General features: G+C 38.0%; 3 protein-coding genes across 16 annotated transcripts in view; all 3 read left to right on the top strand.

Moving 5' to 3' along the window:
- LOC5577916 (RING finger and SPRY domain-containing protein 1) overlaps nt 1-43,970 on the top strand; it is a 50,784-nt gene extending 6,814 nt beyond the window's left edge. For all 3 annotated transcript variants that reach the window (XM_021847135.1, XM_021847137.1, XM_021847136.1), the window contains 6 exons: nt 24,253-24,433; nt 32,788-32,940; nt 33,454-33,543; nt 33,614-33,731; nt 41,678-42,294; nt 42,604-43,970. In XM_021847135.1, the coding sequence (XP_021702827.1) occupies nt 24,253-24,433; nt 32,788-32,940; nt 33,454-33,543; nt 33,614-33,731; nt 41,678-42,294; nt 42,604-42,849 (1,405 nt within the window). In that variant the 3' untranslated portion in view covers nt 42,850-43,970. The remainder of the gene's footprint in view (nt 1-24,252; nt 24,434-32,787; nt 32,941-33,453; nt 33,544-33,613; nt 33,732-41,677; nt 42,295-42,603) is intronic.
- Nucleotides 43,971-59,759: 15,789 nt separating this feature from the next.
- On the top strand, nt 59,760-130,019 carry LOC5577917 (protein phosphatase 1B). Of its 12 annotated transcripts, none has more exons than XM_021847130.1 (4): nt 59,760-59,924; nt 70,478-70,864; nt 123,068-124,293; nt 128,352-130,019. In XM_021847130.1, the coding sequence occupies exons 3-4, from the start codon at nt 123,199-123,201 to the stop codon at nt 128,421-128,423; spliced, it is 1,167 nt and encodes a 388-aa protein (XP_021702822.1). In that variant the 5' UTR covers nt 59,760-59,924; nt 70,478-70,864; nt 123,068-123,198; the 3' UTR covers nt 128,424-130,019. The 12 variants fall into 12 exon arrangements, with proteins under 12 accessions (XP_021702822.1, XP_021702821.1, XP_021702819.1 ...); XM_021847129.1 differs by having other exon boundaries at nt 70,452-70,864; XM_021847127.1 differs by having other exon boundaries at nt 70,383-70,864.
- A 4,599-nt stretch (nt 130,020-134,618) lies between these two features.
- Nucleotides 134,619-135,964, top strand: LOC5577919 (metaxin-2). Its single transcript, XM_001656654.2, has 4 exons — nt 134,619-134,821; nt 134,883-135,229; nt 135,412-135,653; nt 135,712-135,964. The coding sequence occupies exons 1-4, from the start codon at nt 134,779-134,781 to the stop codon at nt 135,875-135,877; spliced, it is 798 nt and encodes a 265-aa protein (XP_001656704.1). The 5' UTR covers nt 134,619-134,778; the 3' UTR covers nt 135,878-135,964.
- The last annotated feature ends 8,215 nt before the right edge of the window (nt 135,965-144,179 follow it).

The following is a 144,179-nucleotide window of genomic DNA, read 5'->3' as shown; positions in this document are numbered from 1 at the left end:
GATTGAATAAGCATTTTTTTTAGAATAAGGCACTAAGCAACAAAATTGATTTCCCTTTATAAATTCTTCCTTTTTGAAATTTAACATCAAAAGAAGCTATTTTGATTAAACCTTTTCTAATAAGCCAACATTAAAAGAAGGGAAGAAGTCTGTGCCCCACTGACCAGTACAGGGGTCGTTGCAGGTCTATTTTAATGCAAGTATCTAAAAAGTCTCTATTATTAAAGAAAGGTCTCTAAAGTATCTTTTTTCCTGCCTACAAATAATTCTGCTGCAAATTCTATTTGTTCCAGAGAAACCTTCAGAGATTACTACGCGACTACTTTACATATTCTTCAGGTATTTCTTCTCAGATGCCTAGAGGAAAAGTTTTTGAAATTATTCTGGTCATTTATAAAGAGGTTTTTTCTGGAACAGCTTCAGAGACTCCTCCAGAGATCCGTGCATGCAGAAATTCTTCTGTTGATTCAACCATCAAGTCTTCTTTGAAATTCTACCGGTGGCGTTTCAGACGATGCTTAGAGGAATTTCTTCAGAATTTGCTCCAGGGAATCCTTGAGCACTCCAACGCTTCTTCTTCCTGTAATTTCATAAAAAAAGCTTTCCAATAGACTTGCTCCGGGTTTTCTCCAGATATATTGTTTGACTTCTTCTCCCACAGATGTTTCCTTTTATTACTATAGGAAATCTTCCAACGACTCCTAAGGTGTTCTTAAAAGAAAATACACAAATAATCTTTCAACAGAATTCTTTGTTGTGGGATTTTTCCAGGAAGATCTACAAGAATTCCAACGTTGATTCCTCCAATCATTCATACGGAAATTGAATTATTTTCATACGGAAATTGATTCTGATTTTTTCCGATAAAATTCAAGGAATTCTTGCTAGATGTTTTCCATATTCATTCAATTCGTCTTCGGAATCATCCAAGACGTCCTCAAGAGCCCAGGAGTTCTTTCAGGGAATATTGTACGAGTTCATTACGGTTCACTTTGAAACTTAATCAGATGTTACTTCATGAATCCTGAATTTTTGAAAAATAATTCTCCAATAGCTGTTGACAACCATCCCTGACATTTTCTTGGAGACATTTCTGATAAAATCTTTGAAGATTTTCTTGGGGAATTTCCTAAAGATTTTCTGAAATAATTCCTGAACAAATCTTAGTAGGGATTTCTAGAGTACCGTTTTGATTCATATTACGGACATCCCAGTGAAGTATAACTTATCCATATATAAGCTTTCACCAAGCATACACTCAACTTTTGAATAGTGGGTAAAGATTTTAATTTCGCAATTTGAAAAACCTTGAATAAATATAAACGTGTGGCCTTTTCATGTTTCTAATTTCGTACGCTAACTCTATTTTTCTCCATATTCCGGACAGTTTGATTCGAATTCTGGACAGCTCATGAAAAGCATAATCAGAAAATTCAAACCATTGATTGGGCTCACCTAGCCATTAAAGCGACGTCTATGCTAGTTGGCGATTTCAAGCTTCAATAAGTATATATAGTTAACTCTCCCTTACTCGATATCCCGTATCTCGATATCGAATTCGAAAAGTAAAAGTTGATTTTTATAATTAACTCGATGGTCCATTGAATTGCATTTGCTCTGGTTTTGTGTTCTGTAACTCGATTCCTCCCTAACTCGATGGTCTCTTCAATATCTAATTATGGAGAGTTGACTGTATATGGAAATTGCTTGAAACACACCTCCAATATTTCTAATTTCAAACGGCAAATTTTGGTAGCTTTCAAGTGAAATGTTTCCCATATAAAGTAGAATGACCGGAATTTGAATCAGAACTAATTCCCTAAAGGTATTCTTAGATAAATTTCTGGTTGAAATGTTAATGAAATCCTGAAAATCAATTTTGTAAAAAATCCAAGAAAATTTCTAAAGATAATATTGGATGAATTCTTCAAGATGTTCCTGACGGGAATCTTACTAGAAATCTTGAGAATATTTTTAATTTTTGAAAAAAAAAATCCTGATGAAATCTATGAGGTTTTTCTGTTTTTATCCTTAGAGTATCCTTCCAGGTTGAATTATTGGATTCTAAAATCTTGGAGGTGTTCCTTAGGAAGTTTGTAAAAATCTCTAAATGAAACAATCTATGTAGTGTTATCTGAAGCAAACCATAGGCAAATACTTGAACAAATTCCTGGAGAAAATAATAAATAATACATACAGTAATACGAGCACTAATACTTGTCCTAATGTCATGACGAATTCCCTAAAACAACAGCTTCAAAATATTCTTAGAGGTCCCTGTTTGGCCTCGTTTTGGTTCCTGTTTATAAGCAAGAGGTCTCTAAAGTTCCTACTTTTAAGCACTGTCAGTAGAAAATTTTCCAAGATCGTCTGATATGCTAGAAGAACAATCGTATGTTTGATTTTTTCAAAAATCGTGAACAGCATTTATATTCAAGAAATTACAGCTTCTAAAAACATAACTGAAAAATATCCTTTTCTTAAGGCTTTAACAGAAGTCATAAAATTCATCCTAGAACTACCCCTAGGACTCTTCCCGTAATTGTTCAGGGAAGTACTTTGAATTTGTGCATCGCATTCCCGGCTATATCTCCAGGTCGGAAGTAAAGTCATGAATTCTTTCGACAATTGTTGAAAGAAATTCATCAAAAACTAAGGAAGGAATTTTCTAAAATGTTTAAAAATAATTATTTAGAAAATCATGAAGAATTGTCTAATAAACACGACACATTACCTAAAAATTGTCTAGAAATAGCATCTGATAATCTTCGGGGATTTTACCGCATGAATATATGAATAATTTTGCCAAAACTAACTCCAAAAATCCCTTTCAGATAGTTTTCTGGAAATTTTTGATGAAATGCAACATGATTTTTATTAAGAAATCCTGAAATGCTTTAGAAAACACTTCCAAGAGCTCTGTCCGAGATTTCTCCTAGAATTCCTTTAATTTTCCTTTATCAATAATTCCTAAAGATACATACACTAGCTTTAATTATTGCAGAGTTTCTCAATGAGTTTCACTAGGATCACTGATAGCAGTATTTTTGAAAATGGAAAACAGTACATTCTTCTCCTCCTTGGCATTACGTACTCACAAAGTCTACTCACCAGCTTAGTGTTCGAAGAGCACTTCCACAGCTATTCCCTGAGAACTTTCTTTGCCAAAGTTGCTATTTTTCGCATTCGTATATCGCGTGCAAGGTACGATGATACTATATTCCCAGGGATGTCAAGGAAATATCCATTACAAAAATATTCTGGATCGATCGGTTAACGAATCAAGGCACCTTCAATGTGGCTTTGCTTTGTACCCACAGACGTTACCAGTAGGCTAAGGAAGGCCCTAAAGTTCAGGAAAGTAATTTGCAGTTTTATTACGAAGAAACTTACAGAGTATTTCACAAATGATCCAAGGATTGTTTTAGGATGCCACCGTTAGCTTTTGCAGGGTTTCTATCCAAAATTACTTCACGGAATTTTGTTTATGATTTTTTTAAACTCGCTTCAGGAATTTCTTATACTATTACAACAGTAGATCATTCAACATTTTTCCAGGTATTTGTGTAAGAATACTTGATTAGATTCTTCAATGGAATATCTTCCTTTTGATGTTTCTAAACAGTGTGCTCTAGAGAATCTTCCATAAGAGTGTCCCACGATTTTATTTTATGGAAACCTTGTCAGGTGTTCCTAAAGATTGAATTGCTTCCTCCAGGTATATAAAAAAGGACTAATACTTCTAGCTGTTCTTACGAACATTTCTTCGAAAAGTATTTTGAAGTTTTTTCTTAAATTTTATTTTTGGATTCTTCAATAAATCTCACCAAAGAATCTTTGGCAAAGATCAAGGTGAAACATCTCGGAATCCAAAGATGGCCGACTTGTACCTTTTACTCACGTTTTCAAGGGCACAACACTGGAGAAATTTTTTGCAAACGTTTCTGATCTTCTTAATTAAAGGTTTCTGCTAGTGCACAAAGCCAAAACAAAAAGATCACTGTTATTGGATACTTTCTTCGCAAGATTTGTGCCTTTGAAATTTCAGTGCAGTCTTAGAAATTGATTCAAAACTGTTCAACCTTAATGGGACTAATTTTCGGGTTTTTTAAACAACCTACAGAATCGGAGATTTTTTCAGAAATAAGCATTGCAAGCAATTCAAAATGCATTCGTGAAATCTTCCTTCATCTGGGAATCCATAAGCAATTCTACTTTTTTTAATCCATCCAATAATTTCGTCGAAGTACTAATCAAGAGATTACTCTATTTATTTATGAGTGCTTCCAAAATATCCCAGGTTTTGCTTTCAGGATTTTTTGATGAATTTCTTTAAACATTTTTACAGCATTTTTTGTCAAAAAAGATGTGTTTTGGAGACATATGGAACGCATTGGCGTCATTACATTTCATACGTCTGGAAGAATGTTCCTCATAATTTTATTGAAAAAAAAAACTGAAAGAATTCGTAGCGTCTGTTAGAATTTCCGTGGAGATTTCGAAAACAAAAATCTACAAGGAGATTTTAGCGGAATGCTTCGTTAAATTTTGAGGCTTTCCTGCAGATTTTAGGAACGAATCAAGCAAAAACGTAGGAAGAATTACTGAAACTGATTTTACAATTCGTGAAGGAATTAATGGCAGAATTTTTAAAAAATCATCGAACAAATACGAACAGACATTTCTTGCAGTGTTTCTGGTTAAATACGCTGAGGAGGATTTCCTAGAAGAAATCTGTTGAACATCCTGATGAATTTCTTAGATCATTCTGTGCGATTTTTTTCCCTGTAGTTTCATGGCAACTTTCTGCAAAATTTATCGAAATAATTGAAATTCAATAAAATAAATAAAATTCTATGATTTTTTAAAGACACTATTGAAAGCTTTTTAAATGCGGAATATTTATAAAAAAAATCCGAAAGAATAGTATGAAATGAGAAAAGTAGAAGAAATAGAATGGCAATCAAAACTGAGAAGCTTGAGCTTCACAGATGACACAGTGAAAGTAAAATTGGATCCATAAAGCAAAGCAAGCATCACGAGAAAACATTTAATAAATGGAATAAGAATTACAGTGCTGCCGTTCAGTTTATAGAATAACGTAAACAATAGTCACCTTACTGTTGACGTCCTGTTAATTTTTTTGGCAAAGTTTGAATGTTTCACTAAAATCCACAGTAGATTTAAAGCAGAGTTGATGAAGATGCTGACTGTATCATGAAATAACAAAGCGCTATTTATGGAATGACACATCCTGAAATATGTATGAAATGTTTGAAAATAACAATTGTTCGAAAGCAATAAACTGGTAAATTGTCATTCTTTCGTATGTAATAATTTATGCCATATTGGTAACCACCTGTATAACTACTAGTTTATGGGTATGTAAACGGATTTAAACATTATTGACCAACGCTATGATTATCCTTATATTCCTAAAAAGAAGTTACCAAAAATCATTCAAAAGTTTCATTTACAGTCCGTTACGGATTGTTATGAAACTCAGAAGGTTTCTGTCAATGATATTGCCTTCAGGACTAGCTATTTTGAAATAAATTCGTCCATGAGCTTTTCAAAGGATTCACAAGAAACCTATTCTGGAATACTACAAATTTCTTCTGTAGTCCAACGGATTTTACTGCAGTCGTTGGAAAGATCTGAATCCATTTCTTTACAAACAGAATCAGTTATCTCAGGAAATGGTTAGAAATTGTTCCTGGATTCTCCCGCAAGAAAATATTAATAAATTCGACAAAGATCCGAAAATTCCTTCTAAGATGCAATCTGTTACGCATTAAAAACGCCCAAAAAATGCCTTAGAAAACTCATTGAAGAACTGTTTTGCGATTTCTTCTAGCATTCCATTAATTTTCCAAATATTTCTGAAGATAACACAGCTTTAATTCTTATTAACTTTCTGAGGAATTTAACAAGGATCTCTGGGAGATTTTTTTAAGACTTCAAGAGCTGAACTCGTTTGAAACAAAAAAAACAGTACATGTAACAAAAGTAAACAAAATCTTTTTTGGTTTTTTTTCTAGAAGGTTATCGAAAGCTTCCATGAAAAGCTAATTAGAAATTTAGTAGACATCTTCCACAAGAAATTCCAACAAAGATTTTTCCTTCATGAATTCCTCCGAGAATTACTCCACCATCCAGTAACTTTCCTGACCCAATTTTTAGGTAAAATTTCAAGATTAAATTTAGATTAAATAGTTTTTTTTTTAATATGCTTCAAGTCTTCATACTAAATTGTCCATGAATTAGCCTTGGGCTGAATTTCTCCATAATAAAGAATCAATTATTAATACTTTTCTATACCATCAAAAGTCACTATTTTCGTAATCTGTTGGTAATGAAATTTAAGGCTTGGTCAGCTTTTTAAACTCAAACAGTAAGAAATAGATATTTGTATACCTATTGTATGTAAACAAGTATAGTGTGACTTGGATACCAAAGTGTCAGGAAAGATAGGATTCCTGGCTCTTTGTGGAAGAGTTCAGGTGAATTTTCTGTAGACATTTCCAACAGAAAATGTTAACAAATTTCCGGCGGAAATTTTGGAAACGACTCTAGCAAAATTTAGGAAGCGACTTCTGGCTGAAGTATTTGAGTAAATCTTGGCGAAAACCAGGATCAATATTTGACAGACTTGCTGAATAAATTACTATTTAACGTTCTGCAGTAATCTGCGGCTGAAGGAGGAATTTTAAACCTACCTTTGGAAACAACCTCATTCAATCTGCTCCGGAAGATAAGCCTGTAACGATTAGAAATAACAACCAAAAATTCAAAGAATTTGTCAGAAACTCGTCCAGGACTTCAAAAGCGAGTACTAATTTTGATAGAAATTATTACATTATAAATTACAAAAAAAAAAAGCTATACATTTTTCATTGATACCGCTTTTTCACGATTTTGATCAACTAACAAAAACACGTTTCTTTAATGAATGCTTGAAGATTATTGGACAATAATAATTTATCAATAGTGATATCAGTGGCGATTCCCCAACCAGGGCAGGCAATCGTCAGATTCGTCACAGTGTGATGACGAAATAAAAAAAAATACATCGTCATCCAGTATAATAACTCTGGCAGGTCGTCGTCTCGTCATCGACTAAAGTATTCACGACAAACTTCAATCCAAAATCGTCAACGAGCAACTTTTTCTTCATTCGCTTGACTCGCAAGAAGAAGGCGTTTACTGTATATTCGCTTGCTTCGCACCAACCAATGAATGCCATCACATCCCAAGTAACCAAATGGCACTATAATTCGCCCTGCGTGCTTATATAGTGCTATTAAACAGCTGACATGCCCCTTATTAGCCGTATAATAGCCATATAAGGCCAAAAAGGCGAATTTGCGGGCTAGTGGTTACTTGGGATAATTGCTTGTATTGGCAAATGAACCCGCTGTCTTCATGATTCTATAATAGCTCTGGTGGTATCGCGTGAAGGTGACGATTCAGAGGTCGTTTGTTCGATTCTAGTCGTGTATCGTTGTTTTGTTTTTGTTTTATATTTTCAAATAAATGCTCTTAATCTGCCGAAGACACGATTCATATTTTTAGTCGGCTCAGTGCTCCCGAACGAAGATTCGCCCGTAACGAAGCAATTGTATTTGTTCGCCATGACGCCGAGCCTATGTGATCGGATCTCTGCGGCAAATCGTCATCCGACACTGGTTGAGTGACGATGACGATGCTTCTTTTAGTTTCGTCGCCGACTTTTTCCATGAGACGGTGACGATTGTCAAGCCTGCCCCAACATCAAATCAACCTGTTCATGAATTTCAAATAATCTAAGTATGCAAAATTAGTCATTCCAGAGACGTACACTGAGCCAATTAATCCGATTATCTTTATCTGAAAAATCATATACCTGCTTCGGAATTCAGATTTGATAGGTTTTATTAATGTCCAATGATGACTATATGAAGATCCAATTGAGTTTAAATAATAACAATATGGAAACAATTTGAATTCTACATAAAACTTATTGGACACCATTATCCATTCTGTCATTACAAAATCATATACATGGTATCTGATTGTGTAATGTGAAAAACATCAGTTTTCATTTAGCTACAAGATGGCGTGTCCACTGCACAATTTGCTTGTTAATTTCGGTTTCTAGACGAATTGTTGTAAATTTTTCAAAGATCTTATCAAAGGTAAGCTGTAGAAATCAGTTATTTTCGATGATACTGCTATTTTCTTAATATATTTCAGAAAATGAAACCTCCCTTCATGAGCCTTTGTCTTGGTCGTTGAAGAGATTTGCTTCAAATTCCATGCAACTATGAACCTTCGATGTTCTGCCTGACGTTATCGAAGTAAGTTATTTTATTAGTTAGTTAGTTTTGGACATTCAATTCAGGGAGATTTTTCATCATTTCAGAAATTGTTCACCAACTATGCTGCAACAAAATATTCCCTCTGAATTGTTGAAACAGACGTAGATGGATATCTTCAATATGTGAGAACACCCGGATAATGTAATGATTAAAGAATGGCGAAGTAGGTCTCTCTCAAATCAAGGAAATATATTTTATGAATTTCGCTCCTTTGTATTGAAGAAATGCTAAATAAAAATTTTTAAATTTACTTGAACGATTTTATTATTTATAAAATTTTATTTTGGATAATCAAATATAGCAAATGTCAATTGATAACTCATTCATTGTTATCAAAGAAACAATTACAATTTGCTTTAGTTTCACACGAAAGTTATATGATTTTGTATATGACACCAGCTTAGATTGGATTTTTATACCCATAGACTTTTTGTTTGAATGTTATATGATTTTCGTAATGAACTCTATCTGTATGAATTCTAAATAAGAGTTATATGAAAATCATTATGGAAAAAAGCTATATGTTTATTGTAATGATTCGAACATGAAAAATTTTTGGAGTGTAGAACAGATGAAACGTGAGGTTACGAGTTGTGTGTGAGTGTTATGATTGTTTTCAATCAATAATTTATTGAAACGTTCTTAATAATTTATCGAAACTTATGCACAACATTCATCTAATTGGTTTTTTTTTAAATTTTGGATTCTGCCACGATTTTTTTTTCAGAATATTCTGAAATTTATCCAAGATTTAATTTTAAAGAAATCTGCCACAATGTTGTCTACAATCAAACATTTTTCCTCGATATATGCCACAGACTGAAAAAAAAATCCTCTTCATTCGTTTTGTATCTCTAATTCAGAATCATCAATTAATTTTGATCAGCAAGTTCCTCATGAACAGGAATTTGGCTTTTCATAGTACATTTATTTGATTAACTACAAGTTTGCTTTTGACTGAAATCATAAACATAAAATAGTAACCAATACCAAGTTAATATTTGTCTCGTAAAAGGTAGGAAATTAAATCTTCAATGTGCCATATTTTGACCATATAAGGCAATCAAGTCTTATACCGGACAGATAACTTTCAATAAATACCGTAAGGACGCAATTCGCCGCTTATTTAACAGCATTTCAACACATTAAATTCTGTCAAAAATCGGGTTTTCGATATTTTTTGCAACTTTTCGCGCTAGACGCAAGATAAAACATTTGTTTTTGTAGGAAAGAAGTTGAAATGTGAACAACGTATAATGATACCGGATAACATGTATGCCAATGATACATGTGTAGGGCGCCATTCATCGCTCATCCGTAGTATGAGGCTCTATGTACACAAATAGTTGGAATTAATTTACTTTTATTAGCTGGTTGTTATCTTTGTAATATAGTACAACAACATATTAAAGCGTAGCAGCTAAAAAGCATTTTTCGATCTGCCATAATAAAATCACTGTTCAACTCATGTTTACCGCCTTAAACAGCCTTAATTTATTTTGTATATATAGTATATAAAATTAAAGCATATGAATTTCATTCTAATACCATCCATTCTGATATACTAATACATGTTAATGACTTTTATTGCGAAAATTTGTTCAGATTTTTCAAAATAATTCAATGAGCGGTGAATGGCGTCCTTACGGTATTTCAAATTATTGCAAATGTCTTCCTTCTAAATTCCACCAACATGTAGGTTGATTTATATTCACATAGAACATATTTTTATTTCTATTAATTTTCATTATTAATACTTGTAGTTTTGAAGTTAGTTTTTAGTCACTATTTCAATCGTTCTGGTCACTTAAGTCACTATTATTTTGCTGTAAGCCCTGGTAACGTTTTATGTTTGAAAAATTTCAAAATTTTGTGTGATCCCTAATATTTTAACCTATCTTCTCCTCCTTCAAGCGTTGCGTAATTTGTGCACAGCGTCTTAAGAAATGCCCAGAGAAAACCTTTAACCCTTAAATGCTCATGGTGTCTGTAGAACATCAACACTTTTCGACGAATCCAACATAAACTGATTCAATTCTATATTGTAACATAAGCCACACACAAAAATTACGATGTTCTTTATTTTTACGATGTTCTGGACAAATCACCTGAAACAGAACACATTCACGCAAATCTTCAATTCCAAATAATTATTCTTAAAAAATTGAGCCCAATCACAGAAACGTGTCTTCACCGATCGACGCTGAACATGATTCGCTTATCGCCAGTTGCGCTTTATCGCCCGGCTGTCACATTTGCTTACTCATTTGTTTATGACCCATCGAATCGCGTAGTGAGTAATCCGGTGAAGAAGCTAATAAGCTGAAATTGATACCTGGAACACTCGCAATGGCGCAAAAATGACGATATACCGAATAAACAATGCCATCTGCCTCGGGAGTGGGAAACTCATCGCATGCAGCGCGTATTTCGCTTACGTTCTATCACTTTGTCCCATAGCTGTGGAATGAGTGTAGCCATATAGATTAATAGCCGGCGAAAACTATTGTTGTGTGAGATTGAAAACACGTGGGGCTAGCCCAGAGTTCAACATACACTCATTCAACGACTCTCGCGAATAAAGTATCATCATCGTCGGCTTTCCAGCCGGTTGACCTATTCGTGACAAGAGCTTTCAAACAAAACGCCTCACGACCTATCAGCACTCGAAAGCTCAGGATCAGATTAGAAATGCATCGCGATTGTATTTTCAGCTCTCCCAAAGTCGGTCAAGTGCACCTACAGAGACCTAGATATAAAATCGAATTCTACGTGAAAATCTGGATCAACAACAACAAGAAGCAACCAAAGTTCGAGCAAGGAGGGAAAACTTGAAAGAATGGGGTCGACATGAAATCGAAGGCGTGTTTAAATTTTCATGCCACTGAACGGGTGTATCCTAGGGTGCGGCTAAGTTTTCGAAAGTTCTAAAAAATCATACAAAAAGAGCAATCTCAAAATTTGAGCTACACGATTTTTAGAGGTCGCCTATCTGCAAAACGTAAACATGGAGAAATTCTCGATAAAAGATTCATTATCAATTGATTAATCATATTTCAAAGCCATTTACTTTTTCAATAGTTTTATACTCGTGTTTGACACTCAGTCTATTACGTGGCCCATGACGTTTTGAATCTGAAATAATACAACTACTCATTAAAATGGTTGATTCAGATTGTCCCTTTTACAAATCTTCGGACCAGTTGAGCTATGTTAGTTTGGCCCTTTGATTGAACATGGTTTTAGTTACGCCCCTCCAGTTTGGACCTTTGATTGAACATAGCTCCAGTTAGTCCCTTTTGTGATTTGTTCATTTAATTTAATTTGTTCATTTGTTTATAAAAGATCAAATTTGAGATTTCAAGATAAGCGTGTGCAAAGATTTTGAATCGGATGAATATTCATGAATTTACTTTACAGACTTAAACTTTGAGGTTTCTCTTGTTATGTGATATAAATTCAGAAAAAAAAACACAAGAACTTTTGTTTTTTAAGCTTTTAAAAAATAAGCCGCACCCTAGTGTACCCGTATTGTGTATGGAATTGTTTGGCCGGATTGGGTTTGCGTTTATTTCAAATGATGACCCAAGGCCCTTTCCTTCGATTTGAACCGAAAGCGAGCTGGTGATGTGACTGAAAAAGCTGATGCGATATAGAGCTTGATGGTAAAATTAATTAGCGCTGATTTGGCAAAAATGCAAGTTCTTCGAGGAAACAATCGATTCTGCTCAATCAACATCATTTCATCTTTTCGTATTTTCATTTCATCATGATCAAACGATTACGCACAAATTGTCGCCTAAGGCATTCCTTCAACTTTAGTTAACGATGAACGAGCAATGCACTATGAGCAGTTTCCATATGGTGTGGCGGCCAAAATCGATTTTACACTGGTACAAACACGATTGAATGAATTGAGTGAAGCGGTGTATCGGTTTGTCATTATTTTGTGTGGCAAATGATTCTCTAGTTTTTGAACGCGAGTTGATTGCAAGGGATGTACACGGCGAAAAAAGGGTTTAGAAGATAGGTTGTGATTCTTCTGATTTAGTTTTTTCAAAATCGCATGGAAGTTACTTACGTGGATTTGAAAAAGTAATCGAGAACTCTTTATTTTTCTCGAAAACTATATATTTGGCATACTGTATCAACGAAACTATAAAAGATCTAGGTCTTATATTCCAGTGATATCTTATTTCCTATGGGATGATGAACAAGAAATTCGATTTTTGACCACCTGACCGCCACATAGTGCAATGATAGCGTCTATGAGCATTAACCCCTATACCGGCAGCTTCATTTTTTACCGCAAAATAAATATTCAAATCGTTATAACTTTTTTGTTTTTCAATATTTTTGCACCATTTCTTCACAAGTTCTCAAACAACTCTTCTAGTTTTAGGATCTGTGTCGATATTAATTATTGGTGATCTGGTTTCAAAGATATTCCGATGTTCTTTGGGGGACCAACATTTTCCATATAAAACGCTTCCGGCCGCCATTTTGATTTGATCAATTTGTCAAAAAAATAAAATGTTGGCTATATAATGCCAGGTAATAAGGAGCTTCTCTGAAAAAATCATACAAATCGGTTCTGTATTCTTGGAGATATCTGAAAATTACGATATGATGTTTTTTGAAGTTTTTAAGATCTTTATTTGGCCAGCGAGCTTTCAGAAACCTAAATGATCATTACTTAAAGACGGCTGCACCAAATTGTTTCATTTTTTCACAACATACTCTCATTAGTGTATTGTTCCGAAGAGTGAATATCCGAATACGATTAAAATTCTGTAGCCTGAGAAATTAACGGGGGGTTCTAGTTACGGGTCGGTCCCCCAAGGAATTTCGGAATATCTTCAAAACCAGATGACCAATGATCAATATCGACACAGATCCTAAAACTAGAAGATTTTTTTGAGAGCTTGTGAAGAAATGGTGCAAAAATATTGAAAAACAAAAAAATTATAACGATTTGAATTTGAATATTGCAGTAAAAAATGAAGCTGCCGGTAGAGGGGTTAAGCATCGCATTCGCCGTCACCACGCGGACATCAATCAGATGCGGCTTGCTGCGATAGCACTCCCGTTTGTTTACTCACTGTGCAGCTAATCTATCATTTCTGCTATCGCCCGATGAAAAAATGTGCAAATCTGCGAAATTGTTGACTGTTGTTAACTGATGTTGCATAGGAGGGGGAATGAGGGGTAAAATGAACGGACATGCATTTGTTATGATTTCTCAGAAATTTATTTGATTGCACAGCGCAATCGGTTTTTCCCAAACACTAAAAGCACATAAAACGAATGGTTTATGAGATATTGACTGTTGAAAATGCACTCTATATTTATTTTAGTCAACTTATATGCAAGTTCATCAGCTTGTATGCTGGTTTATGTGCTCAATTTACTACAAAACTCTGTTTCATATGCTAAAAATCAAACCAACCGAATTTATACTATACTTTTGATAATAAGAAATCAGAAACCCCCCTTTTTATCAAAAGTTTTCTTCGCCGCTCGACTATGTTTGACAGCCAAAAATGAAACGTTAAATACACAGTAATTTCATAATCAAACTTTGTGATGAACAGATTGAGATGATTCTTTGGTATGTCAGTTTGCCTCTGATAAGAATAAGATAAGAGAGAGGGAGATTTAGATAAGATAAGATAAATATAAGAGATTGAACAAATTATTTTACCAGTATGGCCATTATTTGAAACACTCAAAATGCGGTTGATTTTAAGCTGCTGAGAATAGAACAACAGATTAGCTCGTAGTTCTTATGAGTCAGCTGTCGACAAATTCCAACGGTCAACATTACTATGTTCACTTTACCTCCCGTTGTTCATTTTACCCACAACTCCATAAGGTTCTTATATACTTCTAACATTTGATATCGTCCAAGGAACGGCAGGGTGAAACGTTGGAATGAATGTCGCATGTCAGAATCGCGTGTGCATTGTTCGAATTCGAGGTGATAGCATTAATACATATCAGGATATGATTACTGAGAAATCTTTGTTTTAAGGTGAGGCCGCACAGTGGCCCAGTTTCGAAAAATCATATTCATATCGGCCTACGGCAAAGACATGTATGATATGCATCTTTTAACCCCACTTTGTAATATAACAGTAACAATACTGTTTGAAGACAAGTTAGAGGCCTTCCTTGGCCGAGTGATAACGTCCGCGACTACAAAGCATAGCCAGGATGAAGGTGTCTGAGTTCGGTTCCCGGTCGGTCCAGGATCTTTTCGTATTGAAAATTTAGTTGACCTCCCTGGGAATAGATCACCATCGTGCTTGCACACGATATTCGAATGTCAAAATAGCAATTTGAAAAAAAAAATCATGAGCACTGTGGAAGTGTTTGAACTGTAGTTTAAGAGTCTATAACTAAACTAAATACATTTTAGTAATGAGAAAGTCATGTTCGTGTTTCAACATTATCCTTGACGCTAAGCAAACTCAGCACAACCGGTCTGTTGGCAAATGATTTCATTGTACTTCCGCTAATCTTTTATAAAAAGGGTCCCTAATACTTAGCTTGAACTTATTTGCTTTAACGAACTCTTCATTTTTATAGCATAGCAGCATAGCATAGACTGACTGTACATGTCAATGGTTGCTACTCCGTGATTGATCGGAACTGGTAAGAATTGCACTACGATCCAAATGAATAAGGGATGGGAGTTTCCACTTACTCTCGAAGTGCAATTTTAGCAGATCCAATATTATTGATCAATAACGGCGCCGGCCAAGTCCTTACAGTCAGTTGGGATGGGGAAGGAATGTTAGGGTGTAATGATTGTTGCTTCTAGAGACCGAGAATACCTCTGCATCTCCACAATCACCACGGGAAGGGTGTTTATTAGTGAGGGAGGAAAAGATCTGGGAGTCACCTCTGGTCGGTGATGCGATCCATGGACAAGGGGGAAATATACGACTTGTATTTAAAGCTAGTTTTGTATTTTTGTCTCGAGAAGTTTTTGGAAAAAATACGTCAACATCTATAATGTCGAACAATTCAAAAGACGTTTTTATTAATGACGAAAACTGAAAATTACATGTATATTTTTTAACTTATATGAAACAGGAATAATGCTGACACTTGTAGTGACGAACCATACATAGTTTGTTTGAAAATTACATATGAGTATTACTGTGCATTTTGTTTCGATATGGTAGAAGTTTTAGAAAATACGTCAACATTCACAATGTCGAACAATTCAAAAGATAATTTTTAATTATGTCAAAAAGAGAAAAATATTTGTATATTCAAATTGTATAAGAAGAAAGCATAATTCCGACACCTATAGTGACAAACCATACAAAGTTTGTTTTTATATTACATAAAAGATACGCTTTCAAGAAAATATGTGTTATCATAAGCATGAAACGAACTCACCAATTGGTAATCCATTCTCGACTGAACACAAAACTGACACTGACAGCAAAACTTCTTGGCGTCCCGAAAATAAACCGTCTTGCTTGGGCCTTCCCAAATACGTACCCAGCAAGACGCTCCAAAACAGGGGAAAAAAATCTTCGGCGACGAAAACACGCGCGAACCCGTCAGCAAAATCTATCGGACGACGCAAAACCGAACTGTCCTGCTTGGGCTTCACGAAGCACTAACCAGAAAGACGCTCCAAAACAGGGGGAAAAAATTCTCCGGTAACGAAAACGCGCGAATCCCTCAGCAAAATCAATCGGACGACGCAAAACCGAACTGTCCTGCTTGGGCTTCACGAAGCACTCTTTAACGAACTCTTCATTTTTATGAAGAAAAAAAATCGAGGATAATGAGCCATTTTACGAAGCAGGTCAAATGACAGGAGACCTGGAACTTTTCAATCATCATCGTCAGTTTTCGCAATGATGATGGTCGATGACTGAGCGCATTTCTAGCGTAGCTTCTCATACAGGCAAAAACTTGCATTGAGAAAAAAATATTAAAATATTTCTGATCACAAAAGTGCCGTTTTATGTGCAATGTGGGTAACAAAGAGGTAGCTGATACAATAAGAGCCAATTCACAAATTTCATTACGCTGAAGGGGGTGGGTGGGTGTCTTTAAAATGTTACAGCTCATACAAAATTCGAAAAATAGTCATACAAAATGCGTTATGAGGGGATGGGTGTCAAAAATGACCACTTTTGGCGATATGAAATTTGTGAAGAAATCCTAACTAGGTGTAATGTTGCAGTAATGAACATCTTTGGATCTCTTATTTGATCATTTTCTCCACGTTCCCGTTTGGTAAGATAAGGCGTTGTTAAAAATCGCGCTGGATTTAATCCCGGGTCTCCTGTCAATTGACGTCGTTTTGACGATCAGCTGTTCCGAAACGTCTCGTAAAATGGCTTATTAAGGTACACTAAATGGAATATTGCTGATAAATAGGAGCTTGTTAGCTTTAAAAACAAACCCCTTAAAATCGGCTTTAAAGTTTTCGGCCAAACAAATTGGATGGGATCCAAAAAAACAAGTCAATATTCTACGAAATACATATATTGTTTTTCTATTGGACGACAAAATTGTTTTTGTATTGGACGACAAAATCACCTGAAAATACCATTGTAAAGCTTGGAAACAGTAGTTTTTTTAGTATATTATATTCAAAAACTGACCAAAACGTCATCCTTTTGCGTTTGGGACCCTCAATTAAAAATCGGGAAAATTTTGAAAATTATGCCGGGAAAAAAGGGGGAATTCAAAATGGATATTTGGAGGCGACCCTGTATTAGGGAATGCTGTGCAGTGATAAACTGAGAATATTCTTCATTATTTGACAAAGAAGCTCTATGTCTTTGAAAGTAAATAGAAGAATTTTCCAATCCGAGAAAATTCTCGATCGGCGGAATTGGAACCTGCGATACTTAGCTATGGCCTTGCTGAATAGTTGTGCGTTAGTCGCTACAAATGTTAAAGTTATTGTAAGCCGTTGAGTTCTGTTCAGTTCACACCGCAAAAAAAACAAACCAAAATCAGCGGAAGTTTATTTTGTGGTGCATTCCGGGAAGTGACATTCCGGAAAATGGTTTTCCGAGAAATGGGTCGTTTCGGGAAATGGTTTTCCGGGAAATGTCATAGAATCGTTTTTTTTCAATAAACGACGTAAAAATCTGAGTCAAAAAAATTATTTTTTTCCATGCAAAACAGTGTTCTACATTATGATTCGTATGGTTATGAATAGCCGAAAAACATTGTCTTTCACTTCGTTTTTTGAAATAACACGTTTTTTACGTAGGTTTTTGGAACAACGCGGTTTACGCGGGTCGTCGACCGAGTTAAAAAAAACTTTACTGAGTGTACTGAAAATTTAGAAAAATAAAAATCATTCAGTTATTTTGTTAGGAATAGTGTCATGTGTTTAAATAGAAATTATAACAAATGCGCTAGAAAATCTGCCAGTAAACCTTTCTATAATGTTTTCTTAATTTAGTATACTGTCAGCAATTCCACTCAAGTCTGAAATGTTCTTACAAAATCCTTCAAGTATTTGCCCATACATGCCTAAAGCTATTTTTGGCTTAATTCATACTGTACCTCTTTGCTGTCTGAATGTCCAATGAACTTTGAATTTTTAGGGTAAGTATCCAAAAACTGCTAAAAAGTGTTGGAAAAATACATACCTTCATGCTTATGACTGAGCGAAAATTGGCCTTTTTTAGCCTATGAAATAATTTGAAATTTACCCTTTAACATTAACCAGAGAATCGTTCAGATCCGTTTCTTCCTTCTGAGTGCATGGATTTTTAATTGCGAGGAGTTACAATCAAAGAAGAATTGTAATCTATGCGTAGTTTATTTCTCTCCCAAAAAGACGAGAAGAGAGATCTTCAATGTATGTATAATCTTTCGGTCACACTGTTTTTATCAATGCTGCTTTATGGCTCTTGTAATTTGTGACCAATTTCTAGACCAAGCTATCCAGAGCATTCAATCCCAGATGACTGCGAAAAATTTCACTTTTTTTGTTTGTAATTTATTATAATTAGTATAGAACGTATTTTAAAACCCCTCTTTTATATGTTTGTAGTTTCAATTCAAAAAGACTTCAATTTTAATATTTTTAAATAACTTTTCAGTCACTATTTTGACCATTTTAGTCACTGAAGTCACTTTTATTTCGCTGTTTGGTCGATACCAGCCCTGGTTTACAGAAGTTAGTACATTTCGAAGATTTTCTGTTGTTGAAAAGGTAGGATTGAAAAAAGTATACCCGCAGCATCATTGGCATAGGTAGAATGCAGAGCTACTTGGGCACCTCCATGATTCACTTTGACATGGAGGTTTTTTCTCCGTTGAATTGCCTGACAATTGGCAACAAAAAGCACTTCCATACGACGCGTATTGTGGCCAAATATAAGCTCAGTAGCTTCCAAACAACCCCACTGCTGAAGTGTATCAAAAGTGCCAAGAATAGGATCCGGCTATTGCATTCGAATTGACAAATTAACGAGGGTACAAAAACTGTTTGTTGATGAGTTTCTTAAATATTATTGGTGATATATACAATTGTGAAAATAAATTCAAACAGTATCCATTTAACCCTTGGATAGAAGCTCCCTGAGTTTCATATTGTACGTCCAGAGTAGGCTTGGTTTCTTGTCTCCCCAGCCAGAAAAGTTCTTGGGCTGCACCGGAAATCAAGACTACTTCAGCATAACATCATTCTCCAATCTGAGTACGATATGTCATAAGGTTAAGGAAGGACCCTTCACTAATACCTATTCCATCTAACTCAGTGCTAATCGTCAATCGCCACAAACAGCACTCTTACGAAACCGCCTTATCGCTAAAAGGTAGTTAACCTGCTGCACCTAGCCGATGAACCTGCTTGAAACTAGTGCATCGATTAGAAAAAAAAACATCACGATAGCCAAGTCTGTTTATACCTAGCTCCTGCATCAAAGTAAGAAAAAAAAACTTGTTCTAAGCCTCCGAACGGTTACTGTGTTCGTTGTGAGTAAGAGGTACATACCTTCATACTTACCTCCATTGATACCGGTATCGTAAATTGTCGCCCAGCGAATATCCTCCAACCGGAAAGTTATGGTCTTGCTGTGCTGGCTCAGTAATTATCGATTTCGCTTGGAGCTTCCACCAGTCAGTCCGAGGAACTTGATCTTGAACCTTGATGGGAGACTGCTTTGAGTGACGCACCGAGATGCCATTTCCATGCAAATGCGTCTGGCAGCAGTAATGATACACACACCTTCCGTGTCCTCCCTGAAACCTACAAACTGGCCAACCGACCAGCCAACCCGAGCAGAACAAACTAAGGTATTCCATACCAGATAATTTTCAATAGTTTCTTCAACAGTAAACTTTTTAAAAATGCCATTTTGAATAGTATGATTGTCCATCAACGAAAATTCAATTTTTGCCAATGATCAGTTCTGATTTCGATATTCGACCACCACTCTATCGTTGAAACATTGGAACAAATGTCAAATAAAATAATTAATAATTTCAGGCAAAAATCGTTACAATCTTCTATGCCACGATTAATGCGTTATATATTTAGGTTAAGTTAGGTTGAGTAAATTGAAAACGTGTTTTTTCCCTTATAAGCTGGTGAATTCAACTCACTTTCAAAAATTCCCAACTCCTACGGCAAATGAAATGTAATGTGTTGTTAACAAAATGTTAACGAAAAATTTAGTTATAATAAATTAGGATGAAAACACTATCTAACACAAACCACCTAGATATAAGAAATGAATGCAATGTTTGGAATGATACAGCAATTAATAAAAAACAAGTTGCTCGTTCCTGCTCGGGAACCGTTGTTATATTGAAATGTTCAGAGCGGTGAACGTTCTTCCACAGCTTCATGCGGTTGGGCGACACGAGAGGGCGCAATTCATAACCATTTACCTACTGCTCTGGATTAATTATTTCCCAGGTTACAAGTAGGTATTCGTTGAGCTCGTCGTTGATGCGGTATTAACGACGTTGTTGAAGGTTTTTGCTTGGTGAATGCTTTTTTGGGTACCTATCCTCGAAACATATGGTCGCTTTGAATGCCGCAACCTTGATTTAGTGGATACAATGACGACAGTTCTTATGTTTCGCTTAATAATGTTTTTTTTTATAGCTTACTTTTTACTTTCGATACTTGGATGTCCGTTAAAAAATGCAAGTTTAATAATTATTTATGTCACTTCAAGCTTTTTTTTAATTTCTTTATTAGTATCATTCCAAACATTACTTTCATTTCTTATCTAGGTGTTCTGTGTCAGAAACCTTTATTATCCTAATTCGGTATGACTAAATTAAGCTTCTATTAACATTTTATTGCAACATATTACATTTCATTTGCCGTCGCAGTTCAGAATTTTTATAGGTGAATTGATTTTACCTGCTTATAAGAGAAAACAACACTATCAGTTAACTTAACCTAAATATATAAAGCATTAATTGTAGTAATAGAAGATTGCAACGATTTTGGTCTAAAATTATTAATAATTTTGTTCGACATTTGTTCCAATGTTTCAACATTGGATAGTCTATGAACTCATTGGACAATACCAGGGAGAAAGCTTCAGGATCATTTTCAAAAATTTATTTTGAATTCTTTGCAGAGCTTTCTTCCTGGTATTACAACAGCTAGTCTATATTGGTACAACATACAACATGGCTGGCCTGAAAATTTGTTTGAATATAAAAAGCTTGTCCTTAAGACATAGTTTTGATTTTCTATTAAATAGATAGAGACATTTTACATATTTGTTACATTTGGCTTGAATGCCCTCAATGTGATTTTTGAAAGATAAATCCTTATCTAGCATGAGCCCTAGATACTTGACTTCAACTGACCAATTTATTGGAACCCCTCTCATCGTGACAACATGTCTACTTGAAGGTTTCAAATAAAAAGCTTTTGGTTTATATGGGAATTTTATTAGTTGAGTTTTGGAAGCATTAGTAGAAATCTTCCATTTATGCAAGTATGAAGAAAAAATATCCAACTCTTTGCAATCAACTAAAAATGACACGCAAGCTTCGTCCTCTGGCGGAGAGGCCTGTGTCATCCGCATACAAAGATTTTTGGCATTCCTGAAGTAACTCAGGTAAGTCAGATTAGAAAATGTTGTATAAGATTGATCCCAAAATGCTGTCTTGAACAACATCAGCTCTCACAGGAAGTCTTTCAGACCTGGAGCTCTGATAATTAACCTGACATGTACGATTTGACAGATAACTTTGGATTATTCTAACAATGTATGTTGGGAAATTTAAGTTTTTTTTTAATTTTACTATCAAGCCTTCATGCCAAACACTGTCGAATGCTTTTCCTATGTCTAGAAGAGCAAGACCAGAATAACCTGCAGATTTGTAGGAACGAATCAAATATGTTACACGTAAAAGTTGATGAGTGGTCGAATGTCCATGGCGGAATCCAAACTGTTTATTGGCAAAAATTGAACTTTCATTGATCAAGACCATCATTCTGTTCAAAATGACCTTCTCAAAAAGTTTACTGATAGAAGAAAGTAAACTGATTGGACGATAGCTGGAAGCTTCTGCAGGATTTTTGGCTGGTTTTCAAATTGGTACAACCTTGGTTTTAAAATTGGTACAACCATTTGTATGGAAAGATCATCGTCTATAATCACGAATTCAAATTTTGCCCCTGGCTTCAACAATGGAATTTATTGAAGTTTCAAGAGCATTGTCAATATCAATTTTTGTTTGCAAAGAAATGCTAACATAAAGTTAGTACCGATGTTTCATATGTGTTGCAGTCGGCTCGAAATTGAAAGTGGAGCTGATAGGATTAAGAATCGCTTCATGGGATATTTGAAATGTAACAAGGACATGAGCAGAATCGAAATCAGCATGAGTAACTAATTGGCTACAAAGATGACTAGAGTCGGTTAAGACCAAATCAATCGTAGAAGGTTTTCTAGAAGAGGAAAAACAAGTACGGGTTCTCAGGGTATTGAATTGAGAAATATCCTGAAGAGCACATCAAAAAAAAATCCTGCCGTTGGAACTATTTTGTGAATTATTCCATGAGCGATGTTTGGCATTAAAGTTACCAATGACAAAAAAAAAATTGACTTATTGCGGGTTAATTTGGAGAAAATTTACTTTCTGTCCATGGCATTGAAAAGGCAAATAAGCAGATATGAAAGTATATTTATCAAACTGTGTTTCAACAGAAACACCCAAAGTTTCAAATGACGAAAATAGTTCATGTTTTATACGCCTATGAATGATGATTGCAAATCTCTCACATGCCCCATCAAGTCAATTATTACGATACACAAAAAAAGTTAGGATTTTTTTTTTAGTTTGGATTCAGGTTTTAAATAGGTTTCAGTAATAACTGCTATATACGCGTTATTATCTGTAATTAAAAATTTGAAATATTTTATTATTTAAATAATTATTTATTGGATCCATTAGAAAAACGTTATCCAATAACAATTTGATTAGTAAATTTTACTCCAAGCTTCAGTCATAGTGGTGGCTTTGAACATTGCATCAATCATTAGATTAAATTGTTCAGTTAGAAAATTAAAATCAGAGGCAGACATATCACTTGAAGTGGGTACATTATCTGATGATTTTCCGTTAGAATTTTCGGTAGACGAAGAGGCGTAGTAGAAGTTTCCTGTGGCGCAGGGGATTTTCCATTTGATTTGAAACAAGTAGAATGGGTACTCATAGTATGTATGCAATGTTTTTTGCACCATGAGCACACTGAAAATTTCCTCCAGGTTTCTGGAATTGTTCTCATGTCACACGGACATCGAACATAAGTCTTGCTTTTTCTAAAGCTTTAATATTATTGAGATCACTTTCGTTAAAGTGTACTAAATAATATTCTTGAGAGAGCCCTTTCCGAAGGATACCAGATTGCGTTCTCTTTTTCATAATGATTACTTGGACTGGGGAGAATCCAAGTAAATCATTTATTCCATTTGTGATTTCATCAGGTGGCTTACGACAGTCTAAAAAATATACAATAAGATAAATCGTTCTAAAATTGTATAAATGTGTGAAAAACGCATCATGTCCATGCGCGTTAGGCGAGGATTCATGTTTTATAGAGTCATCAATCGAAATTGAACACAAACGATATAATTGAAAAATGGCACAATTAGTTTCCATAAGTTAAGGTCACATATCCACCCCAGTTTATTCAGCACCACGAAAACGGATGAAATCTAAACCTTCGGAACGGGGCAGTGGCAATTAATGCTGCAAGCTTATCACTTACCCACCCATCACTTTGACGGTGCCCCGTTTTCCTCAAGCTGAGAATGGAAATAATAGCCGGGTGCTGATTACTGATTATTTCCGCCCAAAACCAAAACAACCAGTATCGATCCGCCATGCGGTATTGATGATGACGTGTTGGCTCACCGGAGCGTGTATACTTTTCCTATTAAACATACGCGAATCATGCGTCATCCAGCGCACTACGGGTCGGAAGTTACAATTTGCGACCAAATTCCAAGCAAATTGTTCAAAAACACATGTTCTATCGTCAATTGAATTTTGTCAATTTTGTGGGCTTCGTGGCCGTGCGGTTAGCGGCGTCAGTCGTCTAGGCGTATTGTGCCACGAGGTGTGGGTTCGATTCCCGCTCCAGTCGGTGAAAACTTTTCGTCAAACGAAAAATTCATCACTGGGCTACTGGGTGTTCCGTGTTGTCCGTTGCCTAATGTTTGTGATTGTTCAGTCTGTGCAGCCTTTGGCTGAAGATGGTGTAAATTGTCTTTTATATAATATCACATGATAATCATAGATTTTGTGTTTTGAAATATATATTATTTCGACTTTTGTCGTGAATTTCAGATTCCTAGCCCATAATGCAATACTAACGTTTTTTACCATCTTTGTTTTCCGTTTACTACAGTGAACCAGAACCACCCAACTCGATGGTTATGCTGCATGACATTACCGACAAACCGACCGGTTGGATCCAGCTAGTCAAATCGCTGATTCGAGTGGTCCCACTGGAACATCCGATGGGTCCGAGCGTAATCACCCTGCTGTTGGATGACAGTCCACTGCCAACGAAAGACTCAGTGTTAGAGGTGAGTTCATCGATTCCATCGAACTGTGGTTCCATTTGTTCTAAGAAGCGGTCATTAATCATCTTACGCAACAACTGAAATAAAATTTTCTATCGGAAATTCTAATATTAATTATGGCTTGATTATTAAAAAAACACACCCGTCGTTGTCGTCATTGATATTACTCAAAGAATTCTAATCAAGCATTTCTTCACATATTGAAATTACTATATTTCTCTTCGGTTAAAATCGGGAAACCGAGATTCGCACAGCTGATTCTCAGCTAATACATTGTCCGGTTGCTTAGCAACGAAGCACGATTTACTGATACTCGGCTTTTATTAGCTGAGATCTCAGGTAATTTGTTTGTCGATTACTCGGCTGTGCGGATCTCGGTTAAAATTAGCCGAGATTCGGCATTCTGAATTAAGTGTGTAGACAAATAAATTGGAGTGGAAAACAAGCCAACTTATTTTTCGATTTTTGGCCTATGAGCGGTACCACTGTCCTTCTCAACGAAATGCTGCGTAGGGCGTCAGTTCATTGCAATTCAACCACCCCAAATGTCAGCCGCGGAGATTTTGAAGCAACGACCCCCCCACCATATCTCTGTCTCTTTTATGTGCGATTTATTTGATTGACAAATGACGAATGAACCCACCCTGCCCCACACAAAGGTGTCCGATAATAAATTGATCATCTGAAATAGGAATTAGTGTCTGCTGTCGCAGTAGACTGATAAGCGCGGTGAGAGTTTGTGCAGTCATCGACCAATACGCTGAACTGGACGCTATCGACCGGCCGTCAATTGAATAGTAACGTGCGACCTTGATTGGGGGGTAAACCTCGCACATGAGTAACGCTTTTAGCACTCTCGCCTCGCTGTATCTCGAAAGGCTTATACGGGTATTATATTATACCGTATAGAGAATAGCCCGCAGTCAATGGGATCAGCTGCCGAGATCAATACCTCCGCATCGGCAGTTGCCGTAGGGCGTAGGCCTCATGCGTTGGAAGTTGAAACGACTGGGGTAAGATGGCATACGGCCTCACTGGGACAAATCATGCTTCTCCGCTTAGAGTTCAATGAGCACTTCCACAGTTATTAACTGTAAGCTTTCTTTGCCAAGGTTGCCATTTTTGCATTCGTATGTCGTGTTGGCAGGTACGAGAGTATAACTATTCCCAGGGAAGTTAAGGTGATTATAAAACGAAGCCAAACTTTGAATTTTCAATTGCACAAGACGAGAGAATATGATAAAAGTTCGCGTTGAAAACCAATCAAATTGCTTGCTTGCTGGTGGTGACCAATAGGATAGATTTTCAACGCGGAGCGCTGTTTGGTTCTTAAGGCTTGTGCTTTTGAAAATTTAAGGTGTGGCTTCGTTCTATAATCACCTTAAGGAAATTTACATTACGAAAAGATCCTAGACCGTCCGGAAATTCCAGCCCAGACACATTCAGCATGGCTTTGCTTGTCGCGGACTCTAACCACTGGGCTAAGGAAAGATCATAGTAAAATTAAATAATGATAAGTAATTTTAGCGGATGAAAAAGGAAAGTAAATTCTGGTAGGATTTATTGGCATTATATCAAGGAAATCTCACACAACTTTTTATCTGAGTCTAATCTAATCCATCCCTTCTAAGAAAAAGTAAGAATTTTTAATACAAATTGGTGGTTCAAAATATCGTGTTTACTCCATACCCTCATTCGAACCAATTTCAGATTCTGAGTGTCCTCCCAAAACTTGAGCTCATTTGGAAAAGGAGATTTGAGTTTGTACCTTTTAACTCCGCTTTGACAGCTTATTTTTTATAGGTACGCGTATTTCGTCTACTGCAGTGTCAGTTAATCGCATCCACTTTTTTGATTTTCTTCGGAATTCGATTACGTTAAAGACTCATTTGGATGAAAACTGAGGCTGTATAAGTCCTTCAAAGATGTCATGGGAATTACTATAAAAAACAATCGATAATTAGTTATTCATTTCTATCCAAACGAAAAATCATAAACAGTGCTCATTTATCTTCTGAACAGTGCAAAGTTATACATCCTCTCTATTGCTTGAAGAACGTTTATATCGTTATATGTAATATAGGATTGCACTTCACGACACAAAAAGTTAGGTTGCGGCGTCATATATTGACGAGTTTTGAACTACATCTACTTATAATTCTTTTAGAAATTCCTTTAGAATACTCACAGTAATTTTCCCAGGAGCTGATCTAGGAGGTTTACTTGAATGAATTCCAAGAGTAGGAAAACTAATATTGTTTATACTTCAAAGGAGTTTCTGGGATATCTTTTGTGGAACTTCCTGGGTGAACTTCTGAATGAAGGTTGGCGATTTAAACAAAATCATTAGACCTGTAATCTTCTTCTTGTTTTTGGAGTTACGTCCCAATCAGGACAAAGTTTACTTCTCATCTTAGAGTTCTTATGAGCACTGCCACTATTATTGACTGACAACTCTCTTTGTCAATTTGTATTTTTTGCATGTGTATATCGTGTGGCAGATACGAATATACTTCATGCCCTGGTAATCGAGAAAATTTGCTTAGCGAAAAGATCTTTGACCTCTGATGTAGTGGTCGGTATTAATTCTGGAAAAAACGTAGTAGATATGGCTTAATAATTTCTGACGGAAACTAAGATAAATGTTGTTTTCAGAAAGGTTACTCTGAACACTTTCTTTTCTTCTAAAGTATTAATTTGAGTAAAGGGATTTGAGCAAAAACCATGAAGTGATGCAGTAGGATAGACATGAACTTATTTCTTTTAGAAACTGTTCCTGATACATTTGTGGAGGTGTTTTTCAATGCCTAAAAATGTAGTATGCCCTATAAAAAATGCGAAAATCGTCATATCATGTTTTATTTTAGTTTTTATATGGAAAATGAAACCAAACAAAATTGTTATTATTTGTATGATTTGATCTGTTTTTCGCTTTAGACGTAATTTTTATCCGTTACTATCTCCTTATTGGAAGGAGTCGGAAGCATACATTCAAGGTTTTAAAACGTCAACGATGGGGTGAGATTCTTATCTCGAACATTCGCCCTTGCCAAATGATAGAATCGATTTATACCTAGAGTGCTGGAGACGTAAGGTTCTATTAAGAATCGGAATTTTTCCAATACTAAATACAAAGCAGTTTTCTCCTGAATGGATAACAAATCTAGAAAATAAAACCGTTCGTTTCTTCATTAAACGAATTATTAATAATGGACGTTCTTCTTTTTAGAATTTTGTTGACTATACGCAAAACAACTGTTTTATCAGTTTTGACAAATGATCCATTCTTACTGGAGCCTTAAACATATTTTAAAACAAACGGTCCATTCTGGAGAGATGTGGGTAAACCTTTATAAAAGTGTGATAAGCGGCTCTGTTGTGCTAAAACCCTATGAGCTAATGTTGATCTAAGTTGTTTCTAATCAAAAGAACAAAATTCTTCCTGAAAAAAATCTTCAACGAAAAATAAAAGCACATTAAACTCATAAGTATCACGCGAATGCTCCCAAAACCATGACCATGGCAAAAAAAATATCAAAGAAAATACGTTCTCTAATACCTTCTCCATCCTCTGATACCAAACAAATTAATATTTTCAACAATGAAGTGTGATTTTCGAAGGCGCAGAATTGATCTCCTGCGTACACGACGAACAAATGCATTTTCTGTCGTTTAGAGAGAATAAAACCTTCAAACTTTTTTACTTCAGTACAGCTTTACAGGTTCATAAAAAATACATATGACAAACATTGTCTTATATAGTGAAGTTATTTCAGAATATAAGCACTACAGTAATCAGAAACTACATTCGCTCTCCAAAACAATGAAAATAACGCTTGTGAATACTTAATTCACGTTCAAACAATTTTCGCATTTTTTATGGGTCATACACATGAAGAAGTTTTTATGAGTGGGAGTCTTCCAGAAATTACTTCAGACTATACTTCTTAGAATTCCTACAATGATTCTTGCAGAGATTTCTCTTTAATTACACAAAAGAAGAATAATCACTAAGCATTCTTTCTCTAAATTCATCTAATAATATTTCCAGAAATTTAACTCAGATATTTTTCAATGATAGCCAAAAACTTTCTTTCAACGATTCCACTAATTGCTTCAAGAATTATTCCAAGATTTATTAAAAAAAATAATTTCCAAACAATTTGCCAGGGAAATTTTCTTTTTTTTAGGGATTTCACAAGCAATTCTTCCAAAATGTCTTTCAAGGATTTCTAATTATTAGACTCTTGTTGAAATTCCTGTGGATGCCCTTGGAGAAATTCCTGTATCAATCAATTTGAATCATGAAACTATTGTATCCAAGAAATCCTCCCGGAATGTTTCCTAGAATTCTTCCAATAATACGAGTACATGCAAAAAAGCTATATTATGTCATAAAATTACTCATGGAATATTTATCTTACACAACAACTAGTGGTTCCGCCATATATATTAGTATGAAAATTTGATTGCCTAAGACATTTATTAGAAGAACTTCTACAGAAATTCCCAATGAAAACAATGTTGAAAATTATTTGGAATGGATTTCTCTAAGGAATCTGTGAATTCAATTATAGATCTATTTTTTGATAATTCTCCGAAAGTATCTCCTAAGGGGTCGTTACTAGAACTGCAATAAGAATAATCAGATCGTAGGTGGGATCCGCCAAATTTTGTTTTTTTTTTTTTAATTTCATTTCGTAGCAAGATCAAAGCAAACAAACACATAACATCTGTATCGATTCATGGTCTGTAATGTTGTAACAAGCTTGATATACAACAGCAGCGGACGAGAGCCTCAACGAGAGAGCGACGAATAAACTCGCTTATTTTCCATTGAGGAGTAGCAATAGCAACACTGTTATGCCCCCGATTCAATCAGAATTGTAACAGAAGATGATCTCATGATGAGTCATGAGAGCTTAACTTTTCTACTAGCAGCTTCATTTTCTACCGCAAAACAATTATTCAAATCGCGATAACTTTTTTGTTTCTCAATATTTTTGCACCATTTCTTCACAAATCATCAAAAACTCTTCTAGTTTAAAGTATCTGTGTCGATATTGATCATTGGCCATCTGGTGGTGTTCCAAAATTCCTTGAAAACTGACGCGTAGCTATAACTCATGTAAATATCTGAGGCTACAGAATTTTTATCGTATTCGGATATTCACTCCTCGGAATGATACATTAATGCGAGTATGTTGAGAAAAAATGAAGCAATTTGGTGCAGCCGTCTTTGAGTAATGAGAATTTATGTTTCTGGTACCACACTGGACAAATCAAGATATTGAAAACTCTAAAAACCTCATATCGTAGTTCTCAGATTTCGCGAAGAATACTGAATCAATTTGTATATTTTTTTCAGAGTTGCTCCTTAGTACCTGGCATTGTATAGTATACATTTTATTTTATTTTATTTTATTTTTTTGATAAATTGACCAAAAACAAAATGGCCGCCAAAGACATTTTATATGGAGAATGTCGGTCCCCCAAGGAACATCGGAAATCTTCAAAACTAGATCACCAATAATTAATATCGACACGGATTCTTAAACTAGAAGTTTTTTTTAGGTCTTGTGAAAAAATGGTGCAAAAATATTAAGAAACAAAAAAGATATCGCGATTTGAATATTTTTTTAGCGGTAAAAAATGAAGCTGCCGGTAGAGGGGTTAATGATAGTTTGCTGTAAAAAAAAGGAATTTGGTGCAGCCATATTTAAGTAATGAGCATTTAGGTTTCCGTTTCTGACACCAAGCAGGCCAAATAAAGATCTTGAAACTACAAAAAACATCATATACCTACACACCTAAAAAATCTTAGATTTACACGTAACGTTATTTTAGTTTCAATCATGCAAAGCCATTTCTCATGTATTATTCAATGATAAAACATATAAACACATCTATTATATCCAACATTGTTACCAAATTCCTTAACGCGAAACGTCTTCTCTCAAAGAATGTTGCATGCAAAACGGCTCGGTTTACATGATTTTTCCGCTGAAAATTCAATCATAAATAATGCACATGGAATGACAAGCCGTCGATTCATCCATGTGCATCATTTTTGGCAGAATATTCGGCGTAGAATCGAGTAAACCGAGCATACTTGTTTGCAATTTCACTTTCAAGATGCAAGAAAGTATGCAATATTGGCGAATGTTGGATGTAAGATCATAAAATGTTTCAGTTTCACTCAAGATTGTAAGTATTTTCGAATGCAATGAGACAGTTCACATTATTTATCGTTGAATATTCAGTTAGAACTCGTTTAACATGATTGTCATAGAAGTTTACGTACCATGTAAATTTAAGAATTTTTTGCTGTGTACCTAGTAATTTTCAGGTATCTCCAAGAATACTTAACTAATTTGTATGATTTTTTCAGAGTAGCTTTTTACTACCTGGCATTGTATAGTCCAGGGTTAAAATAAAACATATTCTCAGTTTTCTCGAAATTCAATCCCTGAGCATAACTGTTAAACTTGTTAAAAAATTGTCAATACTTCGATTAAGGTACCGCGGGGAAAGTGGGTAAATGGGGTAAGTGAAAACAATTGATATATTTTACTGAGTTTGTGAATTAACGTTTTAAACTCATGCGTAAACCTTTGAGGCCATTGAGAACATTACGTTAGATAAGAGATTTCTGAGATTTTTCAGCCATTATTGCATAATAGAGCGAAAAATTGTTAACCTGTCAACTGTTACTCCGTAACAAGTTGGCGGCGTACAATCTTATTTTAATATTTTCAGTGGAAAAAAGTTGCGTAAAATAATTTTCTGTACCACTTCTTAGTTGTCCTCTGTGACAGTTTCAAACTGCAATAAAAAAAGATTTAGAATTAATTCGACGTAGACCTAAAAATAACTAAATTTAAACATCGTCAATTTTCTTATCAGGTGGGGCAAGTGAAAAGTTTATCATTAGAGATTGAATTTGTGTTTTCTCTTTAAGTAGCCATAAGTAAACATGATTCGCAATTATCATAGAAAAACATAACGTGCTAATGATTCAAGAAACACTATATTCAAGCGTTAAAAGCTATTGGAAATCATGGAACTTCTCTAAAAGATGTTGCCAAACTTTACAATATTATTATGTCTACTTCGGGCAGCCAATTAAAAGGAAGACGTTGACTGAAAAGTTGCAATATTAGAGAACACAGGGATATCTCGTGGGATGTCTATGTAAAACTAGTTCAAACCATAAAAATAGGGTATAGGTCTATTCACATAAAAAAGATTCAAGTTATCCGACGTCATATCCGACTTTCTCAAAAACAAATAACGAGCGGTCTAAATTCTACAGAGCAGACATGCAATTGCTGTCCTATAATGTAAGAACTAACATTGGAAATGTTGCAGTTATAATGTTGTCGAATCATTTCAACTAACATAACTGAACGGAAGAAAATTCAAGTGAGAAGAATAACATTTTCTTTCTTTATATGTTACTTATGTTATTGTTCATTGGGAAGCCTTAACAAATGTTAAAGCTAATAGAAATCGTGAATATAACTGTTTGTTTTTGAATTTCTTGTTCAAAACGGTACACTTTTCACTTGCCCCACTTTTGGGGCAAGTGAAAACTAAGGAGACATTTTTCAAAAACTTTTTCTGTATATTTTTCTTTAATTTTTCATAAAAATCAATTTCAGCATGCTGCTTATATTTGGTGGGAGTCAAGCTAAAAAATATACACGACATCATTTGTTTCAATTTGAAGTCTCTAGAATTTGAAGAATCTCAACTATGCGAATTCCATTACCCACTTGCCCCACGGTACCTTATATTTAATAAAATAACCTAGATTGTTATACGATCAATTCCGGAACATATAAGTTACTAGGTTGCTATTGTGCTAGAAAATACAGTCAACGCTCCACTCGATATTGAGGGTACCATCGAGTTAGGCAGGTATCGAGTTAAAGAACATACAATCAGCGCAAATGGGATCCAAAGGATTATCGAGGTAGTCATGAAAATCAACTTTTACTCTGATTCTCTAACTCGATATCGAAATACAAAACATTGAGTAAGGGAGACTGTAATTGCATTTATTTGGTATTTAGCCTTCTAAAATTGAAGACTCCTAAAACCTAATCATTTGTGCAGGGAATTTGTAAGGCCCTTTTAATAAAACTAATTTCAACTGAAAATTGAGAAAACGTAGTACAGTTTCAAATCAAGTTAAAAATATCTCTCATCTAGATGTTTCAAACACGAATCAAATTTCTCAAGCAAGCATCCACTTTAATTTCCTAAACCACTTCGCGTGTCACATACGGGTCGCGTTTCTACGTTATCTGCTGGCAAACGTTGATTCTATCGCATTATTTCTCTTTCCACAGGTGGCCGACATGATAACGCACTCAATCAGACGCACGCCCAAACGGGAGCGCAACCTTTGCGTGATTCTGGGCTGTCTGGCGGAGAAACTGGCTGGCCCCAGCAGCATAGCGGTACTGTCGGACGTCACACTCGGCTATCTGCTGGGAAATCTGGTAAGATTAACCGGGGAGCTGAAAAATTCCTCATCTCAAAAGTTTACGCTTTCGTGTAAGCTTAGCTAGCTATCTATTCGTGTTATCATAAATGCTCGTCAGTCACGCTTGTCGCCTAGAATGAAATTTTTGCACTACCGCGCAAAAGTTTGAGATCATCCCATGACAAATCTACAAAAGTGTTTAGTCCACATCTAATTGAAACTCACTATGGTACATTCAAAATGCAAAGAGTTAACCTTACTTCGTAATTTAAACCAAAATTTCGTTTACTTAATTTTTACTTGAAACAGTGATTTTTTCAAATTTTTTCTTACCGTTGGATCTACCAAAATTTTAAATCAATGCGCCATTAGAACCATAATCTTATAATCTATGAAGATCATGTGCAAAATTTTGGCACATTTTTTAAAAAAATCAGTTAAAACACTTTCGTATGTTTTTTGTGACCCCAAACTTTTTGCACGTTCGTGTAAGTTTTCCAAAAATGACTCTTCCCCCCGTCGTTCACAGGATGAAGGCATCAATCCGGACGTGATGCTGTTCTCACTGATTGCACTGGAGAAATTTGCACAAACGAGCGAAAACAAAGCAACGATTAAGGTAGGTATCGTGGAGGTTTGAATCAATTGCCATAGGTCTAATCACGCTTTTTGTACGTTCTCAATTTTAGCGCAAGCTGGCCCTTTACCCGGAAAATCCACTGTCGCGACTCGAACGGCACACGGACAGTAAAGAATTCATTCTCAGACAGGTTGGCTTCTGTGCTCGATGGTGCCTTGATAACTATTGTAAGTACTTACACCTGTAACAGGGCTGGGAGCGAATCACTTTTTAGTGATTTGGTAACTATTTTCGTAACAAAAAGTCAATTTTGCACCATTTTTGTGATCTGATGATAACAAACTATGGGCTGGGTTAGATACAATTTTCTACTATTGTTACCCAAGATTTCCCCTGGGACTCCTCTACAAATTTATTCCGAATTGCCTTAAATTCGTTTTGCACCTCTACGACATTCGAAATCTTCAATATATCGTAGATTGTAAAGTTGCCATGAAAGGGATTTTTTCAGAAATTATAACCTGTAACCGTCGTGTACAATCCTTCCTTTCAAGATGCTGCTCAATTCAGTTGACTTGATTTCTAAACAGCATTCAAATCTCATTCCGGACGGATGAATGTTGAGAAATATTTCAAATTACAACAGTTCACTTCCTTTTTATACATATTTTGAACATTTTAGCCACTAAAGTCACTATCAGGTATTGCAGAATTCGTTCTCATTGATTTCGGAAGCACAAAGTAAGCGACGAAAAACATCGCATCTGTATCGGTCTATGATCAGCAATGTTTCGTAAGTTGTAACAAGCTTGATAAATAGCAGCAGCGAAAAAGACGCCCAAACAGAGATCGTTGATAAAATTATTTTCTCGCTTTTTATCATTGGGGGTAGGTGTTTTACTTTACTGACATGATAAACAATCCCCAAGCATCCTATAGCAATAGTGCCCCGGTTTGAATCTTGTTTGAATGGGTTTTATCATGCACTGTTTTCCCCCCGATATAATCAGAGCTGTAGAAGTAGATGTTAAACAGACTCTCAAGATGTGTTGCGCATCATGATTGTTACAGAGAGCAATAAGTGAGAGATACTCTCAATTTTCTTAGAATTTATCCCCTGGTCACTATTTTTTGTCTCTACGAGCGCTACCAGCCCTGCTGTATAAGGCAAGTCGACGAACACGACTTGATGTCTGCTGTCAACGCCAACCACTCTCGACCAGACTTGATTTATTGCATTTATTGTATAAGAGCTCTCTCACACTCAAGTGTCTCGAATGTGGGCCCAACTCATATGGTTTTCAGCTCGTTATGCTGCTGCCGATTTGCAGTCGAGCCTTCTGTTCTGTGGAACTCTGATGGGCGGGAAAGATAACGGAGCCATCACGCGCTGCTGGTATCTTGATGATGCTGCCTTCCTCACTATCTCCCTATTTAAGGTGATGAAACTTTCGCTTCGGTATCTGTGCCGGACCTTGAGGCAATTTGGGCCGAAAACCGTTAAAGTGATTCAAAGGGAAAGGTGTCTTCGGTTACAAGAATTGTTGGTCGTACAACGTGTTTGAAAACCAGTTGATGATTTTATAAATAAGTTGTACTTTTAAACACCATTATTCCATCCGAGATACGTGTACCTACAATGCTGCAATAATAGCAGCGCATGTCGATTTTGATACAAAATGCTCAACTTTGGCATGCTCTAGTTGTTTGTCCCTTTCAAGCAATACTTACTACACAAACCGTTCAAAGTTTGTATGATCGAAGCTGAGTGATTCATTCAACTGATCATAGTTTTCTTCTAAATGCTCTTGAAGATTAGTTCTTTTAGATATACTCATCAGCTGCAACTTTGTCGAAACCCGTTTTAAGATAGGACGTCTCTGTATTTAGTTATTTATTTTTATCCCAACGAAAAACTGATAGTGTGGATTCTGTTAGCTTCTACTATGACAAAGAAAAAGGACATACTTAGAATCGGATTGAATGTTCGATTATCTCAACTGATTAAACGCAAACAGGCCAGCACCATAGTGGTTGTTAATTGATTACGTAAGGGTTTGTGGGAGGATTCAAATTTCTTACGCGTCATATAAATTAGTTTTAATTTTAATACAAAAAGTCTTAGCATGAAGGGTGGGGGGTTATGTTCTTCTTCTTCATGGCATTATGTCCTCACTGTGACAGAGCCTGATTCTCAACATTCATCGTTTTAGCAATCATAATAGTAAACTGAAGGTACAAAACATGATTCAATGTAGGTAACATTACAAAACTAAAAGACATGACATGTAGTTTTTCCAAAAAGCTCTCAGTGAAGCATAATTATATAAAATAAATAATTTAGTATGATTAACCAACTTAACTTTTGCATGGTGGATGAGGAATTTGATTCCGTAATATGAATGATTTAAATTAAAAAAATGGTTAGGATTTCCATGATTCTTATTCCGGACGCTTGCTCACTTCTGCCTTATATTCCGGACAGCTCATGGAAATCATAATTAGAAATGTCAAATCATCAATTCCAATCACGCAACTACTAGAGAGACGTCTAAGGCAGTTGAGCATTCTACATTTATATTGACAATTATGAAAAATGCGCTCGAAAACGGGCCTCCATAGTGGGAACTTTTGTACGGCTAATATTGAAACATTTCGTGTGAAATGTTTCCCATACAAAGTAAAGTGTCCGGAATTTGAATAAGAATGGTAAATAGAAATGTGTGCCCTTTTCATGATTATTATTCCGGACATCACCTGATTAAGGCCCAAGTAAAAATGGAACAGATGGCAAAACTGAAAAAGCAGAAAACTGCTTCAAAATCGACAAATCGAAAAAAAATGATCACATGGCTATTTTAATTTGAAAATGAAACAGCTGTGTATTTGTATTTGTATCGATTTATCGATGTTGAAGCAAAAAACTTTTCAATTTTGACTTTTGCTTCAATTTTACTTGAGCCTTAATTTAATTCCTATTTTGTTCTATACCGTTTCGATTAATATTACGGGCAGCTAGCTTCTTATTCCGGACACTCTACTTTGTATGGGAAAGATTTCACACGAAAAGTTTAAATTTTTGCCATTCAAAAGTTCTCACTTTCTAATTACAGTTTGAATTACATTATTCACATGAGCTGTACATAATAATGAAGTTGATTATTGAATTTTCTGTATCCACTTACCCCACGGTACCTTATATGTTTTCAGCCAAGTTTGACTGCTTTACTAATAAAAAAAACGATTTTAAAAACGTTACGTAATATGTGAATAAGTCCAAAAAAACATTTTTTCATGTCTCTTTAGATTTTGTCACACCCCTTTGCTCAAATTTTGGGTATATTTTGTTTTCCGTGTCCCTTCAGAAATTTCAGATAGGAACAACCCCAGTGTTAAAACTAAAACCCCTGTGGTGTTTTTGTCGACTAAGCGAACGTCAAACATGATCAAAAGTGTCAAAGTTTATTTATGAACCTAATTTTGAATTTAAAGTTTAAACATGATATAGCCGTTATTTGAGTGGGAAAAATTGCTAAAGTAGTTGCAGTAACATGCTCTTTCGTGTTATTAAATAAAAACAAGATTTCATTAAAAATTTTAGGACCCAATTAGCCATTTTGCAGATGAATATCGTGTGCCAAGCACAAATATACTCTACGCTACGTTGCTGTCTATCAAGTAATCACTAGAATTAGTCCTAAAAGAAGCTCCGAAGGTATTTGATGAGAAATTCATGCGATAAAATTCCTTTAAGACAATGCTAGATGCATTCTTATTAAAAAGTTTAAAGAACCTGTGCCAAAATTGTGGAATTCATGAAGGAATTTCTGGAATAATCTCTGAAAAAAATGAAGATATCCCAAAGCTTCTTTTTGATTCCTAGAAAAATCTCTAGAGAATCTTGGAAAATTCGACACACGAACCTCTGTTGGAATTTTTGTAGCAAGTTTGTTAAATGTAACTCATAAAGATTTCTCTGAGAAAATCTAAGAAAAACTCTGGGAAAATTAGGAATTCCAGTGAAAACTCCTAGAAGCATTGATCAAAGAAATTTGTTTTCGACTTATCTGAAAGAATGATTTTGGTGTATATCGTGTACCCTTCAATTGCATTAGGGATATTTTTATCAAATTTCCAATAATGCTTCAGTCGCAACTTTTATCTGAGACATTTGAAGGTGAAGGCTTTTCCTAGTGGGACAGTAGTTCTCGCAAAAATCTGACGAAATCTCGAAGGAATGCTTTCAGAACCCATAGGAAAGTTAAAGAATTTCAGACAAAACTGAGGAGTTTTGCGAAGGAATTTTAAAGGAAATCTTGTGGAAATCATTCGAAAAATTTCTATGAAAAATCCTGCATCAACTCTTCGTAAAATTTCCTTGAAAAAGCACATCCCAAGTAACCACTAGTCCGCTAATTCGCCTTTTTGGTCCTATAGAGCTATTATACGGCTAATATAGAGCATGTGTGCTCTATAATAGCACTATATTAGCACGGAAGGCGAATTAAAATGCTATTTGGTTACTTGGGATGATCGAAAATCAATCCAGGGATCGTTTCACATGAAATATTTGCAAACGTTGAAAAGAACCTAGGAAAACTTTCAACGAATATCTGGGTAAATTTCCATCAAATTTCTTAATGGAATCACCGGTGAAATCCTTGGCGAAACCTTTCGAGAAACTCTAGAAAAAATCCTTTGAAAACTATTCACAGAGTTAATGAATCCTTAATGGAATTCCTTAAGAAGTGACAAGGCATTTATTGGGAGTATGAGAATGAAAGATTGCATTACAAATTCACTTGAAGACAATTACTTGCAACAAAAATCCTGAACATACACCTGATAGAGTCTACTCAAAAAAACATTTAAAGGATTCACTCTGAATTTTCATAAGAATACTTTTATAATCTTCTGAAGAATTCTCTCAGAATCATCAGAAGGTTTCTCTTAGCATCTTTAGATGGACTCCCTCAGAATCTTGAGAAAGATCGCTCAGAATCCTCAGAAGGATTCTCTGCGTATCTTCTTCTTCTTCACATTATGTCATCGCTGGGACAAAGCCTGCTACTCAGCTTTGTGTTCAATGAGCACTTCCACAGTTATTAACAGAGAGCGTTCCTTTACTAAGTTGCTATCTTCGCATTCGTACATCGTGTGGCAGGTACTATGATACTTTATGTTCAGAAAATTCAAGGAAATTTCCAATACGAAAAGATCCTGGACCGATTGGGAATCGAACCCAGACACCTTCAGCATGGCTTTGCTTTGTAGCCACGGACCCTAACCACTCAGCTAAGAAAGGCGCCTTCTCTGCGTATCCTCAGAAGGATTATCTTCAAATTCTCAGAAGGATTATTTACAGATCCTTAAAAGGATTCTCTTCGAATCGTCGGAAGAATTATCTCAGAACCCTCTGAAAGATTCTCTCAGAATCTTCAGAAGGATCCTCTCAGAATCTTCAGAAGGATTCTCTCAGAAACCTCAAAAGGATTCTCTCAGTATCCTCAGCAAGATTCTCTCAGAATCCTGAGAATGATTCTCTCAGAATCCTCAGAAGGATTCTCCCAGAATCCTCGGAAGGGTTCTCTTAGTTTCCTTAGAAAGATTCTTGAAGAATCCTAAGAAGGATTGTCTAAGAACGCTCAGTAGGATACTCAGAGTTCTCAAAAGATTCCCTCAGGATCCTAAAAAGGATTCTCGCATAATCCTCAAAATAATTCTCTCAGAATTAAGAGAGGAATTCTCTCAAAATCCTCATAAAGATTCTTTCAGAATCCGCAGAAGGATCCTCTTAGAATCCTCAGAAGGATTCTCTCAGAATTCTCAAAATGATTCTCTCAAAATCGTCAGAAGGATTCTCTCAGAAACCTCAGAAAATTTGTCTTAGTATCCTCAGAAGGATACTCTCAGGAATCTCAGAAGAATTCTCTTTGAATCCTGAAAAGGATTCTCTCAAAATCCTAGGAATGATCCTCTCCTCGGAAGGATTATCTCAAAATCCTCAGGAGGTTTCGCTTAGAATCCTCATGGAGATTCTTTTCTAATCATCAGAAGGACTCTCTCAGAAACCACAGAAGGGTCCGTTCAGAATCCTCCGAAGGGTTTCCCCAGAATCCTCAGAAGGAGTCTCCAAGAATCCTGGGAAAGATTTTCTCAGAATCTTCAGAATATGTTTCTCAGAATCCTGAGAAGGATTCTCTCAGAATCCTGAGAAAGATTCTCTTAGAATCCTGAGGAAGATTCTCTCATAACCCTGGGAAGGATTCTCTAAGAATCATGAGAAGGATTCTCTAAGAATCCTTAACGAGATTCTCTCAGAATCCTGAGAGAGATTCTCTCAGAATCCATAGAAGGATTCTTTCAGAATCCATAGAAGGATTCTTTCAGAATCCTGAGAAGGTCTTTACAAATTCCTACTACGATTTTTCACTAATCATTCAAGCCACAACAATTCTCCCACGATTTTTTTCCATTAACAGGGTCCTAACATTTTTGGTAAAATCTCATTTTTGTTAAATAACATGATCAGAAGGCCGGCTCCAAAGGCACGTTCCCCAGTAAAATTGGGACAGGGCTTGAGAACCTTATTTTTGTTTTAAATCTGACGCTTCCAACATATTAAGGTGACACGGGAAACCGTGTTAGTTTCGCTATCTTTTGTCTCACTCTAACAATTATCATCAAAACTTTGCAGAAGCAAATCTCTAGTTTTAGTGAGCCGATTAAACTGGAAATTTAATGGGTTGTGCACTACATATGTATAATTATAGTGATACATTTTTCGCATCGATATATTGAGTGGTGCCTGAGATTTGCTTCTTCAAATGGAGAGGGTGATAGGTGCGGCTTTAAGGCAGTTTCTAATTCGCTCTGGGAGCTCAAGATCAACCTGAGTTATTGTATGATGGGCGATAAATATATGGAGCACTTCACTCGAGGGTTCCAGAGATTATTTAATTTATCTCACTGTAAATATTTTTTTTGTGAAATTGTTGGACAAATTGATAAAGAAATCTTTTGGAAAATACCTGGACTAGACCATGAAGAAGGTTTTTTATTTCTCATAATATTATAAGTAAAATTGCTGCCTGCAATCTTAGTGCTGGAGAAATTTACAAATAACTCAATAGAATCAAGATGGAATTTCATGAAGAATTTGTGAGAGAATTATTTCAGAGAATTCTGTTGTAATGACTAGAGGCTCCAGATACTGTTATGCGACTCATCCATGGTTCTTCATGTATTACTTCACATGATTTTCGAGAAAGAATTGAGATGTTCTTCCAGTGATTTTTTTGCAGAGTTTTTTAACAGGATGCTTGGAGAAATTCCCCTTCAAAATTTTCTCCAGAAAATTATTCATTAGTGTTATGCTGATTTTTTTTAATAATTTCAATAGGGATTGCTCGAAATTCTTCCAGAGATTTCCTTGATAGACCTAGTCTATATCAATTCCTCCAGTTGTTCACGATGAGATCTCCCACACATTCCTACGTGATTTTTTTTTTCTGGAAAATTCACCTAAATTTATTCCACGGCTTTTAAAGTAATTCATTTAGAGATATTTCAAGTAGCTCCACTATAGATTCCGATTTTTTCCGTAAATAAGCAAACTATTTCACGAAGATTCTTTTGAAAATTGTCCATTATTTACTCCAAGTTCTCTGAAATCTTCGATTTTTCAATTGTCTTCAGATCTCTCAGAGTAACTTCCAGGATATCTTCCAAAGATTGATACACACATAAAATCGTCTTAGGATTCCTCATGAAGTTCCTTCAGATATTTCTCTAGGAATTTCCCTAGCATCTCATCCAAGGATTATTCCAGCAGATTCTTTTAAATATTTTCAAATAAATTTCCCATTCTTCAACTACTTCGTATAAAATTTACACCAACAAATGCTACAGGATTAAGGGCCGTAGCATATAGCTGGAGATATAGCTCTCTGAAGTTGACCATTTTGTATGGGAAAATGGCTTTGGTGCATTTTTATGTCCGATACTGTATGCACAAAATATTAGAAGATCTTCTTTAATGAAATTTGTGTTTTATAAAGAATTAGAGTATAGAGCAAAATTTAAATTAAGGTTTAGTGAGCTCGATCAAGTCAACATTCATAATTCGAATCCGGTCCGATTCCTAACAAGTACTTCTCCAAAATTTTTTCAGTCCTCATCGACGGCCGCAAGTACTCGTACGAAGTGGCGGACGTCGACAACGTGAACGTCATGCTCAACACCCGGGACGTCAGCGAGTACCTCAAAATCTCCCCGGACGGTTTGGAGGCGCGTTGCGATGCGTACTCCTTCGAAAGCGTCCGTTGTACCTTCCAGGTCAATACCGGCTGCTGGTACTACGAGGTGCTCATCATCACTCCCGGAGTGATGCAAATCGGCTGGGCCACCAAAGACTCGAACTTCCTGAGCCACGAGGGCTACGGCATTGGGGACGACGCGTACTCGATATCGTTCGACGGCTGTCGGAAGCTGATCTGGCACAATGCCCGCTCGATGTCTCACGATCTGCACATATGGAAGGGTGGCTCGGTGTTGGGCTGTTTGCTAGATCTGGACGCGCGGGAGGTCATTTTCAGTCTGGACGGAGTGGAAGGCGGCGTGTTGAAGCAAGTGTTTGGCAGCGCAAAGGATGGGTTCTTTGCGGCGGCCTCGTTCATGTCCTTCCAGCAGTGTAGGTTCAACTTTGGTTCGACGCCGTTCGTGTATCCACCGAAGAATCGTCAGTTCATGAGCTTCAACGATCATGCGCAGATGAAGGACCAAGATAAGGTTAGTATTGGGGGTGAAAGCCCATGTTGCATATAGTTCGTCATTTGGCACAAAATCCTTTCCTGATTCTAAAATGAAGAGTGTCCAGAGAAACCTTCAGAGACTATTGCGTTGCTTCTCAGATTCCTCAGATGTCTGGTAAGATTCTCTGAGGAATACAAATCTTAACTCCCAGTTCCTTTTGGAAGTCTCTAAGGTTCCAATTTCCAAGACACTTTGTGGCTACCAGCCTTGCACAAGCGGTAGCCTCTTGGTATCAAAGTTAAAGGTCTTATTCGAAGATGTTAATTCATTCCATTAATATTGCAGATTGTGCTTCCGCGGCATCTCTTCCTGGAGCAGCTACGAAAGCTCAGCGTACGGGAGGATTCGTGCACGCTGTGCTTCGACATGAGCGCATCGATTCGAATAGAGCCCTGTAAGCATCGTGGGTTCTGTACGACCTGTGCCGCCCAGCTGCAGTTCTGTCCGATGTGTCGTGCCGAAATCGTTAGCACCGTGCAAGAGGTGGACCTGGACAGCCCCCTGTCGGATGAGGTAATTGCGACAACCTGATGATAGTGATGGTGAGCTATATATGTTTGCATCGATCGAAACTGCAATTGCCTAAGTAGGAAAAGCGAAGTGGCATTAGAAGATAAGAATAGTCGGAATTCCGAAACATTCAGGAAGGAAGAAGAAAACAAATTTTGTGATAATACGAATATTTAAAAGAATAGCTATCGTTAATTTTAATCTTATCGACAAAGTAGAGCAGATTTTACTTTAAATGTATATGGCCATTGTGAGACAACCACATTTAAATTTCTTATCAAGCTTCTGATTAGTTTAGTGTAATGCGTTTGTAACAAATTTTGTAATTAAATTATTTTATCTGGCAAGTTTGATATAAAGTCTTCATAATATCTAGAAAAATATTGATTGATTTGAAATCAAACAAGGAAAGTTGATAGTCATACTTTAATGAGATTAGTGATTGATTTCTAAAGAATACATCTCATTAGACCCTAATTTTATCAATGCAATAGCATAACACTTTAGAGAGCGCTGTTCTTCTAATGAGTTTGCAAGATAAAATCACTGGGTAAGCATTACTGCGCTGCGCTGAAATGATCAATCATCTTTGGCATTAACTGACATCGATTAGTGTAGGCCTTCCAGAAAACAAACGTCTTCCGTACAACAAAATTTGCACAGATTATATCGTAGGACTAAAAATCAAAACTAGATCTGAGTTTGAACTGAACAACCGGAAGAGGAGTCATCATGGTTCCTGCTCTTTAGGTGGGCTGGAAAAAACATTATCAAGTTATGCAGGTCAAGGCCGTAGAAATCTTTTTCTATGCCGTTGCGGTTGCTCGAAACGAAATCCTTAAATTTCCGAAACAGTTTCTTTGGGGATGATTTTGCGCGTTTTAAATAATAATTACACTCGTTCATTCGTATACACATTAATACTGCCAGTGATGGCCACACGTTTTAAACTAGATAACTAGTTTTGCTTCTTATCTCAGGATTGTACTATAGAACTATTGGAGCTCACCTGTACCACTTTTCAACCGTCGTTAACAGTTGCAGTTGAAAATCTAATATTTTAGGCGCACAAAAGAAGCATTCAAAATTTACTGTACTCAAACCTGAAAATGTGAGAAAATAAACTTTTATTCTAAATTTAATAGTTCTAAAGGAATTAATAAAACAGTGCATGGAGGTGGAAAAAGAAACTGACTCACATTGATCGATGTTGGTATCAGCTATCAGAAGACCGGCTTTAGAGGCACGTTTCCCGCCAATTGGTAGATTTGTACCATCACCATATTTACCATCTTTCTTCTACCCGATGGGAAAGGAAAGGGTGCAGTGTCTACCAAGTAAGTAAAACTGATGCAGCCTTAGTTCACGACAATATACACCTGCACCAGCTCTACCTTCAAGAAGGGAGCCATTAGTGTAACATACTATATTGTTTGACGTACTTCTTTCCAAATAGCCAGACGTCCACTCTTCCCGTGAAGGGAATTGTGTGGTAAATGTCTTGTAAGGAAAGTGGCAAGCAATTGTGAGATCACTTGGAGCAAGGACTAGGGTTTTGGTACCGGGAGTACCGGTACCGAAAGTACCGGTAATACCGACCATTTTTTGGTACCGAAGTACCGGTACTGGGAAGCATCGAGTACCGGTATTTTCGGTACTGATAAAAAATCTAATAATCATTTGAATCAATAAATTTCTTCATTTGAAATGGTACGTTAGATTGGTTGTTTGGTAAAGTTTGTTGATAACGAATTTCTTAAGTTAATCAAGGTTTATTCTAAATTATTTGGATCTTGTGTCCGTTAAAAATATGTTATGGAGCATTTATGAAAAAAAAGCTGATGGTAATGTTTTTGAACGGAAATAATTTAGCAGATCCTAACAGGATTATCGAACTATCGATCATCGAATACAAATCAAGCTGCTGATGGTGAATATTATGCTTTCTACACAACTAGGCACAAATATAAAGAAAGTTTACGGAAAATTGAACCATTTAAAGGTGTTTCAATTATGGCACAAATATTGATAGAAAATTGTCCGGAATAATTCGTTTATCACGAGTCTGTTCAAAGTGAAAAAAAATATGTTGGCAACAATTCAAGCAGCATCGGTTAGACCCAGAAAGAGCTTTTTTCGTGTTTGAAAAATACGCATACAATATTACACAATACATCGGCAATTTTTTCGAATTTTCTATGAAAGGTCAAATGTGGATGATAAAAGGGCAGTTTTGAATTAATGTGGTCTATCACGTCAGAAAAAAAAACCATGAATTTCAACACATATTTATAAGTATTTCATGATTTTTTACTTATTATTATTTTCATATCATAGGATGCAAGTGTTAAAATTCATAAACATTGAAGAATAAGCTTCAGCAAAATTGCGATTATTGACGAATTTGAAAAAGTTTCATTTGTTTTGTCCAATACTGTACCAGGGTGTCTACTACCTGGAAAAACCTGGAAAACCTGGAATTATCAGGGAATTTTAATCAACCTGGAAAAACCTGGAATTCTCAGGGAATTTCAGCCATGATCAGGGAAATTATTTTAAATCAGTAATATAGGATAGAATATGTCCTCTTTGTGACAGAAAATCTTTTCAATCAGAAAAATTTTCGGCTGCGCCGCTATCAAAACGCTACTAGAGATGTTCAGTCCTTATTTGTTTACGATTTTTATTTTTGTCAAAGCTTAGATTGGAAAGTTGGTAAAGGCAAATTTGTCTACAAAAATATTTCTTGACTGTTCCACAAGTACTGGAGGAAGCTTCAAGGAATGTTTCAGGTTTTCTATAGATTCTTTGTGGAATACCTTTATGAATTTCTCCAGGAATGGTACCAGCAATTTTTCAAGGGATGCTTAAATGAATTCCTTCACAAATTGTGTCAAAAAATCGTAGAGCATTGCAACATTATTACCTCTAGTAATTTTCAGATAGATTATTGTTAATTCTAGGAGATTTACCACATGTCATAAAGTAGTTCCACAAAGGTTTCTTCTTAATTTCTATATTTTTCCATGAAACCCTACCAAAACTACTCTGATTTTTTTTCATTTTTTATAGAAATTCTATAATTAAAAATCATCCTCGATTACTTTCAGAAATTACTCAGAAAATTCCTCCACGCATTATTCAATGAAATCTTTTATAAACTTTTCCAAGAAATTCTCAAAAAATCGATCTGGTATTTCTTCTTAAGTTCCTCAAAATTTCTCTCTCTTCTGTGGATTTCTCTAATAATTTTTCAAATAATATTTCCAAACTCCATGGACTCTTGAAAACTTCATTAAAGGTTCCACATCAGTTATTACTACAGCCATTCTTACAGGTATTTTTCTAACTATTCATACTTGAATTTATGCGGGAGTCTCTCCGAGTTCCTTCACAAAGTCTTGTAGGACATTATACAAAGATTCGAGTGTTTTTCAGTTATATTATCAAGAAAATCCCAAGAAGTATTTCATCAAGGAGTTCTTTCAGAGATCCTCGTAGGAAATCATCAAGGCATACTTGGAACTCACAAAAATTTTCTTTACAAATTTTACGCGGATTTTTCTCAAAATTTCCTCCGAAAAAATTGACACAAATCCTTGACATTTCCCTGGAGATATCTCTGCAAGCATGAATGGATTTTTTTTAGATTTCTTTGGCAAATAACTAAATGAATTTTGAATTTTGAAGAAGCTTTATGTCTTTTAAAGAAAGTTATTGAAAAATCACAAAACAAACTCCTGAAGAGATCGTTGGGGTTTTATGTGAAAGAAATCCACAGTAAAACAAGCAGTAATAATTTTTGAAATGTCAAATGACTAAAAAATCATTCTTATAGAAATTCATGTATGGTCTCATTCTGGTACATGTTTGGTTTGTTTTTTTTCAGGCGAGAGGTATCTAAAATTCTTATTTCAAAGACAATCAAACGCTACCAGTCCCGTTTTCTCCAAGGTATCATCTTGAAAAAAATACAAAACGCCCTCTAAAGAAATTTTGTGGGTGTATCACTGATGTCCGTAATTCAAAAGGTTTTTTCCCTTAAGAATAGCATATTTTCTTCATATCTGATTTTGATGATTTAAGGCACTTCCAGATCATTTGGTTAGAATATATTTTTTTTAAGAAATCAAATAAAAATCACCCAATTTCTATTTATTTTTATAATGTTGTTTACATGTTTAAAACAAAAAGATAATAAAATATTTGTTTTAAAATGAAAAAACAATGAACTTGGAATTTATCTTTTTTTTTTTAATTTATGTGCTTTGAAAAAAAGTCGTGTAAAATGAACTATTTGTTAATCATGTATATCTAGTACCTGGAATTGTTTTTCTTTAAACCTGAAAAACCTGGAAATCTCAGGGAATTTTATTTCTGTAAATGAGTAGACACCCTGTGTACGCTTTATACTTAACTCAAAAAAAAATTCAGTTCCGGTATTTTACCGGTACTACCGGTACTGAGAGTTACAGTACCGTAGAACCGGTACTCGTGAAAAGGGGTCAGTACTAGGAACCCTAGCAAGGACCATTTTGTCCCAATTCACCAAAAGTGGAAACAACGAAGTGTGTGTAGATCTACGATTCACTGGATTTTTCTCCAGTATATCTAGCACCCATAAACGGTAGGTGCAAGAAAGTGCTTCTTGTTCAAGATGTATGTGTAGTGATGCAACGTCGAAAAGAGCCTCGAGCGCTGCCGTGGGACCCACAGAGAACGCACCAGACATCGCCATCAAGCATATCCTTGAGGGATGGCCTAATTTGGATTGGATTCTTCTCACTTCACCCTTTTGCCACCACACAAGACATCCATATGCCAATATTGGTCGAATAAATGTAGTGTTAGCCGTTTCGATATTCTTGGGTTTGAAGCCCCAGGTTTTACAAAAGGTTCGCCGGCATTGACCGAAGGCCATGCAAACCTTTTTGACTCTGAAACCAATGTGAGGTGTCCATAAAAGTTTGGAATCTAGAATGACTCCGACATACTTTACTTGATCACTCACATTAATCTCAGTGCCAAAACGACGTAAAGGTCGAATTTCATCGCGGTTTCGTCTTTCCGTAGAAAGAACAATAGATGTTTTATTCGGGTTAACCGAAAGGCCATATTGGCGACACCAACGCTAGACTACCTGTAGAGCACTTTGCATCAGGTCGAATAGGGTGCTTACGCACATACCAACTATCAAAGCTAGATAGTCGTCGGCAAATCCATAAGTTGGAAAACCGCAATTATTGAGTTGCCTCAATAGCGTATCTGCTACGAGATTCCACAAAAGTGGTGACAGGACTCCCCCTTGGGGGCATCCGCTAAGACTCAATTTTCGAATTACAGCTTGATGCATTGTCGAAAAGAGATGTCGGGTTTTGAACATTTGATGAATCCAATTGGTAATCATTGTAGGTGACCCATGGTTGCATGCAGCTTCCAATATGGAATCGAAAAACACGTTATCAAAGGCACCCTCAATATCTATGAAGAGCCTTCATTGAAGACACCAAAGCAGAATTGCTTCTGAACGAATGCTTTCTCGATATCGTATACAACATTGTGTAAAAGAAGAGGTATAGGTTTGCCAAATAAACATTACGGATGTGATGATCGATAATGCGTTCCTGGCATTTCAGGAGAAAAAAGGTCAGATTGATTAGTATAAAACTCTTGGCTTCTACATACGACGCACGTCCTCCTTTCGGGATAAACTTCACACTGATATCACGCCACGATCTAGGAATATAACTGGTATCAAAATCAGTGTTGTGAAAAACTCAATTTCTCACAACTCACGCTTGAGATTTTTCATGCGTGAGTTGTCAATCACGCAACTCAGCAGTCAAAAAATCACGGATGAGTTGGCTCACCTTTTTGACTCATTGTCTCGTATTTCCACAGTTTACTCACACACGGCAATCATTTCTTGTTAGTCTGGTAAAATTATAGTCCTTTCTAACGTAAACAACAATATTCGGGTTTCACGAGTTTTGGCCGGGTTTTGCGATTGAATCATTTTTTACGGTTTGAGTTGATTGAGTTGATTTTGCATCAAAATCTCAAGCGTGAGATTTGCGAAGCAGATCTCTTATGAGTTTGCTCTCTCGGGAGAGCGTATTGATTGACATTTGAGTGCGAGTCTATCAACACTGATCAAAATTGCTTACAAGTAGCTTTTTCAAAACATCTGCTCCTGGAGATTTGAAAGGAGCAAAGCTCTTGAGTGCTCATTGAATCGATTCAGTAGTTACGATACTGCGAGCCGAAGCTAGAGATTCATAACTACATGACAAGACATTTGGTTCATCCGTAGATGCTACATCCGGAGAAGTGTATATTGAATTCTAAAACTTCTTCATCAAAAGAAGTAATGTCACCGAATTTCATTCACTTGGAAATCCTTAGGTTTTGCAAGGATTTTGTTCAGCCGACTGACTTCACTCAAACTGGAAACGTTTGTACAAAGGTTTTCCAGCCCAGAAGGATCAGCAGATCGAAAAGCTTTCTTGCAAGCCTTGCGAGCCGACTGGAACGACTCTGATCCAGTTGAACGGCGTCTGTTCCAACTCCTTCTACATTGTTTCCTGAGTCTAGTCAGATCGGAATTCCACTATGGGGTCCCGTTTGTAGTCTCCACAGATCGCAGAGGACATGCTTCTTCAAAAGCTTCAATAATTTAGGATGTTGTAGTTTCATCCAAATCACTTGGATTTTCAATGGACGGATAATATCCATCGAATTCGGTAGCAACCAATTCAGTGTAGGGTTCCCAGTTTGTAGACCGGGGATTCCTAATAGGCAAAGTCTGCGAATTTACATTCGAATGTTCGAAGAAGTTGTTGCGATAATCAGATAATGATTCCTCATCTGATACATACCAAATCGTCAACTCGTGGCTGATTCTGTTCGAGCAAAGCGTTGTGCCTAACACTTAAGCTGTGATTCTGTTCGAGCAAAGCGTTGTGCCTAACACTTAAGCTGAAGGTTGAGCAATTCAAGATCTGTACTAAATGAGTATTTTATCAGGCGAGAGTTTTCCAAACTAATATCTGAGCTGCCCCAGATGATGCGATGAGCATTGGCATAATTTCTCACCATCAGCGGAAGGTCTTTTGTTACACATTATACAACAACTCGTTTAGAATCATCCATTAAGGATAATTCATCATGTGGTAAATAAATCGAACAATAGACGTATTTTCTATGACAGCACATACATCTCTGGTAGTTCATGCTGAAATGAGAGTAGCAACTAGGTATTGCTTTTTTCAACGAGCACGCATGCACGAGGCATGGCACGCGAATTTGTCATTTCATGTTTGCTGAAAATAGCAAAAACTGGGTCCACAAGGTTAACTAGATAAAAGAGTTCCTTTTACGAAAGTAATGTTCTTGAACAAGCGCCACTTGGACTGTTCCACTTTGCACGAGTCTGCAAAAGTTGATCGTAGCTGTTCTATGCTGACGATTGATCTGAGCTATACACGATAACCCGCAAAAATTTAATTCAATCAACGAAATTCAAATTGACTTTCTTGTGATAACTATTTTTTTATAATACCAAATTTCTTGTGCGCCCATTTTACATTTAAGGACAATAATTATAAAATACATATAGGCAAATCTATCAGCCTTGTAAACTTCAGCGAAGGTTACAACATATAGAGTACTACTAGGTTAAAGAAGGCTATCAACCAAGCCATAGATAGGAGATCATATAGTCTTTACGTGGTTTGAAAAACCTCTCCGAGGGCGTCTACGGCATTCGATCTGATTTTGTGACGGTGTGTGCATAAGTCAAAGTGTTGCTCACATCGTTTGTTCAATTGTTCAATTTTAATGACGTACTTTACGTATCTATTGGATGATATTATTTAGAACTATTACTCGTAACATTCTTTGTCTATTGTTGATCATGTACATAGAGATATAACTGCAGCAGACCAGAAGGAAAGTCAGATAAATTGAATATAAGGAAACAAAAAATGGAACAACTGTATATGTAATCGACATGACTGACGTTATATTTTTGTATGTATTGCACGAGAATTGAGAGAGGAGAATCATGTGGTTTAGATAGCAGCGCGTCTGCGATTTATTGTGCAAGAGAAAATTGTTGTAGTCGAATGAAAAAATAGTAGCAAGTAATAGTGCTGCTAGACGGTTACTCTAGAAATATAGAGTCAAAGCATAGTAAGTTTATTGTTTATTTTCGAAAGAAATCCCCAATACTGAAATTTTCTTCTATAACAAATAGGTATTAAGTAGTTTGACAGAACATCTGGAATAGCGTGGTCCACTGTGAAAGTTTGAAAGGATTCTATCAAGTCTATGGGAAGGGCTTAAGGGCTCAACAAGCATGTGGGGTCAGTATCATCGTACCTACCAAACGATATTTACATGTAAAAATGACTAGCTGAAAACCGAAATTAGCACTATACCATTTAATCCACTACAGTTTGTATCCTTTGACAGATAACATATTTCTCAGGAGCACATAAATGTACTGACGAGCCTCCGACCAAACCGTCTCAGCTCATCCGAATCTTAGTGTGCTGTGCTAGATGGAGGCTCACGAAAATTCTAAAAGCGTGCGCTAGGTGATGTGCTCTCGAGGAGACTCGTGTCATGCGCTGCTCGGCGCTACGGCTCGCCATCGGTATCCAAGTTGTGAAACAACTGCTTAGTAACGAAGAGCTTCTACAATTATTTTCGCCTTATATGCAGGTGTCTAGATGACCTACATGATATGGTCAAAGATTCGCGCTCCAAGAGTTGCAATTTCGATCCTCGTTGTAGACTTTTGTAATCACTTCAATTATTGCGCTGAATTTTGAACAGCACATGTGACGGAGCGCATGAGACCGCAGTGAGACACATCTCAAGAAAAATGAGGCGCACCTAAAAATGTCTCACAATGTACAGAGCGCCCGTGCACTGGCAAGTAATGAGGCTCCTGCACCTAAGGCTACACTGCCGTTATACGCATAATTGTCCCATGTTCCAAAATATGCAATCGAGAAAAACGCGTTTAAAGATTTTAACACATTTAGGCCTCGTATTGACCAGGTGTATGGTAAATTGAATTGAAATCTTCACTATAGTATAAAGAATAGCGTGTTTATTAGAGTCAAGAGTTTGTATTATGGGAATAAAGTAAATTTAGCTACGAAATTGAAAGTAGGACTGTTATGCCTAGAAATACGGGGTTTTTGGTGAATTTCTACGCATAACAGTCCCACTGAGAGTTGTGACCAATTATGTGCTAAACATACTGCTGTGGATGACCGTTCTTACGTATAGATTGTACCGAATGTAGAGGACGTATATCCTCAAGACTATGTTAAGGCACCTAATGGAGGCTCAAGTGACATGTGCCATACGGAGCCACGTGTGGAGAAGTGAAAAAAAACGATTTTATAGTTTCCAAATTTGTGAGGGAATGCAAAGTTTTCTGTATGTGTGATAGTGAGAAAATGTATGAGTTAGTGAAAGAAAGAGTGGATGAGTAAGTAAGAGAGTTTATAAGTGTAATAAATTCCTAAATCGACTCTTCCAGCTGCAGGCTTGACAGAAACTCATGTGCGAATTCAAGGTTAATCTGCCGAGTAAATATTTAACTCAAAATTCACGACACAAATCTTCACAAGATTTGACATTTCTTTGGACTTTGTTTGCAATACATATCATGATATTTTTGATACATCGCAATTTAAGTTTAAGAACCACCAACATATTTGCAACTTGCACCGAAGAGCCAACTATGCAGAATAAACCAGTATGTGGCCAGGTCATCCTATTCTTCTTTTGACTTGACTTTGACTTCGTCTGGACTTCATCAAGTTTGATATGTCGCAAGATAGGTCTCACGACCGCCAATATAATGGCTACTTCCTCTGGGGAACAGGGTATCCAAAACAACCTGGCATATTATCAAGTCATCCAGGAACCTTTGAATTACCCTTCTTTAGCCTTGATTTGTGAATTTATGAAGTTTGATGTTGCCAGCTAGGTATCAGAACCGACCGTTTAGAGGCCATTTCCCCCAGGAAACCGGGAATTCAGAACAATCAGACATGTGGTCAAGTCATTCAAATACATTTGAACCATCTGTAGACCTAATTTGCAAATTCATGAAAATTGATATGTCGCAAGCCAGGTTTCAGATTCGCCAATATAATGGTCACTTCCACCAGTGAACTGGTATTCGGACCAACCCAGCATATGGCCAAGTCATCCAAAAATGGTCGAACTATTTTTATTTGGACTTGGTTTGCTAAATTATGAAGTTGATTTGTCGCAAGCCATGGACTTGAAATTAAAGTAATTACTGATTCTTCAAGTGGGATTATTTCAGTATTCCTCGTGATGAATCCAAAATTACGGTGAATTTCTAATCGATGACGGCGGTTCAAGAAAATTGAAACAAATTGTGATTGACCCTGAAAATTCAACTGAAATTCATTGTAAAACCGATGGGAAATAATATTATTAAATTGAAAATTTCATTCAAATTTGACGTCAGACTCGCATGAATGACGAATGCATCCCGATTATACAAACACATAAAACGGGTTGTGTTCCACATGGGATGTAAAGTCAACGTAAGAAGAATGTGTTCCACATGGGATGGAAAGTCAACGTAACGATTTTCACAAACGCCAGCTAATTCAAAACTCACAACTGAATATTTTGTTCAAGATTAGCGCAGCGAATTGTATAGTGTGACAGTTATGCGTAGAAATACAGTAGTGGGACAGTTATGCGTGGAAATTCAACAATGGGACAAATTGACTTGGCTTGCTTTTTATTGATTTTCCGAACAAAGTTAATTTTTGATAAGTGTTTTTTGAAACTATACGTAAAAATAAACTGATGACAAAAAGTCAAAATGCACAAACAGTAACATGGGACAATTATGCGTATAACGGCAGTACAGCACGTAACTCTACTTACAGTTGAGGTCGGAATACGCGTCCCTGTCAAAGGATACAAATTCTAGTGGAATTAAATGGTATAGTACTTAATCATGTTTTTCATCTACTTATAGGTATGTAATGGCGCGGTAAATGGCTGGGCATGGCGTACCATTGGTACCTCGTGTACCTGCAGGAATAAAATAGACCCCTTTGTGCGGTCCTTAGCCTCTTGCCCAGCAACTCCTATCCCTACCTCCTCGTGGTACTGGCCGGGGTACGAGTAACCTTGGGGAAGATCGGGTAACCAACCCCCGGTGGGAACTTTGGTCGTATGCTGACAGGGAAGGGGGGGTTTGCTTTTGCAAACCTGGAGCGTCTGTACTCCACGTTAGGAGCGGCTCACAACAGCGTCTGTTCCCCATGTCAGGGGCGCCTGATCATCGTCCGAGTGCCAGAGAAGGACTCTAAGCTAAACTGCGCACTATGGCCCTCCGAACATTTAGGGGGAATGGTCCTCCGGAAATCTAGGGGGTTGGTGTCAGGCCCTACAAGCCAACCGTAAAAACACATCAGCACAGGAACGTCAACGAGAGAATACGGACCGGAACAATCGGCAAAGACCACAGCGACGAAAATGGACTAGCGATTGGAAACTCGGTACGTGGAACTGCAAACCTCTCAACTTCATTGGAAGTACTCGCATACTCTCCGATGTACTGAAGACCCGCGGTTTCGACATCGTAGCGCTGCTGGAGGTGTGCTGGACAGGAGCATTGGTGCGAACGTTTAGAGGTAATCATACCATCTACCAGAGCTGCGGCAACACACGCGAGCTGGGAACAGCTTTCATAGTGATGGGTGATATGCAAAGGCGCGTGATCGGGTGGTGGCCGATCAATGAACGAATGTGCAAGTTAAGAATCAAAGGCCGATTCTTTAACTTCAGCATAATCAACGTGCATAGCCCACACTCCGGAAGCACTGATGATGACAAGGACGCATTTTACGCGCAGCTCGAACGCGAGTACGACCGCTGCCCAAGCCACGACGTCAAGATCATCATAGGAGATTTGAACGCTCAGGTTGGCCAGGAGGAGGAGTTCAGACCGACGATTGGAAAGTTCAGCGCCCACCGGCTGACGAACGAGAACGGCCTACGACTGATAGATTTTGCCGCCTCCTAGAACATGGCCATTCGTAGCACCTATTTCCAGCACAGCCTCCCGTATCGGTACACCTGGAGATCACCTCAGCAGACAGAATCGCAAATCGACCACGTTTTGATCGATGGACGGCACTTCTCCGACATAACCGACGTCAGAACCTATCGTGGCGCCAACATTGACTCCGACCACTACCTGGTGATGGTGAAACTGCGCCCAAAACTATCCGTCATCAACAATGTACGGTACCGACGCCCGCCCCGGTACAATCTCGAGCGGCTGAAACAACCGGATGTCGCCAATGCGTACGCGCAGCATCTTGAGGCAGCGTTGCCGGATGAGGGCGAGCTCGATAGGGCCCCTCTTGAGGACTGCTGGAGGACAGTCAAAGCAGCCATTAACGACGCTGCCGAAAGCGTTGCGGGATATGTGGAACGGAGCTCAAGAAACGATTGGTTCGACGAGGAGTGCCAGGAGGTTTTAGAGGAGAAGAATGCAGCGCGGGCTGCAATGCTGCAGCATGGTACGCGGCAAAACGTGGAACGATACAGACTGAAGCGGAAACAGCAAACCTGCCTATTCCGGGACAAAAAGCGCCGCCTGGAAGAGGTGGAATGCCAAGAGATGGAGTTGCTGTACCGTTCTCAAGAAACGCAGAAGTTCTATCAGAAGCTCAACACATCCCGCAAAGGCTTCGTGCCGCGAGCTGAGATGTGCCGGGATAAGGATGGGAGCATCTTGACGGACGGACGCGAGGTGATCGAAAGGTGGAAGCAGCACTACGATGAACACCTGAATGGCGCAGAGAACACAGGCACAGAAGGTCAGGACAGCGAAGGCGATGGCTACGTCAGCACAGCGGACAGCGGAAATCAACCATCTCCCACGATGGGGGAAGTTAAGGATGCCATTCAACAGCTCAAGAACAACAAGGCCGCTGGCAAGGATGGTATCGGAGCCGAACTCATCAAGATGGGCCCGGACAGGTTGGCCGCTTGTCTGCATCGGCTGATAGTCAGAATCTGGGAAACGGAACAGCTACCGGAGGAGTGGAAGCAAGGCGTTATGTGCCCTATCTACAAAAAGGGCGACAAACTGGAGTGTGAAAATTATCGTGCAATCACCATCCTAAACGCCGCCTATAAAGTGCTATCCCAGATTCTCTTCCGTCGTCTATCACCTATAGCAAACGAGTTCGTGGGAAGTTATCAAGCAGGTTTCATCGACGGCCGCTCGACAACGGACCAGATCTTTTCCGTGCGGCAAATCCTCCAGAAATGCCGTGAGTACCAGGTCCCTACGCACCATTTGTTCATCGATTTCAAGGCGGCATACGATAGTATCGACCGCATTGAGCTATGGAAAATCATGGACGAGAACAGCTTTCCCGGGAAGCTCACAAGATTGATCAGAGCAACGATGGACGGTGTGCAAAACTGCGTGAAGATCTCGGGCGAACACTCCAGTTCGTTCGAGTCTCGGCGGGGACTACGACAGGGCGACGGACTTTCGTGCCTGTTGTTCAATATTGCGCTTGAAGGTGTCATGCGGAGAGCCGGACTTAACAGTCGAGGCACGATTTTCACGAGATCCGGACAATTTGTTTGCTTCGCGGACGACATGGATATTATTGGGAGAAAATTTGAAACGGTGGCAGATTTGTTCACCCGCCTGAAACGCGAAGCAACAAGAGTCGGGCTAATGGTGAATGCGTCGGAAACAAAGTACATGCTGGTTGGCGGAACTGAGCGCGACAGGGCCAGTGTTACGATAGACGGGGATACCTTCGAGGTGGTGGACGAGTTCGTCTACCTCGGATCCTTGTTGACGGCTGACAACAATGTTAGTCGGGAAATACGAAGGCGCATCATCAGCGGAAGTCGTGCCTACTTTGGGCTCCAGAAGAAACTGCGGTCAAGAAAGATTCACCCCCGCACCAAATGCACGATGTACAAAACGCTCATAAGACCGGTAGTCCTCTATGGGCATGAGGCGTGGACTATGCTCGAGGAGGACTTGCAAGCTCTTGGGGTTTTCGAACGCCGAGTGCTAAGGACGATCTTCGGCGGCGTGCAGGAGAACGGCGTGTGGCGGCGAAGGATGAACCACGAGCTCGCTCAACTCTACGGCGAACCCAGTATCGTGAAGGTAGCTAAAGCTGGAAGGATACGCTGGGCAGGGCATGTTGCAAGAATGCCGGACAACAACCCTGTAAAGATGGTGTTCGCCACGAATCCGGTCGGAACAAGAAGGCGTGGGGCGCAGCGAGCTAGGTGGATGGACCAGGTACACCAGGACCTGGAGAGCGTGGGTCACAGTCGAGGATGGAGAGAAGCGGCCATGAACCGAGGGAATTGGCGATATATTGTTGGCGAGGCTTTATCAAGATAATTGATGTAAAGCCAAATAAGTAAGTAAGTATAGGTATGTAAAACTTAACTTTACAGCTCGAAGATTTATTATCATGCTCTCAGTTAATTACTGTGGAGGTGAACACAAGAGCACTAAGCTAAGAAGCAGGGTCTGTTCCAGGTGGGATGCAACGCCAGAAAGAAGAAAAAAATGAATCATTACACACCAATTTTCAGAAATGCCTCATGATTTCTGATACCCTGAAGGAGCCTTTTGAAAAATTGCAAAACATACAAAGCTCTTTCCTAAACTCGATTTTTACTGCCCGAGTTGTAAAAATTATTATTCGGAAATGTGTTGCGCAAACTATGCCATCAGGCAAATCGTGCAGCAACACCTACGCCACTGGGCATACATTGAACTCTCGTGCAAGTTTGCCCCAACGGGTTGCATACCTTGCGCTTGGACCGGGAAAGATTGTATGCAACATTTTCGCCCGTCTCTTTTGAAGTGTGCGCGCAAACAACACGAAAACGTCAAAATTGCGCGCATCGATCGCCCTTTTTTCTCCTTTGCTTCTTCCCATTCTCAATCCGTTTTGAGGGGTGTCTGTTTTTTCACGAATAGAAAATCGCGATCTATTTTCAGCCTTTGGCCTGGAACGTTCTTACGTAACAATGTAAAGGGTCAAACACAATGCAACGGTATTGCGGCAAAACGGCAACACCGATTTGAATGACATGTCAATGTTTTGATCAGTGTCGACAAAATCAAATTAAATATGGACTTGACAAGTAAAGTGTAGATCAAGATGGGCATGCCGTTTTGCCGTTGTACCGTGCTGCCGTTCACATTGTGTTTGGGGCTTAAGGGTTCATCCTCAAATTTTGTGCATTCACCCACCCCCTCGTATTTTGTATGAATATTTTACAAATTCTGTATGAACTATAAAATACGAGGACACCCACTCACCCCCTTCAGCGTTATGAAATTTGTGAATAGGCCCAAAATGAGTCAAGTCACAAATCACAGGATGTATTAATACAAAAATTGTATTATTGTGTATTCCTTTTACTACTGGACTGCGAAGTGCGGCCTCATAAGTGCGAAAGTGAGAATAAAAGTGCGGGATTGCATTCAATCCTGTCGGTGTCTTCAGAGCACTTATTCTTTGATTTGCAAAGAATAAGTCACCCATAGACACCTACCCGATTTGATGCAATTGCGCACTTTTATTAGCGTTTCCGCACTTGTAAAAACTTCTGCGATAGTCCAGTGGTGAAAGAAATGCGCAATAATAACAATTATTGTTAATGGGGACTATGCATTTGTAAAAAAAAGTAATCGCCTATCTCGATGCGAGGGATTTTTTTGCAAGAAATGGTAAAAAAAAGCATTTTTCTTTGATCGCATTTCGCAGTTGAAAAGAAATGTCATTTAATATTAAGCTCACCGTAGAAAAATTCTTGATTATTTCGTCCACAGAAGATTTTACGATTTTACTTTTCTTGAGCGAAACAGTATACTCATCTTAAGTGAAGAACAGACTTCATAAGTAAAGCACCAAAGTGATCAAAGTGATCTTCTAATCACCAAAGTGATCACGACAGTTAATCTAGAAGGAGCGAAATGTCACTTTTAATTACGGAATAATTTAGCGGAACATTTTTCCGTTCGGAAAAATTACAGCTCCATTTGATTTGCATTGTAGGTGTTATCGACGTTACGAAATCGGATCTACTTATCAACAGCTTTTTGCTCCAGTAATTTTGCGAACGAAATCATTCCTTGACTATTTCTTGTGTTTATTTTTTTTTTTGTACAGTACTTATGAAAAAGAACAAAATATCCAAAAAAAGAACATTATTTTTCAATTTATATAAATCATTCTTCAATTTATATAAATATTCTTCCATGTCAAAATACCGAGAGAGTGGTAAGTAAAAGTGATTTATATTCAACAGGTTTATATAAAAATCAACGAGAGGAATATTTTGGTGTCTTTCTCAGCTGAGTGGTTAGAGTCCGCGGCTGCAAAGCAAAGCCATGCTGAAGATCTAAGGGTTCATTCAAATATTACGTAACGCCAAATTTATTAATTTTAGACCCCCTCCCACCCCCACGTAACAGCTTTTGTATGGACAATTTTAAATTTTTGTATGGACCGTAACACTATGTAAGACCCCCTCCCTCCCCCTGTTGCGTTACGTAATATTTGAACGGCCCCTAATCTAGGATTCTCGGTTGGTCCATGAACTTTTCGTAATGGAAATTTCTTTGACTTTCCTGGGCATAGAGTATTATTGTAGCTGCCACACGATATACGAATGCGAATAAGGCAAGTTTGTTAAAGTAAGCTCTCAGTTATTAAACTGTGGGAGTACTCATAAGAACACTAACCTGAATGAATTTTGGATCTCCGATGTCCAGATTCGATAAATCGTCGATTATTTCGCAGACAAGCGTACACCCCTACGCGTTCATTCATCAAAAAGCAAAACGTCAACCGCCCGCGAAGGATAGTTTTTTTTTTTGCAAACTACGCGACGAAACAGAACGAGACTCTCAAATCGAATCGCGTCGCGACGAGAGCAAAACGGTAGAAAAGGTGTTATCCATTTTTCAGTGCGATTTTGGTGCAATCAATCGGATTAATTCAAAGGTAAAACCAGTGCTAATTGGTGCATCTCGACGAGGTACTTCCGGTGAACGGGAAGAATTCTGGCTGGTGTGTGTTTTTAGTGCGTAAAAAGTGCTTTTTCTTCCGTGACGCCGCCGTGTTTTATTTTTCGAACCTGGGTGTTGATGGACACAAAAATCATGAGAGGGTGCGTCATTTCGTGAAAATTGGGTTTTGCGGAAGGAACCGTATCGGAATTCGACGGTTACAGATTGGAACCTAGTGAGATTCGCCAGAAGGAAGAGGAGGAAAAAACAGCACCAGGAATTTTTTTTAGCACTACAGCACCACCACAAGAAAGAGGGATACAGAGGGGTACCGTAAAGTGGGGTGACATTGGAATCGTAATGTTCATTGTGGGACAATCGGACAATCATAATATCTGTTTTATTTGCTAAGTCCATTGATTTGCTTCCTTTTTTTATTTTAAATTTTTAAATATTTAATAAATTCAAACAAATTTTGCGCTTAAACAATTCCAGGCCATGATTTTCTATTGAATGACATTGAATATTACAGAATAAATAATTAATACTATTGCACACCATTATCAATTAAACTAGCCCTATGTTACATGACACTCGAATGTTTTAACTTTCAATACCTAGGTAATTGTTATTTTCTAAAAGTTGCAATATCAATTGTTGTTTCCTTGACCTGAAAAATGGTATAACCGACAGGCTTACATTAAGTTTAAATGAAATAAATACTAAATACTATTGGTGACGATCAGTTTGCATTTTGTTAACCAGAATGATCCGTAGACACTCTTACTATTAGCTAGCAAGACCCATCTTTATCATATACGACGTAGGGAATATCACTCTGAGGAAAATTACTAGTAGATTCACTGAGTAGAAATAAGAGGCAACAATCTGATTTTAATATGGTTTTTACATTGCCATATTAAGAAATACCTCTTTTATAACAATGGTATAAATAATCTAATTTCAGCTTCATTTTAGCAAAATTTACAAGTAGAAAGTAAGCGTTGTGAAGCATTGCATTTGCCACCGAAAAGTCTTGTAGGAGACTAATAGAAGCGTAAGGTAACTTTACTCTTAAATATTCACTATAATAATGACTATGGAAAGTAAGACGCTGAGATCGATCATTAGGATACACATGCTAGTTTCGAGAAATTGTTGAACAGACAAAGATAGTGACTTTTTTTCTTTAAGGATATATGGACGTAATGACCAATAAATACTTTTAACAACAAAAAACGAAATTGACTAGACTACTACTAAACAGGCTAATTTTGTTAAGACTCGACGACAATTGACATTTAAGACTTTAACTTACGTAAAAGATAGGAGTAATCAGAATAGCACTTAAATGACAAATTATTCAAAACCATTTCGACTAGACAGTATTAGTAATGACACTACTACACTACTATTTCAAACAAATTCTGATGGAGCTGCTGATTTTCACAATGCTTCCCTTTCTCAGAAGCAAGGGAATAAGGGTAGTTTTCAAAAACTACCACGTCACAATACGAAAAAACAGTGTTCATGTGGGCACCATAGCCTAGTCCGTCTGAGTATTGGTCCTGGTAGAAGGGAAACTTGGCAAAAGTCAGACCGAGGGTTCAGCCTTGACAAGTTAAGCTGTCAGGCAGCTCCAACTGAATACCATACAAAAAAAAACGAAATTCGTCTTCAGAAATCAGAATATCAGCATCCACTTTTGAACATTCTTATTTGAAGATACTGCGAATCAAAGGATTTATTAAAAATCCTGCGCATGACTCGGTTTGGATTCAAACAAAACCTCAACCAAGACTTAATATTCTTCTGGAATTTGTGAATTACTGCATGAGATTTTATAAGAATCCTACTTATTTGATTAGAACTTCACTTATAAGCGGTTTCTTCACCATTACCTTAGGCATTAAACCTAGTTAAACTAGATGGGTAAACGTGGTTTATGGCTTAAACCATGGTGATGAAATCGGCTTTTTAGAGTTATGCGAAACTCCTACCCAACAGAATTCAATTAATTGAATTCTGTTCTAATTCGGACAATTAAGCATTTCTCAATACTGGTGCTACTGTGAAGATCGTGTGTACAGTTTTTCTACCCACTGCCTGACTTGGATATAACACAATAAATTTGACGCCTTTTAATTCTGTTCTGTTTGCTTTTAATATTAGCTTGTTGTTTCGATGTGCTATAGTATACTGTTGGTTAGTACTATTTCCAAGCTTCAGTAAGCGATAATAATTCTCTAATCTTTCTGTGTTATTTCACAATCGAGTTTCCTCTGCCTAAGCCTTCATCTGACCAGGGTCTATGCACTGTTTGTGTCCTACTAGTTTGAAAATCACAAAATGTTTGTTGGTACAATCCGGACCTTTTGATATGACTCAATACAGTCATCTTAATGTTTAACGAGCACTTGGCCTACTCCAAGAGCTCAACCACCTAAAAGTGTCCTCGACTTGGAAGAAAATCATAGAAGTTGCAATACTGATTGACGATGCCTTTGTCTCTGTTGCAGTCATGAAAAATTCTTCCAAAAGTTTAAGAAATACCACGTAAAAATAGAGGAATCAATAAATCAGCTACATGAAAAGCATCTTCATCAATACCACAGCCAGGTTGAAAAATAGTTCGAAAATACGATCCAAAAAACGTTCTAAAAACAATAAAGTAAACATTCCCTTACTCGATATTCTATGTTTTTTTTGCCTAGCTCGAATGAATGATACTTCTTGATTTTTGATGTCCCGAATCTCGAATGTCTGTTTAAGTTGCCCATACGATTTTAACTCTGTAACCCGATATTTTCATGCAAAGTTTCAATGTGTTGCAGTTTTACTATTTTGAACGTTAAAATAACCTTTTCAAATGTATTTTGTCAAAATAAAAGTTCTAAAATTGAAATATATGTGTTCTTCACCTTGTTACCTTCCATACACAATCATTCCTGCAAAATCATGTTAGAAAGAATGGACAGTACTCAGTTTTTTTACCAGTTTCGGATTCTATTGACGTTTTTTTTTTCTAAATGAAGTTCACATTATACTTGAGCTTCTGACTCGAATTAAATTGAAATTTGTCACGCATTTAGTTCAATTTTTTATGTCCTCGTTCAGAAAAGAAGTTCAATAAGAAGATAACCCAAAGCTCTTTGAGAGAAAAGTTTGTGCGGTGGTGAATCAGGCTTTTACGAAAACATAAAACTTTCCATGCCGTTTATCGTGCTTAGAAGATATGGTGTAAAAACGGTAATTAGTTCTGAATTGGACTATGTACCCCTAATAAATTGAAATATTTAACACACTGAAACAGTTAGCCTTGATAAGGTAAGAAAAAGCATGATCACAGAACAACTGGTGTTTTTTATTTCAATTTCAAAATACATTGACTGTGATTAAATTATAACATACTTATATTGATATTAATGATACATTTAGTTAAATGTAAAACTAAGTCGATTGTATCAATAGTTTATATAGGGTGCAGAGCTACTTGGAAGTGATTCACTTTGGCATGGGGGGTTTTCTAGGCCGAATTGTCTGAAACTTTGCAATAAGACGCACTTTAATTCGACTCATATTTTGGCAAAATATGAGCTCAGCAGCTTTCAAAAAACTCCACTGCCGAAGTGAATCAAAAGTACCAAGAATAGGATCCGGCTCCCTAATTGTGTTTCAATTTTGTCATGCCTTCCTGATCTGGTGGGGCTCAAAACTGCAGTTTAAGAATACATTTTGGAAGATGCTCGTCAAAATGCGGGTAAGTATCAAACATGACTTTTGATTTGCCTATTGTGAAGAAGCTTTGAAGGAAAAAAGTCAATTAGATTTGTATGTGGAAAGTATGGGGATCCTTTCTTTAGACCCATTTTGCTCATTCTTACCCTATGTTCCAACAAAGTTGGTACACAAAAAACAAAGTGCTAAAGCTTTCAACTGAATTTTAGTGCTGGTAGATAAATAATAGGGTGAGTTAGCTTCTAAAACTCAAACAGACGATAATTTTCACAGAATTTTGCTATTTTTGAAACATCATTCTTGACTTCCTATAAATTTGAAGGGTAATATTCCTCAGATTGAAATTCCTATTGGAAGGCCTGAGTTTTTTTGAGTCAGATTTTTCTAATTAGAGCAATTTTTTGCTCTTAAGCTCTACCCCAGTTGGCTAACTGTTAAAAAATATTTCAGATTGGTACTGTTCCTTCCATTTCAATATCCATTTTTTTGTTTCTAGGCATTTTTATTGGATAAATACTTCTCGTTTTGAAGTCACTTTTTATTCACTATTTTGATTATTTAATCACTGTAGTCACTATTATTTTGCTGCCTGGTAGCTATCAGCCCTGCAATTTTGATCAAAAAACAGACGGATCTTGCGATGCACGGCAACACAGAACTAGGATTTAGGTTTTCCACCAAAATTCAACAGCAATTATTCCACTAGTTTTGCCCAGACATCATGTATACAAGCTTCATATCAAAAGCTTGAGATCAGCTTGCCATGAGCGCACAAAAATATCCGCGCGCTTGACCACGTGCTATAGTGAGACCCTTTTTTTTTTTAGATCTCATGTAGCAATGTACTAGCTCAAACGATCGAATCTGCACTGGCTCATGCGCCGTCTCATGAGAAAATCTCAATGTGACAGTGCATTTGAGACTCGCAGGCGAAGGTTCCAGAAGCAAGGGAAAGGCATCATATCATGGATTAAACTGCCCGTAGGCAGTTTGCAAGGACTGATGCAGTTCAACGCAGTCGAGACTCTAGCATATGAATTGAATAACTTGTGCTGGTAACCGAAGAAGCATAGGCATCGACCGAAGCCGTTTCCTTCCGCGGGGTTACTGGACTAGGCAAACATAACTGCATAAAAGTAGTTAGCACATATGACGAGCCTCATGAGATGTCTCATGAGACTCGCTCACTAAGATATATTTTGTACGTATCCGCATCTCGTGTCTCACATGATCAGTGAGCTGCGATATGAAATATCGTATAGCACACTAGCTCATTCAGGTATACATGCGAAATACGACACTCGGGTTTTGCCCGAGGTTTTTAAAGAAACAGAAAAGAAAAATAATAATCCAGAGTTCCTTAACGGTTCCGAAGTTCCTTTAAAAATGCTTGCAAGAGCTTACTCCTGCATTAGAGATTTAGTCTCATTGGAGATTTAGTATTTCTTTTAGAAATATCTTTAAAACTTTATTTTCAGAAATTCCTTCAATAATTGCTGTGCATAAACATGAGCATGGATGACCGCTTCGTAGTTGCACTCCGTGATTGACCAGAACAATTGAAGTTGCACAGAGATTTAATTTTTGGGATTGACTTCTCAACCATTCTCAATGTGTACAAATCGAGAGTTCAAAGTTTAAAAGTCAATAATGGTGCCGGCCACGTCCAATGCGATCATCGGGGAAGGAAAGGAATGTTAGACAACCATCGTTACAAGAGACCGAATATACCTTTGCATCTCCACAGTTGTCATGAGAACGATATTGAATTAGTGGGATAAGATAAAGATCTGGAAGTCAATTATTCTTGGTGATGCGATATATTCACGTCGGATTCGCGATATTATTCGATAAACGCATTGTTGTACGCCCAACAAGTTTTCATCGCTCACCCTCGCATGAGCAAGCGATACGATCAAAAGATCAAACACTTCTAACGCGTTTCAGAAATTCCTATAATAACTGCTGTAAAAATTGGTGGACGTTATGCAGGAATTTCTTGGATATGCCTGAAAAGATTTCGTGATAAATTACGTCATGAATTTCTTGGACAATTTTTCTGTTAAAATCTTTGAAGGAATCTCAAAAGTAAGCTGGAGTAATCCTTGGAGATATGCCTAGAGAAATTACTGGTTGAAATCTTAAAACTTCTTAACACGTATGCCTGAGTGAAAGAAAAATACTAAAACTCTCACCGCTCAGCAAATACCTAACGGAATTTATTATTTTTGTCAGCATACTCGTACATATATCTAGTTTCTAAAAGTGAATAAAGTAACTGGGGAATGGGGAATCCTTTGGCCGGAGTTTTTGCGCTGGGTCACAGGGTTAGGCTTTGTGAAACGGGAGCTGTGCTTTTGTGCTAATATTCGGTACATTATTGGCCGCATCCGGTACATCTGGAAGAGTTCTAACTGAGTCGCTGGAATAATTTCTGGAGAAGTCCTTAGATAAATTATTGGCTCAATTCTCGCATAACTTATGATCTCGAAAAATTGCTGGCCTAACATCCCAGTGGGGACGTAAATGCCAGGAATAGTCTATATATTGTACTGTAATTGTATTGTCACTTTACAATATACTGTATTGTATTCCCAATGTTTTGAATGGTACTGTTACAATATGTTATATTGTTTTTGTATTGTATTTTTATCCGGGTAATCATGCCCTACCTTTTTGAACCGCGGGCCAAATTTAAGAATCAAAATGGCAGTGGCGTCTCGTCCTAAGGTGCACTTGGTGCACTGCACAGTCAAAGATTTCAAACTAACAAATTAAATATATATATATATATATATTATAATTCTCAATACTTCCAACATTCATAATGTGTAGTTGCTTGAAAATGTTGTTTGATTTCTACACCTTCAACTGGTCCATCGCCCTCAGTGAACAAACCGTTTGATTTCTTTGTGTTTATGTATGTTGCATGGAGCTTCCAGGTGTCGCGCGATAGTAGGCGCAATATTGATTGGAACCAATACTATATTTTATGAACATATTGGCCAAATTGATTATGTTTTATCTTATTAAATACACAAAATTCATGTGGCTTTGAATTGATTTATAAACTATGTGTGAATATAGTTTTTCTTGCTCAACAGACCGACAACAGATAAATTGCGGTGGGCGTAAAGTTGGTTTCAGCGTTCAACAGTCAGTCATCATTTCATTTGAAAGCTTTGATGTATCCACAAAAGTATACAAAGAGATGTACCAGCGCTGGACATCGTCAAAAAGCTAAGATATCGTGATACAATTGACAAGCTGTAAATAATAAGAATTATTATATAGAATAACAACGTTAGGAATAAAGGAGATTCGGAATTCCGCGAAAGCCACGAAATCCGCGGAATTTATCCTTCATCGCGAAACTTGGAAAATAACGCGTAAATAGTTGAATTCTGAAGGTTTATATGATAATCTCAGAAAAGTTCAGATTTTTGCTCATAGGCATAGGCCGAGTTTCATATAAAAAAAATTTTCTAATCGTTTAGTTTCAAGTTAAACGTCTTTCTTCTTGCTTTAAATTTGATAATATGATATTAAACTTATTATCTCAGTCGCAAAATACGAAAAATGATTGAAATTTATGCATATATAGGTCATTTTTACTGTAATTATACATTTTTATGTCAAATATTATCAAACTATGGGACCGCGATTAATACGCATCGCCTTGGTATCAGCGAAATTTTGAGAATTTTCCTTTTCCCTAAACATTGTATATTGGAATCATCCAAAATTCTTGAAACTTACAACTAGTGATTGAAACGAAGAAAACAAACAAAAAATACGTCCAATAAGCAACAAATATAATAGCTTCCAGACACTTCAAGATTGCATACAGTATTGGAAATTACATTTTAAGGTGTTAATAATAAGAAATTACATTTTAAGCTGAAATACATTTTACAAAATCAATTGAAAAATTCGTATTCATAATTCAAAATAAACGGCTTGTGCGAGTCAGTGCACTGGTAATCAAATTCCTCACGGGACGCTTCTGCAAAATGGTATGGCAGGCCAGTTTTTTCAAGCACAAAGCATTAAAAAGCGATTAAAAGTTAATCAGTGCTGAGAAGGTCTGTTTGAAGAATCTGAAGATAATACAATATTAGCATCCTGATCAAGTTTCTGTCAGAATCCTTCTCAGATATGTGTTGTAATATTACCCAGGCTTCTAAAAGAATTATAGTTAAGATATTATCAAAATCAGTTTGTAATTTACAAAGGATTCTTTCAGAATCTTACCATTTCTTATTTCAAAATTCTGCCCATGATTCAGTGGGAATAAGGTATTGTATTCTGTAAAATATCGACAGGTTTTGGATTCTGTGAATTGTGCATATGATTTTGTCACAAGAATTATCAAATCCTGTTCTACAATTTCAGAAAATTCTGTCGAGCATTATTTTTCAATCATCAATTTTGTCAAAAATCCATCTTAGGTTCAAAAAACCCTGTCTATCAGGGTGGCCACCGAACCGGGAAAAACGGGAAAAGCGGGAAAAAGACGGGAATTTGAATCCACCGGGAAAAAGACGGGAAAAACCGGGAATTTGAGAAGATCACCGGGAAAATCGTTTTGAACGAACATCTTCAAGCTGTAATCTACAAAATTACCTCCAAAATAAATTATAGAAAGTAGTTATGTTTAATGACATTCTCATGGCATCCACAATTTCGAAATAATTTCAAACATTAATTATTTAATTTCTACTATGCTACATCATATTTCTTAAAACTGCTTCACTCTTTTATAAGCAACGTATCAAAATATTGTTTTGAATTTTTGTTCTCGCACTGTCAGTGCTAATATTTTTTGAACTTTTCTCTATTTTTTTCACTTGACGTTTTGTATCAAAGTTTAATTACTTGTTGCAGATTGGTTAGCACTCTTCTGTAATTGTTGGATACCACAACTAATCTTGAAAACGAGCCTTTATTTATAAAAGTTTTTAATATGTCACTTGATATCTAGTCGACATTTACGATTTAAATAACAATCAAGCTGTTACAGCGCATATAAAATGTGTAGAATATCCATACAAAAAGCATTACGAGAGGGTGGATGAATGTCAAAAATGATAATTTTCGGTGTTATTAAAATTGTGAGTGAGCCCTATGTAAGTGCTTCTACATGTGCGGATTTGTTTCATCCATACCTTGAACTTATTTGCTTTAGAGAAGAAAATTCAAAGGCTTAATAATTGAAATAATTTACATTACGTTAAAGAACTACTTGGGCATCTTGATGATTTACTTAGATAACTGGGGCTTTTGTCGGCCATATTATCTGAAATTCAGCATTAAGAAGCGCTTAAGCCTTAAGGTGATCATGTACCAAAGCCAAACAATGAAATTTCAAGAGCACGAGTCTATTTGGTTCTCAACAGAGCTCTGAGCTGAAATTTTGTGTCGTTTTATCATCACCAGAATGCAACCAATCCATCAAATATTCAACGCGAACGGTTGTCAGGTTCTCTAGATCCTCAAACTTGAAGTTGAAAATTTAAAATTTGGCTTAACGGGCTGTTGGTAAATATGGTTCAAATAGCATTCAAATTAAACTCCTGTCGTGTCAAGAATAGGATCTGTTTTATTAGCACAATTAACCATATCTTTCCCATGATAGATGGCTTCAGGGCTTCATTGATTTTCGACGAACACGAGACAAATCGATTCAGATGAATACTATACCATGTCATAGTTTTCAGGATAAGATTCTATATAGATTGGAACAATCTAATAGTTAACTTATTGTTCCAATAGTGAAACTATTGATAAACAATCAAATTACTAAAAAAAATAAGTGAAAATTTTTGAACCGTTTTAAAGCAGTACTTTTCATAGAAACGATATAGAAAGAGTTGGAAAGAATGGATTAAAAACCGGGAAAAAAGCGGGAATTTCAAAATCGAAATTCGGTGGCCACCCTGTGTCTATGATTGTGAGAATTATGTTGCAGTTTGGCAAGGAATCTAGACTAGGATTCTATTGATTTGCTGATTGTAAGAATCCTGTCCAAGTTTTCTGTAAAAGTCATGTTAACGATTTTTTGAGAAATTTCTTTGAAAAAAAATCTATATTTAGTTGAAACCTTGGCCATTTGATTGTGTAAGCCCCATGCTCAAAAATTGGTGGGTATCAAATGGATCAAGCCAGATTTATATGTATAATTGGCACAAGCTGATACAATTTTAAATACTTTCAAAAATTTAAATTGGATTCATAATATGAAGAAAAATTGAAAGTATAGAATGATCATATTGAAATATTATTTAGAAATTAACTCAAAAATGTGGAAATGTTTAGTCTAAACTTTAGACTTGATGTGTTCTAACTTCAAAAATGAATAGCCTACAAACAAGATATAAGAAGCATATTCAACCTTTCGCGGGTTGCACAAAATAAAGCCGCTAGCTGAACATTGGATAGCCCTGTCTTAGACCGATGGAATTGGAATAAAATTTGAATTAATAATTTCCTAATGAACCCCCTGGTCCAGTGTCACCCCAGCTTACGGTTGCCGATAGGTGTTCGCCACCGTCCGAAAGAAAGAGGCTCGCGTACAACACTTTGAGTTTGAACATCGCCCAGGCATCGGCGGGACAGGACAGAATATAGGAGGAACGCGTGAAAGAAAGAAGCGAGAATCGAATATATCGACGAAGACAACAACTTTGATGACGATAACATTGTTATTCGGCAGGGGATTTGTGTGCTGGTGACCTGCTGCTGCTTACTACTATACCATACTTCTACTTCTGGGTGCTCACAGTTCCTGTTACGTACCGTTTGTTATAGTACTTACGACGGACGGGAAGAAAAAAGTTACGAAGTGCTGTTAAAAATAAGCTTCCTGATCCCGTGGTTCAATAAGTACGAAAAGTACGAAGAGAAGAGTGAAGCTCTTACACACAAGTGGGGCGAATAAGAAAATTGCATCGTAGTCGTGTGGTTGTAGTTCGTGGTCGTGGCCATCGTACGTAATCTCGTAACAACCCATCAGTGGAACACAGAGAAGCGAAAAAAGGCAGGGTAGTGGGACCAGAACAAGGAACTGCGAAAAAACAACAGAGTGGGATTCCTCCCAAGTCCCAACACCGCAGACTGCAGCGGGCCATTTGCTGTATCGGAATCGGAAAGGATTTGCCATCGGAACACAGGGAGATTGTACGCCTTTCTAGATAGGTGAGTAAAACGAAACTCGAGGCAAAGATGATTACGTCGGGACAATTGTTCGGAACCATTTTGAATGTGTTAAAGTGAACGCTGGCATTGGAGAGTTGTTTGCTCCGCGCGGCGACTGGTGGATTGTGGCGGAGGTTAATTGACTAAAAACAAACATTTTTTTTTGTCTGATGGATGGAAGGATTTCGTTGTTAGGGCTCCAACGACGTATTCATTGGAATTTCCCTCCAGTGACGACTTTTAGTTGAGTGTATTGGCAGGATGTGTATTAGAATTGCAGTGCGGATGTTGTTTTTTAGTAGGTAGTGGTTAGTGATAGGTTTCGTATCTTGACGACCATACCCAATGGTAGTCATGCCACAGTAATCAATAAAACTGTAAGTAATACTGTTGAAGGAAAGCTATTTTCAAAACCTATTGATTTATGGGTACTTGTATTATTAGGTTTATGTTGAAAACAGAGATCCGATGAACAAAACAAGTATTTTTTATCTTATGATGCGTATGTATTCTTCACTTCCTCTACTCCTTGAATCGAGAATACTATAGTGGTCCTTTGAATGTATCGTATGTGTGCTTGCTCCAGTGTAGGACATGCAGTTAATCAGGATCAAACATGTTCAGTGCAACGATCGATTGATGTTGCAAATCTGGTGCTGGTGTGAATAACAACACACAGAATATCTCTTACTTCCGCGGCTACAAAGCATAGCCAAATTTTCTTGACTTCCTTGGGTTTAGACTATCGCCGTACCTGCAACACGATGTACGAATGCGAAAATTACATATTTGACAAAAAAATCTCAGTTAATAACTGCCGGAGTGCTCATAAGAACACTAAGCTGAGAAGCAGGCTCTGTCTCAGATGGAACGTAATGTCACGAAAAAGAAAAAGTGCCACCTTCCAAAACTGAAACTGAAACTCCTTTCCATAACAACCGTGGAGATGTAGAGGTATTCTCGGTCCTAAGTAACAAAAATTGTTGTTTAACCAACATTCATTTCCTTTCTGAATGACCGTAAGGGCGTTGATGGCGCCATTAATGATATTATATAGTTAGTTCAGTGGTGTTCAAGTTGGAGTATACTGCGACCATTATAATAGAGTTGCAGGAGAATTGATCAGCACTTTGCCCAGAGTTACAATTGAATTTAGTTGGTTGGTTGGTTGGTTTGACTTTATTAACGAGATTTTTAGCCCTGGGCTAGTTCATCTCGGGACCAACGGCTTTACCTCCCTTCCGAAGGAAGTCGTCACTATAACTTTTTACGTCATAAGTGACTATGTCGGGGATGGTATTCGATCCCAGGTCCTCGGCGTGAGAGGCGAGTGTTCTAACCACTACACCAGGTCCGTCCCAAACCAGTAATTGACAAAGAAAGCTCTAAGTTACTATCTGTGGGAGTGCTCATAAGCTGAGAAGCAGGTTTTTCCCAGAAAAGACGTAGTGCCAAGGAGAAGAAGGAATTGTCCCACGAATAACAATTTCTTTCCCTAACGACCGTGGAGATGCTGAGGTATTCTCGATCCTTAGTAACAATAATGGTTGTTTAAATAACATTTCTTTTCTTTCTTAATGACCTAAAGACGTGGCCGGTGCCTTTTGTGACGTCATTTGTTGAGCTTGTTTGAAACAAGTTGTTTTATACTTTTTAATAGGTGTAAAATATGAAACAAAATTTGTCCCGAACACGGTTTATCACATTGTTAGCTTTATGTATTTGTTCAACACTATATGAGTGGTTCGTCATCATTTGTGTCGGCATAAACTTTTGTTCATGCTTTTCATAATATTGAAAAACACATACCTTTCATTTTACCTTTTTTTGTAATGCAAAAAAACCTTTGAATGGTTTGACACAAAAAGTGTCGATTTACTATAGGTTTGCTTTTTCTGATCTTATATATTGAAGTTGCATTAATCGCATCACTTACTAAGGTGAATCTCTAGATCTTGTAACTTTTGAACTCCTACCCACTAACGAAATCTCCTTCCTGTGACAACCATGGAGATGCAGAGGTGCTCTCGGTCTCTAGTCGTACTCACAATCCTTCGCTTCATCGATGACCGTAAGAACGTGGCCGGCGCTGATATTTACTTTACAATATTTGGAGTTCTCGATAGTGCGCAAGGAAAATGGCGAGCTAGTTCCAAGCTAAGAGAGAGAGGACAGCTCACTGACAACTGGCTTGTTTTCTTGGCTTCTTTGATTTCTTCTTCCCATATTTGGGTTGTGCACAATTGTTCGAAGAGCACAAGCTGTGTCAAAACTATTTTCATATCCCATTTGTGATCAGAAAGATCACAAAATTTAAAAAAAAATCAATAGCAATTTGAGTCTAATCTACAATAATTAAATAATCAACGATTGTATTTGTGAGAGCATGGGAAAACAACCTGAATTTTCAATCACATCCAGTTCTAGTTAGGCCAAATTTTGACGGTTTTTCACGCTCTGACCTTCGAATGTGCGGTTTTCCAATGACAGTTGATGACAGGTTCCCTTGACTTTTGGGAGCTCGCAATCTAAGCCAGCTGTCTGCTCTCTCTCAGGTTCCTAGCTACATCTACTAATTCCTTGTGCAACTTCGATTAGTCTAGTATATTGCAAGAAGGTAAACTTATACGAACCAAAATACGACCAAAATCTTCGGAAATTCGCAAGAAATCTTGCCAAGGAATATGCTTTATATCCCCCAAAAATCGTATCTGTAATTCTCGCGTAACTTTTCAAAAGGACATATTTAACAGTGAGAGGATCTCTTTGTTTTGATTTAGTTGATTTTGAATCGATGTTTTCATTCCGATTGATCGATTTTTCGAATCGATGTTTGGAGCACTAAAAAGCGGGTGAATTGATTCTCTTCATTCGATTTTTCGATTCGATTCATTTTGTTGAAATCGATAAATATTTCTTAATGAGTTGTTGGAAATGAAAACAAATTATAATCTAGCCTTGAAGTAGTAAATCTGTTTAATTGATTTTCAAAACTGAATTGATTGAAGGATATTGAAATCGAATGCGAATGCATTTGGTCTCATTTCAAACTTCATAATTTTAAACTAGCATTCGATTCGAAGCGATTCAAAAACATCGATGTGAAGGATTCGATTAAATCTGTGAATCGATTCGGCAGTTCAAATGTAAATCGATTCTATAACATCGATCTTCTTCTTCTTCTTGGCATTACGTCCTCATTGGGGACAGAGCCTGCTTCTCAGCTTAGTGTTCTTATGAGCACTTCCACGGTTATTAACTGAGAGCTTTCTTTGCCAAAGTTGCCATTTTGCATTCGTATATCGTGTGGCAGGTACGATGATACTCTATGCCCAGGGAAGTCAAGGAAATTTCCATTACAAAAAGATTCTGGACCGACCGGGAATCGAACCCAGACACCTTCAGCCTGGCTTTGCTTTGTCGCCGCGGACTCTAACCATTCGGCTAAGGAAGTAACATCGATGTTCTAGACAAATTTGCCCAACGCTACATTAAATGCTAGCCTCATTATTGCACTGTTATAGTCTAAAGATAGCGAGAGAGGAGAGAATCTGAAAGTTACAGGTCCTTTTGAAAATTTACATGAGAATCCATCAAAATCTTGTTAAGACTTCGATTGAGATAAAATATTTTTAAAATCATCAATCGGAAATATATTCATGAAACATTTCTTTAGTGATTCATCCGTATATATTTCTATGAACTCCTTCGGCCACTAATTAGAGATTTTTCCAAAGATTAATGCAGGAGTTAATCTAGATTTATTTCAAGAACTTTTCAAATAGTTTTCTTTTAAAAATGTTTGAAAAAAGCGCCTATGTATATCTTTATGTATGGCAATAAAGATTTTGCAAATTATAGGGTTGAGAAAAAAAAATGGCTTGAAATCTGGATTCCAGCTCAACATGATCAACGAATGTTTTACCTACGAATATACGTACTCATAGATATTTCAAGAAAGTCTAAGTTGCATTATAATCGTCTTTGAACTTTACACTTGAACAATCATATATGTTTGCTCTCGCATGAGCATGTGTCTTCAAGGATAAACATCTCGGAATCCAAAGATGGTCGACACAATGGCTTGTGTTCCTACTCATGTTTTTGAAGGCACTAAAGTGGAGAAATAGTAGGCAAACGTTCCTGATCTTAGGGGCGGTCCATTCATTACGTAAGTCAATTTTCGGGATTATTCAACCTCCCCTGCCCTCATGATATTAGCTGCTTAATGATATTGAACTGTAAGCAATACTGGATAGAGAATGTTTTGAAGAGACTTCATGAGGAATTCGTAGTCGAATTATATGAGGAATTCCTAAAAGAGTTCCTAATAAGTTTTCCTGGGAGAAACATTGGATGAGTTCTTTGTAGAAATTTCTATGAAATTGTTAAGTCAGTAACTGTGTAGAAACTCCCGTAGGAAATCTTGTAGGGTTTCCTGGAAACATCTCTAAACCAAGGCTGCCCAACCGGTGGTCCGCGGACCCTTAGGGGGCCGTGGCGATTTTTCAAGTGAAACCATTAAGAATAAGTGTCGTTTCTTTTCATTGATGAATTGATGATGCATTAAATTGATTATTGATGAGGAATCTGTTACCTAGCTTATTTTCAAGAGAGTATTATTTCCGAGTTGTAAATGAGCTTTCAAATATGTTTAACCTGGAACCTGCCTTATTTCCTTCAACTGTGCAAATACTGGAAAAATATCTGCGATGTCATTTAGTGAGTTAACGATTGCAAGCCAGATATAATTACTTAACACCTATCCGTTTTAATGCTTTCCAGTGTGGCCTTAAGAATTAAAAAATATGATGGTTTCTGAGAGTATCCATCGGTAATCACTGAAATATTTGCGGCTTAATTATTGGCAGATTTTACCAGCTTTCTAGCGAGATCTTTTAAACAAAGCACAGAACCCTGGTAGTTATTTGAAAGATTAAACAAAATGAAATTACTTACTGCTTCCACCAAAAACCATTCGCGGAACTCTTTCGAATCTATCAGGGGATTTTTAGTAACATTTTCGACCGATTTCTGTCGCAATGATCTTCGGCAGATTTCTAAGAAGATTCCATTAGCCTACTTACCATTGATGATTTTTTGTTGGGTTTTGTCAAGATCTTTAATTCTGATTCTGGCCGCTTCAGGAGGATTCCATAAACATTGAATTCAAGAACACCTTTAGGGGTTTGTTAGACGCGGCTCTGAACAGGTTGTGAACCACTTCTCTAAACAAATTAGGGAAATTTGCGTACTCTCTGCAGTCTAAGCCAATAGTATGCTTCTCTTGTCATTTTTTAGGACTTAAGGCTTGTGAAACCCTTTTGAAGATAGTACAACGAACGAAATTTTACTGTATCACAATTTTATGAATAGGTAAGCCATTCAAGAAAGGATCCGGGCCTAAATAGCCGTAACAATAAACGCGCAGCTATTCAGCAAGACTAAGCTGAGGATCGTGGGTTGAGGATCTTTTCAGGTTGGAAATTTTCTCGACTTTCCTGGGTATAAAGTATAATCGTACCTGCAACACGATATGCAAATTCAAAAATGGTAAATTGGCGTATAATAACTGTGGAAGTTCTCTTATTAGAACATTAGGCTGAGAAGCCTAACGTGACGGCAGAAAGTAGGAAATTAATCCAAGATATTAAGGTAGTAGCACAGACAAACAGACGTCACACTCTCATCATTGTCCATCGACCACCTTTTTAACGGTCGATTCAAAAATATGGTAGAAGGCCAATCCGCCACCCGCCGCGCTCGCATCGTTTTCGTTCGTGTTTGACGTTTACACACTACCGCCATCTGTTGGCCCGTCGGCCAAATACAATACTTTTAGCATTGGGCGTACATGTCCTCGTGACCATGATTTTGATCGAGATTTGTTCTAAGTGTTACGTATGTTTGTCTGTGGTAGTAGTGTACACTCTAAAAAGATTTTTTCTGTAATTTTGTTAAGACTTCGTCGAAATAGCAGAAATTTGGCATCAGAGTTGTATAAAACTAAAATTTACTAGCATACTTTCATGAATATGAGTTTTATCAATTTTGGCGCAGACAGTTTTTGATAAATTCTTCAAACTTTTGTCGAAAATTTACACTTTTGTCACTATATAAACCCAATTCCAGTTCCCGAGTAATGTTTGATTCGTTTAATGCATCGTTGCATGCTTCTTTATAGACGAGTGACGAAACCCGGATCAATTGTGCCTGATTCACGTAGTGCGGATGAAAGAAAAAATCATCGGTATCGCTCATCCGTGTATACAGTGGCTCAATTTCATTTTCGTACGGGGCACTGTTTTCATATCAAGTTGGTATAAAACTATTAAATGGTGCATGGACTTCGATATACTTTATCAATATTGAAGGTTATAGGTGTCATCTATTGTTTGGCAATGACAAACTGTATTCATTTGCTTAAATCTTTGGAATAATGGAAAAGTATTGAGATTGTGTCTATAATTGACCCAATTCCATATTCGTACAAGAAAATACAGCATTCAAAACTAATTTTTAATGGACTAGATGACTACTCAAGCTCTTCGTTGTGTTGTTCAGATGTAGTAGAATACATTTGGAAAATTTATAAACGGATATATTTGAAACTTAAGTAAATTTAAGAAAAATACCAGTTTTCCCTTTTTTTTTGCTAAAATTTTCGGTAAGTCGAACAAAAAATTGCATTTTTTTCATCATCACTTCCTTAAGAATGATAACTGCGAATATTGCACAAGTTTCAAAAAATTATAATTAGTTTTTAAGTAGCTAAGAGTGGATATCGACAACTTATACTTTTGAATCTTAGGTAATATAATATTTATATCAAATCCAAAACTAAAAATTTTAGTCAATTTCTTTATGTTTGGCTCCTAAATGTATATACATAATCCATAGTTAATGTTCCTATCAAAACATTGCATAATTATCATTTTTAATTTACATTTTACTACCAAACATGATTATAGAGATTTATAGAATAAATATTATTGCCATAACCGCAACACAAACGTGTTTTTAAAATGATGAAAACAACAGGATATATTCTATTAAATAGTGTATCAATGCTTTCTGCTCATTCAAGTTATTTTGTATTTTTCTTATTAAATCAATAAATTGCAAAATAGGGTGCTATTTTGAATATAATTTGAATATTATTTCAAAGATAATTGAATATTACGATGATATCAATTATGTGGAGGTATGTACAGCGTAGTTTAGGGTACTTTATTGTAAAACGAAGTTCGTAGTTCAAATTATTTTTACAGACAAATTCGAAATTAACATTTAATTGTTGTTTAGAATGAAAATTTGGTTTACATTGATTAAAAATATCATTTTAGAAGAGTTTTGAACTTATGGCACAACAATTTTCTGAACTCAAAAGGGATAAAAACTGTTTATGATTTCTGTAAAGTGTATATATTTCAACTAAATTTCTATCAGAGCTCACGAGTATAATCTATAGATTGGATCCAATGACAAAAATAAACGTAATTGTTCGAATTACTGGATTTTATAGCAAAAATCATTGTAAAACTGGCATTTCTCATAATTTTACCTAAATTTTATATATGTCCACTAATAAATTGTCCAAATGTATTTCACTACATCTGAACATCATAAGAAAGCACTTCAGTAATCAAATAGTGCTTCTAAATTTAGTTTTGAACGTTGTGCGTTTGAATTTTGGTAGGTGTACGAATATGGAATTGGGTGAATTTTGAACATCAATTCAATACTTTTCTATTAATCCAAAGATGAATGTAAATGGAAACATTTTGTGATTGGCAAACAATAGATGACACCTATTACCTTCAATGTGGATAAAGTATTTGTAGCTCAATACTTCATTTAATAGTTTTTTACTAACTTGATGTGGAATCAGTATCCTGTACGAATATGAAATTGGGCCACTGTATGCTCACGTATTTATTTCAAATAACGTTTTGGTCGTTTAAAAGAATCGTTTCAAACATCCAAACTCCCAATTTTTTCGTGTGGAAGTGCAGTGCAATCCTCGGCATATATAAAGCAAGTATCACGTCAACATTTCCCACTAATCCCCAAATTGACCTGCATTCGGACGCAGCCGACGCCGTTATTGTTTGTTACAGTAATGAGTGCACCAGTACTTACTACACATTGAAGATGCTACTGATCCTGAGTAGCGTCTCTTGGTTCCAGTGGCGATTCCCTAACCTCAAATCTACCTGTTCCACGAATAGAAATTGAATTCCAGCAACAAATTTGCATGTAATGAGTAGAGATTTGTTAGAAAAGACGATTTCAATAATTAACTTTTTGATTTGTAATCTAAATTTGTCGAAATAGCCATTTTTAGAGTCGTAGAACAGGTAGAAAGTGAGGTTACGAGTCGCCACTGCTTGGTTCCCTGTGTAAGTACAGCTGTTCTTGCAATACCGGAGTAACATCTACGGGCGGTCAATCACGCTCATGCTCTATATAAAACCAATTATAGTTCCCGTAAATCGATCTAAATTTTCCCAAATATTCGTTAAAGAAATCTTCTTAAATATCGTCCATTTTATATGTAATGTTGAATGGCCAGATCTCGAATCATTTAAAATAAGGGTCTAAAGCTTTCAAAAATATTTGGTACGTTATTCAACAATGTTTTGATGATCTGTCTCTATAATCTATCTGACAGAAACAACTACCTAAACAGTCAATAACCAATGCTTTTCGGACCCTTATAACAAATTAAGCGAGATTTGACTAAACATCACTATTGCAAACAATTTGGCATCGTCAAAACAGTGTAGCATCTCGCTTCATAGCCCGATGAACGGGTAATCTTGTAAATTCCTCTGTAATCATATAAATACCATCTATCTAGTGCACTGCCGCAACGACAAAGCCCGACTGCGGTTGCAGTAATAATTAGCTTACAGTCAAAACAAGTAGGTTCAGCAACGTTGATGGCTACAACATGTTGACCGCGTTCAATGTCACGTAATTAAATTTAAAGGACACGTTTTTCACCACCACCCGGTCGGGTCACAGCACACACCAGGTTGACATCGATTGTGCAAAACCTCCCTAGCTATACCGCACAGATCGTAACACTGAGCTTAACTTGTACTCTGGTATTGAACAGTTAATCTTAATGGCCGGAGTTCTCCGATTCCCGATCGAGAACAAGTTCGTCACATTCGTGCAAGGATGGCCGGTGCTGACCGGATGGCCTTCTCTCGATCATATCGCACGTTCGCGCTTGTCATCTCTACGTGAGAGAGCGATTGAGCCGATTTACCTATTACGAAGAACACAAAAAATGGCGCGAAAACATCACAGTCCGGACATCGCAGGGCTGGTAGTGATATAGTGGCTTAAAATTAGGGACATTAGAGACCTCTTGTAAGAAAAAAAGAAACCAAATAGTAACCAAAAAACTGCAAGGAGGGGCTGAAGAGATACCGTACAGGTATTAAGTTAACATTAAGTAAACAGTCCTAACAGCACTTTGGAGATAACAGTTTTCAATGGTTTTTTTTTCCAAAGATTTCGGTGTGGACGCTCCTTTTTTTCGAGAATTACGACAAGTATTACTAGTTAAATTACGACAAGTATTACTGCCCGTATTATTTATGCCGTTCGTCTATATTTCTAGTAGTAACTTCAGTCGCAACTATTTCAAGTATTTTCCAATAGTTCTCTTCGAGTATTACTGCTTTTCTCAAGCATAAATAAATTAAATGGCGTTTTTACAGAATTCTTTCGTAAATTTCGTTCAACACACTTTCAAGATTCAACCTGGAATTGGTAAACAATAACCCCAAAAAATACTCCAGAAATTAAGAATTCTTTCAAAAATTCTTCCAAAGCATTTTCCAAGAGATCCAAAATTATCCAGAAGTTCATCCACTGATGCTTCTATCGATTTCACTAGGATTATTTTATCAATTTTATGCCTTTACTCATTTCTCAGGATTTCCTCAAAAACTATGTTCCAAGACTTCTTTAAGATTTTAATCAGGAATTTATTTAAGAATGTATACAGTCAATAAATAAATACAGTGCCCACTAACTTGTAATTCAAGAAGTTCTTTCGGTAAACTATTTATACATCACATTTCACACCTTATTCATGTTTTTAATTCAAATTTTTGATTTTTACAAAGACGAAACAAAATAGCTATATGTGTCAATATTAAGAGCTCACTTGGCGTTTCCTTGACGTAACAATATTTTACTCTTACTTGTCAAAAGTTTTTCGTCACAAAGCTGGTTTAGCTATTCAAGACGTTTTGTTGTGATTTGTGATTGTTTAGGGGTATTACACGCGACACGTGTAAAGAGGAAACGCTCAGAAGCTGGCAGCAGGAATGGGATAACTCCACTAAGGGTAGATGGACCCATCGACTAATACCAAATGTGTCAGATTGGTATGGTAGAAGCCATGGGGAAGTGAACTTCCACCTGACGCAGTTTCTGTCAGGACATGGTTGCTATAGACAGTACCTGCATAGGTTCGGGCACTCAGAATCTCCTGCGTGCCCCAATTGTGCTGGTGTAGAGGAAACAGCGGAGCATGTCGTGTTCGATTGCCCCCGTTTCATTGTTGTGAGAGGTCGCATGCTCACTACATGCGGAGGGGACACGTCCCCCGACAATATTATAGAGAGAATGTGTGCGGATGCCGAGTGCTGGAATGCAGTAACTACGGCTGTCACTCACATTATGTTAGAATTGCAGCGTCTATGGCGCGCCGACCAAGAGTTGGCTGCAGAGGATTAGCCCTGCCGAGGCTGGTCCCTTGTAACATTGTTTAAGTCGGCTAGGAGAAGCAGTTTGCCTAGGCTACTTCTGCTACACGTGTTGTGCTATATGCACTGGTCCCTTCCCTAAGAAATACCGTAAGGTGGTTCCGGGGAGATGAGGGTCTGAGTCCAAGGGTCATGTCGATGCACTGTTCACCACTTGAGCAATTCTAAATGAATTGCTCATGCACAGTGCATAGGCTGGTTTTAGCGGGTCGTCGTTGGTGCGTCATCCCCGCATTCCCTGAGTTATCTTCTCAGGGGATCTGTTTGCAGATTTCCCCCTTGTAAAAAACAAAAAAAAAGGGGGTATTATTGGTCGAAAACGGTTCAGTTGTACTGTTATATGGCGCAATTGTACTTCAATCGGTAATACTGAGAAAATTAATGAATAAAACATATCAAAGTTTTGTTATAATCTAAACACGATTAGTAAAAGCACAACTGAACCGGTTTGACCAATTCCTCTAAACAATCACAAATCTCCTCAAAACGTCTCACCAAAGTCTGGAATAGCTGAAACAGCCTGCTCATGATGAAAAACTTTTGACAACTAAGAGTAAAATAACGCTACGTTAATGGGATGTATACTCATTTACAGAAATGAAATTCCCTGATATTTCCATGTTTTAAAGAGTAATTTTTCATTTTAGATGACTCATCATTTATTTTCAACGATAGAAATTGGGCTTCGACACACTTTCTAACAATAAATGTTTAAAAAACTTAGGAAAAAAATGTTTTTTCCTAAGTTGTTTGAAAAATTTAGCTTTTATTACGATAATTTCGTCAGCTCTAAAGAACAATTCGGTTCAACCAAGAATGCTTATCAACCAAGAATGCTTATCAAATAATCTGAAAGTATCACCAAATCAGATATAAAGAAAATAGTATATACTCGAACTTTAAAAAAATGGCTTTTTTCTCATAATAGGATTCAGGGCTGGTAGTGTTTGACCGTTTTGGAAATTACAACTTTATTTTCTCATTTCAATAGACATTTCTATCAGAATATTTCTAAGACTTTTTTTGAAATTGCAAGTGACATTACGTCAAGTATTGTTTTGATGTACACTTCTTTCATATATTGCATCGAAGATCTCTTCAGGAGTTTGATTTGTAATTATTCACAACTTCCTGACCAATTCTTCCAAGAATTTCGTTTTAGATACCTTCATGAAATCAATCTAGATTTTTTTAGGAATCATTTCACTCCAAAGATCGTTTTATTTTCCAAGGAAGGTACAAGTTTTTCAGAAATTTATAAATTGATTCTTCCATTGATTACTCTAGGACTTTTTCCAACATTTTCATTTATAGCCATGGAAGTTTTCAAAGATTTTGTTTCCAATAGTTTATCAGGCGATGTCTCCATTGAAATGTCAAGGAAGTTTATCGGATTTTTTGGAAAAAAATTAGAAAAAAAATCCGCTAGGAATTTCTAAAGAAACTCGTACAATAATCTCTGATGAAACTTGTGTGAATTCTAAGTATACCTTGATGAATTCCTATGATGAACTCTGAAAGAATTCCTGCATTCTTGATGAAATTCTGTCTATTTTCTAAAAAAAATCGAATTTAACTGAACAAAAAAACATTCGAATCTCTGAATAATGTCCTAAAAGACTTTTTGAAGAAATTGGGTAATCATCACTGAAGAAATTTATGTATAAATGATAACATTGTAATAATTGCTGTAGTATTATCTGGTGTGGAGCCTCAAATGTAGTTGTGAATAATGTATGGAGATAGGAAAATTTTATTAAAAAAAAACAAAAATGGTAAAAATAATAATTTGATAAAACGCCGATTGAAATTTCATTCCAAATCGTAGATGAATTTTTAAAAACATTCAATATCTTGTTAAAATGATAAATTTTAAAACGATACAATATCTTTTTAAAATGATACAACATATTTTTTCTGCAATAACCTTTGTGGAAGAACTCCTGTACGATCCGTGGGAAATCTCCTATAAGAAACAACTCGAAAAATCGGTGGAAGAACCGAAAAAAAAAACATGTGGAGGACATCTTGGGATAATCACTATGAAAAATACTGGAGGTAGTAGCATTTGAGAGCTCTAGGATTTCCTGGACAAAACTCTGAAGAAATTCTTCTAAACATCTCTTGAGAAGTCGTTGGTAGCATTTCTGAAGGAATACCTGACACAATTCCATAAATAATCACTAGAATTTTTGAATAATTTCTCGGAATCGTATCATTAAGAACTTGTGGAATAGTCGCGTAAACATCTCTGAAGGTTTCACTGGAGCCTCTAGAATTTTGCATCAGGATTCACTGCACAATAGATTATGGCAAAATTGCTTTAAAATAGTGAAAAGTCTCTATAAGATACCTGCTTACTTGAGAAATGTACTATTTTCAGTACATGTTGTAATTTTTGCTCTTTTCCTATAAAGTTTATTATTTTTGTAAAATAGGCAAAAAATGTAAGAAAATTTTTAATGTTTTGAACCATATTTACACCCAACTGGAACTGGCAACTGTAACTGCCTTTACCAACTTGTCTATCTTAGGTTCCGCTTCATTGTCTAAACATGTTTTATGCCAATAAATAAAAATTATTGAAAAAAAAAGAAACTGAACTTTACTGTACTCGATTACTGTTCTTTTAGGAATAACACCAGAGATTCTTCCAGAAAGTCCCCAATAAAATCCTTGAGACGTTTTTCAAAAAAGTTTACAAATAATTTAATCAAGAGATTAGTTACAACGCTGGATGTACTGCACACCACATGGTAACGCATAGCGCTAGTTTCTATGCACGAAAAATAGCTAAAACGTTTCATGAAAAATTTCTGGAAAATTTCTAGATGTCCTCTTGGAAGAGTCCCTGAAAATATTCCAAGACAAATCTATGGAGAAATTACAAGAAGAATTCCTTAAGGTTTTCCTAGAGGAATATGAGAAGACATTTCTGGAGAGAAAATGTGTCAGAGTCTCTGTAGGATTCTCTGGACTCTGTAATCTTTTTCCACCAGGATACACTGCAAAAATACTACGGAATAGCAGCAATTGGACTGTTTCCCATTTGCTTGACGCATACGGGTTAAACAAGCCTTGAAGTCTCAAAGGAATACATATGAAAATGGCTGCAAAAATGCTGAAGAAATCGGCGTATGAAGTCCCTGAAAGTATTCAAAGACAAATCTCTGAAAAATTTACAATAATAATTTCTTAAACTTTCCCTAGAGGAATCTGAGGAGAAAATTTTGGAGAAAAAATCGTCTGAGTCTCTGAAGGGTTCCCTGAAGTTTCTGAAATTGTTCACCAGGATTCCCTGCAAGAATAAAATCTTAAATAGTGTCTATTTCGATTTAAAAAGAGGATTCAACGACCTTCCACTAAAAATATAGACTTTTTAGAGACTTGCATTGAAATAGTGACCAAGTCTCTAAAAAGAGACCTGCCACCAGCCCTGGAAATGGAATGAATGAAGTCAACCGATCGCTTGAAAGAACGTGCAAAGCACGACGACGAGATCCCGTGACAAATGTACCCGACGCCGCCGTCGCAATTCAACAACCAGTTAGTGAGGATACATGCTATACCAACAACAATGCTAACCACCTCATCTATAGCTATATGTAATACGAACGAACGAACAACCGATCTTGACACTGACTCTGAGTGGCGGGAAGTGCAATGATCGTTGCGAATGCATGCTGTTGCGTTGCACAAAATTAACGCTATTAGAGTAGGGGACAATCGTCAGGCCCCGGTAATAGTAAGTGGCATCCGACATCGTCATCTGCAGTCTGCGGTGTGATTGGTTGTAAACAAATCGGCAACTGTTTCGGCTAATTTGAAGAGATGATTAGTGGTGATGACGATTTCAGTGTGTCATCAGGTATTATGAACTACCGCATACATTTACTAATGCGACCTAAGATTAATTTATCGAAACTTTAGATCTAATAGATTACCTGTCTTAAGTGGTGTTCATCAAGGCAACATTAGGAGGTCAATTGCACAATAGGGGCAACAAAAATATGTGTTTGCGGATGAAACAAATATAGATTTCTAGCTCAATTCAAAACAATTATCATAAATGTCAGTGTGGTTTGAATGCTATTCAAATAAGAAACTTTCAGGTCAGCTAATAAAGAAATCGATGTAGATTTCAAAAAGTTATAGCTATTCGTTGTTCACTAACGTGAAAATTTTAATTTTCGGTCGAATGTTGTTTTGGATATATTAGAATTAACTGTATTTTGGTTGAGTTTTCGATCAAAATTTAGTATATATTTTTATGCAAACATCACTTCATGACTAAAAAAATGAATCCCTTTTAAAAAAGTTACATTTTGTGTTTTAATAAATTATATCAAATCTCAAATCCACCATTCACCTTAATGGACGTCTCCTTCGCTACTTTACCTTCTTTATTGCATGACGATATAACACACACAGCGGAAATTACACATGCTAAATACCATTTTTCTCACGCTTTGCATACCCAGAAACAAAATATCGCATCACTAGGTTAGGAAAGCTCCATGATTCACCACGATTGTTCATAAAACCAAAGGCATATCTACCAAGAAGCGTCTACGACGTTCATGTAAATAGATGATGCACCCCATGCATATCGAAACAATATTCCTGTCTGATCATGTTCCACCAGAGCATCGTTAATCGATTCACCTTCCATATCGTCATCGTCTTCAAAAACAGTAGTGGCAATTTCGTCATTTGCACATGTACCAACAACAATTTTCATAGCATCGAACCCTCTTTAAATCGTCACTTCTCCGTCATCGTCTGGCGTCACTGGCGGCCAGTTAGGGACTGTCCACAAGTCACAAAACAGTCAGACACTTGATTTACGAACACTTTTGATATGTCAAGTGCAATGTGATTAATTGAAATCTTCTTCCCGTTTAAGTGTTCAAAAGGTGACGTAGACATTGAATGACCCCTCTCCCCCATACACTTAGTCATTCATTGTTTATGTATAAAGTGAGTATGGCTAGAAGATGCTCTCGATTCGAAACCAGATGGTATGACCGGATTGCCTGCGTACCTATCTTTAATCAATGAAAAATATATATAGCAACGTAGTATAGTTAGTGATGCACTTCTTGTTTTGCGAGCCAAATTGGCGCACAAGTTATTCGTATGTATTCCATTTCTGAAACTAATGAACCTAGTAGCTCTAGCATTTCCTGTGAAATATATTCTAATCTAATCACCGGGTGATAATTGCACAGTTTGCTCTGATGAGATATTTTTTTGAAACAGAATATCTGTTTTGTTATTTACACGCATATTGTTTGTTAACTACTCATCGTTTCAACCGTCGAAAGTACCTTGCGATTTGTTCAAGGCTCTTCAAATCAATCATGGCTTGACCTTAGGATTATCTTTTGAGTTTCCTATCGTTTTTTTAGGAATTCCTCCAGAAGCATCTGAAAATTTATTTGACAACTCCAAGCAAGAATTTATTGGGAAATTCCTAGAAGAAAAATCTCCGAAACACTGCTTGAAGTGGGAGATACATGAAAATTATGGAAAAAGAAACATTCCTGGAAAAAAATCACAAAGAAATTGTTGGAGAAATAATATAAGTAGATATTCCTAAAAGTATCTCTTGGAATTTATGAGGTGATTCCACTTACTGGTGTAACTTTCGAAAATTTCAGAATGAAAATCTTAGAGAAAAACTGATTATAGGAATATGGGAATCGTGACAGCAAACACATAATTCATACTAATAAAAAAAGCTCAATTTCGCGGTATTAATGTAATTAATGTTTGTTTGCTTCAATACCTAGTATTAATACTTACTGAATTGTCCAGCAATCAACGTTGATGGTACTGTATATCCAGTTAAAATGTTATTTAATGAAACCATATCAGCAATTCATTTTACTTGAAGGAAAAATGGACATTTGGTGTGTTGGATCACATGAAAAAACGAACACTCAAATCAGCTGCTTTAAGAAAAAAACATCTGCAAGTCATTTAGCTCTATTACCTTGGCCAATACTACTAGAAGAGCATTCAACAGTGGTTCCCAACTTTTTTGAAGCTGCGACCCCCTTTGAGGCTCTACACACATCTCGCGGCACCCTGAAATAGATGTTGCGAATGGTTTATATTGAAACCTGTCGGTAATGTCGATTTCCTAATGATTTGACTGATAAACTTACGGACACATCATGTTTGTAGTCTATGATAGATATTGTAAGAATAAGGCTCTGATCCAATAAAGTAGTCCACTCAGTGGTACAGCTAGTGTTCAATATGTTTTCGGATCACGTGGCTTGGGTTCAATCAAACGCTGGTTCATGATTCTACTTACTATATTTATTCTGTGCTGATGTTGTTGGCTCGAGGAATGAATAAAGAGACTGATACAAAGTGTTTCTACTGGGGTTGGTTCTTTTTGGGTTCTAACCGATTCTTTTTAGCAAGCACAACTAGGGTTATGGTGTGTCTAGCTTCAAGCTGAAATATGTTTTATTTGTTAGATTTGCTCAATAGGTTTTCTCATTTAATACTTACAAATTCGGTCTTCCAATAGTTTTAAGTAGAAACAAATTTAGATGAAGTAGTAACAAATTTAGTTTAAGTAGCAATTCTAGTCTATAAGTAGCAACAAATTCATTTTAATTGGGAATAAATTTAGGAATAAGAATTATAATACCAAAGGCGCGTCTTCACTCGCAGCTCAATGAATCAAAGTGATATGTGATGGCAGGAAACGTTATCTTGACGTGGATAGTTTCCGTACTCGCCGGTTGTCAACGCATAAGCTTCTGGCGCTGTGGTGGACCTGCTCACGCAGTGCTACCAGCCAGCACATCCTCCTCCCCGTAACACTGGTCACCGGATGTTCCGGGTCCAGTTTTACCGACCTGCGCCACATCCAGAATAGCTAACTTTGAGACTGGTCTACGAATCAAACCTCCACTCGTCTGAACCATTGCCTGCCGGATACGACCATCCTGCCCCTTGTAAACCTCACAAACGCGCCCTCTAGTCCACCCGTTTCTCCTTGTTTCTTCTACGACTAATACTAAGTCTCCGACAGCTATCGGTTTTACCTCCCCGAACCATTTGACACGTCGCGTGAGTGTAGGCAGATATTCACGCGTCCACCGTTTCCAGAAAACATCCGTCTGTACTTGAATTTGTCCCCAAGAGTTCCGTAAAGCAACTGCTTCGTCCGCCGGTTTAATCGCTGGCTGTCGTACGCCACTAGAGCTCCCCAGGATAAAATGATTGGGAGTAAGGGCCTCTGCTTCTTCGGAGTCCAACGGAAGGTAGGTCAATGGTCTCGAATTGACAATCCCTTCAGCTTCAACTGCCAGTGTTATCAGTCCTTCGTCGTCCAGTCTCCGTCCCCCATTAGCTGCTTCCATCGCCACCTTTACGGAACGCACCATCCGTTCCCATGATCCGCCCATGTGCGGTGCACTGGGAGGGATGAAGACCCACTTTGTAGTGGTATTGGTGAATGTTTCTGCCATTGCTTCATTAATGTTCTGAATTTGTTCTCTTAGTAATCGATCGGCACCTCTGAAGTTTGTTCCATTATCCGAATGGATTTCTACTGGTGCTCCACGACGGCTAACGAATCGGCGTACGCTCATCACACAAGAATCCGTCGAGAGGCTGTACACGACCTCCACATGGCCAGCCCGGATTGTCAAGCATGTGAATAGAGCAATCCACCGTTTAGCATTACTTCTACCGAGCTTAACCAGGAGTGGGCCAAATAGATCTAACCCAACGTAGCTAAACGGTCTAATGAATGAGGCCAAACGCGCAGATGGTAGTGGAGCCATTCTTGGTATTTGTGGTTGAGCTCGTTTAATCTTGCACAACTGACATTCTTTTGTGAACAGCCTGACCATGGTGCGAAGTTTCGGGATGTAATACAGTTGTCTTATCTCGTTGACCACGGTTTCTGGACTTCCATGAAGATACTTTCGATGGAAGGACTCGATGATAAGGTGTGTTAACTTGTGTTTTCTTGGCAAGATAATTGGCAGCTTGGTGTCGTTTAGTACATTCCTTGCAGCCTGTATTCTACTGTCCACACGTAGCATTCCGCAATCATCGAGCATTGGTGATAACTGGTATAGGCTACTTGTTTTGTCCAACGCTCTCATTTTGACCACTGGGATTTCGTAGGTTGTTTGTCAAGGTCACCATTTCGTCCGGGTAAGAATCCCATTGTACGGCACAGATTAGGTATCTCCAGGCTGCGGCCAATTCTTCCTGAGAAAGATAGGTTGACTGCGGAACAGTTCTCTTTCGACTCTTGCTTATGAACCGAAGTAGATATGCTGTAGTGCGTAATACTCGATTCCAGTTCGAGAATCTTTCCAAATCGATAACAAGTTTTACAACTGGTACCGCTTGATGGACGAAGATAGGACGAACTTCAACGTCGTCTTCCTTTAGTTTGGGAGTCACAGGCCATTTAGATTCGATGTCTTTCAAAAATGTCGGTCCCTTGAACCAAACACCATCCGGGTTAAGATCTGGACCTTTTCCCCATTTAGTTGCGGCGTCAGCAATATTTTTCTTCGACGGTACGTATCTCCACTCCTCCACGTTGGTTTCTGTCAAGATCTCGCCAACTCGAACTGCCACAAACTGTTTGTATCGTCTCTTATCAGATTTGATCCACGACAAGACCGTGCTGGAATCCGTCCAGAACACCTTTTTTTCTATTCGAATAGAATGACCTTCAACGATCCATTGCATCAGTCGAACACCAAGAACTGCTGCCTGCAGCTCGAGGCGAGGTATGGATATTGGCTTGATGGGAGCTACTTTTGTTTTGGCAGCCACTAAAGAACAGCACACCCTTCCTTGTGGATCGACTATGCGGAAGAATGCTACGGCCGCATAAGCTTCCTCGCTCGCATCAACGAATATGTGGAGTTGAACATGTTGGTAGTATTTTAAAGTAGCTTGGTCAAAGTAACACCGTGGGAAATGCAGATGTTGTAAGTCAACTAGTATCTGTATCCACTGCTGCCATCGATTTCGAATAACTGCACCGATTTGTTGATCCCACTGGGTATTGCTACGCCAGATTGCTTGGAGAATGATCTTTCCCTGAACCGTAAATAAGGCTAACAATCCCAGAGGATCGTAAAAGCTCATCAAGCATTTCAAAACTTGGCGTTTGGTGGGAGCAACTCCTGTGGAGATCACCTTTTGTATTTCGTCTGGCATTATTGTTGAAAATCCAAGCATATCTTCATGAGGAGTCCACAACAGTCCCAAAACGCGTTCAGACCTTTCGGCTTGATGCAAATCCAGACTGCAAGGATTCAACGCACTCTTTTCGCCCACACTGTCCAAAACGACAGGACTGTTCGATTGGAAATTACGGATATTGAATCCACCATGGGCATGGATCATCCGAACCTCCTGTATTACCTTCGCTGCTTCTTCTTCGGTTTCGAAGCATTCCAGAAGATCGTCCACGTAGTAGTTTTTCACAATGCTCTGAACTGCCCTTGGGTATTGCTGTCTGAACTCTAAAGCATTTTTGTTTTTAACAAATTGGGCTGATGCTGGAGAGCACGTTGAGCCAAATGTCGCAACGTTCATTAGAAAAACTTCTGGGGCTGTGAATGGATCGTCTCTCCACAAAAAACGCTGTGCATGACGATCGCCTTCCACGATTCCAATTTGGTGGAACATCTCGGCTATGTCAGCTGAAACAGCTATCGCAAATTGCCGGAAACGAAATAACACTGCTGGCAATGACGTCAATTGATCGGGTCCTTTAAGTAGCATGTCGTTAAGAGATACTCCATGTGATTTGGCAGCGGCGTCCCAAATTAGCCGGACTTTATTTGGCTTCTTCGGGTTGAACACCACACCCAACGGAAGATACCACACTCGTTTTGAATCAGCGAACCTCAATTCCTCTTCCGTTACACGGTGAACGTAGCCTTTAGCTACGTATTCGTTGATTTGCTTTGCTATGTTAGCCCTCAATTCCGGTTGCTTTTCCATTCGTTTTTCCAAACATTCCAGTCGTTTCAACGCCATTCCGTAACTCTCAGGTAGTTTGAAATTGTCAAATCGCCACAGTAATCCGGTTTCAAATCTGCTTCCTGTCCGTTTCGTTGTAGTCTCCAGCAGCTCACTTGCTCTTCTGTCGTCCTCCGATACTATTGGTGGTGGGGATCGCGTTCCCACATCCTCTGCAGCAAAAAACTCCTTTACGAGACCGTGCAGAGCTTGGTCAGCCGAACACTCGCAGTAATGATAGTTTAGAGATGCTGTGACTGACTGCGCCTGTCCGCCGTAGATGCACCAGCCCAAACGAGTTTTTACCGCTACGGGTTCGTTGATTTTGCCTTCTCTGGTTTTCAATGGAACGGTCAACCGTAGATTATCAACTCCCAACAGTAATCTTGGAACGGCTGCGGAATAGCTTTTCATTGGGGTTCCACGCAGATGGGAGTACTTCGTTGCCAAATAATCATAGTCTACGGTTTGACTGGGAAGCGTAAGAGACTTCACTGTACGAACTTCCTTGAGCTCGAAGAGGCGTTTGTCATCCGTGGTTATTGACAAGCTTACTGCTCGGGATCTATTTTCGGTTCGTGTCATATTTCCTGTCCACTTCAAACAAAGCGGAAGCTCCATACCTTCGACACCTAGCTGTCGCACCAGTCCTTCCTCAATCAGCGTTAGTTGCGAACCATCGTCTAAGAATGCGAAGATCTCAATGTTTCTGCCTCCTCCACAAATTGTAACTGGGATTATTCTGAAGTAGAGCGAAGGATGAATTTCACGGTGAACGTGATTTTCCACGGCGGATACATTTGATCGTGGAAAATGCAAAAGTTGATGATGACGGTACGGACATGCGTTTACTCCACAAACTCCAGAATTTCGGCAAGCACGTCTACCATGAGCATTCAAACAATTACGACAGATTCCATGCTGTTGTACGAAACGACTTCTCCCTTCAATAGAATAGGACCTGAACACGCCGCAATCCTTCAGCCGATGATTCTTTTGGCGGCACGCTGGACAGGCCTTATCACTTCCATCCCCACTACTTGCTGGTGGTGACTCTAGTTGATGTGAGTGAACTGCTACACGCTTCTGCTTCCACTTGTCCTCAACTTCGCTTTTCTTCACTCTGCTTGCCATTCCCGTGTAGAGCGTAACTTGACTCGCTGACTTCACTATTCCACTCATAAATTCACCAAATACTTTCAAGTTCACTTCACCTTTATTTTCAACAAACTTCACCCACTCCATCTTCATGTGCACTGGCAATTTGTCGACTAGTTCGATTAACAACGACGGGTTTGACAGATGAGCCTTTTGATTTGCAGCTTCAAGGTGGTCGCTCAAGCTCTGAACTGCCATCCCGAAGTCGATGAGAGATTCTAATTTCTCTGCTTTCGGCGTGGGGACGGAGTGGACCTTTTCGATGAGCGCATTTATCAAAAGCTCTGGGCGCCCGTACAGTAAGCGGAGCGTATCAATTATATGAGATACTGATTCGGGGAGAAGGAGACGACTGCGAACCGCTTCCAGGGCTGGACCTTTCAGAGAGCGTTGTAGTCTGATTAAATTTTCGGCGGGACTGTAGCCACACGCCAGCGTAGAATTCATAAAGTTACTGATATATACTGGCCAGTCAGCTGGACTGCCAGAAAAAACGGGGAGGTCTCGGGGCATTACTTGCCTCGCCGCCAATTGCGAAGGCGTAGGAGTAAATGCATTAATATTATCCGGCAGGTTCATATTTTCAACAGAAACGAGCCCAAATTGTTTGGTAAGGTGCTCGATTGAACTCAGTTGGGTCTCATCGTTAGCATGCGTTGGTAATGTAGATGTTTGAAGATCGGACTTACCTGGATGTGGCGGCTTAGGGTCTAGTTTACCTGAGTTGGACGGTCTTACATCAAACCATTGTGACGCTGTCTCAGGATATTCCACACGACGTAGATTCTGCCTCCTGCTTGCATCCTTCTCCTTCTGCAGATCTAAAGCGAACGAATTTGGCCACGGGGGAGGGGCGGCTGCTTGAACCTGCTGCTCACCGTGCTGGGCTCTCAGTGGGATACTTTCGGGTAAATCGTTGTGTCCAATCAGCTCGATGGCCACTTCTTCCTTATCTTTACAGATATTCTGGGGTGTTGATTCTGTAAAATCTAGTCGTCGTGAATGCTTCGGGATTGCACCTTTCTTCTGCGGATCAGGAGCTGGATCTGCTATTTTCGGCAATGCTGCTGCAGTATCCTCATTTGCTTCGCCAAGCTCGTTCACCCACTGCTGCGTTTTTCTCACGTTACTTCGGTGGCTTGAACGGCTTCTAACACTGACGCCATCCTCTTGTTCCTCTTCCTCCAATGTGCATACTTCCGCTCCAGAAAACTCTTCTCCATATCTTGTTGCTCCTTTAGCTGCTTCATTCTCATATCCTGCTCCTCTTGAAGCATCTGTAGAACCAACTTTGCACGTTTTGATTTCGTCGAAGAACGGGATCTGGAACTGCTGGGTACTGACAAAACAGATCCAGTAGAACCAGTTGATGAAACACATTTACTGCAATTCCATGCTCGACCTTCCACCGAGTGTGTAACTCCTGCACATGACATGTGCCACCAAGCCTTACACCGATCGCATTGGACCAGATCGTCCACAGTATTCGGTCGATCGCAGTTCGCACAACTGCTTTCAGCAGGCGAAGGTGTTCCTCCTGTTGCCATACTAACGAATTTCTTGAAGATTTGTTTCTACTGGGGTTGGTTCTTTTTGGGTTCTAACCGATTCTTTTTAGCAAGCACAACTAGGGTTATGGTGTGTCTAGCTTCAAGCTGAAATATGTTTTATTTGTTAGATTTGCTCAATAGGTTTTCTCATTTAATACTTACAAATTCGGTCTTCCAATAGTTTTAAGTAGAAACAAATTTAGATGAAGTAGTAACAAATTTAGTTTAAGTAGCAATTCTAGTCTATAAGTAGCAACAAATTCATTTTAATTGGGAATAAATTTAGGAATAAGAATTATAATACCAAAGGCGCGTCTTCACTCGCAGCTCAATGAATCAAAGTGATATGTGATGGCAGGAAACGTTATCTTGACGTGGATAGTTTCCGTACTCGCCGGTTGTCAACGCATAAGCTTCTGGCGCTGTGGTGGACCTGCTCACGCAGTGCTACCAGCCAGCACACAAAGGTTGATCGATCTTCTATATGGTTAAGGTGATTATGAAACCAAGCCAAACTTTGAATTCTCAAGTGCACAAGACTGGAGAATCTCACAACAGTTTGCGTTGAAAATCATGGTGGTGACCAATGGGGATAGATTTGACTCATGGTTTCGCGCGTGTAATCGTCGCTGGAGATTTTATTTTTTTTCCTGTTTTGAAGCGTCTTGCTGGGTAGTGCTTCGTGAAGCCCAAGCGGGACAGTTCGGTTTTGCGTCGTCCGATAGATTTGACTCATGGTTTCGCGCGTGTATTCGTCGCCGGAGATTTTATTTTTTTTTTCCCTGTTTTGAAGCGTCTTGCTGGGTAGTGCTTCGTGAAGCCCAAGCGGGACAGTTCGGTTTTGCGTCGTCCGATAGATTTGACTCATGGTTTCGCGCGTGTTTTCGTCGCCGGAGATTTTTTTTTTTTCTGTTTTGAAGCGTCTTGCTGGGTACTGCTTCGTGAAGCCCAAGCGGGACAGTTCGGTTTTGCGTCGTCCGATAGATTTGACTCATGGTTTCGCGCGTGTTTTCGTCGCCGGAGATTTTTTTTTTTTCTGTTTTGAAGCGTCTTGCTGGGTACTGCTTCGTGAAGCCCAAGCGGGACAGTTCGGTTTTGCGTCGTCCGATAGATTTGGCTCATGGTTTCGCGCGTGTTTTCGTCGCTGGAGATTTTTTTTCCTGTTTTGAAGCGTCTTGCTGGGTAGTGCTTCGTGAAGCCCAAGCGGGACAGTTCGGTTTTGCGTCGTCCGATAGATTTGGCTCATGGTTTCGCGCGTGTTTTCGTCGCTGGAGATTTTATTTTTTTTCCTGTTTTGGAGCGTCTTGCTGGGTAGTGCTTCGTGAAGCCCAAGCGGGACAGTTCGGTTTTGCGTCGTCCGATAGATTTGGCTCATGGTTTCGCGCGTGTTTTCGTCGCTGGACATTTTTTTTCCTGTTTTGGAGCGTCTTGCTGGGTAGTGCTTCGTGAAGCCCAAGCGGGACAGTTCGGTTTTGCGTCGTCCGATAGATTTGGCTCACGGTTTCGCGCGTGTTTTCGTCTCCAAAGATTTTTTTTTCTGTTTTGGATCGTCTTGCTGGGTAGGTATTTGGAAGGCACAAGCAAGACGGTTTGTTTTCGGGACGCCTAGAAGTTTTGCTGTCAGTGTCAGTTTTGTGTTCAGTCGAGGATGGATTACCAACTGGTGAGTTCGTTTCATGCTTGTGATAACACATATTGTCTTGAAAGCGTTACTTTTAAGTAATTTTAAAACAAACTTTGTATGGTTCGTCACTATAAGTGTCGGCATTATGCTTTTTTCTTATACAATTTCAATATACATATATTTGTCTCTTTTTGACATTATTAAAAATTCTCTTTTGAATTGTTCGACATTGTGAATGTTGACGTATTTTTTAAAACTTCTACCATATCGAGACAAAATGCACAGTAATACTCATATGTAATTTTCAAACAAACTATGTATAGTTCGTCGATACAAGTGTCGGCATTATTCCTGTTTCATATAATTTAAAATATATACATGTTATTTTCAGTTTTCGTCATTAATAAAAACATCTTTTGAATTGTTCGACATTATAGATGTTGACGTATTTTTTTTAAGCTTCTACCAAAAACTCGAGACAAAAATACAACACTAGTTTCAAATATAAGTCGTATATTCCCCCCTGGTCCATGGATCGCATCATCGACCAGAGGTGACTCCCAGATCTTTTCCTCCCTCACTAATAAACACCCTTCCCGTGGTGATTGTGGAGATGCAGAGGTATTCTCGGTCTCTAGAAGCAACAATCATTACACCCTAACATTCCTTTCCCATCCCAACTGACTGTAAGGACTTGGCCGGCGCCGTTATTGATCAATAATATTAGATCTGCTAAAATTGCACTTCGAGAGTAAGCGGAAACTCCCATCCCTTATTCATTTGGATCGTAGTGCAATTCTTACCAGTTCCGATCAATCACGGAGTAGCAACCATTGACATGTACAGTCAGTCTATGCTATGCTATGCTATGCTAAAATCATGGTGGTGACCAATGGGATAAATTTTCAACGCCGAGCGCTTTTTGGTACTCAAGACTTGTGGTCTTGAAAATGTGAGGTGTGGCTTTAATCTGTCTTCGGAAGAGTGATATTGGAAAGGTTTTTTGTCATTGAAAAACAATGAGTTACTTTTTAAATGTAGAGTAGTAACAGCGTTTTACACAAAAAAAAGCAATAAAGCGTGTTTAGTAGAACACATTCACATGAAAGAGCTAGTCTTCCTAATTTGTCTATTCTCATAAGAAATCATCATCATTGACCAATTTAGGAACCGAAGTAAGGAATGTGGCTGAAACTAGTTCTGGTGGCGTATATTAACCAACGCGATTTTCAATGCGAAAATAAGGTTTATGATCAGTTCCGATATTTTTCATACATAATTTGAATTGAAAGGTTCCATTTGGCGTATTTACAGAACATGAAGCGATTTCTTTATATGTATTCATAAAACAAAATTTTCTCTTAGGCTAGCCAAAACCAATGCTTTTACCCTATTTGAGACATAAAAATATCTGCTGTTTGGTAACAATGCTGGTAAGAGATTCCGTTCGTCCGTTCGTTCCGTTGGTCGTTATGGGCCTTAGAGGTCCGCGGACCACCGGTTGGGAAGCCCTGTTTTACAACCTAAGCCTAATATTCTTGAAGCTACGAGTCGAGGGTGGCTGAGTCCCTGATGACCGCGTTCAAGAGCGACCACGTTGTTTCAAAAAGTTTTCAGCTTAAATATTTCTACAGCTCTAGAGCAGCTTTTCCCAACTAGAGGTCCGTGACGACCTGTCAAGAAGGTCGCGAAGCCATTGCAACAAAAAAAAAGATAGTTTTGATATAAGTTCGATAGAGCTATAAATAATAGCTATTTACATAATTTGTATCGATTGTTCTGGAAATATTTCTACGATTCACAACCAAAATCTATGGTGGGCACTTCTGATGGTGCTTTCCTTGGATCCTTGGAATTTCAGAATTTTCTATAACCGAATCCTCAGTCTAAGCTATCACCTGACTATAGGCAAATTTAATGCACCACCATCATAGACGCCGCTAGAGATGAAGGAGAGAAATGTCATTGAAAATGTTTGTTTACGTCCAAAATTCAATTTTTTGACTCTAAAATTACCTCATAATCGATACGCGTGATTTCACAACAAATTTAACCACAAACAAAGAATCCGGAAGATTATAACCTATGTAGCCAAACACCAACCTAATTTTATCCCACTAATCGTAAATGAGTACTGACCGGATCTGTACGTTTTCGAAGGAAAAAAAGTTTATTTTTTTTTTTTTTTTAATATTTCTTTATTAGTATCATTCCAAACATTACATTCATTTCTTATATCTAGGTGTTCTGTGTTATTTGACAACACTATCATCCTAATTTGGTAAAACAAATTTAAGATTTAATTAACATTTTGTTAACAACATATTACATTTCATTTGCCGTAGCAGTAGTAGTTTTTTTTTACAGGTGAGTTGATTTCACCTGCTTATAAGAGAAAAAAAAAACGTTTTTAATATACTTAACCTAACTTAACCTAAACATATAACGCATTAATCGTGGCAATAGAAGATTGTAACGATTTTTGCCTGAAATTATTAATGATTGTATTTGACATTTGTTCCAATGTTTCAACATTGGATATTCTATGTAACTCATTGGTACTATACCAGGGAGGAAGCCTCAGAATCATTTTCAAAATTTTATTTTGAATTATCTGCAGAGCTTTCTTCCTGGTATTACAACAGCTAGTCCATATTGGTACAGCATACAACATGGCTGGCCTGAAAATTTGTTTGAATATCAAGAGCTTGTTCTTAAGACAAAGTTTTGATTTTCTATTAATAAGGGGATAGAGACATTTTACATATTTATTACATTTGGCTTGAATGCCCTCAATGTGATTTTTGAAAGTTAAATTCTTATCTAGCATGAGCCCTAGATACTTAACTTCATCTGACCAATTTATTGGAACCCCTCTCATCGTGACAACATGTCTACTTGAAGGTTTCAAATAAAGAGCTTTTGGTTTATGTGGGAATATTATTAGTTGAGTTTTGGAAGCATTAGGAGAAATCTTCCATTTTTGCAAGTATGAAGAAAAAATATCCAAACTTTTTTGCAATCGACTACAGATGACACGCAGGCTTCGTCCTTTGGCGGAGAGGCCTGTGTCATCCGCAAACAAAGATTTTTGACATCCCTGAGGTAACTCAGGTAAGTCAGATGTGAAAATATTGTATAATATTGGTCCCAAAATGCTGCCTTGAGGAACACCAGCTCTTACAGGAAGTCTTTCAGATCTGGAGTTCTGATAATTAACCTGAAGTGTACGATTTGACAGATAACTTTGAATTATTCTAACAATGTATGTTGGAAAATTAAAGTTTTTTAATTTTACAATCAAACCTTCATGCCAAACACTGTCGAATGCTTTTTCTATGTCTAGAAGAGCAAGACCAGTAGAATAGCCTTCAGATTTGTTGGAACGGATCAAATTTGTTACACGTAAAAGTTGATGAGTGGTCGAATGTCCATGGCGGAATCCGAACTGTTCATTGGCAAAAATTGAATTTTCGTTGATGTGGGCCATCATTCTGTTCAAAATAACCTTTTCAAAAAGTTTACTGATGGAAGAAAGCAAACTGATTGGACGATAGCTAGAAGCTTCTGCAGGATTTTTGTCTGGTTTTAAAATTGGAACAACCTTAGCATTTTTCCATTTGTCAGGAAAATATGCTAATTGAAAACATTTGTTAAATATATCAACTAAAAATGATAAGCTACTTTCTGGAAGTTTCTTGATGAGGATGTAGAAAATTCCATCATCGCCAGGAGCTTTCATGTTTTTGAATTTTTTAATAATAGTTCTCACTTCTTCCAAATCAGTCTCCCAGGCATTTTCGAAAACGTTCTCTTGATTGAGAATATTTTCGAACTCCTGAGTAACTTCTAACTAGTAAGACCTAAATTAAAATTGTGCGCACTTTCAAACTGCATAGCAAGCTTTTGAGCTTTTTCGCAATTAGTTAGTAATAATTTGTTTTCCTCTTTCAATGCCGGTATTGGCTTCTGAGGTTTTTTCAAGATTTTCGATAATTTCCAAAAGGGCTTAGAGCCAGGGTCCAATTGAGAAATTTTATTTTCAAAATTTTTGTTTCTTAATTGAGCAAAACGTTTCTTGATTTCTTTCTGCAAATCCTGCCATATAATTTTCATAACAGGATCGCGAGTGCGTTGAAATTGCCTTCTCCTCACGTTTTTAAGACGGATCAAGAGTTTAAGATCATCGTCTATAATCACGGATTCAAATTTTACTTCACATTTTGGAATTGCAATGCTCCGGGCTTCAACAATGGAATTTGTTAAAGTTTCAAGAGCATTGTCAATATCAAGTTTAGTTTCTAAAGAAATGTTAACATCAAGATTGGAGTCAACATACGTTTTATATATATTCCAGTCGGCTCGTAAATAATTGAAAGTGGAGCTGATAGGATTGAGAATCGCTTCTTGGGATATTTGAAATGTAACAGGGACATGATCAGAATCAAAATCAGCATGAGTAATCAGTTGGCTACAAAGATGACTAGAGTCGGTTAAGATCAAATCAATCGTAGATGGATTTCTAGAAGAGGAAAAACATGTGGGGCTATCAGGGTATTGAATTGAGAAATATCCTGAAGAGCACTCATCAAATAAAATTCTGCCGTTGGAATTACTTTGAGAATTATTCCATGACCGATGTTTGGCATTAAAGTCACCAATGACAAAAAATTTAGACTTATTGCGAGTCAATTTACGCAAGTCAGTTTGGAGCAAATTAACTTGCTGCCCAGAGCATTGAAAAGGCAAATAGGCAGCTATGAAAGTATATTTACCAAACTGTGTTTCAACAGAAACACCTAAAGTTTCAAAAACTTTAGTTTCAAATGATGAAAACAGTTGATGTTTTATACGCCTATGAATGATGATTGCAACTCCCCCACATGCCCCATCAAGTCGATCATTACGATAAACAAAAAAGTTAGGATCTCTTTTGAGTTTAGATCCAGGTTTTAAATACGTTTCGGTAATAACTGCTATATGCACGTTATTAACCGTAAGAAAATTAAACAGCTCGTCCTCTTTACCATTCAGAGAACGAGCATTCCAATTTAAAATATTTAAATTATTATTTGGATCCATTAGAAAAACGTAATCCAATAACAATTTGATTTGTAAATTTTACACCTACTTGGACTGCTTCAGTCATTGAACATTGCATCAATCATTAGATTCAATTGTTCAGTTAGAAAATTAAAATCAGAGGCAGACATGTCATGTGATTTCCCATTGGAATTTCCGGTAGACGAAGAAGCGGAGTTACCTGTGGCGGTAGGGTTTTTTCCATTTGATTTGAAACAAGTAGAATGGGTACCCATGGATCGAACAGGGGAGGAGTTCGAATTTCCTGCTACGATATCGGCAAAGGATTTACCGTGGGTAGATACATTCGAAATAGAAAGATTCGAACGGCTACCCGACGGAATAAAATTAGTTTGTGAATGAGCATGATTATGATCTTCCTGATGGGTATGATTCATGATCAAGCGATCGTTAACTGAAAAATGAGCATTGTTCGATACTCTACCAGGCAAATTCCGGAAACGACCGTTATCGTAACGGATATTATCTTTCATCTGCCTGGCACGAGCCTCAATGACCTTTTGCGTGAAGGACAATTCCAAAAATTGGACTTATGGTTAGCCCCGCAATTACAACATATGAATTTGGTGGTATCTTCCTTCACTGGACAGACGTCTTTGGCGTGAGAAGAACCTCCGCAAATCATGCATTTAGCATCCATGCGACAATTTTTTGTACCATGACCCCACTTTAGGCACTGAGTGGGGTTCTGGTAATTTCCTCCAGGTTTCTGGAAATGTTCCCATGTCACACGGACATCAAACAAAAGTTTTGCTTTTTCTAAAGCTTTAATATTATTTAGTTCTTTTTTGTTAAAGTGAACTAAATAAAATTCTTGAGAAAGCCCTTTCCGAACAATGCCAGATTGGGTTCTCTTTTTCATAATGATTACTTGGACTGGGGAAAATCCAAGTAAATCATTTATTCCATTTTTGATCTCTTCAGGTGATTTATAGTCACTTGAGAGACCTTTCAAGACAACTTTGAACAAACGTTCAGTTTTGTCGTCATAAGTAAAAAATTTGTGCTTCTTCTCTTCAAGATGTTTGAGAAGAAGCTCACGATCTTTAAGAGTTTCCGGCAAAACGCGACAGTCTCCTTTCTTTGCGATTTGGAAGGAAACCTTGATTCCCCTAATGGAGTTCAAGATCTCCTGCCTAAATCCCCCAAATTCGGAACAACTGACCACGATAGGCGGCACTCTTTGCTTCCTCACTTGAATCAAAGAGCCTGGGCTAGAGGCTGCTTCGATTTGGTGTTCGGAAAATTTGTCTAGAGCATCGAACTGATTGCTCATTTCGATACAATTATTCATTTCACCCTTGGAAGAAAGTTCGCATTCCGGGGAAACGTCCTTTCTTCCATTCTTGCCACGTGTAGTGACAGTTTTAAAACCCACTTTTTTGGAAGGAAGTAGTGAATTCAGAGATTCACCCTTCCTTTTGTTAGTTGTTGATACCATGTTTAATTAATAAACGAAAGAAGACGTGACCTTCGAAAGGTTTTTTCCCAAGACGGTGTCCAAGAAGGATTACCACCGCTAGCTTTCGCCAACGGGTCCAACGAAAAATCGAAGGCACGGGTCCAAACAAGGATCGTAAAGGGATCAATAGTAGAAAAAATAGTACTGAAAAGTACTGTTTTAGTAGCACTGAAAAGTACCGTTTTTAATTTTAGCACTGAAAAGTACTGTTTTTGTAGCACTGAAAAGTACTGATTTATTGCTTTAGGTAGTTTTTAAGAAAACTTCCAAGAGCAGAGAGAATTCGTGTACGCACAGCACGAAGGTACGATGCGCACTGAAAAAAAAAAAAAAAAAAAAAGTTTATCATTTTTTTCAATGCTCTCTGATCGTCTACATTCTACAACATAACTATTCTGAGAAAAAGTGTAATATGTGTGCTCTTTCCTATGCTGCACATGGTGCGTTCTCAACCCAACCTCTTTTATGACGGTTCTTCTACTAGCCACCAGATGTCGAAGTGATCGTTCAGCTTTGAAAATATTAGCTTATATTGCTTAGTTCACTTTATGTTGTTTGGTTCACTTTCTTTACTCGATATTCTGTAACTCCCTGTGATCCCTCTGTAAATTTATAGCTTTTCAACGGTTCTCCGACATTACCCGGAAAACCATTACCCGGAATGCAATTTACCGGAAGACCATTACCCGGAAAACCATTTACCGGAATGAACCATTTACCGGAAAACCATCACCCGGAAAGACCATTTTCCGGAAAATTATATCTCCATTTCTCGACTTGTTTTCATTTGCGTCCTTGTAACCGTTTTATGGTCATTCAGGTCAGTATGTTAACTTGAATATATTTAAAATGACCACCAACGATAAGGTTCTTATTTAAATTCATAAGCTTCAAAGAGGAGTCTAAGATATCTTCATACTTTATCATGTCAATATGCACCATCTTCATATATTTGCATTTTATAAATGATTCACCCTTCTTTTAAAAATAAGGTGTTCTTTCAACTTATCTTTTCAGCTTGTCTTGGCTGAATTGGCTAAATTTGGCTACAACTATGTAACTTTACGTGTTCAACCGTCGATTCTCCAAGGGTCCAAATGAGCAATAATTAGAATTTTTAAAACTTTTCCCCGAGTGTCAATTCGCCGAATGTTGTTTTCGCAAACGTCAATCAACCGATTGTAAATCCCCCGTATATCCCTTTTTCTAGAATGACCCATTTCGGGTCATCTGATATTCACCCTTCTTAATCTGGTTGGCGGGTCTTTCGAGTTCCACCGATCTCGGCATTTTTTGCAAAATGTGTTTAGTCGAAAATGACTTATTTATTACACTGGCACAGTGTTACGATAGACGGGGATACTTTTGAGGTGGTTGATGAGTTCGTCTACCTTGGATCCTTGTTAACGGCTGATAACAACGTTAGTCGCGAAATACGGAGACGCATCATCAGTGGAAGTCGCGCCTACTATGGGCTCCAGAAGAAGCTGCGGTCGAGAAAGATTCACCCCCGCACCAAATGTACCATGTACAAAACGCTTATAAGACCGGTGGTCCTCTATGGACATGAAGCATGGACCATGCTGGAAGATGACCTGCAAGCACTTGGAGTGTTCGAACGAAGGGTGCTTAGGACGATCTTTGGCGGAGTGCAGGAGAACGGTGTGTGGCGGCGGAGAATGAACCACGAGCTCGCTAGGCTCTTCGGCGAACCCAGTATCCAGAAGGTTGCGAAAGCCGGAAGGGTGCGCTGGGCAGGCCATGTTGCAAGACTACCGGACAACAATCCTGCAAAGATGGTATTCGCGTCGAATCCGGTTGGCACAAGAAGGCGAGGAGCACAGCGAGCGAGGTGGCTTGATCAGGTGCAACAAGATCTGGAGAACGTGGGCCAAAATCGAAGTTGGAGAGACACAGCCATGGACCGAGTAAATTGGCGTAACATCGTTAACGAGGTTTTATCAAATTAATTGATGTAATACCAACTAAATAAATAAATAAATAAATAAATAATAATTACACTGGCACTGAATTCGGGGTACAGACATTCAGAGTTATGACATTCGGAGAAAAATAGCACAATCAATCAAGTTCAAAGGAAAAGTAGATTTATTAAGGTTCCAAAGATGGACGTTACAAAGGCGAATAGTGTCCCTACTCTCAATCACCAAGGCACTCTTAGTTTTCGTCTTGATTTTTTAGCTTTCCCCAAACCATAAAGCTGACATGAGAAATGAACTGTTGTATGTTGCTTCCCTCGCAAGACAAGTGTTTTTTATATTTTAATACAATATTTAAATTGGATTCTGATCTGTTTTAACGTAAGGGAAAGAAAACCATCATAACTCCAAACATTTTTAAATGCTGAGATGTTCCATTTTTCCAAATGCAACCTACCTTGTTTGTTAGGCTTTTTTTTGATTTCAATTTATAATAATGGTACCTTCCAAGTGCTCTCGGACATAAAGGAAAATTTAAAATTCTTTTCATTCTTTCTATCCTTGCCTGTAATGTTTAGTTTTATAGCCTAAATTTGAAGACAAAGTTTTCCGATCTGTATCAGGCGTTTATTTTTTTCTAATTAGTTTCCCAATAAAATACCTCTAATATAGAATCCTTTTCAAACCAATATATTCTTATTATATCTTATCTGTATAGTTTCCTATACAAGTCTACCTCTATAACTCCATTCTTTCGTGAAGGCTTTCACGAAAACATAAAACTTTTCATGATAAACGTCGTGTTTCTAAGATATGGCTTAAACATTGTTACTAGGTCCGAAATAGAGCATGTTCCCCTACAGTACAAACATTTTTAACAATATTTGAAAGATCTTGAAAGCTTTTTTGCAACATTATCACATTTTTTTTTTGTAGAAAACCTTTTTTTTTTATTTTCGAAGATAGTTTATATGAATTGTTGTAGGCTTTTTCAAAATCCTAATGCGAATTTTGTATTTGTATTTGACAGAAACATCTATTTGAGAATAATACTCAACAATATAATATTTTACCATGTTTTGATATCAACTTCAAACACTACCTATTGGACATTCAACCAAATGTCTCTGGAATTGAAAGTTTATGTTTGCGACTATGATTCAGTCATTAATTTGGCCTGTAGCAGATGGTATTTTGCATTCTTAATTTCCTGCATAATTATTGATAACGCAATAAAAACCACCAGTAATCAATTGTGTAGAATGTAGAACGTTTTTTTCAGAACATATCAATGGACGTTATTAAATAATGCTACAATAAACAGATCTCTGTCTAATATAATCTCTATCTCTTGGTAGCGATGGTTTGAATATTTTATTCATTTATTTGTTTTTCAACAAAGAGCCACCTACACAATTTGATTACCAATTGCTTTTACACGGGAAAAAATCTGTGGTAAAAATTACTATTTAAGCTAACTATTCCCATTCTTGAAACTACCCTGGAATTTCAGACCAATTTACTATGTTTACGGTACTTCCCACCACATTACTGGTACATTAGACAGAAATGATTTACAACAATCCGATTTCGACTACAGACATGGTAAAATCAAGCGCATTTATGGTCTGCTGAAAATTGCCGGTGCGTGCGCTTTAGTTAACCCCCTCAAATAGTAGTTTTTACCGCACAATTTTTTGCGTGTAGAATGCTATCATAAATTATGCGAGATTTGATAAGGTTGTACAAAGTGATGTACGGTTGTTCTATTGAAACATCAAAAACTACACGTTCATGCTAGATTTTTACAACTCCAGTCGTCAGACTTTTTTAAAGCAAATTTTGTTTTTTTTTTGTTCCTAATACATATTCCCCTAATTGATGTGAATGCAGATGCGTTCGTCCGAAGTATCCTCCGATTTCCGTACATGTAGGCTAAAGTGCGAACAGTATGTACTACGTACTCCGTTTTGTTTATAATCGAACAGAAGAGACTATAATTAGGATGTTGGCGGTATCTGTTGTCTATAATCGGTCACTATGTAGGTGCTAGGTGCTACACTTCCACCCAAACCACCACATGGCATCGTATTTCACCCAGGCCAAGCTGATCGAAACACGTCTACATATCCCGTTTAATGTTGCGTATGTACCTCAGCGGATGTAGTTTTTGTCTTCACTCGGACCGTGCTGCGATAATACCTGGTATAATTGCATAAGTAGCTCTAGTCAGTAGCGCTTGATGAGGATATGTCACCACACATAAGCATTAAAAATATATGGTGTTATGTGTTGCACTTTATATTTTATTTTGCTTCCTGTAGCTAGGTATTCTGGGTTTCTATAATAGATGCGTGCAAATACAGTGCTAACGATGTAGTTATACTAGAAACTAGATGAACGTGTAATGCTTCATAATCCTGTTTCTCTAATCGATGGAAAGTGTTGATGAAAAACTTCATACGTTTAGTCAGCATTGTATATTATCACGGTGTGCCTGAAACCAATATTAACAAAAAAAATGTCACCGATCATTATAAAATTATTGTATTTCAACATCTTCGTGAGTTTGAAAATATTTCAACGAGTGATTCGAAAGTTATTGTCATTTGAAGATTTTGAGCTATTTTGGAAGGAATATTCATAATATTCCTCAGCAGTAGCCCATTAGGTTTCCATTAAAGTGAAACGTGTAGGAATCAAAACATGGCTGCCACAACGGCCGGTTTGTTGCTCTACTCACGATTTCAAAAGCTTTAATCTGCAGAAATAATGAACGTACGATATAAATCTTCTTATCGTAAACTTTCTACTTCTTATTTTAGCTATTAGACTTGCGGAAAAACAACAATTCGCCATTGTGACGTCCATCTTTGGATTTCAAGGTGTTGCACCTCAATAGATAAACTTTTACATTGAACTTTGCTTGATTGTGCTATTTTTCTACGAATGTCATATCTCCTAAAGTCTGTTCCCCGAATTCTGTGCCAGGGTGATAAACTAGACAGAAGATAAGCGATCATGCGAAAAATACCGAATCGGTAAAATTCTAAAAAACCGTCAACCAAACAAAGAAGGGTGAAAATCAGATGACCCGAAATGTGTCATTCGAAGGAAAGGAATATTCGGGGGATTTGCATTCGGGTAATTGACGTTTGCGGAAACGACATTCGGAGAACTGACACTCGGGGATTCATGGAAACAAGACATTCAAGCTTTGAAATCGAATTTTAAAAGTAAAATTGGATAGTTGCAAGTTGCAACCATACTTAGCCAGTTCAGCGATGACAAGCTGCACAAATAAGTTGAAAGAACAGCTTACAGGGTGTCCATCCATCCGGGAAATCCGGGAAAAGCGGGAAAAATACGGGAAATATCCGGAAAATCATTTTACTGATAACATTTTGTCAATTCGAAGCACAGCAAACCATAAATATTCATTTCAGTTTGCAAAACTTTCGCTACATAACTCCACATTAAATCGCCAATGGGGTGTGGCCAAAAATGCAAAGATGTACCTTGGCAAAAAAGCTCTCAGTTGATAACTGCGGAAGTGTTTATAAGAACACTAAGCTGAGAAGAAGGTTTTTTCTCAGTTGAGATATAATTCCAAAAAGAAGAAGAAGCAGCACGATGAGGTTAAATAAACAATCTAAATGCTCCTCACAGATCCTAAATATCAATACTGTGCATTTATATTATGAAATTGTGTATTTATATTATAAAAATGTGTATTATCCTGATTTTATTTTCAAATTTGTAAAATATTTCGTCTAAGAAAATTATTCCGTTTTTGTCACGGTTCCGTTTATATCAACTGAAAATTTCCTTTCGTGTTGATAAAAACGGAACATACCTGTCATACTATTTTTGTCTCTGCAGTCATACCAACTGTACTCTTATATCAGTCAGCTTTGTCCTGATCTGTTATCAGTTCATCGGTACACGCAGTAAATCTCAAAGTCCTAATAAATGGGACGTTTTTCTTTTTGTCTAACCTTGGCCCACGTCACTAGCAGTCGTGACCGCACTCAGAATACGGATGAAGACCTACCCACTGCGCCCACGTATCAATTAGTGACCGCGCGGTGCTCTTATCGCCGTCGCACGTCGAGTGCATCAACCGCGTAACCGTCCGCATCCAACTAACCTCCAACAATTGTGGCGGCTGGCAATAGAAGAGGGTGGTCAGTTGGCAACTGACGGATACATGCCATTCTACTGGCCTCTGTAACGTGCGCTTACAGGCTTCCTCGGGGTGATGCGTTTTTGGGACATCAAGAGTCAAGTCTCCCATCCTTATATTTTATCTATCGCCTGCAGATATACTACCCGCTTTCAGCTTGTATGCAAGTTCTGTTACCTTGCTCGTAAGCAGTACAGATATTGTGCCCGGCAGATAGATAGATAGACATGACGGGGGTTGGTCATATAATTTTATATTGGCATATAATTTTCATTATAACAAACGTCCTTATGCGAAGCGTCTTTATGTGAAATGGCCTACCCCCGACATGCTGACAGATCTTTGGCTTAGATATATAGAAAAACTCACAACCCATTTCATTCAAAGATTGATTAAAAACTTCGCTCGAGGTTTATCAGGTATTCTTATATAAAATCCTACAATACACTATCCAGGGTTTCTAAATGATTTATTCGAAGACATTATGCGGAATTTTTGCTGGAAAAATCTGATGAGGAATTTATGAAGGAATAGTGAGACGAATCTCTGGGTTAAATTAGGAAGATACAAATGTTACAAAATAACAAAATTACTGTAAATTATGTTATTGTTCATACCTTCTTATGTTATTTACAACGAGCCTAAAAATGCAATGTATCTACAATAGGAAATGTTATAAAAATATAACAAGTCAAGCACAAACCTATTTTGATAACAGAAAATATCAACTTCTGTTGATAGCCATGAGCCTGCTTCTCAGCTTAGCAGCATGAGCACTTCCACAGTTATTAACTGAGAGCTTTCTTTGCCAAAGTTGCCATTTTTGCATTTGTATATCGAGTGGCAGGTACGATGATACTCTATGCCCAGAGAAGTCAAGGAAATTTCCATTACGAAAAGATCTTGGACCGACCGGGAATTGAACCCAAACACCTTAAGCATGGTTTTGCTTTATAACCGCGGACTCTAACCACTCGGCTAAGGAAGGCCCCACAACCATATTCTCCTCCAATAAGTTGCAACTTCAGAATTCTTCCTATTCGAAACACAACTGTAAGTCCTTTTGCCCGCCGCCGCACCTCGTTTGGGGGATGCAGCAAACAATAACAAAACATAGGTCGCCAGCCAGCTAGAGAGAGCTAAGCTAAGTAGAGTTAAGTGAGTGAGCACAGTTCCGCCCGATATCACTCTTGTTTGCCATTATTGCAGCCAGCCAGCGGTGGTGCGAGTTGTGATTGGGTTTCGCGGTGAGGTCATCTCTATTTCTGTTTGCTTCCCACGAGCTTGCGAAACACTCAGCAGGGCTGATAGCGAGTCGCTTTTTAAGTGACTTGGTCATTTTTTTCGTCACCTAAAAGTCAATATTCCCACTTTTTCAAAAAAAAGGTCATTGAAGATACTAACTTTGTGATCTGATGATAAAGAAACTAAAAACTTCTCAAACTCAAATCAAAAAAATATTTTTTTAAAGATACATATATGTAGTTTGTTTTGGAAATGAAATTGTTGAAGATGAATCTTTCTGACAATTTTTTGGAATAATATTTGGTGGCATTTATAACAGAAAATGTAAAAAATACTGTGATTTTTTTGACAAAACTTAGGAAACAATTTTAAACCACCAAAATCTGTCAGAATACAGTAATTTGTGACTGTAGAACTGTGTTCTATCTTTTTTGACAGAATATCAACAAAACTCCTACGGAAGGTAAGCCAAAAGCTCTCAGGAATTTCAAGCAACAATCATTCAAAAAGTGTCAGAAACTTGACCAAGACCTCTACTTAAATTTTGGTTAGGAATTCAAAATACGCGTAGCAATTTTGACAGAAATAACTTAAGGAATTAGAACAGAAATTTTAACAAATGAGCCCCACACTTCTCCGCTGAATTAGGTCTTAAGCGAAAGCTGGGGAATGAGAAAGGATGATTATTCCAATAACTAAGATGCAGATAATTCTACGACCTTTCATATGTGTTACGGGATGATGTGGAGTGTTGATGGAAAGGGTATTGTCATAGGATACGTTCGGTAGACGTTCTGACTGACAAATTTCTAATATTTACGTATTGTGATCATCAGCTGCTGATCAGATCAAACTCACCAGTTACCTTTTTTGAAACTCCTCTCCTCTTGTTTGAGCCGTAACGTAGCTCTGCATTCGAGTAAAATAAACATAAATTGAGAAAAAGAAAAAAATCCACATATTATCTTCAGATATAATCTCCGAAAAGAAAAACACTTTTATCACTTTGAAAAACATGATTCCACAGATCATTTGCACGTGGCATAGCACCATCCGTCGAATTTTATGTTCACCAACCGAATTGAAAAAAAAACGCGGAACGAGATACACGTGACACAAAATTCGAAACGCAGCCGCCTGTGCGTACGGTTTGCTGCGATCCCCTCGAAGTGGTTGAAAAAAATCTAATTCATCCGATCATTTATACACAAATTAATTCAGGTATTTCGTCCGATAATGTTCCTGCAAGCTATTATCCCGAGATGTGATTGATTTCTTTTTCAATTATCTTAGCAATTTGTCTAGAAAATCTCCCAAGATTTCCTCAAAGAGTTAAGGATTTCTTTCAGAGAACCTTTGTGGGAGTTCATCGAGAGTTAATTCAGAATTTTATCATGTTTCATCAGATGTTACTCTAGGGTTTCCTTCTACAATACCTCCTGGAAAAAAAATCCTAGACATTTTTCTGGAGACACTCAGTTTTTTTTATTAATTCCATAATGAATCTTAGTAGGAATCTCAGAAATATTTTCTGAATGAAATCTTAGAGAAATTTATGATCTTGTAGAAATCCTAAGTGACAATTTGGTGGATTTCCTAGAATATCCCTTGAGCAAATAATGGTCAAATTGTTCTAAACGAGAATCTAGGTGGATGTTCTAGCGTAAATAATGGTCATATCATTAGATCAATTCCTGTAGGGGAACTTTCTTGAAAAATTGTGGATGTATTTTTGGAGGAATTCCTGATGGAATCTCTGGGGTAACATCTGCGGTTATCCTTAAAAAAAATAGAGGAATTCCTAAGGAAGTTCAACCATTACCAACGTGAACGAAATTTTCACGAAAAAGTTGGTAAGGTGTTGAGAAGGCTAATAATAATTTAATCGTAACATTGAATTATCTAACCTATGATATGCAGTATAGAACAGAACAACTCCACAAAATCAAAAAGGGTACGAAATCAAAATAAGACAAAAACAGAATGATAATTTTTGCTGCACTACTTTTTTCTTGGTTTTCCCGGTATATTTTCCAGAATTTTCCCGGTTCTTAATTTTTCAAATCGAAGATGGTTTAAGGTGATTATAGAACGAAGCCATACCTCAAAATTTCAAGAGCACAAGACTTGAGAACCTCGTTGAAAATCTATCCCATTGATCACCACCAGCAACCAAGCAATTTGATTGGTTTTCAACGCGAACTGTTGTCAGATTCTCTCGTCTTGTGCACTTGAAATTTCAAAGTTTGGCAAAGTTGTATAATCACCTTAACTGAACTCGATTTTTTCTTAATGTAAATGAAGGATTCTCTAAAGCAATGGTGCTTGGGACTTTCTTCCTAGTGGTTAGAGTCCGCTACATAGCAAAGCCATGCTGAAGGTGTCTGGGTACGAATCCCGGTCGGTGCAGAATCTTTTCGTAATGAAAATTTCCTTGACTTCCCTGGGCATAGAGTATCATCGTACCTGCCACACGATATACGAATGCGAAAATGGCAACTTTGACAAAGAAAGCTCTCAGTTAATAACTGTGGAAGTGCTCATAAGAACACTACGCTGAGCAGCCGGCTCTGTCCCAGTGGGGACGTTAATGCCAAGAAGAAGAAGAAAGCAATGACGCTCAACCTGCGCCCGCATGTGGTCCTCGTGGAGTCATTTTGTAGAATACACAAATAAGATGCCCATCACTTGGATTTGAATTGCCCTTCAATAACATTTAAAAAGTTGAACGATCCTGAAATGTTAACACGCAATAATAAAAATTACTTATTTCCATTCAGAATTCTCAAAATTCCAATGCAAAATCTTAGAAGCACACTAGAATCACATTAGAAAACTCCTTTGAGGTACTTCCAGATGGAGCCCTTTAAGAAAACCACTGAGATCTCACTCAAAATCTTTAAGATTCAGCTGGACATTCTTTAAAACCCGTTAGGAATCCATAAAATTCCGTTTTGATTTCCCTGAAAGTATTGAGGGTTCCTTTGAAATTTCTTAGGGTCGCATTAGGATTACTTATTATATTCAGCGCCCTTATGGTTCTTATGAAGAATTTAATTTTAAGCCGCAGTACACTTAAGCTTGAGCACCACTGCTCTAAAACATATTAAGTTGAAGGAAAAAATAAAACAAAGCCAAACATGTAGAAGCATATATTTCTATATTATTCATTCGATTCTTGGTCGAATTCTTTTTCAAATTTATAGAAAATTATAGGTACTCTTATAAATAAAGGATTGTTTTAAGAATATCCAGAATAATTCTAGTATAAATGTTCAGTAACTGAAGAACATTTTGAATACAATACTCTTGAGTGCAAAACTCTTCTGAAACAATGTATCGAACTTTAATTCAAACCTTCGAGTAAGAATTAGAGAAACATGAAAGAAAGTTTTTTTTTAAGACACCGACACGTTAATGCTTCCAGTGGGCGATTTGCCCTTTGAAGGAAGCACCACACTAGACAACGGACTAGCAAGTGGTTCTACACGTTCCGCTCTAAACCAACTCGATTTTTCACTTTTAGAACGTTTAATTTCCGGATTTACAAAACGACGAAAGTAAGATTTTCCACTTTCGCAACCTAACCGCTACTTTCGCCGCTTCGTTGTATGGGAGACAAAGTGACTTAACCACGAATCAAAACTTGAGTCGATTTTACACTTTGCTTATAGTGGAAAAATTCAAGGATATTTGTGGAAACATTGAAGGATACATATGAGAGAAGTTAAAAAAAAAATTAAGACGCATAGTGTAACAAAGTATAAATAAAACATTAAAAAATTTAAAGTATTCCAATGGATGTTATTTTCTCAAATTCACAAAATTCTGAATTACAATATATTCAAGATTTTCTACAATTTAAGGCGATTATAGAACGAAGCCACACCTCAAATTTTCACAAGACTTGAGAACCAAACAACGCTCCGCGTTGAAAATTTATCCCATTGGTCACCACCAGTAAGCAAGTAATTTGATTGATTTTCAACGCGAACTGTTGTCAGATTCTCCAGTCTTGTGCACTTGAAAATTCAAAGTTCTCTGCACTACACGATGAGTGCCAGTTCATCAAGAATATACCCATCGCATTGATGGCAAACTTCAAACAAAGCGTTGTCAACACCTGTGGCACTTAAGGTGATGATGCATCGAAGCCAAACCTCGAATTTTCAAGAGCACAAATGTAAAGAACCAGACAACCGTTTGTGCTGAAAATTTAACACACTGGTCTCTCGCTGGTGGTGCCCATTCAGTTAAATTTTCAGCATAAACGAACTGTCTGGTTGTTTGGATTTGTGCTCTTGGAAATTCGAACTTTGGCTTCGATGCATCTTCACCTTAAACAAAAACCCTTGGACGCCATGTTTACAGTAAAGACAACGTGATGGCCGATTGAAGAAATAAATCGGGTTCACGTTGGTCGCCATGTTACAATTAATAAATTGAAAAATAGAGACATACCTCGAAGACTTATTCAAACAGACTTAAGTCAGAAAAGTTAACAAACTTACTTTATCAATCGTTCGTGTTTCGCAGACGAAATTCTACACGTTCCGCTCTAAACCAACTCGATTTTTCACTTTTACTTACTTACTTACTTACTTATTTGGCTTTACATCAATTATCTTGATAAAGCCTCGCCAACAATATTTCGCCAATTCCCTCGGTTCATGGCCGCTTCTCTCCATCCTCGACTGTGACCCACGCTCTCCAGGTCCTGGTGTACCTGGTCAATCCACCTAGCTCGCTGCGCCCCACGCCTTCTTGTTCCGACCGGATTCGTGGCGAACACCATCTTTACAGGGTTGTTGTCCGGCATTCTTGCAACATGCCCTGCCCAGCGTATCCTTCCAGCTTTAGCTACCTTCACGATACTGGGTTCGCCGTAGAGTTGAGCAAGCTCGTGGTTCATCCTTCGCCGCCACACACCGTTCTCCTGCACGCCGCCGAAGATCGTCCTTAGCACTCGGCGTTCGAAAACCCCAAGAGCTTGCAAGTCCTCCTCGAGCATAGTCCACGCCTCATGCCCATAGAGGACTACCGGTCTTATGAGCGTTTTGTACATCGTGCATTTGGTTCGGGGGTGAATCTTTCTTGACCGCAGTTTCTTCTGGAGCCCATAGTAGGCACGACTTCCGCTGATGATGCGCCTTCGTATTTCCCGACTAACATTGTTGTCAGCCGTCAACAAGGATCCGAGGTAGACGAACTCGTCCACCACCTCGAAGGTATCCCCGTCTATCGTAACACTGCTTCCTAGGCGGGCCCTGTCGCGCTCAGTTCCGCCAACCAGCATGTACTTTGTTTTCGACGCATTCACCATTAGCCCGACTCTTGTTGCTTCGCGTTTCAGATGGGTGAACAAATCTGCCACCGTTTCAAATTTTCTCCCAATAATATCCATGTCGTCCGCGAAGCAAACAAATTGTCCGGATCTCGTGAAAATCGTGCCTCGACTGTTAAGTCCGGCTCTCCGCATGACACCTTCAAGCGCAATATTGAACAACAGGCACGAAAGTCCGTCGCCCTGTCGTAGTCCCCGCCGAGACTCGAACCAACTGGAGTGTTCGCCCGAGATCTTCACGCAGTTTTGCACACCGTCCATCGTTGCTCTGATCAATCTTGTGAGCTTCCCGGGAAAGCTGTTCTCGTCCATGATTTTCCATAGCTCTATGCGGTCGATACTATCGTATGCCGCCTTGAAATCGATGAACAAATGGTGCGTAGGGACCTGGTACTCACGGCATTTCTGGAGGATTTGCCGCACGGAAAAGATCTGGTCCGTTGTCGAGCGGCCGTCGATGAAACCTGCTTGATAACTTCCCACGAACTCGTTTGCTATAGGTGATAGACAACGGAAGAGAATCTGGGATAGCACTTTATAGGCGGCGTTTAGGATGGTGATTGCACGATAATTTTCACACTCCAGATTGTCGCCCTTTTTGTAGATAGGGCATATAACGCCTTACTTCCACTCCTCCGGTAGCTGTTCCGTTTCCCAGATTCTGACTATCAGCCGATGCAGACAAGCGGCCAACCTGTCCGGGCCCATCTTGATGAGTTCGGCTCCGATACCATCCTTGCCAGCGGCTTTGTTGTTCTTGAGCTGTTGAATGGCATCCTTAACTTCCCCCATCGTGGGAGCTGGTTGATTTCCGCTGTCCGCTGTGCTGACGTAGCCATCGCCTTCGCTGTCCTGACCTTCTGTGCCTGTGTTCTCTGCGCCATTCAGGTGTTCATCGTAGTGCTGCTTCCACCTTTCGATCACATCGCGTCCGTCCGTCAAGATGCTCCCATCCTTATCCCGGCACATCTCAGCTCGCGGCACGAAGCCTTTCCGGGATGTGTTGAGCTTCTGATAGAACTTCCGCGTTTCTTGAGAACGGTACAGCAACTCCATCTCTTGGCATTCCACCTCTTCCAGGCGGCGCTTTTTGTCCCGGAATAGGCGGGTTTGCTGTTTCCGCTTCAGTCTGTATCGTTCCACGTTTTGCCGCGTACCATGCTGCAGCATTGCAGCCCGCGCTGCATTCTTCTCCTCTAAAACCTCCTGGCACTCCTCGTCGAACCAATCGTTTCTTGAGCTCCGTTCCACATATCCGACAACGCTTTCGGCAGCGTCGTTAATGGCTGCTTTGACTGTCCTCCAGCAGTCCTCAAGAGGGGCCCTATCGAGCTCGCCCTCATCCGGCAACGCTGCCTCAAGATGCTGCGCGTACGCATTGGCGACATCCGGTTGTTTCAGCCGCTCGAGATTGTACCGGGGCGGGCGTCGGTACCGTACATTGTTGATGACGGATAGTTTTGGGCGCAGTTTCACCATCAGTGGTCGGAGTCAATGTTGGCGCCACGATAGGTTCTGACGTCGGTTATGTCGGAGAAGTGCCGTCCATCGATCAAAACGTGGTCGATTTGCGATTCTGTCTGCTGAGGTGATCTCCAGGTGTACCGATACGGGAGGCTGTGCTGGAAATAGTTGCTACGAATGGCCATGTTCTTGGAGGCGGCAAAATCTATCAGTCGTAGGCCGTTCTCGTTCGTCAGCCGGTGGGCGCTGAACTTTCCAATCGTCGGTCTGAACTCCTCCTCCTGGCCAACCTGAGCGTTCAAATCTCCTATGATGATCTTGACGTCGTGGCTTGGGCAGCGGTCGTACTCGCGTTCGAGCTGCGCGTAAAATGCGTCCTTGTCATCATCAGTGCTTCCGGAGTGTGGGCTATGCACGTTGATTATGCTGAAGTTAAAGAATCGGCCTTTGATTCTTAACTTGCACATTCGTTCATTGATCGGCCACCACCCGATCACGCGCCTTTGCATATCACCCATCACTATGAAGCTGTTCCCAGCTCGCGTGTGTTGCCGCAGCTCTGGTAGATGGTATGATTACCTCTAAACGTTCGTAACAATGCTCCTGTCCAGCACACCTCCTGCAGCGCTACGATGTCGAAACCGCGGGTCTTCAGTACATCGGAGAGTATGCGAGTACTTCCAATGAAGTTGAGAGATTTGCAGTTCCACGTACCGAGTTTCCAATCGCTAGTCCATTTTCGTCGCTGTGGTCTTTGCCGATTGTTCCGGTCCGTATTCTCTCGTTGACGTTCCTGTGCTGATGTGTTTTTACGGTTGGCTTGCAGGGCCTGACACCAACCCCCTAGATTTCCGGAGGACCATTCCCCCTAAATGTTCGGAGGGCCATAGTGCGCAGTTTAGCTTAGAGTCCTTCTCTGGCACTCGGACGATGATCAACCGCCCCTGACATGGGGAACAGACGCTGTTGTGAGCCGCTCCTAACGTGGAGTACAGACGCTCCAGGTTTGCAAAAGCAAACCCCCCCTTTTCTGTCAGCATACGACCAAAGTTCCCACCGGGGATTGGTTACCCGATCTTCCCCAAGGTTACTCGTACCCCGGCCAGTACCACGAGGAGGTAGGGATAGGAGTTGCTGGGCAAGAGGCTAAGGGCCGCACAAAGGGGTCTATTTTATTCCTGCAGGTACGCGAGGTACCAATGGTACGCCATGCCCAGCCATTTACCGCGCCATTTTTCACTTTTAGAACGTTTAATTTCCGGATTTACAAAACGACGAAAGTAAGATTTTCCACTTTCGCAACCTAACCGCTACTTTCGCCGCTTCGTTGTATGGGAGACAAAGTGACTTAACCACGAATCAAAACAAAACACTACTTGAGTCGATTTTACACTGGTACAAAAACGTCGAAAGTAACTGATTGAAACGGCTTATCATTTACAATTTTTGTGGGAAATGATTGGAACTACCTAGTGTTTTAATGCGAGCTGATTGCATGCAAAATAATAAGCGATTAAGCGATATACACGGTAAAAAAATGTTAACAAGGGGATTAATTTTAAAACAGTTTGTGATTCTTCTTAATTAACTTTCTCAAAACCGTATGAAAGTTACCTACATCGATTTGAAAAAGTATCCGATATATGAAATAGTATACAACTCACAACACACATAATTACATTTTTGCAATTCGGTTGCATATCGGCCTACGTAGAGCTGGCAGAGTAAATTGTGAACTCATTATCAAAATAGACGGGTGCGTTACGGGGCGGTCCGTGTATACTTATTTGTAGGAATTTAGTGCATGAATAACTTACAATATGATAGAAATTGCTAGCGCCGTCTTATACCTGGTCTGTTTTTGAAAGTAGAACCTGGTCTGTCGGGAAAGTAGAATGTTGAGTTGCTACTACGCATGCATGCCCATGTCGATTTTCTTGTAAGTTCGTCAAAAAGTAATCCAACTGTAACGGCATTCTTCGTTATTGCAGATAATGTTGTATTCAACTCGTTGCAAAACTCGATTTTTTCATGAGCATGAGCATAGATGACCGTACAATTCGTAGTTGCTTTTCCGTGATTGACCAGAGCAATCGAAGTTGCACAGAGAGCCAATGAATGGGGCTTGGGATTAGCAGCCTATTCTCAAGCTGAATAAGTGTTCATTGCGAGCGACTCGTAACTTGATCTTGACCGCATCACCCGCCCCCCGCTGGAGCAAGCGACACGGCAAAAGGATTAAACACTACTCTCGTTGCAAAACTCAATTTTTTCATCGTATTTATTAAATGTACGACTCGTGCTGAAAAAATCGTCACTTTGCAACTTTTTGCATAAATAACTATTGTAACGTTCCCATTATTATTTGTGTGGGGAACGTTGATCTTTGAGCTGTAGGGGAAGACAGTAGTGTTTGGTTCATCAAGTTAATCCCGTAGATAATAGTGTTTTATTGATCTTGATTGTTTTTAGTTGACAGTGGCCAGTGTGACACTAAAAGTCGTCCATACATTTCAAATTGGGCATATTTTAGAGAAAAAAGTTTTTCTAACATCGAATTTTTTAAGTCCAAAATGAACTTTTTATTTAATTTTTATTTCGCTTCAAATCGTCTAGTATGATCATATTTTCAAGTGATAAATGAGTTTTAATCACAAAATAGATTATATTTGTTTTATTGGGAGAAGTTAAAAGAAATAAAACGGAATTATACAGTTTTTTTTTTTAAATTAAATTCAATTGATCTCGCACCATACCGCTTATGAGAAAATCAACTCCTTCTAACAATCCGATGGGTTTTTTTATGGTTGGAAAGATATCACAATAATATTTAATTTCTTATTTGGTCAAAGCCAATCTTAACAGGTGTCTGGAAAGGGTCAATATTATGCTTATGAAAAAAGTCGTGGTTTGTTTTTATTTTTATTATTGCTATATATCCTAAAACGTAGTATCTGCACATGAATATTTACATTTGGGCTTTACTGAATAAATTGAATATTTTTGGTTCATATTCTGAATTGGTATACCGTTTGGCTGCAATTTGTGTATCACTAATAGGCATAAAACAATGATATTTTTGGGTACCAGGGACAGTTTTAACCTTATCAAACAATTCCACCAATTCCTCTGACATTTTAACATATTGTTCATAAGATATATAACAGAAATTTAATTTGGTGATACATGTATCAGTTTGTTTCACTGCCCAGTCGAATAGTTCTCGCGGAGTTGCGATTGTGTTTCCATAGTATTTTGCAAGACCTGCTTTTTTTGCCATTCGCTTGAGAGTGCCACCAATAGCATCACAGGGGCCTTTGCCGTGGGATGTGGCAAAAAAGTGCCACTCTGCTTCCAATCCATGTATTTTCTTGAAATTACATAAGCTGGCAATTTTTTTCCTATTTTTATAATGAGCTGCAGCTCCATCTGACTTAAAAATAACTTTTGATTTGTTTAACAAAATTTATCAATTTTGAAATAAATAGCTGAACTGCTACTGTGTCATGGGTCTGATATTATAATAAAACTAACATTTTCCAATTTATTATCTTTTTTATGATAAATTTAGAATTGGGAATTATTCCAGTGATATCCTTGAGCAGCGTTATAATTTTCAGAAAAGTCGCTAATAACCAGTATTTAACCTTGTTTTAAGGAGTCTTTTTGTTTCGTGAAAAAGAAGACTGTTATTTGCAAATAAAATCATGAGTTATGAGCTTATCAACTTTTTTTAGGTAGATAACAATACAAACATATTCATTATTTCTTATTCATCTGGCGTTTAACGTACGTTTAGTAAGTTATTTTTCACAAAACTTTTTCTAGAAGAGAATTTAATGGGATATGGATAAGGTTGTAACTTTTCAATGTTTGCAATACTGTTGAGATACCTTTAGAACCATAAAAATCCGTCGGATTGTTAGACGGAGTTGATTTCCTCATAGGCATAGGCAAAATCTTTGAAAAAAAAATTCAGTTTTGGACTTAACAAATTCGAAGTTAGAAAAACTTTTTTCCCTAAAAATTTGCCCAATTTGCAATGTATGGACGACTTTTTTAGTAAATTTATTTACGAAACTTTTTGCTTAAGGATAATCAAAATCTGAAATGGCAGTTTTTTTTAAATCGACTTTAAAGTTTTGAATATTTTTTTTTCAGTGTAGAAAATGTGTTTTTATTTTTTCAATATTTTTTTCTCAAACTTCAGGAAATTTCACGACAGTCCCCCATACAACACTTTTTTGTAGGTCTTGCCATTTTCGAGTTATACGAGTTTATAAAAAAAAGTAAAAAAAAACTTTGGGACTTAAAAAATTCGATGTTAGAAAAACTTTTTTCTCTAAAATATGTCCAATTTACAATGTATGGGCGACTTTTAGTAAATTTAATTACGAAACTTTTTGCTTAAAGATGATCAAAATCTGAAGTGGCCGTTTTTTTAAATCGACTTTAAAGTTTTGAATATTTTTTTTTTCAGTGTAGAAAATGTGTTTTTTATTTTTTTAATATTTTTCTCTAAAACGTCAGGAAATTACACGACAGTCCCCCATACAACACTTTTTTGTAGGTCTTACCGTTTTTGAGTTATACGGGTTTATAAAAAAAAAAGTAAAAACAAAAATTTTGCCCCTTTCCAAATGTTAGTCTAGATCGATTTTGAAAAAAACAAAGTATGCAAAGTATATTAGTTTCACATACTTTTGACATCCAGAAAGTTTCATTGAATTCTGAAGGGGTGCTGCCAATCGCGTGTCGAGTTGGCGTGAAATCCGTCTTAAACCGTAAAAAATCATTCAGTCGTAAAACCCGTCAAAAGACGTGAAACCCGATTGTTGTTGTTTACGTTAGAAAGGATTACTATAATTTTACCAGACTAACAAGAAATTATTGACGTGTGTGAGTAAACTGTGGAAATATGAGACAATGAGTCAAAAAAGTGAGCCTCATCGATGATTTTTTGACTGTTGAGTTGGGTGATTGACAACCCACGCATGAAAAATCTCAAGCGTGAGTTATGAGAAATTGAGTTTTTCACAACACTGACAGTGGCACAAGTTCTGTCTTCATAGCTGAATTTTGGTTTAGGATTCCATCTCTTACACGGCAAGTTGTACTGAATTGACCCCTTTGAACTTAATAATTTGATGTCTAGGGCATTAAAATGTACAAACATATATTAATACAAATTAAATTGGTCCTTAGTTGATTGCCGACTTTCAGGCAATTGTAACAATAAATAAATAAAATAAATAAAGACAATTACAGACAGCTCACATGTATACATTTGTAGCGTTCCCCATGTCCTTTGTTTTGGGAATGAGGAATGGCTATCTTTGAGCTCTACGGGACGACAAGGTTTCGTATTAAATGTCTAGGTGTTCAAATCATAAGGGGCCTTCCTTAGCCGAGTGGTTTGAGTCCGCGGCTACAAAGCAAAGCCATACAGAAGGTGTCTGGGTTCGATTCCCAGTCGGTCCAGGATCTTTTCGTAATGGAAATTTCCTTGACTTTCCTGGGCATAGAGTATCATCGTACCTGCCACACGATATACGAATGCGAAAATGGCAAGAAAGCTCTCAGTTAATAACTGTGGAAGTGCTCATTGAGCACTAAGCTGAGAAGCAGGCTCTGTCCCAGTGAAGATGTAATGCCAAGAAGAAGAAGAGGAAGATCGAAGTGTATCATGGAAGTGCCCAAGGGGCTCTGCACCCTACTTGCAGTTTACAAATCACATTTTAGTCATTCTTTTCATAATTTCAGTCACTACCCAAAAAACATGTTGCTCTAGCTGCAATTCATGAACGGTGTATATAAGCGTAGCATTCCTGTATAAGTACAATTAACACTTCAGTCGTCACGCTGTTGTATTTTGTTCAACACTGGTGGAAAAACCTCGCTTTTAGTTCACAACAGCAGCGTGGTGGTTTTGACAGTGGCCAACCGCGCGACGACTGGAAGGTTAACGTTGATTTAAAGAGGGGAAGGGTCCCACTAGAGCTATATAGAAATTATAACTTGTAACATTAAGTTAATGATTAACTCAACATTTGTGGACATATTTCTCACTTGAATTTTACTTACACAGTACTGCTAGCTTTATATACACCGATTATATGCATAAGTTGCTGTCTGGCCGCTACCTGCCCTGGAAACAGCAAAAACACGCTGCCGATACGTCGATGGCTAGGCACACGGGGGATTAATTGGGAGCTCCTCTTAGCTGCTCTTATCACAAAACCGTACCTACATACGAAAATTCTCTTACCGATATCTCTTTCTTTTTCTTGTTTCCCCTCCTGCAGATTACGATTCCCGGTAGCGAACGTTTCTTTTTGGGAAAGGTGTGACCCACAACCGCCAGAATCAATGGTAATTGCAGTGTGAGGAGAGGACCGAACAGCATCGTTTTGAACTACTCACAAGAAGCTACGAGATGGGTGCGTTTCTGGAGAAACCGATGACGGCTAAGCACAACGAGCATGGCGAGGGAAACGGACTTCGATACGGTGTGGGATCGATGCAAGGATGGCGATGCGAGATGGAAGATGCCCACTACGCCAAAACCGGACTTGGCGAAGGATTAGACGATTGGAACTACTTTGCCGTGTTCGATGGACATGCGGGACACAAAGTGGCAGATCACTGTGCGAAGAATCTGCTACAGTCGATCGTTCGGACACAGGAATTTAGCAATAACGATATCACAAAAGGTATTCACGCTGGGTTTCTCAAACTGGACGAAACCATGCGAGACATTCCGGAGCTGGCATCCGGAGCGGATAAATCCGGTACCACCGCAGTCTGTGCATTCATTTCCAGCCAGAACATCTACATAGCAAATTGTGGTGATTCGCGAGCGATCCTGTGTCGTAATTGTGCACCGATATTCTCCACCCAAGATCACAAACCGATACTGCCCGGCGAAAAGCAGCGAATTCAGAATGCTGGTGGCTCCGTTATGATACAGAGGGTAAACGGAAGCCTGGCAGTGTCACGAGCGCTAGGGGATTACGATTTTAAGAACGCCAAGGAATTGGGCCAGTGCGAACAACTGGTTTCACCTGAGCCGGAAATCTTCTGCCAAGATCGGGATCCTGCGGATGAGTTCCTGGTGCTTGCCTGCGACGGTGTGTGGGATGTGATGAGCAATGCCAATCTGTGCCAGTTTGTGCACAGCCGGATGCAGATCTCCGACAGTCTCGAAGACATTGCTAACCAGGTCATCGATACCTGTCTACACAAAGGAAGCCGCGACAATATGAGCATAATCATCATTGCATTCCCCGGCGCTCCGGTGCCCAACGAAGAAGCTATCAAAAAGGAAGAGAAGCTGGAAGCGACGCTGTACCAGATGATCGAGGCCATTATCGCCGATATGGGTTCGAACGTGAAGTACAGTGTGCTGTTAAAGCAACTGAGCGAGGAGGACATTCCGGATTTACCACCGGGCGGAGGGCTCGACGCCAAGTGTTCATACGTGTCGAAAGTTTTCAAGGAGCTGTGCCCGAAGCTGGCCGAATCTTGCGAGGTGGGTAGCTATTGAGGCAGCGGAGGTTTCTGGACAACGCGCTCGGCTGCCGTAGCGCGGCTGGCGAGGTTGAGACAGGAACAGCTACAGTGGTATGCCGCCTCTGCGGGCGGCGAGGTGGACGAGTTTTTAGCGGAAATAACAAATGAGCATATAGATGTTTAAGCAGAAACAAACGGGAAAAACTAAGCGTGAACGTTCGTTCCGAGAGAGCAAGTGCGAGGAAGAATGCAAAGTCAGAGGGGTGTAACGGTTTAGAGTTATATCTATACATAAATGTAACATTATACAGGCATAATCACAGAATTTTCTGCTACTATAGGTTGTCACGAATTTTCGGTTTTCATTTTCCAGAAGAGAGGCGTCTTGTATAGCGAATCATTGTGTATAAACGGTGTCCTAATAGAATTTGCTACCACGCCTATATATATATTGTACTGAAGAGCAGCGCAAACTTATACACATTGGTCGAAAAGTCACACTTCATAACTATTAATCAAACAATAAACTTTAGAGATTTGAAACGCTTGTGTGTGTGATTATTAGACGGTTAGGAGGACGTTAGAACGAGTGTGGAAAGGAACGGTTCGGTCATTGAGCTTTGTTCATTTTTAAAAAATAGGTATGGCCTGCCCAATTTTTTTTGAATCACCGGCAAAATCCCAGAACCAATATTGTACGGCGGGCCATTTTTTCAGAGTACAAGCAATTCCAACATTTTCGTAGGATTTCTTAAAATCCGTGAGGGATTGTCAGGGGATTCGCGAAGCCATTGTAGATAAGTCTCTAATTTTATCCCAACGCAGCAGCAGGTTTCTAAAGTATCTATTTGAACAAAAATGGTCTCTCAAGTCCCATTTTCCTTATTCTGCTTGCAGTGAATCCTGCTCAATTTTTGTAGGTTCTAGAGAAGCCTTCAGAGACTATTACGCGACTACTTTACAGTTTCTTCAGGAATGTCTTCTCAGATTCCTAGAGGAAAAGCTTTCGAAATTCTTCTAGTCCTTTCTACAGAGATCTTCTGGCATACTTGCAGGAACTCCTCCAAAGATGCGTGCGGAAATTCTTTTAGTTATTCCACCATCAAGTCTCCCAGAAATTCTTCCTGTAGTGTTTCAAAGGATGATTAGAGGATTTTTTTCAGAATTCGTTGCACCAGGATTTCTGTGAAAGTTTTCCCATAAACATACTCAGGGTTTCCTTCAGATATTTGACTAGTTTTTCCACTGATATCTCTAGTGGTTACTATAGGAAATCTTCCAAAGTTTCCTACTGTAGTTTTTCCAAAAAAAAAATCCACGAATATCATTCCTGAGTTAGAACTCGTTTATGAATTTCCCAGGCATTTTCTTGCTGGAATTCTTCAAAAAATTCGACGTTGTACTCATCTTAAAGTTCCCCCCAAGGAATTGTCGGTGTCGTATAGCGAGGTGACAATTCTCGACTCGAGTGAAGTGACTAGCCGTGTAAATCAAATGGACTTCATTCACTCAATGGACAAACTTCACTCGAGTCGAGATTTGTCACCTCGCTATACGAGACCGACAATTTTCACCTCACGCTACTCGTAGAATAATGTGCTTATTCTGCGCGGCGCGTGAGGTGAGACGAGTCGAATGAGGTGAGAAGATTCGAATGAGGTGACAAACGAGTCGAATGAGGTGACTCGCTCCCATTTGATTAACATAAGTCGTCTCACGTCACTCGAGGTGAAAGCGACTCGTCTCGACTCACACGCCGCGCAGAATAAGCATATAAGCCCATATAAATCGTTGCAAATTAGTTTTTGACAAGAAGGTCAGCAGATGTTCATCTATTCATATATTGGGTATTGGGGAGGGGTAGCCTAAGGGAGTTAATTGAACTGTTGACTGGATGAAAGTGCGTGGGGTCGCCAGCCTTTTGTCATGAGAAAACAGCCTTAGTGTTGTCTTCCAAAGGTCTTCAAAGATATTAACTAGCCCTGCTACAATAAACCATCAGGTAGATCATTCCATCCCGGTATGATTCTGCAGCCATAGGGGGAAACGGTTCATTCGGGGAAAAGTAACACAATCGTTATTCATAGCATATTTATTCGAACACGATGTGAAAAAAAGAAATCGGGAAAAAAATACCAAACCGCTGTTAAGAATTGACTACTTTTGAAATTTTGTTCCTAAACCGAAGACAGCGAGAAAATGTAAATTTGATGGCTACCCTGAAGTATTATTACTGCAGTCTCTTCGTAATATTTCTCATATAGTTTTTCAATTAAATAGTTCATGGATTCTTCAAAACTTCTTTTGGGGTTCAGTATCAGAAAGTGATACAACCAAGGGATTGATCTCCCAACACATTGGCGAGTTGTTTTTTTTTTTCTGTAGAGTAGGTGTACTAATTATAGTTATAGTACCATTTACGGCGATAGTCGGATCAAAAAGATGTTTATTTTATAGTCTCACTAGAATATAACGGCTCATATTCACAGAAATGATAAACCTATTTGTTTTTTTTTTTATAATAACAAGATCATTATGAGCAAATTCGTACAATATACATCGAGAAACTAACGTTTTGAAACATTGTATCAAGCACCACTTTCTTATAAAGCTTCCTTCGCAGTGTTCTATGAGCACATCCACGGTTACTAACTTAGAGCTTAGAGCTTTTCTTGTCAAAATTTCCATTTTCACATTCGTATATCGCGTGGCAGGTACAACGACACTCTATGCCCAAGGAAGCCAAGGAAAATTACGGAAAAATCTTGAACAGACAGCGAATTGAACCCAGATACCTTAGCAGGCTTTGTTTTTGAGCCACGGACGTTACCACGAGACTTAGAAATGCTCCTTCTAGAATAATTTTTGAATGTATTCTTGGAGAAATTTCATGTTGAAATCTTTAAGAAATGCTGAACAAAAATTGTAGAGAATCCTGTGTAATCACCGGAGAAATCTTAGTAGTAATTTCTGAAGATATCCTTAGATGAAATATTAGTTAGATTTCATGAAGAATTCCTAAACGAAAATCTTGAACCAAATCTTAGAAAAACTCCGGGAGGGCTGACAACTTTTTTCTTTTCCACAACAACTGTATTGCGGAAGAGTAAAGATGTGGGAAGGCTATCAACGTGTCGTTCTCACTCAAGTGACGACATGACTACTACAGAGAGGCAGTAACACTCTAATATAAATTGACGCTTATATTGAGCTGTTCGGTAATCCAATCCGCATGGTTATTAAATTAATTAACTCATTACGCGTGGTAAAGATGGAAAAATTATGGGTGAAATTATGAAAAAATACACGTGCTCGGCTGGGATTCGAACCCAGGACTTTTGTATGCTAGACGAGCGCTTTACCAACTAAGCTACCGAGCTACTTGGTGAGTTGGTTACAAGTTTAGAATTCAAATCCCTACAGACCACGCGGAGTCCTGGGTTCAAATCCCAGCCGAGCACGTGGATTTTTTTTTTCATAATTTCACCCATAATTTGTCCATCTTTACCACGCGTAATGAGTTAATTAATTTAATAACCATGCAGATTGGGTTACCGAACAGCTCAATATAAGCGTGAATTTACATACAGTAATGTCACCAGGGAGCTCCAGAAATTCCTTTGCGACATGTTCTTACGCTATCCCCTCTCAAATTCCTCGAAAAAGTGCTCCAGGAATTATTTCAATTTCTGCAGTATATCACCCTGAAACCCATACAATAATTCCTCCAGGATGTCTCACAATTTTGTGTAACTTTCTCACAGAAAATGTTCCACACAATTTCCTTCAAGGAAAGAATGGACATCTGGCTATCTGGAAAAAAGTATGTTGTATACCTTCTCCTTGACGATACAGCTGGTGCTGGTGTATACTTTTGTGACTTGAGGTTGCATAAGTCTAACTCACTTGATAGACACTGTGTGAGGTTATTTATCGCAGGTCGATTGGGGAACTGAATTCAGTGTAATCTGTAAACCTTGTTTGAGCATTTAGACATTCTGTGAACCAGTAGAACTCTCAACGGCCAGGAAAGAAATTTATTTTGCCTACAAAACTTAACATGAACTTACTTTACAGATTGACGCAGCAAATCACCCGTCCTCCGATGCAGTGTCGCTGATTCCAGAGTTGTTCGAGGGAACGAATTAAATAGGTTTATGTCGTTAAATTGTGGTTTTGTATTTTGCTCAAAATATATGATCGAAGCGTTCTATTCCAATCTATTGTACAGCCTCTTAAAATAAAATGATAAATCAAGCAGCCAAAAACCGCCAACAAAGTACATCATCATCAATGTCTGTATAAACTCACACATAGAAGAAACCCAAGTAACGCTCGGCAGATAATACGAAACGTAAAGAACATTAACTTTTGGATAAATCATGTTAGCTCGTTCATACAAAGAGTACCACACGCTAATGAATGACGAAAAATAATTGGAAAAATGAAGAAAAGAAGAAGTAATGCAGCATAACTATGAACATTGTGAAAACATTGAGTAAAATTGCCACATAGGAACATTATCCTCATCAACAAGCCAACAAAAGCAAAAGTAGCATTCAATTTCATGGAATGTGTAAGAATTTTATTTTTTCGTAGAACACGTGTAAAATTTGATGGATTTGATCGCGTTTACTTAATAAGGATAAAGAGAAAGAGAGATAGAATATATGATGATGAAATTAAGATTATATAAGAGCATAATGATGTACCCGAAAACGGAAACATTCTCATGTGGGAGATGCAAAAGTGAATTAATTTAAACAAGCAAAAATGTGGTGTTTGACTTGATAATGGGGGAAAATCCTGCAGAATCGGAAAGGGAATGAGAACTTCAAGTGGTTATTTATGACCTGTTCAGATGCCCGTCTGCCATACCCATCTGCAAAAACAAATCCATAAGTTTATACTCGCGCGGTTTATGAGTTATGTGAAAAGAGAACCTCCGCAAAAGATGAAACTGAAAAACACACGGTAAATATCTCAGGTAATTCCACCTGAACGTTCCATCGCGTCGGAGTTATTTTCCTGAATCCCCCCGAACAGATAGCTATAGAAGTATCTGCACTTAATGGGCGGATATCAAAATGTAGAATTTAGTACCTATTTTCCTTTAGATATTTTCGATACTTTTGTTGTTAGGTTTAGTTCAAAGTAATGTTACGAAATAGTTTATACCTCGATTTACCTACTTAAAGCAAAAAAGAAAAAAGAAACCGCAAGAAGTTGAGAAGGAACCTAGCATACAGAAAAGCAGTAAGCAAAACAAGAAACGATCATATGTAGCTAAATGAGATTTGAATACCTGATATATGCTTGGAAATAAACCATTATATCGTCTGCGTACACTCCATACATATAATAGAATAATTTGTTCAACGGGAAATCGTGTAGAAATATCTACGTAACACTGCAAAATAAAAAAAAAGAGATAGAAACGAGTGTTGTTTGACTTGAGTGAGAGAAGTCACTAGCACTTCTTCGACCTTGTGCATTCAGACCACACTGACTGAAGGCAGCAAGAATAAGTTGTGAAATAAAGATCGTCATCCCGATCTGACGGTAAATTTGATGTGAAGAAACAATGTGCCACGAGGCATCGTTTATGAAGCATAAATTCCCGTTTCCAACCAACAGAGAGAAACCAACAAAAACAATATGTAAGAATCTGGTATTTATTATTGAAAAATCAAACTTGTAAATGGACAAATTGAACAAAAATAGAGTTGGTGTTTTATTACTAGACTTGGATTATTTTCTTGGTGATGACAATTCCTTACAGTTATGGTAGAGCTCTATCTATCTGCCGCCTACAAAGATAAAATAATTCTCTAGGATCGGCCTGACCATTGACCATTCTACCAAAATACAGTACATGGTTGCAGATGGAGATAGAATATATGTAAGTGCTGGTCATTTTGTGTTTCGAGTATTAACAAGAAATTCGTGGATAGCGTATCGTAACAGTGAAATTGTTTGGAACGACAGGTAATAATCGTAATTAAGTGTAGATTTTCTAAGCTCATTGCTCTATCAGAAGCAGAGGAGATTAGATTAAGGCCATAAAGGAGTAGGTAGCCTACAGCCAGACTCCACCACCCTATCACAAACTCTCAGCCAACCATCCACAATACTACATCAACCGACCAGAGGGCTTGGCTTTGAGCAGTCACTGGATACCTATAAATAGAATGCGTTGTGTTTGGATGGGCATCTAATTCTTCCGAAAGAGGTGCGCTTTGCGAAAGAGGACCACGTGCTTATTGAGCTGAAATCGAATTCAGGTGAACTTCTGCGTCCATGAGTCTTCTCGTGGCGTAGGGGTAACGCGCCCTTTCTAGAGAACAGGGAGTCGTGAGTTCGATTCTCACTGAAAAGACGTGTAACTTTTTCGCAAACTTCACATCAATTTGTTCATTTAATCCAATTGCAAAATATATGTCATGTTTAGTTTTTCGGTAGTTGTCAAACTTCCACTCGGCTGGTTAGCCGTAAACCACGAATAAGTAAAATAAATATTGTGTGTAACTAACGGAAAATCCATGTGAAATTATTTCAATTCCATTAGGCTCTTCCACGTTTTGATGGATGGACGGCACTTCTCCGATATTACCGGCATCAGAACCTATCGTGGCGCTAACATTGACTCTGATCACTATCTAGTGATGGTGAAACTGCGCCATAAACTATCCGTCATCAACAATGTACGGTATCGACGCCCGCCTCGGTATGACCTAGCGCGACTGGCCCAACCGAACGTCACTGTTGCATACGCGCACTATCTCGAGGTAGCGTTGCCGGAAGAGGGCGAGCTTGACGAAGCCCCTCTTGAGGACTGCTGGAGCAACATAACCATAGCCATCAACAACGCAGCCAAGAGCATCGTCGGGTACGTGGAAAGGAGGACTTGTAACGATTGATTCGACGAAGAATACAGGCAGGTTTTGAGGAGAAGGATGCAGCGCGGGCTGCAATGCTGCAGCAAGGAACGCGACAAAACGTAGAGCGATATAAAAGAAAACGAAAGCAGCAAACCCACCTATTCCGGGAAAAAAAGCGCCGCCTGGAAGAAGTGGAATGTGAAGAAATGGAACAGCTGCATCGTTCACAAGAAACGCGAAAGTTCTACGAGAAGCTTAACGCATCCCGGAAAGGCTTCGTGCCGCGAGCCGAAATGTGTAGGGATAAGGACGTAAGCATCTTGATCTACCATGAATACCTGAATGGCACGGAGAACACAGGCGCCGAGGGTCACGACAGCGGAGGAAGTGTCTACGTCAGAACGGCGGATGAAGAAACCAACCTGGCCCCACATTGAGGGAAGTTAAGGATGCCATCAACCAGCTCAAGAAAAACAAGGCCGCTGGTAAGGATTAGAGGTACATGTTTCTCAGGAGCACAGAAATGTACTGACGAGCCTCCAACCAAACCGTCTCTCAGCTCAACGGAATCCTAGTGTGCTGCGCTAGACGGAGGCTCACGAAAATTCTAAAAGCGCGCGTTAGGTGATGTGCTCTCGGGGAGACTCGTCTCATGCGCTGCTCGGCGCTACGGCTCGCCATCGGTATCCAAGTTGTAAAACAACTGCCTAGTAACGAAGAGCCTCTACAACTATTTTCGCCTCATTATGCAGGTGTCTAGATGGTGTACATGATACGATCGAAGACTCGCGATCCAAGAGTTACGATTTCGGCCCTCGTTGAAAACTTTTGTAATCACTTCAATTATTGCGCTGAATTTTAAACAGCACATGTGACGGAGCGCATGAGACCGCAGTGAGACACATCTCAAGAAAAATGAGGCACACCAAAAAAGGTCTCACAATGTATAGCGCACCCGTGCGCTTACAAGAAATGAGGCTCCTGCACCTAAGGCTACAGCACGTGCACAGTAACTCTAGTAAGGATGGTATTGGAGCTGAACTCATCAAAATGGGCCCGGAGAGGAGGGCCTTCCTTAGCCGAGTGGTTAGAGTCCGCGGCTACAAAGCAAAGCCATGCTGAAGGTTGGGAGCTTCTCCCGGGATTCTTCCTTAAATCACACGGGTAAAAATCAGAATCCAAAAACAAGATTATGACTCATGATATCATGATTCCAGCGTGTTTTCGTCTTATGAAAATACACCATGATTTGGACTCATGATATCATGAGTCAGATTGCCGTAACGCAACACACGCGTTAGGTTTTTGTAGCTGATTGCTCGGAATCATGATTCAAATTCCAAAAATGCTGAACCGCGCATCCGTTTATGATCGAGAAAAATAAAAAAAAAATGTAAAAATAGCATACATCGAGATTCGATCCAAGAACCTTCCGATTGTGAGTCACGTACTCTACCACTCAACCGCTTCGTCATCTTGAAATGTGAGTGATCGATACGAATGTGATGAGGCAAAGTGCGCCGCTTAGTGTTTTCACACTGGATGTTACGCTTATGAGGAATCATGATTATGACTCCAGGAACCATGATTTGTGATCCTGATATCATGACCTAACCAATTTATGAATTTCATGATTTGTAAATCATGGTGTGGGGATCAGATTTTTATCCGTGCACTCATGAATCCTTCAAATCCTCCTTGAGATTATTTCTGAATTTTCTTCCAGATATCGCTTTGGGATTCATACAAAAAAACGTTACCATTCCGGTATTACATCTTTCGGATATCCCTTTGCGATTCTTCTGGACATTTTTTTGCAGAACTCTGTATGTGATTTTCTGTGCATCTCCCTAAGGATTACTTTTGGAATCCAGGAAACTATTTTTATTTGAAATTCTTGAAAATATCAGTGTGTTTTGGAAATACTATGGAAGATTTTACCAAAAATCCTGATGCAATTCTTTTGGATATTTTTAGAGGATTTTATCGAAAAATGTACTACTCTACTAGAAATTCTTCGAGAATTCCTCCGAAAATAACTCTAGATTTTTTTCCGGAAATCACCTGAGATGTTTTCGGAAATCTTTTTAGAATACTTTCGAAAAATTTTCTGAAAGTCTTCTAGAAATTCCATTGAGATTTTTACGTCAATATCTTTGAAATACTTCTGGGATTATTATCAGAATACCTCTGGTATTCTTCCTGAAATCACCTGAGATGCTTTCGGAATCCTTTTAGAATACTTTCGAGGATGCTTCCGAAAATCTTTCTAAAATTATTCTAGAAATGCCACTGAGATTTTTACGTCAATATTCTTGAAATTTTTCTGGGACTCTTCCGAAAATCCTGTAGGAAATCTTCCGGATATCTTTCTAGCATTCTTTCGAGAAGCCTTCTGGGATTCTTTCGAAAATCTTTCTGAGGATCCTTCAAATCCTTCTGTTGTGGATTCTTGCAGAAATTCTTCCCGAATTACCTCTAGGATCTGGGAGTATCCTGATTTTTTCAAGAAAACTCTGTTATTCTTTCGAGTATCTCTCTAGGATTCTTTTGGAAATTCTTCTGAAATACCCCCAGATTTCTTTCTGTTATCCTGTTATCCACAGAAGCACAGATAAATCACTAAAATATTATCAGGGAGATTTCTAAAGGAATTATTTTAAGGATTCTCGTAAATATCTGAAACAATCTTAGGAAAATTCAAAATGGATTTTGAATGTTTTTTACAGATCCAAAAGAATCCCAGAAGTTATTTCGCAAGAATCCCTGGAAGATTCAAGGAAAAGTCACAGACATCCAGAAGATTTCATGAATATTTTCCAGAATAATTCCGATGTCCAGAAGAACTCCAGAAAGATTTACGGAATAATTTCAAATGGAAAAAACAAATCAAAATTATATTCATTTCTTTTTGTTCAGTATGAAAATTTGTTGATGTTCACTATGAATATAAAGAAATCAATAGCAGCTTGCCAACACACAACTAAATTTAATAATTTAACTTTTTTTAAATGTGAAATCTTCGGAAAACACCTCGAAATTTCAGTTAAATTTACTTAAATTTTGACGGTTTTTCACTTCTGCCCTGAATGTGCGGTTTTCCAGTGACAGTTAGTGACAGGTTCCCATGATTTTTTGGGGCTCGCAATCTAAGCCAGTCTCCTCTCTCTCATGTATAATCATACGTGCTTATTCTGCGCGGCGTGTGAGGTGACACGAGTCGAATGAGGTGACAATTGTCGACTCGCTCCCATTTGATTAACATTAGTCGTCTCACGTCACTCGCGGTGAGAGCGACTCGTTTCGACTCACACGCCGCGCAGAATAAGCACAATGTTCTCTGCTGAGAACCACTTTCAATTATGAAGCATCTTGCATGCAAGTTTTCATAGCTTTATTTTACTCGGGTATCACATGTTTATGCGCTTCTCAACATAACTGTCAAATTTTTGGGTGGTTTTTGTTTACACACAACGTCGCCCGGTTCCTTTTATGCTTTATGTAACTTTGTTTTGACTGCGTAGTCCTGTTCATCACTTCAGAGCACAGTAACTGCATAGAACGAGAAGGTATTCCTGAACTTTTATGTTATTGTCTGTTGTACTGTAACCAAAGAAATCAAAATGAGTGCAATCACAAGCGAATACCTGAAGAATGAGACCATTGGTAAGTGCCTTGAAAAGTATTAGAACATCCTAACAGCGTGAATAAACTCTTCCACACGCAGCATCCCAACCGTGGCCTCAGCAAGCCCATCTCTACCAACCCTACGAGGAGGAGCAAATCCTTCTGGCGGAACATGCCAGCTGTCTGGCTGTCCGCACCTACCTGACCATGTTGAACCTTCCGTTCGTTGTGGACCAGAGGGCGAATGCCGAGTTCATGTCACCGGGCGGAAAACGCACCAAGCTTCCGGTTCTGCGCGTGGAGAACTACACCTACGCCGAGTTCGAACACATCCTTAGCTTCGTCGAGCTGAAGGGCCTATCACTGACCAAGCAGCTGACGCCGGACCAGAAAGACGATATGCGGGCGCACCTTTGTCTGGTGGAGCAGATTTTCACCAACGCTGAGGTAAGAGTGGGTGGGAAATTAGGGATGTGTGATATCCTTGACCTTGTAAAAAGTTTAAAACTAATAGGTTATCGTCACAAATAAATAAACATACATACATACATCAATGCACCGTGGTTCAGAACCCGAAAACACCACTAGAGCAATCTAATTGGTTTGATATTTTGACTTTTTTTTCCTAGCAATACATAAGCTGGGTGGACCCGGAGGTGCTGCACAAGGTCACTCGCCAACGGAACGGATGCGTGTATCCGTTCCCGCTGAACCACATCCAGAACTGGCGGAAACAGATGGCCGTGCGTCGACAGTTGGGGGTGGCCGATTTCCTCAACATTACCCTCGACGAGGTGGTGGAAAAAGTGGAGAAGCTTTGCACTTCGCTCAGCATGCAACTGGGCGACAAGAAGTACTTCTATGGCGATGAGTAAGTTCTGATGAGGGAGTATGATTTTTCAGTGTTTTATGCTGCTTGTCTCTTTTAGGCCAACTGAATTGGATGCTCTGGTGTTTGGACACCTGTTCAGCATTTTCACCATGACGCTCCCGAACAATGTTCTGGCTGTGACGATCAACCAGTTCAAGAATCTGACTAAGTTCTGCAAAAATATCGAGGAGAAGTATTTCAAGAAGGTGGCCGGAGGTCGCTGATTCGATCGAAATGTTGTTATTAACGAGTGTTTCTGATAAAAAATCTAGTTATTTAATCTATTACATTATTCATTTTAGCTTATTAAATTAACGAAACATATTCATAATAACGAAAGCCTTTCCGGTCAGGTACAAGAAGGCCGACTCCAGAGGTACGTTCCCCTTGTATTGGGAGATTTGTGCCATCGTCATATAAGTCGTACCAACAATTGAGTCCTAAAATGTTTAATGAAATCTTGTTTTTATTTATTGACACGAAAGAGCATGTTATTTTTCCCGCTCAAATAACGGCTACATCATATTTAAACTTTAATTTAAAAATTGAGTCCATAAATGAACCTTGACACTTTTGATCATGTTTGACGTTCGCTTAATCGACAAAAACACCACAGGGTTTAAGTTTTAACACTGGGGTTGTTCCTATCTGACATTTCTGAAGGGACACGGAAAGCAAAATACACCCAAAATTTGAGTTTAACCCAAGGAGTGTGACAAAATCAAAAAAAAAAGTTTTTTGGACTTAAACAAAAGAAAAACATTAATAAATTTAGTAAACATGTGTTTTTGGCCTAAACTTAAGCGTTTGGCATTATAATTGGGACAGGCCTTTTGGACCCTATTAATTTACCTGGAGGGATAGGGAAGATGGGAGAAATTAGATGTATGGTTCTTTGAAGTTAGAAATTGCAGAAGCGAAATGAATGCATTTAGCTCTATACTGCCCCTATTTGCATAATTGTTTCCTGTTCTATGGGATTTTATATATATATATTAGACAGTTTCACAAAAATCAAATTGTCTGGAATTCAACCAGTCACCTACTAGTCCTAATTGCAATACTAAAACAAACTACCAGACAAATTTTCATCCAATTTGGAGAAGATTAGGAGGTGCCTCAAGTTGAATTTGTGTTTTTTGGCTATTTTTAACATAAAAAAAATTCTAACGAGAATTTGGAAAAACGAAAATCAAAATAAATACCACTAGTTGAACGTATTATTAGTACTTTACAACTTTTGAGAACACTGTATGCCGATTAGAGTTGGTTTTGACCTCATAAAATTGATTTTTGTTCATTAAAGTACCAGTAAAACATACATTTCTCTACAGTTTTTGTTCTACGAGATTCTTAACCTCATGCCTAATCATAAAAGTTCAACCGTAGTATCATTCCTTTGCCATTTCTGAACATTATTGTAGTACATCATTTTTGTATCCGAATTACAGATAAATTGTAAAAAATCATCGGAAATACGATATTCCTCATTCCCCTGCATTTAGAGCTGCTGCCATATGGCGCAATTGCTGACATGTTACAAAATTGAACATAGTAGCTTTGCTTTTTCAATGATGGATGATGATTGAAGAAAACAGCTATCAAATGTCATCAACGCAATCGTGTTTCAAACAACATTCGCATTTGATGCCAAGCAATTGCATATGTGATATAGCCCCGAGCTCAAGCTTCTCGACTACTGATCTTGAGGATCACAGTTTGAGAAAACGCCAAGATTATTATAATGACAGGTTTACCGATCTTAGCAGTCAGTGGGTGCGCGGTGTGGTTAGCTGCAGGGAAGGCGGAAGTAACAGCTGGCGAGTTGGCTAGCTGGCGGGTTTGTGTACTCAACCGTTTCTATGGGGTTGTTAGGGAATGTTTATTCCAACAAACATTAACACAGTGAAGTGAAAATTTTCTTCAGCATTTTGTCGCGAATCAAATTTTCGTCTTTAATGTAATATTCCGGTGTTTTGTGTCAAAGAAAAGCAGATTATTTGAAAAATTGGTTAACAATTGCATGTAATGCATGTAAATGTGGAAATTTCGAATAGTGCAGCGGGTGAGAGCCACTCACCACCGATGGTCTACCGATGAAAAAGAGGATGCGCCACGGTATCGCCGTCTGACGATGGCGGTTGTATCCTTGTAACTTTATCTCGTAAGTCGTCTCTCATTCTACTATCAGTGCATCACACAGTGAAATAAATTCAGATACTTTGCCGCGTATACCACACAGATGTGGGTGTAAAAGAAACATTCTATACCTACTTTGTCAGGCCATGCATCTGATATCTAAACAACTAAAACAAACTCGCCAGCTGTCACTTGCATTTCAAAATGGCGGAATGGGAAATCTGACACATTGGGTTACCTCCCTTCTAGATACCTTGGAAAACGCTAAGAAAAAAAGCGGCTAACAACAATCATCAAGACAGTATCCAAGGTGTCATTGAAGCCTACTGATGGTTTATCAGTGCAAATCAGCAAAACGACAGCTGCAGTAGCTTTTCGTTGAACCGTAAAACGGAAAGTTTTCCCTAAAATTGCAATATATTACTCCCAATTAAGTATTATTATTCATTTTAGCTTTGTAGGAGCACATGCAGTAAACGTAACATCAATTATACATAGATTTGAAACAAAAAGACTTAATAAAAAATGTTCAAACTTTCGATGAACTCTAATTAAGGTGACACGGGAGACCGTATTATTTTCCCTATCTTTCTTACTCTAATAATTATCATCAAAACTTTGTGGAAGCAAATCTCGAGTTTTAGTGAACGGATGAAGCTGAAAATTTATTGGGTTGTGCACTACATATATAGAATCATAGTGATACATTTTCGCATCGATATATGGCGTGGTTTTTGGGATTTGCTTCTTGAAATGGATAGGGTGATTATGATGACGTCCCGTGCGGCCTTAATGAACTAGCCACACGGCCGGGCAATGCCCTGTTGCAACCCAACTCAACGATATGAAAGTAGGCTTATGACAAAACGACCAAATGAGAAATGGTTTTTTTTTGACAGGCACCTGGCACATCTTGTCCTAGAATTTTTCCAGCCTCTTCTTGAATTAGTAGGAATCGTATATGCTGAAATGATAATCAGTTTTAGCCTAGTTGGTCGCATTTGACATTAAGTTATACAATAAGTATTACATGTTATATGCTTCAATGCTACAGAAACAGTAATATTTACATTTGTTTATAAATAAAACATATTTTCAGGCTTGATAGAATCTAGTCTGCGATGCAAAGAGGAGGTGATTTTGGCGTTTTTCTGAGGAGATAAAAATTTCAACACAGATCCTCAAGCGATTCGAGTGAGTGCAAAAAAAATGCGTGGATTTTTCAGGTACTCTCTTTATCTTGTTGCGAGGCTCAACTTTACTCACACTTCAAAAGAACTCTTGAGTCTGCCGCCCGACCAAAGCAGTCCTCGGGGAGTTGTGAGAGCACCCTTTTTTGATGGATTTTTACTCGGTTATGTTTTGTGCTGCATCTTCCTCGCTCATTTTTCGTAGCCTCTTTGCTTAGCATTGTTTCGCTCCCTCGCAAAGAGGCAAAGGCAGCGCGCAGCTCTAGAGTATGTCACCAAACTCTAATGATGTTGAGGAGTATTATCAAGGCTGCATATTTTTCTATCATTAAAAACTTCCCATTATGCGTAAAATAAAAACACTGTTTCTGAAAATTAAATCTGATAAAATTGGAAAAAAATATGAACTCTAGTTTAGTAACAAAATTCCACTTCTGGTTTCAGAAGATCAATGTTTTGTTTTTAACCCCTCTACCGGCAGCTTCATTTTTTTACCGCAAACATATATTCAAATCGCGATAACTTTTTTGTTTCTTGGTATTTTTGCACAATTTTTTCACAAGTTCTCAAAAAACTCTTCTAGTTTAAGAATCCATGTCGATATTAATCATTGGTGATCTGGTTTTGAAGATATTCCAATGTCCCTTGGGGGACCGACATTCTCCATACAAAATGTCTTTGGCGGCCATTTTGTTTTTGGTCAATTTATCAAAAAAATAAAATGTGGGCTATACATTGCCAGGTAATAAGGAGCTACTCTGAAAAAATCATGCAAATCGGTTCAGTATTCTTGGAAAAATCTGAAAATTACGATATGAGGTTTTGTGAAGTTTTCAAGATCTTTATTTGGCCAGCGATTGCCAGAGCGATTTTCTGCTTGAAAAACAGAAGTGATTGTTTTCTCGCGTCTTCAGAGTGATTTCATTCTCAGTTAGTGTGTATGCGTTAAGTAAAGATGCTCAGTCAAGAATGAAGGATCAATTGGTGAGCTCGTTTCATACTTTTATTTCAAATTTTTAAAATATGTATGAATACACATATAACACAGCGTAACAAAAATGACATTTTTGCGTGTCTCAAGGATCAAAATATGTGTCTCGAGTAGATTTGAGGTTGCTGAATCTGATGTTATTTTCAGAAATGTTCCAGCACGTCACAATTTTTAGCTACAGGTCGCCAAAGTTGTATAAAACATTGATTTTATTAATGTTTACATGAAATTTAAAGTATAATTTATCGAATTTTTTTGTGATCTGATCCACTAAGCATGCTATTTTGCACTTAAACTTTCATTTTGGAATAAATTTGGTTGAAATCGCGCGATTAAATTTAAATTAAACCGATTTCTTCGACATGTTTGCTGTCTCCATATAAAATTCTTTGTTTCTCTTATGTGAGAAAATACAATACTTTTCAAAACCATCAAAAAATAACTTTTTCACATCGAAGGTATTACAAACTTTACCGATAAGTATAGCTATATACATAATGTTTGAATTCTATGGCAAATTAAGCAAATATATTACCTTACAAGCTGGCAAACTTGCATGCAAGTTGGCTAAACTAGTCAATTTTTGCATTTTCAACTGCCAATATGTAAAAAACTAGACGTGCTATGATATTTCTGAAAACGGCAATGGATTCAGCAACCCTTAATTGAGTGACTAACGCTATTTTGGTGCTTGAGACAAAAACGTGTTCCGCAGTGTAATCGTTACAACGGTGGCACGTAATTATGAATTTTCAACAAACTTATCCATAAATTATTTATGTTTTACTTTATTTTTTCAAAATACACCTTCACTTTTACCTTTATTTTAGTAATTAAAAAAACTGTGAATGGTTCGCCACTGTCGACATAAGAGTGCTCTGTAATAGTCCAACCTAGTGATCCTTTATAAGAGAGATACGCAGAAGCTGACATTTCTGTCAAAGTGTGAGCCGATCGAGCAGCGAGAGCTGTCAAAGCGTGAGCAAAACTAACATGCGATATGTTTGTTTTGAACTTTTCTTGAGGAGTAATGTAATCCGGTAGAAGTTATTTCGGTAAAAGTTGTTTTGCACAGAGCAAAAATATGTTATATTTTGCTTTTTTGAATTTTTGTCAAAGCGATATTTAGATGTTAATTTTTTCTACTGTTCATTAGTTTGGAAATGTAGCTCAAAGACCTATAACGAAACAAAATACACATTTTAGCAATGAGGAAGCCATGTCCGTGTTACAATATTATTCTCGACCCCGAGCAAACTCAGCACTGCTGGTCTGTTGCCAAATCATTCCATTTTACTTCCGCTTTTCTCTCATATAAAGGATCACTAGTTCAGTCAATCGTTTTTTTTTTCCTTTCCATATGAGTAAAACATGATAACACAGGCTTTCGTCCTAACTGCTGTTGTAGGAATGTTATATTTAGCTGTTTGTTCAACAAATTATTTTCTTCTACTAGGATTTTGTTTCGTAACAATTGAAAATATTATTTGTAAGCATGTTTATATCTCACAAATAATTGTTTATCATGGTCTAATCGCTTATCAAAGTAAATCCTGTGACCCAACGATCCTCTCCATTAACAAAGATCTCTCCCAGTAACCTTTGTGGAGATGCAGAGGTAAACACGGTTTCCAAATAGTAAAGGTTACACTCTAAAGTCCTTCTGCCAATCCCACCTGTCTGCAAGAACGTGGTCGGCGTCGTTATAATCCTGTATAAATAGAGGCACTAAATTATGCACACTCAAAAAGATTATTCCCAATCCCAACCAAAGATGATTCTTTACGCATCTTCACTGACTGTAGTGAATCACGGAATAGCAACCATTGATATGTGTAGTCAGTCTAAGCTAAGCTAAGTTCTTTTGAGTATCCTGGTTTCTAAAGAGATACCTGCAAGGTTTCTGCTGACAATCCTGGAAGGTTTTAATGACGAGTCTTTTGGAAGGATTCCGAATAGAATTCTGAAAGGATTTTTATTGGAAATCCTGGAAGCATACTGACAAGAACCTTGGAAGGATTCCGATGAGAATCCTGGATGCATTCTGACGAGAATTCTGGAAGTAGTCTGATGAAAATTTTGGAAAGTTCTGATGAGAATCCGGAGACAATGTATCTCGGAGAGAATTTTCATGACATTCCAGAGAAGATTTTGATGAGAATTCTGATGAGAATTCAGGCACAAATTTAAAAGCACCCTCGAAGGATGCTAATGAGAATTTAGAGAGGATTCTGATGAGAATCCTGAAAAGATTTTGTTAAGAATCCTGAGAAGATTCTCATAAAATCCCGAAAGGACAGTGTCTTCTGATGAGAGGAGAGAGATTTTAATAACATGAATATCATTAAAATCCGGTGAAAATTCATCAGTATCTTTCCAAAAATTCTCATAAGAAACAAAATTTAAAAAAACAAAGCATTTCTCTTCTGAAATCAAAATGTAATTTTTTTTTTTTTTTTGTATGGTATTCAGTTGGAGCTGCCTGACAGCTTAACTTGTCAAGGCTGAACCCTCGGTCTGGCTTTTGCCAAGTTTCCCCTCTACCAGGACCAATACTCAGACGGACTAGGCAATGGCGCCCACATGAACACTGTTTTTTTATTAGTATTGTGACGTGGTAGTTTTTGCAAAGTACCCATATTCCCTTGCTTCTGAGAAAAGGAAGCATTATGAAAATCAGTAGCTCCATTAGAATTTGTTTGAAATAGTAGTGTAGATTTTGTTTGAAATAGTAGTGCATTACTAATACTGTCTAGTCGAAATGGTTTTGAATAATTTGTCATTCAAGTGCTATTCTGATTACTATTGTATTTTACGTAAGATTAGAGTCTTAAATGTCAAGTGTCGTCAAGTCTTAACAAAATTAGGCTGTTTAGTAGTAGTTCTAGTTAATTTCATTTTTTGTTGTTAAAAGTATTTATTGGTCATTACGTTCATATATCCTTGAAGAAAAAAGTCGCTTTCCTTGTCTGTTCAACAATTTTTCGAAACTAGCAAGTGTACCCTAATGATCGATCTCAGCGTCTTACTTTCCATAGTCATTTTTATAGTGAATATTGAAGAGTAAAGTTACCTTAGGCTTCTATTACAGTCTCCTACAAGATTCACTTTTCGGTGGCAAATGCAATGCTTCACAACGCCTACTTTCTACTTGTAAATTTTGCGAAAATGAAGCTGGAATTAGATTATTTATACCGCTGTTACAAAAGAGGTATTTCTTATTATGGCAATGTAAAAACCATATTAAAATAAGAATGTCGCCACTTTTTCTACTCAGTGAATCTACTAGTCATTTTCCTAAGAGTTCCTAAGTATTCCTTACGTCGTATATGATAACGATGTATCTAGCTAGCTAATAGTAAGAGTGGCTACGGATCATTCTGGTTAGAAAAAGGCAAACTGAACGTCACCAATAGTATTAATGTCCACTTCGAATAGATTAATTATTTGAAATGGGCATCAATTCTATCAATGACGCAGAATGTCCGTTGGATCACATCCGAGATATTATTGCGTCTATGCCATATGAATTATGACGCGGCTTTAAGCAAAAAATGCCAAAATGTGATACCACCAGTACAGGTTACGCCTTTGGTTTCTATCATATGGGCTAATGGATTATGCCCTCCCATCGCGGCAAGGTCGCATAACCAAGGGGAGGGAAATCAAAATGTAAAAATTTGTTACTAAACCATTATTATCGACTTATCCAAAATACTGCAATTTAGCTCCAGATTATTTCACCTTTACGGAACAGTTAGATTTAATAACCACACCAGACCCGTAACCTCATCAGAAATTTAATATTTCTGATGAGCGGACGGGTGATTAGAACTCACACCTCTCACGCCGAGGACCTGGGATCAAATCCCATCCCCAAAATAGTCACTTATGACGGGTCTGCCACCAAAAACACAGAAGGCCGAATCACAAATGGACGAAATCACAAAAGGTTAAAACCACTAAAGGTCGAACCACATAGAGCCGAAAATCACAAACATTCAGCAAATTTTTCAACAACATTTTGGACATTTTTACAGTAATTAATCTTTAATTTGGTTAACGAAACGTTCCAGTGTTAAATTTAATTATAATTTGACTGGCTCAAGTAATAATTTATGGAAAACCTAAGTATTTTTGGGTCGGTAAAAGCTTCGAACAACTTTGTTGGATACCGCAGCATTGTAGATAGATCCCAAAATACCG

This window comes from Aedes aegypti, chromosome 2 (assembly GCF_002204515.2).
Source record: "Aedes aegypti strain LVP_AGWG chromosome 2, AaegL5.0 Primary Assembly, whole genome shotgun sequence".
Classification (NCBI taxonomy): Eukaryota; Metazoa; Arthropoda; class Insecta; order Diptera; family Culicidae; genus Aedes; species Aedes aegypti.
Note: the sequence above shows the minus strand (reverse complement) of the source record. Positions and strands in the feature narration are given on the sequence as shown.

Bases quoted from the DNA above. Each gene is read 5' to 3' on its own strand.
- LOC5577917 (XM_021847133.1), top strand. From the start codon at position 123,199: ATGGGTGCGTTTCTGGAGAAACCGATGACGGCTAAGCACAACGAGCAT. The intron at 124,294-128,351 runs GTGGGTAGCTAT...CTTACTTTACAG, and splicing joins AGCTGGCCGAATCTTGCGAG to ATTGACGCAGCAAATCACCC.
- LOC5577919 (XM_001656654.2), top strand. From the start codon at position 134,779: ATGAGTGCAATCACAAGCGAATACCTGAAGAATGAGACCATTG. The intron at 134,822-134,882 runs GTAAGTGCCTTG...TTCCACACGCAG, and splicing joins CCTGAAGAATGAGACCATTG to CATCCCAACCGTGGCCTCAG. The intron at 135,654-135,711 runs GTAAGTTCTGAT...TGTCTCTTTTAG, and splicing joins AAGTACTTCTATGGCGATGA to GCCAACTGAATTGGATGCTC.